The sequence below is a fragment of the Plectrocnemia conspersa genome, unplaced genomic scaffold, assembly GCF_051122295.1.
Source record: "Plectrocnemia conspersa isolate PC_06_02 unplaced genomic scaffold, ASM5112229v1 ptg000003l, whole genome shotgun sequence".
Taxonomy (NCBI): Eukaryota; Metazoa; Arthropoda; class Insecta; order Trichoptera; family Polycentropodidae; genus Plectrocnemia; species Plectrocnemia conspersa.
The window spans coordinates 8,153,591-8,297,769 of NW_028277167.1; the positions used below are offsets into that span (position 1 = coordinate 8,153,591).

Here is a 144,179-nt window from a genome sequence, read left to right on the forward strand (position 1 = left end):
ATTATATTATACAAACATTAAGGAATGATTTATAGTAACCACACATTAGATATTCTAGTCCTTGTTTCTTTTACACAAAGGGTTCCAAGAGCCGCGCAAAATTGACGATGGAGTTTTGGTGGAGCGCGAGGCTGGCTCTGTCTAGGTAGACACATTTTACAAAGTTACACAAAGTCTTAGACGGCAAAACCGATCCCAGAATTAGCACAAATTTTATTTAATCGTGTTTTTAGAATAATTAAATATCGCTTCATAAATTGTACTTTCCCATTTTGTGATAAAAATAATATTACCGTCTGTTTTTATTATATTTTTAACTTTGTTTTTATTATATTTTTACTATGCGAGTGAATCAGCTACGTATGCTCAGAACCGGTCCTTATATAATACAAGCTACACAGTGCCTTCGAGTAGCTCCTATGAAAATAATTCAACAAAAATTACCGCCTATATTGATGGGTACAATGTAATATGATACAAAACATGAACAAATCCTATCAATACTTACGGTTAGAGAAATAAAAAAAATATGATCATAATAAAGTAAGCGTTTACTATTTTATTTTAGTTATACTATTATATAAACAGCAGTTAGTCAATCGTATAAAAAATACCCACATTCATATACGTATTTTTAAATATTTAATATAATTACTGCTGTAAAATACCATGCTCTATAAAATGTTGTTTATAAACGAACTTTAATAACATTTATATTTGCAATATAACTAATATTTGTTTACATTAATGTTATAAGAGGAGATTTCACATTTGCACTCCGCGACATTTGCGCATTCTAATCAATCGACTTCGATTAATAGAAATCATTCGCTCCACCGATTGACCCAAAACCATTACGTCACCTGTAGCGATACATTATGAATACGAATTGGTTTTTATTCATATTCCAAATATACAATATAATATTAATGCATGTGCGAGTTGACAATGAGTAGTAAATTTGCAGCTTCCTTGAGCGCGCACTATGGACCATAGTTTGACTCTGACGATCAGTGACCGGTCGGTCGCCGAGCCAATAAGAACTTGTTTACGATGAAAATCGTAGAAAACTCCGCCGTTTTATTTAACCTTTTTAAAATAACTTTATTCTGGATTGTGTCACTTTCGCTGATTCGTACCTGCGTGGCAGAATGTATTTAATTTGTCAATAAAATGCTAAGTTAAGAGGCTAAACAGTGATATCCCGTTTAGTTCCAGATGGACCCTGTAGTCCGGTCTATATCACAGTGTCCTCTTTGAATCGATTAGAGATGAATTGGGACGACGAGTGCGGTCTATTTTTCGATTGGGTAACTATTTTTCTTGTACGTTACGAATACGTTTTAACCTGCACTTGGTTGTGTATGCGTCATGTTCAAGGTTGGTCTGTTCGAAGTCGATCCTACAATCATAAAAACTGCCACTCCGATAGAAAAGATATACGTTCAAAATCACCCACATAGATATTTCCTCACAAACATAACTATAGGGGAAATAAAATTGCCAGGAGGATGGGAGAAGGTAAGCTGTTATTATTTATATTTTTTTACTGCATAAGTTGTCACTTTTACTGTGCTAGGTTATATGTTTGAATCAATGTATCTATTACATGAAAAACTACATTATCAGTTTTATTTAATATTTATAAATCAGTAATATAACATAAACGAATATTTGCTAAGAGAAAAAGCATAATTTCAATTTTTTACATTCAAAATTAATCATTTTAATCGCGAGCTTTAAAACTCTAAAGCTTTAAAGCGTCTTTGAGTCAAATGTATCAGTAGTATCGGGACTCCACTAGTATTTTTTTTTATTTTTTCGCAATAGTGATATTATTGTGATTGAGATATGAATTGTTTAAATTATTTTATTTTAATAATTGCACATTTAATATTAATAATATTTATTCTCAAAAGATTTATCTTTCGTAAACATATTTATTTCTACTCATGCTAAAAGTAATAATAATTAAATTTGAGGTAAAATGTTTATGTAAATATTATAGAATAAAAAATATATAAATATTGCATAATCTTTGTAGTCCTAGACAATTTGGTCTAACATATGCGATTTTTGTAAAAATAATTTTGTTTATGGAAAACCTGGTTTTGTTTTCACTTCGCCAGCCAACCCTATCATAAAAAAAACTCGGTCATTTCCGTCACATAACATAAATACTGTGAACTACTAGGTACCGTTATATTTTCCTGAGATAAAGCAAATTTATTCATTTTATCTTGACACGTCGCGAATATACAAAAATAAAAATATATCGAGCATGTTAAATTAAATTTTACATAAATAGGATTGGCCTATGTTTCGGCTCTCTTGGACTAAAAGAGATAATACTATTCTGTTTTGATATTCTACCCCGATAAAACTACTTAAATCAATCGCCTACAATGAGCATCATTTTATTCTACGCTTTTGCTTTCAAGCAACATGGGTATTGTCGTTTTCGTAGTTCTAAGCCATAAATATATAGTTTTCAACAAATAAGTTGTATGGATTTAAGAAAAAAATAAAAAAATATTTTTGTTACTACCGGTATTTTATTATGTAATACCGGTAGTACCAAATGTCAATTTTTGCCCCAGTACTGGTATCCCTAAATATTTGCGCGAATCGCATATTTGCGCGAATTAAAAGTCCTTTACAAAAGAACCCCAACAAAGGATATCTAAAGATACCTAAACTGGAGATTATAGAAATAACGACATTGTCAAATCTTAAGTTTTTGAACCAATACACAAAGAAAATTCTAACTATGTATTTAGTAGGAATTGACAAATAGTTTTATTTCCTGAAATAATATTAACTAAATTCCATTCAAATTTTAAAATAAATTTCAATCAAAAAATGTATTCCAATTAAAAAAATTAAATTTTTGTCACAAAAAAATAAATTAGTATAATAAATGCCGATAAGAACAGGCAACAGTTGGATAATCTGGATTTGGTTGAAAAATAGCTCATTAAGTGAACAGAAAGAGCGTTATTATTAACCATGATAATGCCGACCACGTGTGATATTATTTTAGTCTGGTATTTCATACACTCTATAAAATTATCTTAATAGTAAAAATATGAGTTTGCTCACAGATCGTTGCAACGAAATTAGTAGCAATGATTTGTGATTTGAAAAAATTTTTTTTTTCTTTTTATGCTTGATACAAGCGCGGACATTGCTCATATATTTAAGTTTATACGAAAGAACTTTGCAAAAATACCTGAACAAAGGATACAGTCGGTGGCAATAAAAAGTCGAAGGGTCGGTAGAATGCGCCTTCAATTACCTGACCACTTAAATCCGTATTACGTCATTGCACAATCTACCGATTTTTTTATTCATCTCGCAAAGGAAATTGTAACCTAATATTTATTAACAATACCTGGCATTAATTGAAAAACAGTATCATCTAATCAACATAAAATGCATTATTTTACACCACGACAATGCCAAACTACAACTGGCATTCGTGATAAAAAAAATATTTAAATTACCATTAACTTCGATTCATTTAAAATTATTTTAATGCTTAGAATTTAATAAAATTTTAGAAAAAGTTTAACATATTAAATATTGAAAATCAAATATCATGTGACACGACTTATAATTATCATCTGTTTTATTATACATTTCAGTCTACACAGCAGTCGGCAATTCCGGGGCCACACTGTATGCCCTTTTGGATTGCCAGTTTCAAAGAAGACACAATGCACCAAACGAACTGTTTGAAAATACAACCCACTTGGATGAGTGATAAAAGGTATCCTTCAAAATCGTTTGAAAATAAACTATTTTATTTAAATATCATATTTTACAGAGCACAGATGAATGACATTCCATTATCAAAGTTACTATTGCCTGGAACGCATAATTCAGGATCTTACAACAGCAACACATCTGTAACGAGAGGAGAAGGCTTACACAGATTTGTGATGACCCAAGACAATGATATTTGGACTCAGCTAGTTTTTGGAATAAGATATTTGGACTTCAGGATTGGTTACTATCCCTCACTAGATACTAGCATTTTAGGCTCGGGTGAAGAAAATTCCACTGAAAGTGAGCAAGAAAATAGGTATATACGTTTTTCGGAACAGGTATACTAAACGCCACAGCCATTTATCAGACATAGAAAACTTTTATCTGGACTATTTACTTGTTTGAAATGAGTTTTAAAAAACGTTAGCGTAACAATCTTAATAATTAAGCTCATCATCCTTCTGTTTTATCTCTTTGTTGCTAAACAGCTGATAAACATCATCCCCAATTGTTTTGCCATGTTATTTCTAGGACAAAACATCTGCTTAGGATAGATATTCACATGTATGTGCTTTTCCTTCCCCCTGTATAAGTTTCGAATGTAGGTGATAGCTTATTGCTATATTTAGTAACAATATCAGAAGCGAAGTTTAGAGTTGTTTAAAAAATATATAAATATGACCATCCCTAAAAATATGAAATAAAAATCGGAGCGATTGGCGTACTTGTCCATTCTTGCTGATGAAATAAATACGCCAATCGATATATGCTACGATAATTATATAATGTGCTGCACAATAACTTTATTTAATTATTAGAGCTAATGATATAATTTAAAAACACTAAAATTCGCTCTCTAGTATACTATTTTTTATATATTATATATACATATATTTTTAATGTTGAAGTCATTCATATATACAGCCATTACATTTTATAGATTTTGGATCAATCATGATCTTATAAAAGTCACCCCTTTAGTACCGTTGTTGAGAGATATAAAACGATTTATGGAACAAGCAAAAGGGGAGGTATTTTTTAATGATTACATAAAATTTTCCAATATGTCACTTTGTATTATAAATATTATTTTAATGTTTTAGATAGTAATTTTGGACATACATCGCTTGCCTGTTGGATTTTATTTGATTAACGGTGATATGAGGGGCGAGAGACATAAAATGTTAGTTAATTTGTTATATAATGAGTTGGGGGATATTGCTGTAAATTTTAAAGAAGCTGTATCTCCAAAGCCTCACGTTCATTTGATTGATGGACCTAGAACTAGAGATATTTGGGACACGAATAAAAGATTAATCATATGCTATCCAGAAGAATCAGTCACTAAAGGTTAGTTTAAATTTTAACTTAATTTAATTACAATTATAATATGTTATTAAAATTCAGGAGCAACTTGGCTGTGGCCTCCATTGCGTCAGATGTGGGGTGATAAACAAAAGCCAGAAGAGTTGAAAAAGTACATACAGAACGTTCTTCAGCATCCTCCGCCTACGACAACTTATGGCAATCCACTGTGGGCGATTATGGCCCAATTGACTCCGAATGCTTTGGAGATATTGTTCAATCCGGCCAATAACCTGAGGAAAATGGCCGAGTTGATTAATAAAAATTTGACCTATTGGGTTAGAAACGACTGGTGGAAAAAGTCTAATGTGATAGCGACAGATTTTTATTTAGGAAACAATCTAATTGAATTGTCTATAAATGCCATAGATTTTAAAACAACTTACAAAAGCAATGAATAAAGTACTATAAAATGATATATACACATATAAATAAATATTTATAAAAATTCTATTTAAAAATCTACCTCCCCTTCCTTGTCCATTTATATCATAATTTAATGTTTAACGAAGTCAGCAAACAGGTGCCACGATGGATCGAAATAGTCATCATTATAAGTCTAATTTTAAATCGAATTATAATCTATTTATAAAGAATATATGTAGATATATGTGTAATAGGTCCATTCTACAGTCTATTGAAAAAACAATCATTAAAGTGATAAAAATATGGTACCCCGCGCTTAAAACAGACGCTAATATTATTTTTATCACAAAATGTGAAATTGCATAATATGCATACGATATTTCATTCTCTTAAAAAAACACGATGAAATCGAAATCGTGCGAATACTGGGGTTGGTTTTGATGTCTCAGATTTTGTGTATCTTTGTAAAATTCATATATAGTCAGCCTAGTGCTCTACCAAAACTCCATCTTTAATTTTTCGGGGCCTTTAGAAACTTTAGTGTAAAATAAACAAGGTCCAAAACAACTTGAATGTGTCGTTTCTATGAATCGTTGCTTAACGTGTTTCGCATTAAGCCAAGAAGATACACACAAAAAAACTATGGCTTAATTAAATGCACACATGAATCGATCCAGCTTTTTTACCCCTCTAATCAAAAATTGTTATCGCCGCCCTTTATATATTATTAAAAAAAACATGATTTTTTGATAGAGAATTTTTGTATTTTTAAGGCATTGAAATAAAAAGTATCGTCTGTAGAAAAAATTCGAGGAGTTACATACTTATACTAATTTCTAGCATTAAGCCTGGTTTGATTTATTGTTTCCTCTATCGCAGATGATAATAAAATCCAATGGGGTAGTAATAATAATAAAATCCAATTCTTCGGTTTGGACAACTTCGAGAGAGTGTAGTAGAGGCTTAACAAATAATTAAAAATAATTAAAAAATTTAATTAGTGTTTGTGAAAAAAATTCTATTGCGGTCGAATAGTGGCGGGCGCACATAAGTCGGTCCGCGGGCGCCATGGCGCCCGCGGGCACGGGGTTGGGAACCCCTGGTATAATGTATTGAAATAAATCTATTTATGTAATGTTTTTTATTAGAAAATATTTTTTTTAAAAACTGCACTAATATTCCGATGATGTACATTAGTTACTTACAAAATTTATGATTTTTTTTAATGTTTCTTTCCATGTATTTTTTTTTGTGTAGAGATAACCCCCGTTTATCGCGACCCCGGCGAGTGCGGATTCGTTATATCGCGACCGACAATTTAAAAAAAATATTGAATATTTTGAATAAATGAATAAATCACTTAGTCTTTGGGATCATTTAAAATCTCAATATGGAGGAGAAGAAGTATTTAAAGCAAGCAAAGGTTGGTTTGATCGGCTTAAAAAACGATCAAACTTGCATAACCTTAAAATGATTGATGAATCGGCTAGTGCAGTCGTAGAATCAGCTGAAAAATTTCCAATGGAGTTTCGTGAAATTATAAAAGGGGAAATTATTCACCAAATTTAATTTTTAGGTGGATGAGACTGTACTTAATTGGAAATGAATGCCAACATGTACGTTTATTTCAATAGAGGAGAAAACTGCTTCTAGATTTAAAGCGTCCAAGGACAGTCTAACTCTTCTTCTCGATGGAAATGCATCCGAAGAATTAAAATTAAAACCTTTGTTGATCTACCAATCAGAAAATCTTCGTGCCATTACAGGTTACTCTAAAAAAAATTTTACCAGTTTTTTGGCGAAGCAACCGTAAGACTTGGGTGACACGACATTTATTTATGGACTTGACTATTGAACTAAATATTTTTGACCATACGGCAAAGTAGAAATAAGCAAAAAATATTTTAGTGCATTATAAAAAATAAAAACACGTTATTCATTACTATACTATATATTATATTATAGTAATAAATAACGTACTTTTATTGTTTATAATGCCCTAAAATATTTTTTTGTTTATTGCTACTTTGCCGTATGGTCAAAAATATTTAGGTTAAGGCCAAATTAAAAAATATGTAGTGTGTCATTCTCGCGCGCTTTCGATTCACGAGCTGTCAAGATGACGACTGTTCAGCCTTTACATGCGTTAAACTTAGGTTAGTGTGTTATAAATATGCACTTTAGCAGCATTGACATGTGTTTTGATTCAATTGCATAAATATTTACATAAACTATATATTGAAAACACCGTTTTAAAATTCTATTATTGTTCATAGATTCTCAACAACAACAAAGCTTCGTACGATATTATAAATCACTCTCTGAGGTCAGTATCATACTTTCGAGTAATTTTTATGTAAATTTATTTAGTTAAATTAAATTAAGACCATCGTGACCTAACAGGTTACCCCAATGCATCAATATAGTTGAAAAACAATACAAAGTATTATTTCAATACACAATAAAATTTCATGGAAAGGAACAATAAAAAAAATCATAAATTCTGTAAGTAACTAATGTATGTACATCATCGGAATATTAGTGCAGTATATAAAAAATATTTTTAAATAAAAAACATACATTACATAAATAGATTTATTTTAATACATTATACAATACATGTTTATGTGATAAATGAATTTGTCTTATTATATATAAAAAAAAAAATTTATCCGACCCATGATTTTACTTTATCGCCTGCACTTCCAATTTTATTTCCTACTTTAGACCAAAATCCTGGCTCAGGAGTAGTAGTTGTTGTCGGTTTAGGTGTCGTTTCGGTTATCTTTAAATTTTGAGACAATTGTAAAACTTCCGCTTCCTTGATTGTGTCTTTTTCAGCCATTTGCTGGAAATTGCTGCTTTGCTGCGTCCAATCTGAGTTTTGCTGCTGAGTTAAATCTTCAAACTGTAATCCTTGTTCGTTATTGGAAGTTTGTTGAGTGAAATCATTGTCTGTCATTGAAATTTGGCTCATATCGTACGTATCTTGAGATATTTGACTCATATCTGCCTCGTTTTGATTCTGTTGTGGATATGTATCTAAGAAACTTTTCGGTTCTTGAGAATTAGTCTTTGGCGTAGTACTTACTCTCGTTAAAGCATAAGGTTTATTTAGGCGCTGAATATGCGACATTTCGTTGGTCGTTCTTTCCTCTTTACCGTTTCGATGATTTGCTCCTAATTCTAATAAAAGATCTTGTAAATGAGCTTCTACATTTTCTTCCGCTATATCACCTCTTTGGGGTTCTGAAGGTTTTGTTACAATATTACGACTTTCACCATCGTGTTCCATTTCAAAATCATCACTCGTCTTCTGCTCGTGATCGCCGGTACTTTGTTCGATCATTTCATTTTTTTGTTCTAAATTTCCCATCGATTGTTGCTGTATTTGTTCCATATTTGCCGTTTCTTGCTCTTGGCCTCCAAACACTAGTTGCTGTTCTTGTTCTAAATTTCCCATCGATTGTTGTTGTATTTGTTCCATATTTGCCGTTTCTTGCTCTTGGCCTCCAAACACTAGTTGTTGTTCTTGTTCTAAATTTCCCATCTGCTGGACCTGTTCCATAACCATCGTTTCTTCTCCTTGGCTTCCAAACACTAATTGCTGTTCCTGCTCTAAGTTTCCTGTTTGCAATTGCTCCATTACCAATGTCCCTTGACCACCAAATATTAATCCGTTCTGTTGATTATCTTGGTTTTGATCAAAAGATCCCGTCTGTTGCTCTAAATTCTCCGTTTGCTGAGAAAAATAATCGTCGTTACTCAATTGGCTGATATCCTCCATCTCTTGGTCCTGAGTTGACCTCTTCTGCCTATCGACGTTATCTCCGTATCTTCTTTGTGCGCTGTAAGAATAAGACGCACTATATCCTTTCGTCTTAGGGGTATCACAAGTAGGGCACGCTGCTCTCATTTGGTTCCTCAGTTGCTCTTCCATCTGCTTCATATTCATCCCTTGAGAACCGGAATGATAGCTATCGGATTCTCCCGTTGCAGAGCCTTGTTGTCCGTAAGTAGATCGACTACCACTATATTGAGACGATTTATGGGAAGAAGCTTGATCTTCACTGTTCGCGGAAGATCGAACCAAAGAATCGGCTCCTAACGCAGCACCCTCTTGAGGTTTTATAACGTAAGGTGTTCCTTGTCTTTCCCACGATTTATGATACGAGTACGAAGATTGATACGCTTTCGGCTTAGTTGCCGTAGTGTAGGTTCCAGTATTTCCTACATTACTATATTCATCATCGTTGCGAACCATGCTTTGTCCCGACGAAACAGCTTCAGCATTACCTAAATTACTATGTTCATAATCGGCACTGTGAGTTGAACCCCCTCTAACTGCTCCCTGACGTACGTGGGTCGGATTGGATACTAAACGAGTTGCTTCAGCATTATCTGTATTAGTATATTCATAATCAGCATTGTGAGTCTCTTGTGTAGATCTTGAACCGCCTCTAGCTGCTCCTCTGTATACAGCGCTTGACGTTCTAATGTTTGGATTTGGTATTACACGGGTTGTTTCAGCATTGCCTAAATTTCTGTATTCATCAGTTTTATAATAATCGGCGTTGTGAGTTTGTCCACTCTGATGTCCAGTATTTAAAGTTCTACTACCCTCATAAGTAGAAGCGCTATGTTCGTCGACGTCAATATTGGCTGTTCTACTTCCTGCATTTGTAGCTTTGTGAGCATTGCTTTGAACAACTAATCTCGTTTGGACAGGTGTTGCTATTTCGACCGGTACTCGTACCAAATCACCCGGTCTTAGATAAACTCTGATTCGTTGATTGCCCACTGGTACAACTCTATCTTCGTATGTGGCCGTAGTTTGATAACTATCGTATGCGCTAGAAGCTGTTTGTTGTCTAGAGCCAGACTGTTTGTTAAAGTATGATTCGTTGTTGACTTCCACGTTGCTTTGCTCTCCTCGGAGATTTTCAGCGTGATGTTCGTCTTCGATACGTCGATTCGTATTCATGGACGACCCGCCATAAGATGAGCTTACATACCTATTCGCATTCGTTCCGGTGACATGCGAATCGCTCTCTAAATTTCTAGTGGAACCGAGTCTAATATTTGGCACTGTGATGATTCTCGTCGGTACTGGACTAATGACGGCTTCTCTATGTTCATCTTGAGCGCCGTAATGACTAGTAGCTGAACTTCTCTCCTTGGCGTTATAAGAAGATACATACTTATTAGTATTAGATCCAGTGACATGCGAATCACCCTCTAAATTTGTACTACCACTGACAATTCTAGTATTTGGCACAGTGACGATTCTAGTCGGTACTGGACTAATTACAGCTTCTCTATATTCATCTTGAGCTCCATAATTAGCTGAGCCCTTGGTATTATAAGAAGAAGAATATTCACTATGCCCAGTGTTACCATATTGTCTCGTACCTGATCTTGCATTTTCGTTAGCGACGTATCTGTTTCTTCCAGTTTGCGATCCAACTACTGATTCGCCTCCGTATCTTTGCCCAGATGTGCCGGAATGTCTGGATTGATATCCACCTCTGTGGCGATCTGTTTCTCCGTAATCATGTAGATCTGCATCTTCACCTCCAGACACAACTCCCGATGCTTTACCATGTGCCGATGCCGAACCGTATATCGAACCAGAATTCATCGCATTAGGCACGTGTCCCTTCCCCATGCTCGTAGAATCGATACCCAACTGAGATCCGACTTGAGTCATCAAACCCTTCATTTGTCGCTGTGCCAAAGTGTCCATGTTCTGCGCAACTTCGTAGTTACCGCCCATGTTACCAGTTTGAGAGCCGTAATAGCCTTGTTTAGCCTCTCCGTCCGTCGACCTCGAATATTGAAAATCTTGTGTTTCTTTATAAAAATCTGCCGCCACTAAAGGCAGCAACAATAGTATCAAAGCCCTCATTGTGACAATCTGAAAAATATTCAAGATCAACACTTGATCTAAACTTAAACCATTACTAATTCTCACTTGTGAATAATGTGATTCAAAGCTGACGGACGTATTCGCACTGACTTGATGTTGAGCACGCAATATCACTTTATTTGCAAGAGACGTCTTATTTTGATATTGAATTATAAACAATTTGACCTTTCGATAACCCCGTCAGTTACAAACGTGATTATATATTCTTAGAATTAATTGTTATAATACTTATTTATTAGTCACAGCGAATCAAATATTTGAAAATTAGGTTATCTTATTTCATCAAAACGGCCATGAAATTAGTTCAAAATTCCCTTGAAAATATTTCTTGGTATATTGTTAAATAAAGCTGCCATTAAATATTGAAATGTTAAAATAGTCGTCTCCTTGTATCAGTTAAAAAATGATAACACGACCTCAATGTTAAACAATATGTGAACTTTCTTTTGATAATTTTTAATGTATTTTTTATTTTAATAAATTAACAATTCCTTTTAATTCATCTTTATCCTGTTTGTGTACTATTTTCAGAAACCGAGCACAACGGTCAGATTTTTCAACCGGGTAGATTACTATACTCTCCACGGCGAAGATGCTCATCTCGCATCCAAAGAAGTCTTCAAATCGACAGCCGCCATGAAGATAATGGGAGCCGAACCAAACAAATTAGAATATATAGTTCTTTCGAGAGGAAATTTTGAGATATTCCTTAGAGAACTCCTATTGGTAAATTATTTATCTATAGATTCATATCATAAAGATAAAGACACAAATGTAGCTATCAAATCGAGTTCAATAATTTAATTTATTTATTTATTTAATCTATTAGCTTAAATCAGGGCATTGAACCGTTATTACATTTTTCGTTCCGGTTCAAATAAAATAAAAAAGATATATGTTCAGTTCTGATTTTCCCTCCGAAATAAATATTGGTTTTTACGGTTTTCAATAATATAAAATAAATAATAATTAGAACTATTGTATAAGTATATATAATAATATAATTTATTTAACGAAACATATGTAAACAAAGCAAATTTGTATATTCACAGTTGAAATATACAGGATTCTTGAGTATATTTATTTATAATTAAAAAATATGAAAGTTTCCTCTAATTATTAATACATCTTCCAATGTATTTTCATTTAAATTATATCGATTGTCTCGCAAAATAAACTTTAAGCCAGAAAAAGTATTTTTAACACTAACTTGTATTGCTGGAGCTTCTAAAACCACCATTGCAATTTTGTGTAAATGTAGATATGTATTTTTAAATCTCCCCAAAATTTTAATTATGTTTTTTTCTGCCTAATCTTTGTACATGTTTAAAGTTATTCAATATGAATTCAATGTCCACATCTATAGAAATAGGAAATCTATGTGTCTATTGCCAATAATTCGCTAGATGATTGTACTTGTTCATTTGTGATTGAAATTGATTTCTTTAAAAATTATAATTTGTTCCATATATTTCACAGCTTGCATTTTGTCACAAAAAAATGGACCGAACCGAAATAAACCGATATTTTTTTCTCAGTTCAGCTCTGGTTTTCGTTCCGACAAAAATAACAGTTTTCGGTTCAGTTCAGGTTCGAAGCCCCGACTTAAACTGAGAACTTATTTATTTAATTTATTAACTTAAACTGAGAACTGACATAAATTTGGTAATAATATCATTACACTAATTCAATGTTAAATTGAGACATAAAATTGACTATGATAGAAGCATTCATCCAGTCACATTGAATGACTGTCCATATGACTTCATTATAATGTAATGGTGAAGTCAAGGCAAATTCGGAATTAAAGCTGATTTAAATGAAGATGCAAATCGCATGAAATCAAACGTTCCTGTGATCAATATACATGTATATTCTTTTACACAAATTATTATGTATACCAATATAGGGTGATCGGATTTTTGCGAACAAGAAATTACCGGATATAAAATATTCCTTTAAAAATAATATAAAAAAAATTACATAAACATTTTTATTTGTTGAACCTTCAAATTCAATGTGCAATTATAATAAAATATAATTTCAATGTAAAAAAATTTATATTTAAATTATCCATCCCCGAGTTCAATCTATAAATCAATTGTAATTAAAAAATAAATCCAATGAATCATTTTTTACTTTGTGAGAAAAACGCAAAAACCGTTTATACAGTTTTGATATTAAGATATCAATATTAACACTACCAACGGGTCAGGTAATATTTACCCACTTTGTTCGCTGCTGGTAATCCAAGGGTAGTGTAAAAGTAGTGACTACATTTTACGACTTCTGATGTTTAATGGCGGGTTCCATAGTATCTACCCCCAAAAACTAAAGTGTTTTGTGCTGCTATCTATGAATCAATGTTTATACTTTAAGTAATAAAATATTTCAACTAATTATTTTTATTGCTACCACTGACTTCCATGTGAGGGACCATCAAAGAGCTCTTTTTTAAACACGAACTGCTTGTATAGTGTGATCGTAAATTATTTTTCTAAGCATCGTAAATTATTCTTAAAGCTAACAAATCTATAAACATAAAAATTTTAACGCATGAAAGACTGAAATATAATTTAAATATAATAGTTGATACTGTCTTTCAATACTTTTTACTTTACCGTGCATTAGAGATTTTATTTAACTATTTTAAAATATTCATAAATATAAATTTTAAATGTAATATCATAATCCTTATAATGAATGGATAATTCACATAAAATATATTTTCGTCATAAATATTTAATGAAAGAATTACCATTATTGAACTATAAAATTTGTCTAAACGAAGAAAAAATTTGCAGAATTATAGATTAAAAAACGATAGTAAAAGGAGCGTACAATTTGGCTATATGTTTAAAAAATGGAACTCTCTAAAAATGGAGTCCTGCATCATGCGTTTTCTTTTATTAAAAAAGTACTGGGATTCTATCTAGATTGCTTCTGCATGATAATAAGAGATAGTAGTAAATTATTTCTACATAATATTGAATTAAAAATAAATATTTTACTTCAATTTTTTTTAAAAGGGTCGTCTTATCCCATTGCGTCGCAAGGTATGTGACTTTTTTAAGAAATGTATGAACCCTAATTATTTATTTTATCTAAAAAATAATATTTTATGTTACACTCCTTGAACAGAAATAAATTTCAGGGTATGTAAACATAAAATTAATCCAATCAAAAGAAATCGAAACATCCGCGGTTGATAGCACATCACTTAAGTTTTTCCACCTTTAATTCTGTATATTTTTGCAAATTTAAAAAGTAAAAACACTACGGTATATGTATTATAGATAAATTGGATAACACAATAACCAAAGAACAAAGAAGAAAAAATGGCATCCATTAACTTACTGGGTGTTTTTTATTTTGATATTTCCCTACCATTTGGAAAACCGCAATGATTCACAGATTAAGAAAGCAGGGGAAAAATCTACAATTCGGATAAATTATTGTCGTCATTAAGTAAAATATTTGGAAAAAAAATATTATTGCGCTTAAAAGAATCTGAGGAATATAATCATGAATGTTTTTTTCATTCCTAATATTTCGGGTTAATTGAAAATGGTTGTAATGGTTACAAACCAGTTTCTTATAATTTAATAATATGTATGTTTAAATGCTTCTATACATTTTTGTATAACCGATTTATAATATAATATAATTTGCACTCACCAAATTTTTCGGCGTCCACTTTCTGCATACAACTGACACAAACACATTTATTTTCACAATTACACTAATACACTACACTATATCCTTTTATTATTTACACTTTTTTTTATCTATTTCAATATAAAAAATTGAGTGATTCATATAAAAACTTTCGTCAATATGACGAGGAATTTCACAACTTCTGCACATGTATGCTGTAACTTCCCTTATTCCATGTGCAGAACAAACACGACATTTTATTTTCACATATTTCTCCCCACTTTTTATTTTTATTGGCTGATGATTTTTAAACTTAACCGAAAGCCTTTCTGATGGATCGGCAGCACGGGCACGGTAAGATATGGCAGAAGCCGGTGAAATGTCATCAGAATCGATAGATTCCACTGAATTCTACAACTATCCTTTAGCCTTACTCAAAAGAAAATTTTTGAATTTTATTCTTCTGTTAGAATTCAAATGTTGCTAGACACTGAACGAATTAAACAATGCATTTTGAAATAAATAAAAACTACCTTTTTTGTCCATTCAATTGTTTTTCGAAATATTTATTTATCAACACCTTTCATATATATATTATAGTCCATTATACATTGAGGCTTATATGTTGTAAGGGCAGTTGCTGTTTTTTTCCTGTATCTATCGTCTGGCTGTTATGAAAATTAGATATCATTCTGAAATCTCTTTTCTTATTTGTTTTCCAAATTTGGATGAGCGTTTCACCTTTTCTGGCATGTTTCATCTGTAGGGGCCTTAATTTTATATTTTTGAGAGATTTTGGCAGACCCCTATTTTTCCAGATTGTTCCACAAAGTCCTGTTTTCCATAAAAATAAATCTTTTGCGAGTAAAATGCTATTATAAAAATTGTCAGCATAAACTGGCAGCTTTGTTTTGACGATTACAATATATTGTATAAATACAATACACTGTTTAGTGGTTAAAAAGGGTTATAGCTGTTTTGATTGTGTTGATTAATGTTGATAATTTTCGAAAGTCTTGTGGTCGTTGTTTATGTTTGGGCCTTGGGTGTTTTAATATGACGATTTCTCTCAATAGTTTGTTCGTAAAGCGACTTTTATAACCCTTTCTAAAGGAGTAGTACGTAAGATCTCCTTCAAACCTTGAGGATTAGTTGCACTTTGATAATATAATGTTAACACTTAACCGGCGGGTCAAGTAGTTCCTACCATTACATTCGCTGATGGTAATCTGCAAGACAGATAAAATCTACCTTTTTTGGCCTCTAATGTTTGACACCAATCTTTGTAGTATCTACCTGCAAACATTATAGCTTATTGCGCTGCCATCTATGGAATAAATGTTTGTATTATATGAAAAACAATATAATGACTTTATTTTTTCCTTTAAATAAAGATCAAAGCGTTTTTCATATACACACTCAAGGAGTAAAATGTCTTCAGTGTGACAAAGCCTTAAATTATATAATAAATTTAATTCGATCCACATTCTCTGTTCTAAAGAATCCCGGAGACGATCAATTGCGATTGATCAATCGTACGTGATTGACAGTTTCGAATGATGCGAAATTGATGCTGCGTCAATCGCTATGACTCATTCGGTTTGTTGCGCCGTCAAAGGAAGTCGTATCGAATCTGTCAAATTTTTTTTATGCAATCCCAAATAAATTAATAAAAGCAATGTTCTCTTTTAATTTTTAGAATATAGCCTCACACGTTTCCATTATTATCATTTCCAAGGTACGAGGAGCAAATTCATACCAATTACTAAGTTATTATTTATTTATTATTGTGCAACAATAGTATTTTTATAATCATTGGGCTCAATTTGTACCAACGTCTGATTCTTTTCAATTTTTTTCTGAGTAAAAACCGTAATGCTTCCTCCACACTCTCTGGAAGTAGGCCATGGTTGGGCAAGGACGGAAAATATAATGTGTTAATTCAGGGCTACTTCGGTCGAGCTCGGGTCTGCCCGCTCTAATGTCTCGGCGACCTCGACCATATTCGGTAGACCTTTGGTTTGGTAACTTCCAGAGAGTGTAGAGGAAGCATAAGAGTAATTGCAATAAATGCCATATCTACGACCGAAATCATCTTGACAGATCGGCAGGTACGAGAATTAGGGTTATCAACCGTCCCGGATATCCTGGGATTGCATCAAAAAAATTTGACAGATTCGATACGACTTCCTTCGATGGCGCAACAAACCGAATGAGTCATAGCGATTGACGCAGCAACAATCTCGCATCATTCGAAACCGTCAATCACATACAATTGATCAATCGCAATTGATCGCCTCCGGGATCCGTAAGCCACAGACCACTAAGTTTAAGGTGGTATTAAATTTTTTCATAAATATTTTTTAATAAAGTTTCAATTTTGATTTTATTCCTTTTTGATTCAAAAATTATACTTTTTCTTTTAAATTTACGTTGCGCTAAATACTCGTAAAACTGCTTGTTGTCATGCAGAGGCAGCAAAAAAGTGACCCGTCAATTAAGTGTTAATAAAGAAGGTTATGTTAAAAAAAATTTAAATAATAGAGATTTAATTTGTAGTAATATTCGTACCTCATTTATATGTGATAATTTTGACATTTTTAATGTTCCAGGTTAAATTATACCGAGCTGAAGTTTATATCAATCAAGGAAATTTAAAAACTAACGATTGGATTTTGGAATATAAAGGTTCTCCTGGAAATCTATCGCAATTCGAAGATATACTATTCTCTAATGCCGATATTGTGGTAAACCCAACGATTGTGGCGATCAAAAGTAGAACTGACGACAAAAATAAAGTAAATATATTTTATATAATATTATTTGTTAATCATGCATGTGCTAATATTGTAAAATGTGTTTTAATAACGAAATTTCAAATGACGCATAAATGCGTCATTGGTCTTTAATGTGTTAATAAAATGTATGTCACAATATTAAAAAAATAATCTATGTTGTTTGCAAAATTAGGTTGTAATTTAATCCGACAGTTAATTTATAACTTACATTTTTATTCCACACTACTGTATTAGTTTAAAATAATAAAAATACATTTCATTTATAACAATATCAATTATATGTCATTTATTAGATTGTCGGTGTCGTTTGTGTCGATTCATACGAACATTCCTTTTCCGTCATGGAATTCACTGATAATGAACATCTTTCGGAATTGGAAGCCCTTATCGTGCAATTGGGACCTAAGGAATGCTTGGTTCAACAGGCTGATACTGACGTAACGATAAATAACATAAATAAGTAAAAAAATAATTTTCTACGTATATTTATTTTTATTTTTTTTATAGTTGAAACAAATTACTGCCATAATGGAAAGGTCAAATGTGTCGATAACGCAACGGAAAAAATCTGAATTTACAAGCGACGGACTGATCCAAGATCTGAACAGACTTTTAAAGTTTGCCGAAGGACAACAAAAAGACGCAAATTCGTTCACCGAACTCAACCAATCATTAGTCTGCGACTGTCTGAACGCTGTTGTTAAATACTTAGAATTGTCGTCAGATCAAAACAGTTTTGAAAAGTTTACGTTCAAAAATTTAGACAGTATGCGCTATGTGCATTTAGACTCAGCCGCCATTAATGCGCTGAACATCTTACCGAAAAAAGAAACTGGAAACTTTTCTAAATTTACGAGTGTTTATGGATTGTTGGATAGATGTAGAACGGCTCACGGAAAAAGGTATAAAGCTATAATTATTTATTTTACAGTTAATACTATTACAACATTTTTGTCACAGCGATAATATGTTCATTATTAATAAAGGTTGAAATAGCATAGTATGTTAGATCTATAGTTTGCGTATTCGAGCCACAACAGGAGAGTCGAAATTTTATTTATAAAAATGCGCTATTAAAAACGCCCCAGTGATATCTGTTATTTATAAATTAAAATACACAATTTATAATTATGCCCAATCATCATTGATTCCCAGACTGAAAAGTCTGGTGGTTAATACTTACTTTTAGGTATTCATTATGTCGCCGATTTACGCCGTTGTAATGCATTGGGCTTATGCCTGTCAAGTTACAACGGAAGATCAAATGTAAATTAAAAATAATTCATTGCTGACAAAATAATCCACTTTTTTTAATGCTCTGTTCATGGCATTGCAAAATAAAATTGTCCACAAGTGAAACATTCATCTATGGGTTTGAACTCTTAGTAGGTTTTTAAACACTTTCAATTTTACATTACGCATTTCAACGTTAATTGCCTATGATCAAATTTAGACTTCTTGTTCTGTTACTAATCTATAAAGCTTTATACTTATATAATCAGTATTTTTTACCACGCTTTTTTACATGGATGTCATTTGCTGGGAGGTGGAGGTGGTACCCCCTCCTTAAATTTTCCCCGAAAAATGCATGTCATTTATTGATATACTGTAAATCTTAATGAAATCGAAATATTAAAAAAATGGTCCGTTAAAATCTCCCCCTGATAAAAGCTGAAATGACATTCTTGATTCTAAACCAGAAATTTTCTGGTTATCCCTCATAGAAAATCTAATATAAAAAAAAACAGTCGAATCTATCTTTTAAATATTTTTTAAAATACGTCATTACAGTGAAATCATATCAGAATACATTTTCAAGAGTAAATATGTTTTTACCAGTGAAAATATAATTTATCTGGCAGGTTCTAGTAAAATAAAATGGTTTCAACTCATATGTAGAAATATATACATTTACATACCTATCATTATTTATTTACATGAGTGGATGTATATTTTTCAAAGAAGTTATATTTTAGTATACTCTAGTGCAGGCCTCGGCAACCTTTTTTTGCTGCGGGTCAAAATAATTAAAATTTGACTATAAAAAAGACTATTTGGGTCAGTGAATATTTTTGGTCCTAACAATAATATATGTGGTCTGGTCATGACACCGTAACACGTTAAAAAATGATATTTGCAGAACTGAAGTGGGTCACTTCAAATCATCAAACGGGTCACTTGGTGACCCGCGGGTCATAGGTTGCCGAGCCCTGCTCTAGTGAAGTCCAAATACATTTTCACCAGTAGATACATAAAGTTGATCCATCTTCAGTTATCGAACTTTTTTTTATAAAAAAAAAAAAAATTTAAGAATATATACGGATTTAAAATTTGATGTATTTCATCGAATATGAAAAATAATATCAATTAACCCTTTGAATAGTTAGTGAGTTAATTTTTCTGTATTTTTCCATAATTATTTCTGTTGTTGATTATTTATTAATAATTTATATTGCATAATAAATTATAGAGAAAAAAAATTAGTGACTCTTTTGTATTAGTATGTTTTAAAAAAATATTTTAAAACTTTTCTATTAGTAAATTTCGGTAATTTATTCAAAATATTTTTTTCTAAATTTTTTTTATAAAAATTCAGAAGTTCTCAATATTTTTTTATAAAATTAATATAAAATATTTTTTATTATGTTCATTTATTTCGTACTCTAATTTATTACTTCTTCAGTAATGTTTTTTATTTACTAGTTCTTCAGTTTCATATATAAATTAAATGGCCGCCTCTGGACCTTTTGCAGAAACTGATCTTTTCGTTGACTTCCATACATATCGGACGGAATCTCGGCTATAAGGGCTCCAACGTTTCGGGTTTTTAGGCGTAGCCATGGCTTAATGTAATCCCACAAAAAAATTCAACAATGTTAAATAAATTAAAATTAAATAAACAATCGCTAACTGGCCAAATTTTGCCTCACCTCTGTAGCTGAAATGATGTTCCTGCTTTTTTGTCCGTAAAGTCGTAGATATATTAATTAGCTACAAGATTTCATTCAGATCATTAGATAATAAATTTACATAAATATTATCGAGATAATTATATAACAAAATTCACAGAAATAAATAATTATGTATTTGATATGATTCTGATAAATTTAATGGAATTTCCACCTAAAACGTAAAGAATCTAGATTAGGATACGGAGAAAATTGCCTTTATAATCTATATGGTAATAAACTAAATTCTTAGTAAGTGGCACATAGTTGTAATGATAATTATTACGAGAATGATTCTAGATATCGTTAAAGAAACATAAAAACATTTTTGATTATGACCATACAAAAAATTGAGTAGTGTTGTTTATATGTATATCAAACTAATAAGTTTTTTCGTATTGTTTCTTAAATATGTATTTTTTTTTGTATTGGATGAGAATATAATATCGGTATATTATATATTTTATATACGGATAATTATTAGTTAAAACAATTGGGAGGCAATGTCAATAATCTTAAGATTGTTGACCAATTAGTCTTATGTTTATTTACTATATAATATTTTGTGTATGGAGCAAATTTCCAAATTAGTTGACATATTCAGCAATAAATGTCGTTTTTTGTTTTGTAAAAAAAATCCGCCTCAAAACTGTTGCAGAGATCTAAATAGATGATAATCATTTGGAGCAATGTGTGAAGAATCAGTGGATGAGAAAGGGGTTCCCAAAAAGCCCATTGATTTTTTTCTATTGTCTTCTTGGATACATGAGAGTGAGCACCGTCTTAGTGTAAAATTACCCTTCTTTGATTTATAAGGGTCTGCGTCGCTTTTAAACAATTTAATTAAGCACACTATTGTAATTATTTGCCTATAATCGAATAATTCATAATGAATTATGCCCTTCATATCCCATCAAATGCGAAAAGTTATCTTATTAGAGTATAATCCTGTTCTCGGGATTGACTGGCATTCGTTGCATGTAAACAATGCACTTCTCATCTTTAGTAACAATTTGCTTCAAAAATAAATCTTTCTGTTCTATAATCATTTAATTATATGCATATTAATATTGGCTGCAAACGGTTTTTCTTAGACAATTTATAAGATACCCATATTCTGCAAATTAATACTTTTTAAATATCTGAATTACTGTAGGCGACACATTGAACTTTTACGCTAGTTTTTATATCGTTAATTTTGGACCTGCATGGTAGCCCTAATATCCTCATTAATAACCCCTAAGCCCTTATGTAGATATTCAATGTCAAAACTCCCGGAACGAAATTTTAAAAAACACTTTTGACACTTAAAATTTAATGGCATCCTTGCTCATTGCATTACAGATGTTTTTGACTACTATTGTTGCATTGAAACTCAAAGCATAATATAGCTTAACTGAGATTATTTTATCTCCGCTGCCATTGTTGAAAATATCCCATCACTGATACGACTACTGTTAACAAATAGTAAAATTACTGTAAATTTATAAAAATGTTATACATTTTTGCAAATGTAAGGATTAAAACGCAGACTAAAGGGACAATTTTATAGTTAATAAATAATAAAATGTCCCACTACTTATTTAGTAATTGGTGGTGTTTACCCTGTTGTAACACATTTGGCTAATGCATGTCATGTTGCAATGAAAGACTTGCAATCAATAAATAAACTAGGATTAAATTATGATGTAGTAATTCATTATGAAATTGAAAATCTCAGCTGAATATCTCAACCATTATCTTATCAATTTAGTAAAATAAACATGCTGCATCTGTCATCAAGAATATTATATTGATTGATGTAAATATTGATCGTTAATGCAGTCATTTACTGTAAAAACAAAAATATGAATGCTTAAAAAGTTTATATATATACCATACTGTAATTTAAATTATTATTTATTTAAGGAACTACATATTATTTTAATGTTCTGACAAATAAATCTTATTGACGTATGTAATTGATTTGTTAATATTTTTATTTTAGATTATTATCTCAGTGGGTAAGACAGCCTTTAAAAGACCAAAACCAAATAGAAGAGAGATTAGAAATAGTAGAAACGTTTGTAGAAAATAGTGAAATAAGACGGCAGCTCTACGAAGATCATTTACGGCGAATTCCAGATTTCCAAATGCTAACCAAAAAGTTGACTCGTAACAAGGCGAACTTGCAAGATTGCTATAAATTATTTCAGGTATAAGAAATAGTTTTATATTATTGATTGTTTTGTTTGTATCTTAATGTTTATTATTGTGTTGCTTAGGCTATCGAGCGGTTACCGTTCCTTGTGAATCATCTTCGTAATTGCGAAAATAAATCAATCACTGGAGCGTTAGTTGAACCAATCGCCGATTTGTTATTAGACTTGGAAAAATACCAGAATATGATCGAAACTACTATTGATATGGAGCTTGTAGATAAAGGTAAAAAATATTAGACACCAGCATGAAGTTGGTCATGAGTAAATATTTTATTATTGATTTAAAACTTAGCTAAAATTATTTATTAAATACTTTATGAAATAGTCATAGATGTCATTATTTCTGTAAAATAATGTTAATAATATACACAGGGGAATTCTTCGTTAAACCGAGCTTCGACGATGATCTCCAAGAATTGAATGAGAAGATGAGAACAGTAGAATCGTCCATGCAGAGTCAACTGATCAAAGCAGCTAGAGATCTTGGTTTAGACGCTGGAAAGACAATCAAATTAGATTCTAACTCAATACATGGACATCATTTCCGGTAATAAAAGCCTATTTTAAATTATTGTTATAATACAATAATCAATTGTTATATATAATTAAGCATAACCTTAAAAGAAGAACCGATTCTGAGAAAAAACAAATCTTATGAAGTGTTACAAGCTATTAAAAGCGGAGTGAGATTCAGGAACGACAAGTTAACGGCGTTGAATGACGATTATATGCAATCTAAAAACTTGTACGAAGAACACCAAAAAAACGTAGTATCGGAAATAATACGCATAGCTGGTAAGTCTAAAAATATAAATTAACGATTAGTATATTTATTTAATTATGAAATTAATTATAGCCGGATATGCTGAAATATTATGGACAATGTCGGAATTGCTGGCAAAGCTGGACGTTTTGATTTCGTTCAGTGTCGTATCTTGTGAAGCTCCCATTGCTTATGTCAGACCCAAAATTGTAGAGAGTGGTCAGCAGTTGACGTTGAAGAAAGCTAGACATCCTTGTCTGGAGCTTCAGGATAATATTTCTTATATTGCAAACGATGTTGAATTCAAATCAAGTAATATTTCTGAAATGGTGTTGTTAAAATATGGATGTTAATAATAAATATATTAATTTTGTTGTAGATGATAGTACTTTTTACATTATTACTGGACCAAATATGGGTGGTAAAAGTACTTATATACGTTCGGTGGGAGTTTGCACCCTTTTGGCACACATTGGATGTTTTGTGCCGTGTGAGGAAGCAACCGTGCCGCTTGTGGACAGCATTTTGGCTCGAGTCGGAGCTGATGATTGTCAGACGAAAGGATTGAGTACCTTCATGTTGGAGATGATCGAATCTGCTTCTATTTTAAGAGTGAGTTAATATTTTATATGTAGTCACAAAAATCAACAATATTACATGAAAAAGTTGCTTTCTTATAATTTTGTTTTTGCTCTCTAGTGAATTGATTTTTGAATCCATTTTTCCTTTGAAGCAACTAAATCAACGTAGAATGCTTTATAGTCGCGTGTGAAATAATAAATATTCTATGAATGGTTTTAGGATTATCATTATTTTAATATTTTTTTTTATATACATACGTACTGCATTTTATTCCTAGTTATATTTACCTTCCACCCAGTGGCGTAGCTATGGTGGGGCGGAGGGGGCGGGCCGCCCCGGGCGGCACTTGCTTGGGGGCGGCATATTCGCGGTGGGATCGTCTAGTGTGGTTCTTAACCCTGAATGTACTAAAACTTATATAAATCCACGAATAACAAGAGCTTAATAATAACCAATTTATTATTTTAAGAAATGCTGATTTTATGACCCCACAAAATTGTATGGGGGGGGGGGCGGCAATTTTAAGGATCGCCCTGGGTGGCACATACCCTAGCTACGCCACTGCTTCCACCACTTCTTCAAATCTGATCTATTGATGTTTCTAATGCTCCCTCATTGATCTGTCACATTAAGCAACTGTCCTTATGACTTATTTATTAATATGGCGAAGGCAAGGCAAGTTTATAATTGAAGCTGTTTGAAAACAAAAAGTTGAATCGTTATAAATTAATGGATGCCAGAATCTCATTCTTACCTTTAAAAATGCCACTCAGTTTAATCCGATTCCTCAGCAGCATAATAGAACTACCAACATTATGTTAGTAAGGATAAATTCTTCTTTATTTATCTTATCAATTGAGTATATTGTTATAACTACAATAGAATATCCAGAAAAACAAAATAAATAACATTATTCTCACATGTCCGCCGATTGGGTGAATTATAAGTACGTTTTTATAAAATACAACAATACACACATACTTAGGTTCAGACACGTTTCAATCTGAATGTCATATGAATAATTTATCCGTTGTATTGTCTGTTAAATGTAAGTTGTGGTAGATTAACTATGAATGTGTTAATATTTATTTATTATTGTGACTTAGTGGTTACAGACTTACACAATGGAGTATTCTCTATTTTTAATCGCCAATCAATTTTATTATTTAGTTGCTCATAATACTAACAATTTTATGCACAATCATAATGTAATGTTTATATTTATTTTATTATTCATAGATTCTTGTGAAAGTTGCGCAATGTTTGCATAGATTTATTTTAAACAAATTAAATTCCAGTAACACGTCTTTAGTTATTCTATAATCAGCTAACACACTTCTGGTTATATTATAATTTACAATTAAAGAAAAACGTTTTTTTCCGAGCATAATATGACACTAATGCGTTTGGTGTGTGCTTGACAAATCAAGTTGCAGTAGTAGATATACAATATTTGATAAAAAAATAATATATTTTCAATTTCAGACGGCAACCAAAAACTCGTTAGTGATAATCGATGAATTAGGCAGAGGGACGTCCACTTACGAAGGATGCGGAATCGCCTGGGCTATAGCAGAGTAATTATCATTAATATTAAACTGATGCTTACTTATTCATTAACTATTATATTTATTTTTGCAGACATTTAGCTGGTATCACAAAGTCATTCTGTTTATTTGCAACTCACTTTCATGAAATAACACAATTGGAAGACTCGTTACCGAACGTAGTAAATCTCCATGTGACTGCTGTAACGGATCAGGATCAACTCACCCTACTCTATCAAGTGAAACCGGGAGTGTGCGATAAGAGCTTCGGTATCCACGTCGCTAAGATGGTAGAATTTCCACCGAACGTCATCAAGGTAACATCAAAAATGACACATAGTAAGATATTTATAATACTTACGACATCTAATATTTGTAGTACGCTGAAGAAAAACAATTACAACTGGAAAGCTGCCGATTTGACGTCGAAAACGTAAACATTCCAAACAAGCAGAGAGCTAAAGAAGAAGCCGAAGAAGTCATGAAAATCTTCATTCAATCTTGCCAAAAATTAAGCGTTGATAGTCTATCCGATTCTGAGCTACAATCGAAGCTTACTAACTTACAGCAAACTATTAAAACCAATGAAAATCCGTTCATCAAAGCCTTACTATTAGAAATGTAATGAAAAATCGTTCTTTATTTATAAATTAGTAAGAACACAAGGGGTGAAAAAATGTGAAATTAAAAATGAATAAACTTTTTAAATCGATTAAATTCACGTTTTATTTTATTAAATGAACATAAACTAAGTTATACTAAAACGTTTATAAGTAATGTTTATATATCGACTATATTATTTACAGATATTTTTGGTATTACATTAATTACAATTAAATAACATCTGTTTTCAAACTTTAATTATAATTATTAGTACACTTGAAATGCAGTGCCTTTGTTACTTTGTGGGAATAAAATAATGCAATAATCGTTCATAGAAGAACAAGCCCCGTAATATCAAATCGTCATTTACAATCTGTCGGAGCTTGCATGTTCGATGTCGATTTGAGTGAGAAACTGTATTCCTTGAGATTCTTTTACTCCGACTACTCTGCAGAAAAGTATTTACAAAATAATAGATCGTTTTCCATATCCAACATTTAACTTCTAATCATCCCACCTTCGTTACATAAATATATATATATAGATACACAAATTATGTTTTCAATTATACAAAATTTTTACACACAAGCACACGAAATATAAAAAAAATGGGACACATTTAGAGACAAAATTAATATACATATTGAAATTTACAATTTACAGTGATCACTATAGTTTATGAATAATACAGCCGCATAGTACTAGTAAATTGTTTACGACAAACGGGACATTTTTGTATCGAGAGGGCGCACTTAGGACACGCTACTACATGACCGCACGGAACAAAGCAAATGTTACGTTCGCCAGTGAAACACAATTTGCAGACATTGTTGGATTCCTCAACTTTTTCGATGTTTTCTTCAGTGGATCGATCGACACCCAGCGGTTGAGTTAACTGAGTCGCTACGGATGTAGGCGGATCCTTAGGATTGAACTGAGTCATTTTAACCGGATGAGCTCTTACTTTTTGAACGAACGATTCGCCTTTCACCAGACGAACGTAGTGGCACGACGGGAACCACCTGGCGTGCTGTTCCCACGGATCGTCGTTGTCTTCCCAGTCTTTCAGACCGCCGCCGCAGTAATAGCACACTGTCTTGTCGCCGGAACCGGTGTAGAAGAATCCGGCGTCGGCCATCGTGGCGGCGGTTTGCTTCATTCGACAGGGCCAATCGGCGAAACTTTGTATTCTCGCCGTTTCGAGGGCGTAAGCTGGACGTTGAGGTCCATCAGACGAGCGGTCCCGCATGCCGCACACATCTTGACTTGCATTGTCGAACGTTAGAGAAGATTCGTTGTTGGATATGAGCGGAACGTTTGTGATGGCGCGGCCTCTCAACAACGGACAGAGAGGACTCCACCGTTCATGATCGACGATCGGATCGTCTCCTTCCTCCCAATGGCCGAGTTCCACTCGACAGAAATAGCATCGCACTTTATCTTCTACGCCCAAATAGTAAAAGCCCGTTCTGGCCAGACGGTTGCGGTCCACGAAGATAACGGGCCAAGAAACGTACGTCTTGAGGCGGTCCTCCTCGCGTCGCAAGTCGAGGATTTCGGGGGGCGGCTCGTCGACGGAGGCACTGGACGAGGTGGCCTCCCGTTTCCCGTGGTCGGTGGTGTCGGCTGAGATGACGGCCAGCTTGACTTCAACCAGCGGTTTGCGGTCCAAGAAATTGTCGGCTATTTCGGCACATTTCGGTACAAAATGACGACTGTGGTCGTTCGCCAGGTTCTTCTCCGCTAGACTCATTTAGGCGAAAAGTTGATAGAACGCCGCTGCTCCGAGACTCGAACTGGAATGCGACCGGGCTGGAGATAGTAGCTGCAACAGGGAACGCAACCGTTAGCGAAAGGGACGGAGAACGAATAAACGTCTACGGAATGCCGCTTCAGGGGTGGATGTAGTGTGCTTACATAAAACGACATTGCGTATTATATAAACAACATTACGCGACGAGCACAAAGCTGTGAATGACGTACGAACATACTAGTAAACACCGATATAGTGCACGGATCGCACACGTGATCAAGGACGTTCTAGGAAACTCTAAAACTTTTTAATTATGAAGTCACGCGGACAAATGAGATCATCGTGGAATAGCAGTAGCGCGGAAAATGCATCGATACGTGAAAAGCCTCGAAGACGCCCACTCTCGGATCGATCTCTTGCGCAATAACGCGCTGAAAGCCTAGAAAACACTAAGCGTTGTACATATAAGTAAACACAGTTGATAGCGATAGCGGAATACATGATACAGAACACTAATACTAAGAAGTATTACAGGTAACCGATAATCTAGAAAGAGTACACGTATGGCAATAATTAATTTAAATTGCGCGATGGCGTTCGAATTTGACCTTTGTGGTCTAATTTATATGACCGTGTCGCAATAAAACAGTCCTGAATTAAATGATGACTGATTAATTAATTCTTCACAAAATCGATTGAAACGGACTTAAATTTGCGATTGAATCTAAATCCAAGCGATGACGACTTACCAGATGTTAGGACAGACACAAAAGCGTCATTGAATATACAGATATTATCACACATGCCTGAAAAGCGGTGCAATATGCTAAGAGATCGCCATCGCCATAAACGGACGATGATGGTCATCGCGTATCGTATGGATGCAAAACAAAACGCCCCCGCGATTAATAATATGAAATATGGGTTTAAAACCGAGGCCCTTTTAGGTCCAACTACACCACTGTGCATTCCACAATTCCCACTCTCGCGTCCGCTCCTCTCGAGCGGCCGCTCTCACGGTCTCCAGCATCGCATTCCTTCGTTGTTCGCATTTCTTTGATGATGTACCACCGCAACCGAACCGAACCCTACCTTTGTCTGTTGCCTCACGAACTGATTATCTATCGATCCTTGGGTACACTTGTATGCGCGTAGGTGCGAGCTATACACAACTGGAACACTAAATCCCGCAAAACCATGATAAGCACAACATTATAACGAAGCGGATGTTGATGGTGACGATAACTACGGTTTGACGTTCATTGCGAAGGAAAAATAATGATTCAGTTCCGTTCGGCGACACATCAATTGAAATGCACGCATATGCGCGCGCGACAGAGCGCTAGCGCAACATTTTGAGCGTTACGATCGGCAAAATACTGTCTATAAATCAAATTTAGGACTTGAAACTTCGAGCCGGCACTATCGGTGCCGTTGAACGAGAACGAACGGGGTCATTGATACAATGACGCCAGCCAGGAAGTGAAAACGTCTCAGAGTGATGTTATTTTTGGCTAAAAAATAATCAACAAAAAATGAAAAATAGCTGATAATATCATCACCGATTAGGCATTCTCAGTAATTGCTTATGGGAAAATATATCGCCCCCGATTACTTGCAATAGATATAAAAATTGAAGCATTACTCATAAATTAAATAATCGAATTAACTAACCACATAATTTATAACGTTTTAAAACTTGAAAGTAAAAAACAGTTGGTAGCCCCCGGTTTGATTCTTATCAACTTCAATACAAGTTTTTGCGCAGTCGCAAAAATAAACCGTTGTATTTTTTGCACTATACGAGAAGTACCAATCAATCGATACACGGATCTATCTATATACAAAGTTCTTGAATAGCCCAAATTAATTTAACATAAAATATCATGTACAAAACTGATGTATAACTTATGGTTCGCTCTGCACAAAATTGGACGCAATATCGATGACAATAAATTCGCTTTGATTCATATCAAAAGATTTTGCTTATTTTCTTCGTTACGGTTAATGCTGACAGCTTTCAAAAGCAATGCAAAATATTAACAAAGCCTATAAAATCTATCAAACGATTACCATCAATTAGTTTTAAGCATTATGAACTCGTAAGTACTTCGTAAACCGGGTTACTGAAACTACATCGAGTCGAGAAACATAGCAAGCTGACCCATTAGTATGCGTTTTTTTTCTTACATTTGCAAAAATGTATAACTTTTTATAAAATAACGATACGTTTCACTATTTTTTCAGTGTCTGTTATTAACAGTATTCGTATTAATGATGCTATTTAATAACGAGATATTTTTTGTTTTGATATTTATAACCATAAATCAACAATGGCAGCGGAGATAAAATAATCTCAGTTAAGCTATATTATGCTTTAAGAGTTTCAATTTAGTTAAAAACATATGTAATATGTTTGGACAAGTATGCCATTAAATTTAGGAGTCAAAGTGGTTCTAAAAATTTTGTTCCGAGTATTTTGACATTGAATATCTACGTAAAGGCAGGTTGTTAGTAAGGATATTAGGGCTGCCTGAAAACCAGGTTCGAGATTAACGATGCAGAAGCTTGCACAAAAGCTCAACGTGTCGTCTAAATCGTAAATTGTAAAATAATGAATGATTCTGGAACAGAAAGATTTATGTTTGAATTAAAATTTTACTGAATTTGAGAAGTGGATCCTTTATATTAGTTGGATGCCAATCAACACCCAATAAGATAATTTTACGCATTTGGTGAAATAGTGGTATTAGTCTGATTATTGACCTGAAAGACCTGGGTTCGAATCCTATACGGACCTTGTTTTTAAATTTCTATCGTGTTTGGGAGATTGGAATTAGTGATTATTGTATAATTATAATTCTGATCGATCATCACAGATTAGGTTTACCTAGATTTTCCTAAACACATATGAATATGGTAATGATTAATTAAAATCGAGCTAGTTCGTACATATCTGGTTAAAGAGCTAATACTACAGCTCATAAATAAAATAAAAAATAAGTTCAAAAATAAAAAATTATGACTGACAGACACAGTGTGCCAAGCTAACTCGTTTAACCCTTTGAGCGGTATCGTCGTAGATGTATGGTGATCGATATTTCACTGTTTTGATGTACCCCAAATATTTACATACATATATAATTAAAGAAATAACAAATAAAAAACATAATATTTACATACTACATTTTTTAAATTTATATTTTTTTATAAAAAACAATACCAATAAATTAAGGAGTGCGATATTGTAAATGACATTAAAAAATATTTTATATTAATTTTATAAAAAATATTAAGAACTTTTGAATATATATGAAAAAAATTCACAAAAGCCGAATATATTGAAAATATGTAAAATAAATTAACTGTTTGGGGATAAGTACTCAATCAGACAGCAAACCAGCAAAATATTTTATTAAGAATTGCATCATATATTTACGAATACGATCAATATGTTGATATCAAACTTATACCAGGAATTAGTAGCATGTGAATCATATATATTTAGTATTTAGATTTTTTTAAACAAAAATCATCAAAAATATGATGTAAGAATTGCATTAAAAAAACACTACAGTATTATTGCGCATGAACATCCAACGGTCATACTATATACAGCTGCATAGATATTCAAACATGGTTTCTGATAGTATTACATTAATGCATACGTAAGTATTGAATTCGGTTTAGTATCAAAGTACTGGCTGGGTTTTTTATATTACAAAATACGCGAAAAATATACAATTTTCAGTCTACTTGTATTATAAAAGAAATTTGTCACAAACCACAAGCGGAATATCAATTTCTTAAAAATGCCTTGTGTACCAAAAACATCAATGGAAAATCCGTTAAATATCGACGTTTAAAACGTCACATACCTTTTCAGAAAATTATTAAAAAAAATACGAGCTATCTTACTGACGCGCCAAGACAAATTAGATCAATATCACTTATTCTCAGTACGCAGTTTATCTTATCGCGAAACGAGAGCAGAAATGTAATCTGCAACCTCGAGTAATTTGATACACACTTACCGCATGATATTTTATGATGGATGGAAGCAATGTAGACCAAGAAAAAGTAGGCTGCTTCCAGAAAGAGCTCGGCGGCAATGTGCTACCCACGGCACGTGGCAAATCCACACTGTCCCGTGCCGTAGAAATTCGGGGATTGGCCCTCGAAAAGATCACCTGGACCCGCCGAGCAGCTGCTCCTCAGTGGAGCACACCTGCTGCGGCAGCGACGCCCAACCGAAGGAAAGCGCACGGTAATACTGAGTACAACACGCGCTGCGAATGCATTGAAAATTTCACAAATTTGACACGCGATTGTACAGCATGATTGCAAAAAAATAGATGTTTAGATGAAACTGGGTTAAAACATTTTTACTGCTTGATAACGATAAGTACAGTTCTGAAAAGTACGAAAGCAAACACTATTCAAGGTAAAACATGCTTGTTTTCGCGTATTTTGATGTAAACATATGCACGTACGTCAAGCTCAACATATTACAACATAATCTTTCCTCGTTCAACGTGATTATAATAGCTGGAAATACTATTTTTCTGGGAAAGCACAGCGTAATCAGAATATTCGTTGATAAAATGTATTAGGTATACATATAATATATACCTTACTGCTTGTAAATGCTCATTGGTAATACTTTACCGAGGTTCATTAATAATATAAAATATTTGAACTTATGTAAAGTTAATTCAAAAGTAATCACAATTTTTCTATTTTAGAAATTTACGAATTTATTAGAATCAAAAAAGTAAAACAGATTTATTCACGATTTTATTAAAGTTTTAACACTATCAGTGCCAAGCGAAATTACGCGATGTATGATAAAAATGCCAAGCATTTTTTTGCTAATGTAGATGATTTTAAATTTAATTTTTTGTGTGAATAAAAACAAAATAAAATACAATTCACAAAAAATATTAAAAAATCATAATTTTACAAAAAAAAAATTAAAATTAGGAGTGGACACCAGCGTCCTATCGACATTCATGTCGTCGTTCGTTTGCGGACACCAGCGTCCGTACAGCATTTAAAAGGTTAAATCGCGGTACACTATCAATGCCAACTGAAAATGAAGCCAAAGCATAAACATACGGTTCTATGACAATTGAACTCATGACAAGGTTACATAGTGACAATTGAACACAATCCGCAAAAAAAATTGAAATGGAACGAATAATAAAGCATGGATTGATTTGTTAGATTTAAAAAATATTGATTAATTTTTTTATATATACAGATAAACCTCTGATATTACTATCTGTATATTAAAAAAAAGAATGATTCAATATTTTTTTCCGAGAGTCACGAACATTTAAATTATTTAGTCACATAAATAAATGAGTTAATCAATTGATTATGATATAATAAAAAAACTGCTTTATAATTTATTTTAATCATACCCTTTAAATTTTTTTTGTGGATTGTGTTCAACTGTTCAGCCGTATGGTATAAAATACAGTTGACAAAACCTAACCCCAAACGTTGTATGTCATCCCTATAACGTAGTATTCCTATAGCGAAGTCCCAATCTCTACGCTCAAATCAATTGTATTTTGTGAATTTGACGAAATTAGCAAATCAAACTTTTTTCACATTTTTATGTATTAAATGACCTTGTATTTAGTTTGTAAACAAGAGGGACTGCCGCATACGCTATAGAGGGGTTTACTGTACTATAATTTTAAAAACTATTACTTATGACAGACATACATTTTCTGTTATCGATGGTTAAAAATCATTTGTCAGTTTCATACAAACTACAATAAGGGTGTAATAAATAATGTTTATTGTATTTAAATTTGTTTTAATGTAGGAAATAGCAATAAAAATACACATTGAAACAGTGCAATGATCAGTAAAAAGAATCGGTATTCTCAAATATGCATTTTTTTAAAAACGGCCGTGCGTTGTGATTATCAACAAAATAATGAAATAGTCAAAATAGGTATGACAAATTTATTCGACAAAAGCGACCAATAAATGTATTTGTAAAAGAATCAGCAAGCAAAGAACGTGTTAGCTGTATTCTTTTACTAAAGGAGTCAAAGAAATTAATCATACAAACTACTGCAGATCTGTACGAGAAGAGCCGGGCTTGTCGACACGCAAGCGTTCTGCTGCTAAATTTTTTTTGGAACTGAACTTTTGAAACTACACTCATATAAGATCCAATTAGTGCAAGATTTAAAACCCGATAACTGGATATTACGAAAAATATTTTTTAAGACATATTGTTCTATGACGAAACCCATATTCATTTAAACGGGCACGTTAATAAGCAAAATTGCAAGTTCTGGAGCAGAGAAAACCGCAAACTCAAATCATCAAACGCTTCTCTATTCTCTAAAAGTGAAAAATTGGGTGGCTATGCCATCAAAGGGCATCCTCGGTCCTTATTTCTTTGAAAAAGCACGTGGCAATTATGTTACTGTTAATTCTGAAGAATATGTCAAAGATGTTGAGGGATTTTTCCAGACACAATTCCAGAAATTACAAGGATACGATAAGAGAATATGGATGCAACAAGATGGAGCAAACTGCCGTACGTCTAATGAAATGATTCCTTACAAACTGATAACCTATGCACCTGCAAAAACCGATACTGCACTAGGATAATAAGCAGCACAATCTACAGCAATAAGCACCACCTAATTTATGTTTCTAGTGACTATGAAATGACGAACGAGCGTTATAACGAATCAATAAACGCTAAATTTAGATAGCTTGTATTATTTTTGGAAGTAGCCGGGATTCTATGTTTGGAATAGAAGGAACACATTCTATTCGAATTCACATTACCTACATAGATTAAATGTATATAAATAGAATAGTGCAAGCATTGCGCAATTTCCGCCATAATCATAATTTATAAAAAATATCATTATGATTATGCATAAAACAGCTTACATCATGACTAGCAAAATAAATAGTCAAGTTACTGTCGATTCTTTTAAAAATGATGAATATACAATTGTGTAAGCATGTAAATTTCAAGTATTGTAAGCAATAAGTCACAAGAATAATATTTCCTCAGCAATATTCTAGCAATAATTTATTAAATGTGTCACTCGACTTCGAGGTCATCTTAAAACGAATATAAAAATATTAATGAGACGTGCATCAAAATGCATATTACATAATGCAGATACCCACTCACAATTCGTTCATAAACATTCATCGATTTAAAAACAAGTAGTAATTTAATGTAAATGACAAGAGAGAACTTGTATTTATATATTTAAAAAACCTTCAAAAATAATAAGCCAATTTGTCGTAGACTACGAGAAACCATTACAAATAATTCGTCTCCACGGGAAATTTATGTCTGAGAGGCTGATATTTTCCCAAAATTAAATAACTCAAAATAGCAATGTAAAACATATTGTTGATACAGAAGTATACCCACCCCTGCGTGAATCTAATTTGAATCACCCTCTCATTAGTATTTCCTAAACTAAATTGCTTAAAATAGCAAAGTAAGAATTTTCATTCGTCACTGTTGATCCTGAAATATACTTCACTATTAAAAACAGTAGTATTTTTTTTTTATTATTAACAGATCGCAAGATTTAATACCTACATTACGCCAATTTTGTAAAAAACGAGCTATTCATAGGTCACATATTGTGGCTTACTTCTACCGATACCGTTTTAAAGACAGCTACAACTCATCGAAAGGTTTAAAAATAGTATTGATCGAACTATCCCACACAATAGAATTGTTAGATATCTTGGAAAATTTCTCACATATGCGCACGTGGGAAGCTGGCATGAGAACTCATGCTTGGCTAAATATATATGAGCAAAAATACTTCTAAAAAACGAACCTTAACCTCTGCCTCTGAATCACCAGTTTCCTGCAAACCTAATTTATAAGCGATGAATAATTCTTGAGCAAAAAAGTTAATTATACACTTCCAGTTAGATTATCTGTCTATCGTTTTTATCTAAGGTACATTTATCAAGTTTTCAGTGATATTACAATGATTGATATATTTGTGATTATCAAAAAAGAAATGTAACCGTTTAGGTTTTTATACTTGATATAAGGTGTTATAGTTGCGTGCTATAGAGATCAAGATGTTAACAACAATATATTAGCGTTGGTAGCGACAAATATTATTGTAGTTATTTTTACCCATCTCTCGTACACTCAAAATAACAAAGAAAACTATTGTTTTGGGACTTTTAACATAGAGGTAAATATATAATTGCACTAAAAATGTAATAGTTTCCACTGTACATTTGATACTTTGCACTATAAAAATGGCTTCTCTTTTTCAGGTCAGAATTTATATTTAAATGGTAAGAATCAATATGACAGATGACCAGAATCGTTGTTTTCAGTCAGTATTTATATTATATATTCTGTATTTAACCTTAAGGTCAGTTTTATGTTGACAGGTGATCAGTATAATTATACATGGTCATTATCAAGGTGCTTTAGAGGCAACTTGTTTGGTTAGGCTAGCAACATTATCAGATGTCAACACAACAAGCCAAGCATACTGTCATTATTCCTGCTTCCTACATACAATTAAATAGATTCGATTCATTGAGAGTTATTCATGGGGTGTTCACTGTTATGACCAACGCTCGCTCGCACCTAACATGTATAGCAGTTCAGATGCAGGTGAGATATTTTATAAGATATTTCTTATATAAATAATTATATTTATAAATGTTATATTTTTTTAATTCACATGATCGTCCGATATTTTTATTTGAACCACTTTATATTTATTCTGACCCTGAATAATTTAATTATAACCAGGCTGTTAATAAAATTCTGACCGATTTTGACCTAAATTTATTTATATACTGACCATTTAATTTGTTGACCACAAAAATAGACCGCACGTGAATCATGCGACCCAGGAACGTCATTTCAGCTTTTTACGGAGGCGGGGGGGGGGACAAAATTTGGTTACTCTGTGGTAATTTTTAAGTTCATAGTACAGTATAGCGAATCTCACGGGAACAAGAAAAAAATCGTTACACTGACAATTCGTTTATTGAATGTACAGCATCAAAATAACCGCTTACAAGATTGACAGATCGTTTTTTGTCCATTTTTAAGGATACTGTAATGAATACAGTAAAACTTGTTATAAAAATGTTTTATAAAAAAAATTTGAGGGTCGGCGAAACACTGAATGTCGCTTGTGAACACATCCGACATACGCCAAGTCAAGGACGAACTGAATTCGGAGAAATATTGTGGCAAGTTGTAACGTCATTCTTAAATTCGGATCAAAATATTTCGTTATACTGAGATCAGTCTTCGTTGCAATGAAAAGATTTTATATGCAAGTTTTTCGGGGACAAATTGAAGATTCGTTATACTGGGAATTTCGTTGAATGACAAGCATTTTTCTGAACAAATTCAACACTCCCATCCACGTAATAATCTTCCCTTTTTGGAGTTTGATTAATTCGCTTAGGTTAGGTTTTGGTTTGACTGATAATGGATGTTTCGCAACTGGCTTAAAAGATGTTATAGATGCGTGCTATAGAGAAGAAGACGTTAACAACAATATATAAGCGTTGATAGCGACAAATATAATTGTAGTTATTTTACCTATCTCTCGTACACACTCAGAATAACAGAGAAAGCTATTGTTTTAAGACTTTTAACATAAAATTAAATCAAATGCAGATGATATCATCATGCGAAAATAATACTACCACTTGAATATATAAATATGTATACACGTTTAGGGTTACATATTTGATATAAGATGCTATATTGCGAGCTATAAAGCTAAGATGACAAAATATGATTGTAGTTATTTTACCTTTATCTTGCACGCAATAAAAATAACAGGGAAAGCTATTGTTTTGGGATTATTCATACAAATATGTAAGTATCAGAACATATATCTCATAAGCATCCAAAGCGTGCGTGCTTTAGTTTACGTTCGTACGAATGCCGATGACATCATCGTGCGAAAATAATACTAATGTATCGCCATTTAAACAATATAAACATACACGTTTAGGCTTTTATATTGAATGTGTTGTTATAGTTGCGCGCTGAACTTGGAAGTTAACTAGTCTTGTACGCACACAAAATAACAGAAACATGTATTGTTTTTTAACTTGCAATATGCCACTTTCTTTTATAATATGACAATGAAAAGTCGTGCAGTTTGCAAAACTCGCGTCGTTTTAACACACGACCACTCTCCTTGATATTTTAAACTACCTAGATTCTAGGCCTCGAATGTCGCAATAAATAAATCAGCATTATCACCTCAAACCTTGAGCTAGAATGGCTCAAGTTCCAAAAATATATTGCGCCTCTCTTGTCCTCCAGCTGATAGTTGTATATTACGGCGTAGCAGCAGCAGCAGCAGCAACCAACAACACAGCCGAAGGAACGGAGTTGTCAAAAATACTAAGGCAAAAAACCAGTTGAGCTGGTAAATATGTTAGTATTCGTCGGTGCCAAAAAAAAGTATGTACGTCGTAGCGCAGACCCCTCGGTAACGCCATATGTTTATCAATTCTTCAAGAAGCGGATGTAAGCAAATGAGCGACCCGCCGGAGCATAAACAAAAAAACTGGAAGCACCGAAGCATGGGGCGGAAGTGGGAGCGCGTAGAAAGAAGCGTAGTAGCCAGAAGTTCCCATCCTTGGGGCCCCCCCAAAAGTGTCCAAGGTCCTTTATGAGGTTCGCCTTGGGGGCCGACGTGAATTGCGTCACGGATTTTCGTCAGCACCAGGAATACCGCCGTCGGTGAGTCACCAAGCGATCGACACAAAGAGGAAGGAGGGAGTCCCGCGAGCGATTGGCCAACTGCTAAAAAACCGTGTGAGAGAGAGAGAGAGAGTGCATTGATGTGACGACAGAAGAGTAGTTTTGTTTTTCGCAGAAGTAAACATCTGCGCGTCATCAACATCGTTGGAACCAGGTCTCTGAGAAGAAACTCCAACAGCGCCATTTTGTGAATGTCGATTTAAGTTTCTCTCGAGCGGCATAAAACAACTCGCCACCCACGTAGATCATTCTCTCTTAGATTGGAATAGCCAATGTTTGAGAGCTGAGATTTAACTCAATACGGCTAGTTTTGCGAAATCAATATATCATTTTAAAACCGCAATACATCATTTTGTTCTAAGAGCATCCGTTTTTATTTTTTCAGAGGCTGTAAGCAGATTTAGCAAAATTAAAAATCAATTGTTTAAACTCGAGATTGGTCAAAATGATATTACAATATATGTTTATAAATGTAACATACCCAAATATTGTAAATCCTACCATAACGAGTAGTGATAATTGAAGGTGACAAAAGACCTTTTTTGAGCTCCAGTAGCAATTTTTCATCCTCCAAAAAATTTAGGAGATCGCATATTAATTTTCGAAATGCTCTTTTTTAGCTCCCGCAGCAATCTGTCATATTTCCAAGATGCTTTTTGAACAAAAATTTACATTTTTTAGGTAGTGTTATATATTTATATATTACAACTCTTTGTTTATGTGGGAGCAATGAACTTACATAAGAGTTTTGATCCAGAGGTCCTTTTTATGGACTAACACGACGAAGCACCCCTTTCTTACACCTAATTAACATACTTATATAAATAGGGGAATGTCCTTCGTTCGTCAGCATTCATATTGATAAACATTACAACTCTTTGTTTATGTGGGATCTATGAACTTACATAAGAGTTTTGATCCAGAGGGGCTTTTTATGGACTAAGACGACGAACCACCCCTCTCTTACATCTAATTAACACACTTATATAAATAGGGGAAAGTCCCTTGTTCGTCAGCATTCTAACTAATAACTTCAAACCTCACGGTCAGTCATCGTCTGATGACCGACCCCCCCTAAATACCGATTTTCATCGAGCTCACGCGAAAATATAACATAAAATTGGTGGCAGCGCTGGGATGATTATAGCGGATTAGAGTGTGTACGTTGATTTGTACGTGCCACTGGAATCGACCACTCATCAAGAAGCCGACATCCAGAATCCTGAGGGATCGTCCGAGGACCAGTTCATCACTGTAGTTGGCACTACATTTATATCATTCGTCATCACTAATTTTCTGCGCGGTCATAACGTCTACGTGGTACTTGAGACGGTGGATTAAATCCTTTAAAGAGACCAAGAGCCCATAACAATTTCTACGAGACAAGCGGACTCGATGAAGATCGGACAATAAACCAATAACAACATCAAGAATTCTGAAAGGAGGCTACCCATGCTGAGCCAAGCAGAGAGCGTCCTTTATGAGCCAAGCTGAGAACATCATCGCTGACCCAAGAAAGGACCATCTTCGCAGAGCCACGCAGAGGTCATCCTTAAAGAATTCGCATCAAACTATCAAACCCCGAAAATCAAAAGAAAACTGTAAGTACAAACGGTTTTATTTTGATTATCAGACATTTATATTTAATTGCATTTAAAAAAAAATATATTATAAAATTAAATCACTAATGCTCTTTAAAATTATTTTCTTTAAAATTATTTTTATTTAAATATATTTTTTCATGTGAAATTCTTTTTACAAAAATAAATTCTCAACATTTTGTAATTAATAAAAAAAAAAATAATAATATTTTCAATAAAAATAAAAAATAAATTAGTTAAGTTACATACTGAACAATTTGGATATTATTAATTAAAGTAATAATTACGTAATCCTAAAATAATATAAAGTAAAATAATAAATTGTTAGCTTCTGTTTTAATTGTTGATCAAGTAATAGTTTTTTTTTTAATTTAAAATATGAAAGTAACGTAACGATATGTTTTTTGAAAAATAATGGGAAATGATAATAAAATATTATAAAAATAATAATTAACAATTTTAAAGAAGATTTGCTTTTATTTATTGGAATCTTTTAATTTTAAATAATATGGTTAAGGATCGATATTCGTAAAAAAAATATACAATAATAATAATAATAATAACAACTATAATGATGATATTAATTTATATTTAAAAAAAAAGAATTATGAAAGAATAGATCGCTCATCGATCCAGGAGATTTGATGTAGCATTGAATATATTAAGGGACGAGCCGTACAGGTCGTCACCATTTTATTAAGGGACGAACATATGAAGTTCGCCACCATTTCGTCATAAAAAAATTAGTATGACAGTGATTGGTGTTATTAACCCAGGGAGAGGAATCAGCAGTACGTGCGCCACTACTGGAGGGAAGCCATCACAAATTAAATTTGCTGTCAGATTCTGAGGAACAGAACAGTCAAATAATTTTTGATCTATTCTATTTAAAAGCAAAAAAAGAAATGCTTATATTATATATGTCTCGAAATAACAGAGATAAAATCATCTAATTTATTTAAAAGCAAAAAAAAAATAAATGCTTCTATATCTCTCAAAACAGCAGAGATAGTGTTAATTATTACGAATATTACGATTTTCGCGATAAATAAATATTCGCATCGATCCTTACTGTATAGAAAACAATTCCTATTAAAAAAAATAAAAATTTATAAAAAGTATAATTGAAATAAAATGAATATTCGAATTAAAATAATAAAAATATAATTTGTTCAATGTTAACCTAATTAAACGTATTTTGCTAAACTAAAGAGTTTGTTCAAAAAAAAATTTAAAATTCAATGCCAATGTGCATTTTATTGATCACTTATATTAATAATTAAATATTTAATAATATTTGTAATTTAAAATAATAATAAAGTTCACGATATGATGATAATCTAAATATCATTAAAACTTCGTTATACAATTGTTTAATTAAATTGATTAAATTGTCTGATGGTCAAATGTCGTTTGTAAAACTAACAAATTATCGTAAAATGTATTGTAAAACTAACATGAAGAGAAATATTTATGTATAAACATATTTGAAATTACTATATTATGTCTAATATCAAGAATGCGAAATTTTAACTTTAAAGTATATTTAAAAAATGTTATAATTAAAAAACGTAACTGTATCAGAATGAATAAACATAAATGTATTATTATTAATTAGCGAATTAGCGAATTATGTTAAAATATATAATAAAACTTTTAAATAAGCCGTACCTTTATAATTAGAAATAAAAATTGTAATATTCATATATTGATGATATTTTAGCATATAGTATGTCTAGTATAAGAAACTAAAATTTAATGTTTGCATCAAATATATAAATGTTATTTTGATAAACTTACGTATGTTTTTGAGCTATATCAGCCATAATTATATAATTAAAAAATTAAAATAAAATGTTTACGTTTTACATATATTGTAACTTTAAAAGTAATCACATAAGTATAACTAAGAATTATAAAAAAAATAACAAATTATTATTTTATATGTTACTAACAATATTGCTACAGGTAAAATAACAAAAATTGTAAAATTAACAATAATATTTTAAAATTAAATATGTCCAGATTTATATAATGCTAAATACAAAATATAACTTTGATGCATATTTTAAAACATGTATAACAAATTTGTAACACAGAAATTGTAAAACGTGCGTCTTATTATAAATTTAAATAATTGTAAAATGTAAAAATATGTAAGCAAGGTGCAAAATCAGTATTTGGTGTTTATCCAGTAAGGGAAAAGATTTAAATATTTTTTGTTTATACAGATTCACTAATTTCATCGGGAAAATTAGTTCATTCTAAGGGTGGGGGTGTTATATATTTATATATTACAACTCTTTGTTTATGTGGGAGCAATGAACTTACATAAGAGTTTTGATCCAGAGGTCCTTTTTATGGACTAACACGACGAAGCACCCCTTTCTTACACCTAATTAACATACTTATATAAATAGGGGAATGTCCTTCGTTCGTCAGCATTCATATTGATAAACATTACAACTCTTTGTTTATGTGGGATCTATGAACTTACATAAGAGTTTTGATCCAGAGGGGCTTTTTATGGACTAAGACGACGAACCACCCCTCTCTTACATCTAATTAACACACTTATATAAATAGGGGAAAGTCCCTTGTTCGTCAGCATTCTAACTAATAACTTCAAACCTCACGGTCAGTCATCGTCTGATGACCGACCCCCCCTAAATACCGATTTTCATCGAGCTCACGCGAAAATATAACAGTAGCATAATAGCAATTTGTCCTACTCAAACAAAAATTTCCGTGATGTTATATTTATTTTTAGTGTCCTTCTTTGATATTTTCAAAATCTGCTCACCTTATATATTTTGCATTCTGTTTATTATTAGCTACGACCCAAACAAATAAAAATGATATTATCCAACGATTAATAAATGGTAAATCGTTCTTGGCATTATTACAAATCGATTGTAATATCGAACGGGAGACATGACAACCCCTATAATAAGAACATATATTAATTTTCTTTAATTTGTTGCAAAATACTATTGTTTATGAGACGATTTTTTCGAATTTACTTTAAATTCGACTCTTATATTGTATAAACATTGAGTCTTTGCTTCAAAAAACGCAAAATGACGACACTGACTCGAACATAAACTTATGAGATAAGTAGAATGAAGCGATGAAGATGAAACCGAGGACATTTTTTCAGAAAAAAGCAGTTACACTTTGGAAAAATATAAAATCATGCCAGTCTCCTAGCTGTAACATCATCGCATACCAAAAATCACTTTTGTCTTATATTACAAGAGAATGATCATAAAGCTAAAAAATATATACAGTTGTAATGCCTTTAATATAATGGAGCAGAAAATCTTTACATCCTATAATCGGACTAAAATTGGGATCAATGTGGCGGACCACCTTTGTTCGCACAAATAATGTTCCACAAACAACTGAAGATTGTAGGCAATATTTATTTTAACTGCTGAATATTAGCACCAAAAATACTGGTTACAAATTTTACTATATGAAAGGTCATGAAAAATACATTTTTAAACTATTTTTCATTATCATACATAAGTTTTAATGCAGAACTAAAAAAAACGGGCCATATTGGCGGTAAAAATGGGAGGACTATTGTCTTCCACACAAACTGTGTCTCGAATGTGGGCGCAACTAACTAAATACATTATCTAACCGTAATGCTTCCTCTACACTCTCTGGAAGTTACCGAACCAAAGGTCTACCGAATATGGTCGAGGTCGCCGAGACATTAGAGCGGGCAGACCCGAGCTCGACCGAAGTAGCCCCGAATTAACACATTATATTTTCCGTCCTTGCCCAACCATGGCCTACTTCCAGAGAGTGTGGAGGAAGCATAAGAAAAAAATCGTCTTGTTATATATGTTATACATTTTGAAAAAAATGGACTACGGGGTCAAAAAATTACTTTTTAATTACAAAAATAAATAAAAATTAAATATTACTCTCGAAAATAATTATGGGATGAACATATAGCAGTGATTTTTAATGTATTCAGTTGAAAAGGCCATTTGAAATCTAGGGGGAATTCCCTACCTGATTGTAATATATGCATTAGGTTTAACATACATTATAACTTTCGAATGACATTTTAATTTAACTCATTGCAAAACAGTATGTACTCGATTCTTACAGAACATGGTTAGATTTACTGATTTAGAGTAGTGCTGTCCAACTAGCGGCCAGCGAATAAAATCAGAATATTACTTCAAATATTTTCTTATTAGTCCGAATTATTTTTTCGTATAAATAAATAAGTTTAAGGTGACAATAATTGATTTTTCAATTACTTTACCACAGAAATGTTAAAATAAGACCCGCGGGCTAACAGAAGTTGAACAGCGCTGATATAGAGCAGGTCTGGGCAACAAGTTGATCGCGATCGACTAGTCCAGTGGTCGGCAAACTTATTAGCCAAAGAGCCAAATATGTACATTACAACGATTAAAAAAAATTGAGAGGCAAATCTACTTATTAATTTAGCAAACCTTTATTATAATTTTCCAAATCAACACAAAGACGTTCAAATTTAGAGCTCCATATTTAATTGTTTTTTAAATCCGGCGCGTCTTGCGCAAATGCCCGTAGATATTTGTGCCAGAGCCGCACTTAATGGGCAAAAGAGCCGCATGCGGCTCCGGAGCCGCACTTTGCCGACCTCTGGACTAGTCAATCGCTAAGTATAGCCCGAACGATCGCGATTTTTTTACACGGTAGATACGTTCCACCAAAAACCGTGTAATAAAGTAATACATGGAAAAATTTAAGATTGGTTCCATAGATTTAAAAATCCGTGTTATCTGAAAAAAAATTGTGGTATAGATAAGAAAACCATGTAAAAAAAGGTAACGTCGAAAACCCAATAAATAAATTCTACAAATATTATTCATAGACATGTATTTTAATTAAGAAAAAAATAATACATATTATTTATATAAAAATAATCAGATAATACGCGCACGTTTATGAAGACATTTATTTGTTATTATTGTCCTATGTTGTTGAATGTCTTGTTATTAGGAAATCTGTTAATCGCTTGTTGTTTTTTGTTTCACTAGTTGTTTATAGATTTCTCGATCACAGCCATACAAATCTGCGGGTCCTGTTGGAATTCTAAAGCTCGTTCTAAGAACTGATAATTGAGTTTTTTAATTATCGTTCTATATACATATTTACGAAAAGTTTGTCTTTACCAGTATAATATATATATTTCCAACCAACTGTCATTTGCATCCGCTCTTTGTCGCTTGCAGCTTTATATTTATATATGTATTTTTTTTTAATAACATAATTAATGAAATGTTTATAGCTCGTTTTTTATAAGTACAATATGACAAAATAAAATCGTGTTAGAGCAAATAATTCGTGTGAAAATATGGTATTCGTTCTTTTTAGTAGTCTGCGTTATTTCAAAACCATGTAAAAAGAGTTGGCTGTATTCTCAATCTGTTTTGAGGCCGAAGAAGTTTGATTTTGCAACCAAATAAACGCCGAAAAATCTGTTAAGTTATTAACATATATAAATTACCACATATTTAGAGACATGTAGATGCCGCTAGTAGGCGATGTAGTGGAATGGCAGGTCTCTTAACTTCGTTGGCGTGTCGAGTTGTATTATTGTCGACTGTGATTGCTCTCTGGACGATCTGCTGATATATTTTCCGTCGATGTATTCTTCTAGCTCGCCTCTGCTGCTGTGACTCCGTGGGGTCTCTCCAGCGTCTCTCCATTCTGTTACCAAGTGTCACATATTTTATAATACTAGTTTAAGACAGCAAGGGTAGGATAACAATATTATTATGCGCATGGTAGAATGTATGGTTTAGCGCGCGTCTTTTCGAAACAAAGAGTAGTTTTCAGCGGTACTTATGGGTGATTATTAAAAAAATCTGCATAGATCATTCTAATAAAACTACCAATTGTACAATATGACCGCCATCCGTTGAGTCATCCAATTGTGAGGAAAATGAAACACATAGATTCATATATCAGGAGGCGTTCATTTACACTTTTGCTTATTTTTGTATTTCGAGATTATTGTATATCTCGAGTGTCTCTTTTTATTCCGCTTTTGTTTATAGTATTTTTAACCGTTTGAATGGCGTAAGGACGCCGGTTTACGAACGACGACCGCTAAGAAGCGGATGTCCGTTTCTAGTTTTGTATATTTTTTAAATTATGAATTTTTTTTTTCTATACTTTTTGTGTATTTACTTGTATAAACTGGATTTAATTTTGTTCCTATAATAAATAGTGGTTCACAGAAAAAAATTTAAAGTTTCAGAAATATTTTTTTTTTAATATATTTATATACAAAATCATCTATATTTGCCAAAAAAATGCTTGGCATTTTTAGCATACACCGCTTAATTTTGCTTGGCACTAAAAGGGCTAAGTAGTAAATCTGCAAATTTAATTAGTTTCGCTCTCAGAAAAATTTGATGACTAGCACGTAAAGAAGTAATTGTTGCAGTCTTAGATTGCTCTATTGAAAACATATTTTTTTAATAACTTTTTTATTTATTTTAAAATGAATAGGAAACAATGACGAAAAATTAGGCTAAATTCCAGTCCTCAGTCCAATAAAAGTATACGGAAATATTAAGTTATTAACATTGTTATGATGTAGTGTCAAAATAAAATTAAATTTTAAAAAAGTATTCTATATCTAAAGAAGATAGCTGATATTATGTGCGATAAGTTCTTCCATATGCATTAAAAAACATGTAGCATAATACGTGCAGGGAAATTAATACTAGGGGGAGAAATAAGCATTTCTTGGACGATAAAGGGTTCAAGTTTCTCACATAAATTAAACGTTACTAAAGAACATGTTGAAGTGCTGCGGGGGAAGTACCAGAAATAATTAATTGTAATGTAAACTACTATTATTTCCAATGGATATTTATTTATACAAATGGCATCATGAGATTAAGTTATTAATTACGCTGTTATAATATGAATCATCAAGTTTATGGAAATTTTTAATATGCTTCATAATAATTATCTAAATTATTATTATTATCATAATTAGCTACCAAGTGCAAAAAGCTAAAATTTGAATGCGCACAAATATAGGTGGAAATTTGTTTTCGAGCGTATCTAAAAATAAAGTTGATATACACAAGTTTCACAGATTTTCCTTGTAGGATTAGGATGTAACAAAACATGCAATTAGCATGACATAACGTATACTAGGGTAGCAGTTGTTCAAGGATTTTGGTAGCAGAAGAGATGGTCCAAATCTTATTACTTTTAGCAACACTCAAAATCACTATGCCTTTAATGTTTTCAACTGTTTAGTCATCACTTCTGTATTTGTCACATGACTCCAAGTATCACACATGAACTGATTATCCAATTGAAAGAAGTAAAGACCACAAAGGATTCATTCCTTTGAATGATGGATAAAAGAGTCTACATCTGATAAATAAACCATTCATTATTTCAATCAACAATGAATGGCGATTTGATTATCGCATTTTAAACAATCTTATCGCAATAAGTTGGCGCCAAGTCTGAGAACCGCTGTAAATGTATTAATGCAAAACAAGAAAGACTGCATTCTTTCAAAGGTCGTTCATATCCAATTCTTTTTGCAATGCGCTACAACTAGAAACACAAGGATAACGCTGACATTTCTACAAGTGATCTAATACACAGATCGTGTCTTTGATTCTGCTATTTTTTTTAAATTCATGCAAAAACTATTACTCATATAATAATCAATATATTCATTCGCACTTTGAGACGAACAGGATACCCATATAGTATGTGAATATATTTTCCCTATTAAAAATAAATAGAAACGTATTATATTTAGAGCAAAGTTCACGTTTAATGTAATTTGTAGTTTTATCATGATACATTATTTAAAAAAATATTAATATTACATAATCAGCACTGTCATGATACATTACGTGATTAATATTGTATAGTAAAAAATATTAATATTAATTAATCAGAACCGAAAAAGGAAACTGATCATATTCAACCAAATAAGCAAAACAATACAGAGGCAAGATAGTGCAATAAAAATTGTCATGTGATGATTAACAACCATGATTCATAGGGATATTAATTATTCCAAGAAGAGATAAATATTAATATCACAATTAAAAACATTAGAATTTATTATATTTTACCATTTTAAAGTATATAATGGAAAATTGTAAATGTGGTTTGGAACTTTTTGGGTTTTAAATATTAATTTTCTTTTTTTGAATCTATTATTAAATTTAATAATTGTAATTAGATAATAAAACTATTGTCTAAATGTGCGCTACAAAATATAAATGGAGTGAGGTCGCACGTGTGCGTGCATATTTGTTGTTACCGCGTTACTGCGTAAATTTGCATACTATATAGACAAATATTTAAGATTTTGTAACTATTGGTCAAAATTGTTCTATTTATAAGACTCTATCTAACATTTTCTACTCATTTAAATACTAAATCCAGTATATTATTTTAGATTAAGTTTTAAATTTATTAAATATTGTATTACGTTTTAAAATAGGTATGCAACTTTACTTATAATAATAAAACAAAAAAATATTAAAAGGTTTGCAACATAAAATAATATTAAAACATAACATTTTGTATAATTTAAAAAGAGATTTGCAGTTTAGTTAAATAAAAATTATAATAAATACCATATATTACACATCAGCAATTATAAGACATTGATTGTGTTTTAGCGCATTTTAGCGCATTTTAGGCGTTTGAGTGCCCGTTTTCTTGAAATAATGTGATATAAATATATACATTGAAACAGTTTTATCATAAATTCAAATTTTAATAATAAGAACGTTTTTTTAGTGACACTACAATCGCATCTTATAATTTTAAGAAAAGTTAATTATATGTTTTATGCGTAAATATGAAAGCCAGTTATTGCCCTTGTCATGTGATCGTCGTGAAAGACAGTATCTCTAAATATTAATAGATAATATGCACATTTTATGGTATATGAAAAGTTAAAAATGCGATACACTTTGAAATAAACTTTGAAAACGTTTAAATACGTTCTTAACATTATCTTTGCAATAAAATATTGAACAAAGAATACACAATTATTAATAGTTTAAGCATAAATGTGATAAGAAATATAACCAAACCGCTATAACATAATTTATCCAAGGTTTTCCTTTTACATACTCAACTATAGAATTCTAAATGCCAACGATTAAGATTAATATCATATATAATTGTCACGGATATTTTTGACAGCAAAATGGAGAAATGGAGAAATCGATCCAAAATCCCACTCACGTTTCAACTCGGCCTACGCGTTATGCAGTTGAATTTTTTTGCACTTTGCACTTTTCGCCGTCGTATATGTACAGTCAAAAAAGGAAATCGAGGACGGGAGGTGACCAATCGATATTAGTAGCCCAACATATGGTCGACAGAAGGTGAGGTTTGGGCCCGTTTCGTTGGTAAAATAGCAAAATGGGCGATAACTCACCGAAATATGTCACTAGTAATCTTCGGCTTTGTTTCTGTGGCTCGTATAAACTAATTTAGTATAACAACGGCATGCGACCGCTAAAGTGGCAACATTTAGTGCTACCAACTCCAACGAGCCACCTCACCTATTGTAAACAAGTTGGCCCTAACACTGCGCCTTCGCGCCATCGCCAATTAAATAACTTCAATTTAAAAATGCTGATAAATAAATTTATATTTTACACGTACACAAACTTTATAATGCGTTAAGCAATAATTAAATAACTGTACAAAAATTACTTATTTATTTAAAAATAAATTAACGGGGTTATTCACACCGAAAATAAAAGTGCGTCATATTTAAATATAACAAAGACACATTGAAAAAATGCATACAATGTTATTCAAACATAAATGTATATTAAATTGTATTCCGCGATTCCCGCTCGATCAGGGCCGGCCCTAGGTTATTTAACGCATCAGGCAAAAACTAAATTTACGCCCCCTCCACCATAATAATACTTTAATAACTCGTTACATGAGCGCAAAAATATAATTCAAATTAAAGTAATTTAATATTACATATATTTGACACCATACTCTTTATCACGATTGTGGGTATTTAAGAAGTTGTAGTTTTATTTTCGTCGCGATTTTTTACGCGTGAAATAATCTAAAGAGTACACAGTAGTGTATACAAAAAATATCAGATTATATTCTTTAACAATATTGTTTGATAAGTTTAAGTGAATATTGCGCCTTTATTTGGTATCACGGCGCCCCACAAGATCTAGCGCCTGCACCTCGGGCCAGCTCTGATCTCAATATAGGTATTAGTGTATTTATCTGGCATTTGTGCATTCATTTTGTGTTAAATATTGTCAACAAATTAAAAAAAAAACTTTCTCAAACACTGCCATTTCACGCTTAGGAGATATATAGCGAAGACTTATTTTGTGAAATGTCGTTATACTATGAATTTTCACACACTTGCAAATTAAATGTAACGATAAATCTTTATCAGATTGTTTGATTTATCAAACTTATTCAGATTGCATTTTCATCATATAATATAAAAATTAATTTTAAACTTTCAAACTAGAAATTTAATGAGAGTGTTTCATCTAAAAAATAATAACAGAATATTTTAATCGACTAAGATATAATAATTTTAATAATTATTGGGTTTTCTTTTGACACTAATAAGAAGCCAGATTCTTCTTATTACATATCATAGAGTAGTTTTCTTGAATTTCAAAAGAGCTTTCGAAACAATAGACATAACTATAATGTTAAAGAAATTAGAGATATAGGTACGAGTGAAATAGTTTTAAAATGGTTTGATAATTATTTAAAAAGTTTTAATAAATTGTGCTCATTCCAAAGAGAAAATAATATCTCACGGTTTACTACAGGGAGGCAAATTAGGACCAATGCTGTTTATAATATATATTAATGATAAAACTAATAGTATATAAATATATAAAATACATATGTTAGCAGACTTTGATTTATTGACTATATAATAATGTTAAAGAAGTTGTAGATAATTTAAATAATGAATTATATATAATATAAAGATGATTAAAAATTAATGTAATTAAACTAAATATATGTATGTTTATTAATTATAAAGACACGTTAGATAATAATATGAAAATATTATAGATAACTCTATTATGGAAATAGTTGATAATACTTTAATATAATATTAAGGAGTCATTTTTGATAACAAATTAAAGTTGAAGGAACATTGTAATTATTAAAGAACTTGTAAATTTTTAGGAACATTGTAATCGATTTTTGATGTGTGGAATTTTCGTTTTTTTTCAACACTAAAAGAAAGAAAAAAGCGCTGTTCAAAATATATATCAAAACAATATTAAACAATTTGTTAACAGGTGACAGTTGTTGTTTATAACATAACAATCAGGTGATTGTTTGTTTGAATTTTTTTTTAGAGAAGAAAGGTAGAAAATCTGTATTGGTGCAGCAAAAAATGTTATACAGTTAGCTCTGGCGTCATGAAATTTTCACAGCTTATTTTATCTGAAATTTCTGGATCAACGCAATTATGTGCTATGGAGCTTTTCAATATACAGCTAACCGCTAAAAGGTAGTGAAGTTCTGGTTTATTATAAAATTGAACAAATATATGCTTTGTGATACTATGAAATGTTATCTACCCGTTGATCTAAAAATTAATGATAATTGACAGCAAACCACGTTGATATCTCTAGAACTAAAGTTTACAATGGTTGGCTGATAAAAACCCAACAATGATAAGTGTGTGGAAAAAACCCAGTGTAATAAATGCGCTAATAGAAAGAAAGTACACAAAATATTTTTTGTTAAATAAATATTACAAAATATAACGATATTATATAAATATTAAAAAAATATTTTTTCATTGCATAAAAACCAGCCCCAGCTACTATAAGCTATGAAACTATTGTATGGTGTAATAATAAATTAAAAAGTAATTAAAACGGATCTCACGTATTCCTATATTTTTAGTTTCACAATACCTACTTGTAGGAGTTTATTGTTACCCCGTTGTAATGCATTAAAATAAAATCTCCAGTGGCTCTTTTTTATTTTTAAATCTAAAAGATAGTGTAAAGACATCCATTTATCAGCTTTTGCTTTATCACACTAAGTGTAGGAATAAAACATATGCATAAAATCTAATGTCCCTAAATAAAATCCACTAAAAGCTACGACAAATATTAAAGATAACTTAAGAGTAGATTCGCGCATGTATTTTTTATTCAATTCAACTTTTTATTCATTTTAATCTTTACTACAGTATTTTTCACTAGTGGGTGGTTAATGCATACGAACCATTTCATTTTATTTTACATTGAAAATATAAGTTTTACTTTAGTAAAATAATACAGAACTAGTCATTAATTATTACCATATAAAAATAAAAAATATTTAACTATAGTAATTTAGCCTTTAAGATTTCAATTTTAAGGTTGTAGGAATTAGTTGCGTACTACCATATGTTAAAAATATGATATTTAAGCATTTCTTTTTATTAAAAATAAAATGCGAAAAAATATTGTTTTGAAAAATAATTTTTAATTTTTTTGTTCCAATATTATTTTAAATATTCAACATTTAACACCAATATGTTATATAATTTCAAAATGAGATTCATTTTATCATTCTAAAGCTGGTTCACACTATATAACAAAACTATGTTGCATAACAATTTTATACAACTTGTTTTATATCCAAGAAGTTGTTATTAACACGGATTACACTATGTAACTATTATAAGTTATATAATGTATTCCGTTATATAGTGTAAACCGAACTTAACACATACATTTTTGATTTTTAATAAATAGCTTCTACACACATTATTTAAAGAATATATAGGTATTTCAGTTATTTAAAATAATATTACATTTATAAAGATTTATATCATAATAATAAAGTTATTCTTGGAAAATATTGACGAAAATTTACATTCCATTCTGTTTTATGGGCTATTATGAATTTACTATGATCCAGAAAAATATTCAGCCACTTCGTTTTTAACAGTGCATACATCAATGATTATTATGGGTGTCATTGTCAATTCAAAAGTATTTAAACAGAAACGTGTTGTATAATAATTAATCAGATCAATTAAACACTAATTGGTTTTCTTGCAACACATTATACAACATTAAATTAACACTAATATCTATAAAATAAGATAAATTTATAAAAATAATTTCCCAGAAGACTGTATTTAAAATACCATAGCTAAATAAAAAAATAAATATTTTCATAAAAATAAATATACATATCACAAATGGTAGATGCAATCACAAATTATGTACAAATTTTCTTTTAAAGAAAGTTTTAACAAATTCAAAAAAATAATAACATCGACAAATCAAATTAATATGAAAACCATAGGTAAACAGAGTAAACAAATAATTACGTTCTAATATATTAGCACGAAGCCCTAGATGCCAAAACAGCATAATTCAACAAAATAAATATTAACACCTATAACATACATGTCAAATAAGTTAAGTCAAATAAAAATTCACAGCAAATTTACGATAGATACGTTCGAACGATGCCTTTCACTCTCGCCCTACATACAGGACACTGCAGTAGACCAGTAGCGCACAAGGTGCAACTGACTAGATGTCCACAGGGTAAAAACACCACACTGACCTAAAAATAGCACCGGAAGTAGAAAAAATATTATATTTAATATGTCACAGTTTTTACCTCAGAGTCCAAGCAAATTTTACAAGTTCTCGCATCTCTCAATCGTTTGTTTTCCTTTTGGAGCGTTAACTCACGAGATGATGGTACATCATCTATATTTTCAGCAGCTGCAGCATTTTGATTGCCTTCAGCATTATTACTATTCTCTTGATCATTAGCAGGAGACCCGGTTTCAGATTTTTCATCAGCAGTATCTCCATCGGCAGCGACTTCGTCAGCATCCTCCAAATTTGTTATATCGGTTATGATGCTACAACAAAATAATAATTTATAAATATATATTATTTTATTGTATTATATAATACATTATACAGCGTATTAAAAGCTTACGATGAATTTAGATTCCGTGACTCGGCATTTTCTCCCATAAGATCAGAATTGGTAATCATTCTAGTCACTTGGTTGACTACCGCATCGTTTGCGCCTTGCAAATACATATTGTGGAAAAGAGGGTTTGTAGATGTTGATTCAAAGGGTGGAAAAGATTCCGGAATGTTAAACGGTGTCTCTTTGATTTGCTCGTTCAGTGCAGCAGATATTAAATTCATTGGAGCGACATATGATGTACCTAGAAAATAAGGTGCGATTAAGCAGGGAATTATTTTAAGAGATATGTGCATTTAACATTAGATTTACGGAACCCGTCAAAATGACGGGTTTCTGATTTGATTTGTATCAGACAGTATTATTTTACGACTTTTTATATTTAAACAATGCAAATATATTAACACTATTATTATTTTCAGAAACTTCTTATTTATTGAATAAAAAAAGCTTATAATAAAATGTTGAGAATCACTGGATTTGCTTCATTAATAAGTAATACAAAAAAATTGTAAAAATTAAAAAAAAATAGGTAAAAATTAACTTATTCCGAAAACATAATTCACTAAATGAAGGGTTAAAAGCACAATAAACTAAATTGTTATTACTCGTCGACAAGTGCTGTAGTACGATCAGATTCCGAGGTATTGGAATCCTTAACGGCCGTTTGGGTCCCTTACAAATGCTATTGTATTGCATTGAGAAGGGCAAGTGTGAGGTTGCCAAAAATCTACTTGCAAAAGAACCTCTTTCATCTTGGAACAGACATACATATATAACCGGCGATAATGACAGAGTTAAATGTAAATAAAAATGGTATAATTACTAATGATGAGGAACACGTGAGCAATGTATGTGTGGAATGTATGTGCCATACTGTGATATTTTCTCGATCCCGTTTGCCATCAGTTTATTCTTACAATCTCTGTGGGAACATTTTGACTAGAGAAACTTCCACCAAAGATCTCGGAATTACTTTTGAGAGCAAGTGGAGGTTCTCTCTACGCATACACGACTTCTGTCATAAATCTTCCAAGATGCTTTGTTATGAGGATCCCCTTTCACTTTTGAAGATCCGTCAGTTATTTGCATCTTCTATGACACTTTAGTTTGTAACATTCTTGAATCGGGATCTATAATTTGGAATCTCCTAATAACCAAATACTCCCTTTTAGTTGAAAATGTTTTTTAGATTTGGTTATTATTTGGTTATTATCTGTAATTATATCCTAGCGTCTTTGTTTTAGGAGCGTTGGGATATGATTCGCTAAGTTCTCGCAGAAACGCTCTCTTTAATACGCTGGCATTGCACATTGATCTGTTTAATGTCAGCTACGAGGAGCTGGTCTAGTTTATATCATATAATTTTAATATTTTATGATTTTTTTTGTTTGCTTCTTTCCATGTATTATTTTAATTAAATATTTTTTGTGTATTGAAATGATACAATATATTGTCAACTCTCGCAGATTGTCAACTTAAAAGCATCATAAAATAGTATATTCTTCTATTTTTATATCACCTAATTGTACATGCAGAATTTGCCCTTTTCATATTTGCAGATGCCAAAACGAAATGTGTTATAAAACTTACATTGTAAAACAATACTTTTGGACTGTTATGTCCCTTTTTGATGTATCGCTCTTACTAAACACTTTGAAATAGCCCGAGAATTTTGCATCTAAAAAATTGTGTGAGATATATACATATATTTATATTTCTTATGGAGAAATTAAATATTATATTGAAATTAAAATAACCGGGTAGCCATTAAAGATAACAGGGTACTTGGAATTTTTTAAAGTGACGTTAATAATTACAACAAAGGATGCACCAAATTTTCTTTTGTTATTATTGTATTTGTTTTCGAGTCGTTCGGCGACTAGTCTACAATGCGTAATAGGCCTAAGCATTGACTGAGAAAGCAGACGCTTCCTATTTCACGCCAACACTGGTCAGTCAAGTTCCGAATCACTTTCATTCGGAACTCGACCTTTATATCTGATCTAGGGAATCTCCTCGAGTTGAAGTAATTTTTCAATACGACTACCATTGTTGCACAAATTGAATGTAACGATTTAAAATAAAAAATACCCGTTTGTTGAAGACGTTTACGGATCACAGCTCGTATCCTTTCAGCTTGTAAACCGCACTGTAGAGCGAAAATTACGCACGGACTCGTCATGCACGCTTCTACGTCGGAAGCTGTCACGCATCGAGGACAAGATGGGGTATTTTCCAAACTCGCCATAGCAGTACTGGAAACCTATGGAACGGCAAAAAAGTGAATAACGTTGCAGTTTAACATTTGCATTGTGCATATTTACATTATTATTTTCCCGGCACATTTGAGCAAAATCTTTTCCTTTAATTAAAATAAGGAAACTGCAACCGGGGAAATATTTAGCATGCTCCACCCAAGGGTTATCGGTGGACTCCCAAAGGCCGAGTCCGATATCGCAGTGAAAACATCGTACCTATGAAATAATATTTAATAGGTCCGAGCAATGAACCTGTTTATAATTTGTCAAGGCTACGTATGAGCGAATAAAGCTTACTTGATCGTTGGGACCGGTGTAATAAAAACCGGCCGTTGCTAAATCTTTCGGTTTTTGAGAATGCCCCGCCGGCCACTGACGGAACGTTTCCACACGCGACGTGTACGTGGCGAATTTAGGATGCACCGGCGGCGTATGAGAGCATATTCCGAGTTCGTCGATGTTATTTTGCCTCAGCAGATCGCTGTTGTACGACTGCGAAAGCGTAATGCTACTTCTGAAAATATCAATAAAACATCACAGACTGAAATATCAATAGTGATATATCGCGTTTAACTCACTCGTGGGTCGCTTCTTTGATAAACTCGCAATCGGGAAAGTTGCGCAAGTGCTCAGCGACGGGACACTGGCCAGGTTGCCAATTGTTGATTTCGACGCAGCACCAAGCGCATCTGACCGTATCGCCGGTCTCGCCGCGAACTCCGCCGACGTAATAAAAACCAGCTAAAGCCAGCTGTTCTCTAGATATGTTACCGTTCTGAAGTAAAACAAACAATATTTTAAAAATCAATAAAATTTCTAAACATATTGTACAAAATTACCGGCCAATTGACGAAAGAGAGCAGTCTAAGCGAATGGTTTTTGTAAATATCTTCGCCCTCGGGCTCAGTCAGCTCCGTCGTGTTTTCGGGGCTTATCTGGCTGCTGGTTTGTCCGTCGATGTCGATATCGTCCCGACCGAACAAATCCAAATCGGACATTCTAAACAAGCGAGCTGTCACAAATATTTTTTAATTTTGACCATAACACCATATTTATTTACAGATTTATTTTATTTTCTCTACAAATATATTTTCCTCTTTTATTCTAAATAATAATCTAAGCTGTGGAATATTTATCTAGTATGAATAGTCAAATTTATATTTCAATGTTAGAATCCCCTTTATTGGATACCGCGCTATCGCCCGATTCCAACAAGAAAACGCCCCGTGCCATGCTTCCCTAAAAACTAGGGGTTGGCTTGCGTCAAAGGGTATAACACCTATATCCTATAGAGCATTTATAGGAAAAATTAAAAGAAAATGTTGCCCAACAATTGCAAATCCAAAATTGAACTGTTATTAAACGGTGGCCCTGCTAAATAATAAAAATAACCTTGAAATAATTTTTTATTTATATTTTCACGCATTATTATGGCCAAACCTGTGTATAAAATAACGATGAATATTTTTTTAGCAATTTGACTGTTGAGCAACTTATATCGTTACGGTAATTGTTTGTGATAACAGCAAATAAATGCTAACGACAATCGTCGTTCACGTCATAATATCCAAAGCTAGTTACTGCATTAGTGGATCAGTTATATGAAACATTGTTTAATATATATAATTTTATTATTGTACTTTAGTATTGACTATGTAAGATTTTCAAAAACATCATACCAGCAAAGGGTAAAATAATAAATTATATGTTTACTTTATGTAACTCATAGGTAGCTTATGCAGCAAATTTAATTGAGCATGGTATTATAAGTAAAAATTTTAACTTTATAAATAATACAAAAAAAGTAAGAGCAAAATAATAAGTTGCCTCAATATTATATTTTTAAATTTTGGAGCAGTGTGGCCAATTGAACAAACATTTCTAGTTTATTGCAAAACCTTCAAATTAACACGCTTAGCTGAATTATTGAATCGATTTTTTTTTATGGAAAATGGCACTTCGAAATTAATTACTGGGACACAGCTGAGACTTTCGGAAAGAATTCTTAACCCTTTCATAGAGAATTCGAAATATTAATAGTAATGCTCGGCGGGCAGTACGGGTCGTCGCCCAGGGCGCCATTTGTATAAGCACAAGCAGCGCTGTACTGTAATTCATATTGTAAAAATGTAATTAAAAAAATATGTGCTAGGTTAAAAGCGGGATGCTAGCGAGAGCTAAACAGTGTCACTTCAGACATTTTTATACGAAAATATCTGAGATGACCTCTTTTGCCAGGGGCGCTGAATATCCTCGAGCTGGCTCTATCAATATAGGTGCGTGGAAGAAATAATACATTTTGACAAGCATTGTAACTATGTCTTGGGCGCATTGCGACCGACTAACTAAGCACAATCTTATTTAAATAAAAAAAAACTACAAAAAATGGTTAAAATGTTTTTTGAGACAAGACAGCTGATATTTTGCTGAAGAAGGAAGGGGGTTTATTTAAAGTAACGTTATACCAAAGTTTGTAAATGTTGATTTTAATGCATTTATGGAAAAATAATTTCGTATTTGGGGATAATATTACGGCTTTAAGGCGAGATAGGATGTAAAAAAGGCACGATAACCACATAAATCAAGCATTTAATGTGTATTTATAATACAATACAATATTTAATCAAATTGTATTGCATTAAAATAAATAGGAGCAAAACTATTTCGTACAAAATAGTATCTAAAAAGATAGTAAGTATTACTAATGCATCCATAGTTTAATGTGTCAAATTCATAATGAAAAATATATATGTAGTGTGGGGTCTGGGAAAATAATCAAAATAGGGGGTCGATGTATTTTTTAACATGACTTTAATAACACGTTTTCTTTATTCTATCAATGTTTTTTTTGATGGTAGAAAAGATTAAATATTGGCAAACGTATTCAAATATGTGCTATGTGTATTCGAATGAAATAACTTAATAAACATGCATATTATGTAATATAAAAGTTTTACGTATATTCTGCTGGGATGCTTATTTAATACTAATCTTGCAAGTGATCCAAAAGCTTCCAATGTCAGCAATCGTTGCCAAAAAATGCATAATAAATAAGTTATAAATAAATTGCAATGACAGAAGTTGTTTTATCATTTTCGTAGACCAAATTATGAAAATGTTAAGGATCGCTATTTTCCGAATACAGCTGGCGATAACGTTTGGGTATGAAAGAGAAAGTAATATACGTTTTTTAAAAGTGCGAGAGAGAAAAATGCGAGTTATTTTAACCTTCAACTCGATTGTCATTTTATAAGCAATTGCGTCGGGTTTAGGACTTTGCTACTTGTGAGTATGGTCTTGATTGAAATTAAACTATATTTTAAGTAATATTAGTTTAATTACAACGTATAATATGTTTATTATTGTTCTAAATTTGTAGATCAAGCTATAATCTCAAGAATTCAATGCAATATGGCGCATTGTAGCCGCATTTCGAAAGTGAGTTTGTAAATATGATTATTCTATAAATAAACTATTTGCGCATTCTTAAATACATTATGATTTCATTTATAATATAGTTTTTATTTCAAAAATATTGATTCAATGTCGTTATGTTTATTATTATTAGGCTTAAAGTTTGAGTTTATGTTCATTTAATTAATATTGTAATATATAACAGTTTTACTTTGTATTTTTCAGATTTTATTAACAAACACTCGTCATTACTCTAGCAAAGTATCGTTGAACGATGTCGTTATTGTATCGGCAACTAGAACACCCATGGGATCATTTTGTTCCAGTCTATCTAGTCTTTCTTGCACACAACTAGGCGCAGTCGCTATCCAGGCAGCTATTGAAAGAGCGGGAGTCGCGAAAGATGATATCCAAGAAGTAAAACTTAAAACATTATATTAATCTATACATTCAAAACATAATTATGTCAGTTTTTCCAATATTTTCCAGTATATGAAAATTTATTTGATATGATTCGCAATACTCGAAAAGAGTACTTTACATGTTCTCCGCTGCTGTTTCTCCTGTTTATAAATAACATAAACACAGCAGTTGTTCATTTAAACTGTTTTTTTCTTATATACTATAAATCCATTATAGCGATTATCAATTCTTTATCTCTGCTAGATGTTTTGAATTCATCATGGAAATGGGCTTCGGTAACGGTAAATCATAATAATGTAGTCGATCTTAAAGAATATAGATCGGTAATGCGGAATCTCAGTACCTTGAAATAATTTTACTATTGGAACATTTTTACAAATTACCAAAGGGCAACACCCATGATATTTTTATTTTATTTTTTGTGCTGAAATACATTTTTGTGTTATGATCTCGCTCACTGATTCAACCCATATTTGCGAAATCAAAAATATTTAAATTGCAGAGATAGATATCTTTCATATTTCATACATGGAGTTGAAGTGTTTTCTAGTGGGACATTGATTTTTATCTTTTGTTCGGCTATGTGCTTATGCTTACAAATAATTATACTTTCAGGTCTATATGGGAAACGTATGTTCTGGAGGCGTCGGTCAAGCTCCGGCTCGTCAAGCTGTTATTTTTTCAGGACTTCCTAAAAGTACGATTTGCACGACAGTCAATAAAGTATGCGCTTCCGGTATGAAATCGATCATGCTTGCCTCTCAAAGTTTACAATGTGGAGCTCAGGATGTTATTTTAGCCGGAGGAATGGAATCGATGTCTAACGTCCCTTATTATATGAAAAGAGGACCCTCACCTTACGGTGGCGTTCAATTAGTCGACGGTATTGTATTCGACGGTTTGACTGACGTTTATAACAAATTTCATATGGGAAACTGTGCAGAGAATACTGCTAAAAAGATGAGCATTTCTAAACAGCAACAAGACGATTTTGCTATTAGCAGCTATAAAAGAAGCGCAGAAGCATATAAAAATAATGCATTTGCTGCTGAACTTGTTCCTGTTAGCATTCCGCAAAAGAAAGGAAAGCAACCGATTGTGCTCAGCGAAGACGAGGAGTATAAGAGAGTCGATTTTGATAAGTTTTCTAAGCTTGCGACCGTTTTTCAAAAAGAAAATGGAACCGTGACGGCCGGTAATGCTTCGACTTTAAACGACGGAGCAGCTGCCGTTGTTTTGATGACGGCTGAAGCTGCACAACGTCTTAATTGCAAACCTTTAGCTCGCATAGTAGGATTCCAAGACGGTGAATGTGATCCGATCGATTTCCCGATCGCTCCCGCTATCGCCATACCGAAATTGCTCAATCAAACCGGAGTAAATAAAAACGATGTCGCATTGTGGGAGATTAATGAAGCATTCAGTGTTGTCGTATTAGCTAATCAACAATTGCTGGATATAGATCCTAACAAAGTTAACGTTCACGGTGGAGCTGTGAGCTTAGGACATCCGATTGGAATGTCCGGCGCCAGGATTGTCGTTCACCTCGTACACACTCTTAAACAAGGAGAGAAGGGAGTCGCGTCCATCTGCAACGGAGGCGGTGGCGCATCTTCCATAATGATTGAAAAATTGTAAGTTCTGTTAAAAATCTCCATTGATAAAACTCAACCGCACATAATATATATTTTTGTATACAGAAGATTATATTTTTATAAAATAATTTATTGTAATTATTTTTGATTAAATAAATAAATATCAAAAAATGCAAATTGTTATCATTTTCAGGGTTGACTGTGACCGTATTAATAGAAAACCCGTTTTGACCCTGTTCACAAAGAATCCGTGTCCACTGTGCGACGTGCTGAAAGAAGAACTCGTACTGTTTGGCGACAGATTCGAGCTGAAAACTGTCGACATAACGCTGCCAGAAAATAAGAAATGGCACCAACTTTACAGATATGAAATACCTGTTTTGTTTTTGAACGACGAATACTTGTGTAAACACAGATTAGATACGAGACTTTTGGAGATGAAACTCAAAGAAATTGAATAAAAACATTTGTTTGCATTTAATATGCTTTAAAATAATTGTAATTATGATATTAAATATATTTATAAAATAATAAAAAATATATTTTTTTTATTGTAAATAAATATTCTGATTATTAAAATATGTATGTATGTAGTACATATAATTTATATCAATTAAAGCTGCATGAGTTTAGAGAGGCATAATTTCAATGAAGATGCATCCGTGACAATGTAAAAGCACACGATAGTGTGAGAGAATACTGGTTTTTTTAGTGACCTGTAAGCAGATGTGCTAAACTTTTTTTAATTAATTCAATTCTATAATTTAATATATATATACAATGTTATTAGTATTATTTTGGAACTTAATTGAGAGAAAATATTTAAAAAATTCACATTGATATTAATGGAATCTATCTGGAATGAAATTTTATAAAAAAATTCACATTCTTGTTTGTTTTTACTTTAAACAATGATATAAAATATGAAGAAAGAAGTATTTGTCACTTCATTAAATTTAAGTAAAAATAAAATAATTTATCTATCATTGTGGGGTACCAAAAATGGCCTTCTTGAAAGCAATAAGAATAAAGATTTAGCGAAGTAAAAACCGGAATTTTTGGGTACCAAGGAATTTTATACTTACTTTCAAAAGCCATCAAATATCATAAATGACCACAACAGTACTTAAACCCTTTTTCATAAGTTACGAAAATCATGTCAAAAAAAATATTTATGTCCCTCATAAAATAAACATTGAAGTATGTATCCATTGTTATTAATGAATGGTAGCTCACAATAAACGTTACGTTTTTAGCAAAGTCTGTACCGGTCAGAGGTGGAGTTAAACAAAAACAGGATTGGTACTATATTGATAATCTCTCCTATTCGCCCGAGTTTCATCGAAAGACCAGTATATAGGATTCGTCCACTAATGCCAAAATCGTTATGGTGAATTTTGTTGAAATATTTTTTTAAATGCATTAATTAATACTATATAAAAATCTTAATTATTTCATGTTTTATATAAATTTTCTTACAGAGAATATAATATTTTTCTATAAACCAATATTAAATATTCGCTACGCATATTTACATAGAAAGTTTTCGATTGAAAATTGTTAATATTATATACATACTAATAGACTGATAGTATGTAATTTTAATTAGCAACAAATTAAATGGTTAGAATAAAAATAGCATAGGGTCAGAATAAAAATATAGGACGATCATGTGAATTAAAATAATATTATAACAAAGTATAAATGGGCAATATTTTTTTTTTAAAGATATTATAAAATATCTGAATTGTTGGACAGGCTAGGTGCGAGCAAGCATGGGGTGTTCAGAACATTGAACACCCCATGAATCACTCAATAAATATATTTAATTGTATGACGCAAAGGTATTCATGTCGATGAATGAAGCAGGAATAACAACAGAGAGGCTTGTGTGCTAACAACCAAACAAGCTGACCCTAAAACGCCTCGATAATGACCATGTATCAACATAAAACTGACATTGAGGTTAAAATACAGATCATATAATATAAATACTGGATATTTGTTATAAATACTGACTATTCATTATTTATACCAACAGGTTTAACTCTGATAGGTGTATAACGACCAATTAATATAAATACTGACCATCTAATATTAAAGGTAATTTAAATACTGACCAGATAAACACAAGACACACGTGGTCGTCACACACACACTACACTAACAAAAATTGTATATAATATTTTTGTTAATAAATCCACTTTGCCGATATGCGAATGACAGATCAATCAGTTGTAGCAATCTTTAGCGTTACATCAATAACAATATAACAATAACGATAATACTATTGCCAACTGAAAAAAATTATTCCGAGCATCTGTCAAAATAATCCTTACTCTTTAATAAAAATTCTGACGACAACCGTATTAAAATTCAAATATTTTATTATTTTTAAATTGACGTAGACGTTTATAAACAAAAGCAAATATAGCAATATTTGTTTATTAATTTTTATAAAATCAGTCAATTTAAAGTCGAATATGAATTTTGATCAATTTGCGATAAATGCGAAAATTCATCTTAGATTTTAAAATAATAAAATATGCAAATGATAAGGAACACTTTCTTAGCTCATTTTGCCTTAATTTTTTTTAGAAGAAAGCAGTTTTATTTTTAAAGTTCACTTCAATTTTGCATTCACAAAATATGTGGGATAGATGCGGTAATTTGCAAGAAATTGAAATCAAAATGCGAAAATTAGAAAAAATAGATACTGAAAACACGTGTTTTTAATAATAATAATATAGGTTCTCACATACCGACGTCGAGGCTCATTGCAATTATACACAGCGTTGTATTAGACCGCGAGCGATACAGCGGTTTGGTAGTGACATCATTTTAAAACGGAGCTTACACAGTTGACCGCGTTGTCATGGTTATAAATAACATTTTGTAAAAACGACGAAAATTACCAATACTGTGAGTTTTACTTAGTATCTACGACTTTATTAATTATAACGTTTTAATTTTTTGCTAGGGATAAAAATATTATTATTCTCCTACTCAAGAGTATGTTGCCATAGTTACGAATTACATCAGACTGTTTTTTTAAATTATTATTTTTACAAATACATACATACATATATAGCCATTATGACACAGTGAAGATACTTGTTATGTAATGGTGACCAGATTTGTAATAAATTAATAAATTTAATCAAATAAATATGTAAGGTCAGAAGGTTATAAATGCAATTCAAAAATGATAACTGAAGAAAAACATACAACGGATGTCACCATAAAATATGTGTCGATTGACAACCTTTCTTTAATAGTGAAGTTGAGGCAGTACATCATATTTTTGTCATACATAAATGTAATCATATTTCTCATTGTTTCTGAAAACTGTCTGCAATAATCAAAACAATGTAACACTCTAACCAAAACCAGATACTGATATTTTATGGAGGCTATCTGTGAATATTGCCTTTTTATATTTCTAATAAATATTAGTTAATGTAAGAGTAATCATATCTTTGTAATAACTTTAATGATAGCTTTTAATTTGTATATATACCTATAAATGTTTTGACATATTGAGGTTAAGTGAAATGAATTACATGTTTCTATTTCTTCTACCATTTGATCGTGAAATTTTGTTAGAACAACTGTGTTATATTTTCTTTTAAGAAAAATATCACACTTACAAAGCCACACTATTACATTAAAAGTTTTGTTTATATTGTTCACGCTCCCATGTGCTCCAACGTTTTGTATAATCTTTAACTAATACTGTGCAAGAGATATCTACTCTGATTAGATATCTGTTCGCTGCTTTTTTTATTGAATTTTACACTCTTTGGCACTCCACGATGCAGCGTAATTTATGACGCAAAATTTCACAACAGATTTCGTAAAATCCCCACTTTTTTCATGACTGAGAAATAAATGAGAAAATTATTAAACGATAATTTTATTAACGAATACGCTTGATATAATAGGCAATGTGCAAAAACTTATTTTATTGAAATAAATATCTATTTTATTGGTTTTCAATTAGCAAAGTAAAAAAATCTGAATCATCTCGGTCAAAATTTAATTAACAACCTGGTCAAAATTAAATTATTCAGGGTCAGAATGCATAGCAAATGGTTAGAATAAAAATAGCATACGGTCAGAATAAAAATATAGGACGATCAGAACTAAAATAATGAATGGTCATAATACTGTTCAGGGTAAGAATTAACATCAAATAGCATACGGTACAAAATAAAATATCTGCAAATATTTTATTTTGTTTTAACATGTAGCGAGCAGAAGTAAACCTATATTTTGTAGTTTCCGCTTTTCGGTTTAGTTCCGATTTGAAGCTCTGGTAAATATTCTAGTTTTAAATATTTAGGGATTCTAACCCTTTGAGGTGTGAAATTGCAGCCAGTAAGACGCAGGTGGAAACTAGTGAGAATTTTATTAAATTCTATTACATATTACGACAGACTATTATGGGCGAAATCGTTATTCTACGATAGGCATCATAAGATTCCCTATCGAGCTCGACGGTTTACCGTTACATTCTTATTAAAATCCATTACTATTTGCCTCTCAGCCATACACCGTGGGGGTGTTACCCTGCGCTTCTAAAGAAATATTCACTATTTTATTTTTATTATATAATAATGCTCTTTTCTTATAATAAATACAAATATTTTATTGCTTTTGGAAACAACAATAGTAGGAACACATTTAATAATGACTATAATAATTATATTTATTTTAAAAGATCTTTGAAATTCTGCGCAAAATTAAAAAAATCAGATACATAAGTAGCAAAATTATATAGTGAAATTAGTGGTACTGCAGATTAATAAAATTTACTCATTTAACAATCCAGAACTGACGCCGATCCCCTAGAAATAAAAGTAGGAGGGGTGTCGCACGCAACGAAGAAAGAGATACAGCATGCTATTTCGTGTAACGGTACTTCGTCCAGACGACATGGGAATCTTATGAAGCCTACGGTAGAGGTAGAGAAGCTGGCACAGGGATGATGTCCGCGGAAGATCCTAAGAGTTATGATTGATATGGCAGCGACAGTATAGCGTAGGTTGATCCCTCTCGCACGAGTTGCGTTCCAGTAGCCGAATCAAACAGCAGTTCTCACGAGCTCCGAACGGATCGACAACCAAAAGCGGACAAACGACGATTTTTGACACAGAGGAGCCGCACAAATACTCGATTCCAACAAGACATCAATCGGCCCGACAAGATCCCTCTCTCATATGGTGGAGTCCCAATCAGGATGTGAGCGTTCATGACAGTATGTTGTCCGCGGGCGGGCGTGAGTCTGCTAGTCTCTTCGATTGTCTGCCTTATGTATTCAGAGCTGCAAAGATTGCTGACCAATCACAATCATTCACCGATCATCCAGCCAATCGTTTCTTAGAATATACATCTCTAGAAAGTGACATTTTCTCGATGGACATCTCCGAGGTCAAATTGTGCAACGGTGTATTGTGTTGTGTGTCTTCCGTTGTTATATTGTTTCCCGTGACCGTTTCGTAGCAAAGAAAAATGTATTCAATGCATCGGAGAATCCTTGCGTATTATTTATGAGAAACCCTTTAATTCTAGTCGTAACGAGGGCTTCGTGTGGTCCCACTATTATCTAATTTATCCTTATTGATGAATGATCATTTTTGGTTACAGATTTTAACGCGAGTCTCAAGAATATGATCCCCTACAGATAATTATCACATGTGTCAGGTAGCTTCGACCATTAGCTATGCAATGCAGGGCTGAGGTCATCGCTGTCATTATTTATTCACTAGATGAAAAGTTTAGAAAATTTAGTTCTATGGCAAAATTAATTTAGCCAAGCTTAAAACCATTATTAAATCACATGCTACAAATTTCATACGCAACTCACGGATCATATGTGCAATAAATATTATTGATAGTACAACAAAATACGTCTACCTGAATATTTATTTAGAAAAACTATGTCAATATTGAAAACAGTGGATTTATTACATTTTTACATACAGTAGACCCCCAAATAACATGGTAAATTGGGGACGAGCTATTTGGGTGCGTGTAGTTGGAGGATTAGAAAATACTCATACATTTTTTTGCAATACATACGTACGAATTAGGCGCTTGTGGTAAGATATCTTCCCTTTGGCTCGCTCACATATAAAGTAAGAGACGCCCAAATAGCACGCCCCCAATTTACCGTGTTATTGGGGGTCTACTGTATATACATTTATGAGAAACATAAATTTGGATATCATACCAAAATATGTTTAATAAATTTATATAATAAACATGCAATTAAATGTATAACGCATGAAGTTATTTTCGAATGAAAGATAGATATTGATGGTTTAAAACTTCGCTAAATTTATTATTTTTTTATTCATAGATATATTTATGTATGTATGTACATAATAGTTTTAGTTAATACTGATAGTTGATCTATATATACTAATAAACACTGTCCAATAATATAAATAAGATTAATATTTTTTAATACATGAATTATATTTTCCATAGGCCATAATTATATACTACTGTTAAGCACATATGTCCAACTGGTACGTCATTAGTTATTTATAAATCAATTCGAATATACAGGTAGTAAATTCCATTTAAACAATAGAAGCCCTCTTTTACTGTTTCTGTTCACATACCAGATATTTGATAATTTGTATTCCATATAAGATTTTATTTTATTTATTTGAAAGATTATTTATATAAAAGGAAAAACAATTGTATAATTTTTATTAAATATTCATTTGTTCTATGCAATAAAATTAGTTGTTAACTTGGAGTGCTTCGTTCTCTTTATATTTTTAAATGTGTTTTTGGCTATAGTTTGTGAGAAGCTTTCGATAGAACTATAAATCCAAACGTGTGCCACCCCTGCCAGAAGTATTGCAGCAGAACTTGTTCCACGATCGGCGTGCTCGTTACTTCACCGTGCGGGCGTGAGCGGGTTGGTCGTTCGTTGTTGCTATAGCGCGTCTATTCCGAAAATAAAAAAACATTCCAAAAAATCGTTGCGTTATCTATGAAAAAGTTTCGAAAGTTTGGAAACAATCGAAAGAGTCCGACGAGACTTGCAAGAGCTGCAATGTCCCATGCGCGGGAGTCGCTAAATCGCTAATCTCGCGATCGTCCATCGCCGAGACTGGAATCCTATGCTAATGCTGTAAAGGTGAGGCTTTTGTGTTAAAAATATATTTTAAACAACCCAGTATCGAAGCACGAAAACGACCTTAAAAATAAAATGATAAAACAACCGTTCTTCGTCGACGAAAGTCAGACTAAAGTAACTCCGTTACCGATCTCAATAATGTATATTCATTAAATTATTTTTAATATCGTTTTCGTGATTTGGTTTGTGAATATTTTCAACATTACACAAACGCCCACATAACTAAAAAACTTTTATGTATGGTAATCGCGTGTTGGCATTGAAATAATCGATAATTCTAAATTTCACATTTGCTCGCAATGTATGTACGCGTGAAAAACTAATTACACACTTTGAAATCATAATTGGATATATACGTTACGTGAAATTCGCTTTAGAAATTTTTATGTGTATTTGTTAAAAACATGCTCTAGATTCAACCCTTTTAAGGAAATATTATGTTTGGTTCGCAACCCAAGCCCCCCTCGCTTAAACCAAAAAATCGATAAGCACTGTACTGCGAAAACATTATATAGAATGATTTATGCAATTAAAAAAGCTACCCCTATCTATTTAAGTATTGTGTGGGTACGAGTGTAAAAATCGATTTTCATGTCATACAGTTTATAGCTCTTATATCAAATGCCATCAATATATTTTTTAAATTGTTTGTATAAAATGTTAAGCTGGCTATTATTTTAATTAATTTATAATTGGCACCGCTTGAGTTCCGGTCATATACACAAGGTTTAATAATTTACGGTCTACTATACTTTCATTAAATTAAAAATTAAAGTATGTAATTAATTAAAAAATAAAAATAATAATGCTCAACGAAAATATTTTAACAATTGATTCCCAAACTTTTTTATTATTTATCATAATTTACGTTTTAGGACAATATAACTTTCGATCCATTTTTATTAATAATTCAGATATATCCATTCTATAAGAATGGTATTTTTTAATAAAATATTAACTCACCAGAGACCATCGATTGATAACACAAACATATGTATATAAAGTCATTATTTTATTGATGATTTATTTAGCAAAGTAGGACAATTTTAGTAAAGTTAATTTAATTTTCAGACACATATCACACATTAGGTTAAAATCAACTGATAATAGTATTTGATTTTATTATATACATATGAAAAAAAAATAATAAATTATTTATGGTTATTTGCATTTCACTTATAAGTAAATAAAATATTTGAATGCGCAATAAGAAATTTTGCGTTTTTAACTCAAAAGATAAAAATGTAGAGTTTCAAAGATTTTATAGACGAATAAATAATTAGACGTGTAGCCAAATATTTTATGATTTTCCTTAATAATAAATTTATATTTATTTGATAAAAAAATGCTGATACAACCAACAAAATAATCATAAATTAAAACAAACGTGCTTTTTTTGCATATCGCTACTATACATATCTATATCGCTAATCTGGAATTACTTACCAGTAAAATATATAAATATTACTAACCACAGTACTCAATTTTTTGTTCATAGTTTTATCGTATCCTTCAATTATTGTTTGCATATACATGTTTTAGATGTTCTGCTCGGGACACTGCGACATAAAATTTACCATGAATAAAACATTCTCAAGTCACATTTAGTGACTGTCCTTACTGACTTATTTATTGTCATTGCGAAGACAAATTAATTCGAATTTAAATCCTGAGAAAAAAATACTTTGAATAAACACATTCTCGAGTAACGACCAAGATGATATATATAAGTCCTAAAAAGCAGCTGCTTCCCTCTCCGATCTTTGTATCTCTGTATAGCCAGTTTTAAAACTTTTATTATTAAAAATAAGTTTAAGTAAAAACTTCAGTATTATTAAAATAAATGTGCGCAATGCAAGGTATAGAGCAGGTTTAATAAATTTAAAAACTCATCTGGATTTTTACTCTTTTTTTCTTCCATTATATTTTTTAATGCTGTAAAATAATTTAAAATTGCGTATGTTTGGAAAATTTAGAAAGTTAGAAGATACATCTAATTACATACAAACATAATTTATTAGTTTATTGCAAAGCTTCATTTTTAACATGATATGCGTTTTTTACAACTGGGTAAACACCATCAATATCAACTAATTTTTGTTTTCTTTTTTTTTTAAATCTTCTATTGCAACATATTAGCCCAATACTTTACAACGGGGTAAACACAATCAACTACTACTGAGCATGTAGTGAGATACAAGAATGAAACCAAAGTCTGTAAATTAGTGATATTTATTTGATTAGTTATTAATTATTTTATTTTAATTATTCATCACGGTATTCATCTGTGAGGTTAGGTAAATCTAAGAAAACCTAATATGTGATAATCGATTGAAATTATAATCATGTAATAATCACTAATTTCGGTGTCTTAGTCACGATAGAAATTGAAAAACAATGGGATTTGAACCCAGTTCTTTTGAGTTTTATACCACTGATATATTGTTAGGGTAAATAATAATTGAGCAAAAAGTACATAAAGACTTATTCTTTTTAAGTCTTTAGTAAGATAGGCTTCATTTGGAGAATTATATTACATGTATTACGACGTGCATATGAAAAATATTGATATTTAGTATTTTTTATTTCAATTATTTTCCAATGTATACATATGTTAATTTATAATAAAATATCAAATACCATAAAATGCAGAGTAAAATATGAAAAAGCAATAAAATGCATTAAAACAATATTTAATTTTATAAAGAAACATTTAATTAATAGTTTATTTAGGTTGAGTATTTAGTTTTTTTGAGAAATAAAATGTACAATATAAACCAATTTACCGATATTTAGCATTTTTTAAAATTATATATCTTAACTAAAGTTAAATAACTGAGTAAACACAATCAACAACCACTTAATAAGTAGTGAAACACAATACTGATATCAAAGTCGGTAAAACAGTGACATATATTTTATTAATTATAAACTATTATTACGTCTTAAAAACGATATATGTCACCATGCATGATTTAGCTCGATTTTATTTAAATTTTTCATCACGATATTTATCCATGAGATAATAAAATTTTTAAAAATAATCTGTGATGATTTCTTGGAAGTATAATTATATAATAATCACTTATTCCGATCTGATAGACATGATATAAACTAAAAAAATATTAGAGTCTATATGATATTTCAGGTATTAGTCTGGTCTATAGTGCTGGTTTTTATTTCTTCGCATTTGGCACATAATTTTATTTTATTCTAGTAGCTTTTGCTTTTTATGCAATAACTTTTGGAACTGTTCATGGATACCGTTTAATGAATTGCCGTTATATACGTAAATTCGTTCGCATACGCTAACGAGAAAAAAGTAGTTAGACAGCAAACTGAAATCAAATATTAATAACTGATTATTAGTGTTCGAATCCAGGTTTTTAGGTATTAGTTACCAACTTATACCACTCGTCTATTGTGCTGGTTATACTTCTACTTAATGTTTATCTTTACCCATATGATAGGCAACTAATCTGATAGTAATAAACGTCACAATTAAGTGATTAAAATGTAATAGTTTTTTCTCTAATGAGGAATAGATGATATATTATTTTATATATTTTTATCAAAACGTTGAGTCATTAGCGTATCTTTATAATGCACATAGATTTAGTTAATCACTTCTAATTTTATTTGATATATTCAAATTATACTTAATTATGAGTAATAATTTAAATCTCCTACAAGAGATAACACTTTTTTTAAATTTGGTGACCTTTCAATTGATAAAGTGCTGAGTTCTACCGTAATCTTCGAGTTAAAAATAAATTTATGTCCGCTATAGTGCATCTAGTTTTATTCAACCAATAGCATTAAATAATAATAAAAAAACAAACATAGAAATATAATGTTAAAAAGATAATAATCGACAATGTGATTACAAATGAAAAAGGGACACTGTCACACAGTAAATTCCAGGTGGTTGATGGAAGGATCCGAACCAATGAATCTGACCAGCAGTCCATAGTTCCTTGACCAGCTGGTTGAATTATTTAAATCGTAAATAACCCTAACTAATATAAATTGTCATAAAAATATAAACACAAAATTATACCTTGTCTTTTTAGTATCATATTTTAATTTGTATTTTATGGTATTATATATATTATAGTATTTTATTATAAATATATGTATGTATAACTAAAGTTTGTATGACATATAATTAAAATAATAATTGTAAATATCAATTAATTTCTTTCTTGTGCATATAAGATACGTAATTTATCTTACTCTCAGTGCAACAATATTTACCAGCGGTATAAATAGTTGACCAATACCTGAAAGATCTGGGCTCGTATTCCATATGGACCCTAGTGTTTTTCAATTTCTATCGTGGCTATGAAATTGATGTTGCTGATTATTATATGATCATCACACATTGGGTTTTCTTAAATATAACTAACCTTATGGTGAATACCATGATGAATAATTAAAATAAAATCGAGCTGTGTACTGACATATTATATATTGATTGAGAGCTTTAATAATTGTTTATAATTATGTTACCAGAGTATTTAATAATAAATAAAGATGTACCTAAATTAGAGATAACTTAAGGATAGTTAGGTATAAGAAAACGAGTACGGCCAGGGGAATAATGTACGGAGGTGTAAATTTTACAATCCGCAAAAATAAAAATGTAGCTTGTTTTCTGAATGGAATAAAGAAACATAATCGTGCATTAAAATTTTCTTATAATATTAAAGTATTTTTTTATATTATATTTATATCTGCTGGAGTCCCCCAATGTTAAATTTTAGGACCTTTGCTATTCACAATATTTACGAGTGATTTCTCAACTAAATCTCACAGAAATAATATCGCCGCTTTATTCACGGACAACACGTCCATTTTATGTTATTATTAGATAGACTTCAAAACGGAAAAAAATCATTGAAAAATAGTTAAAAAAAAGCGTCGTATTAATGTTTTCTCGTAGAAGAAAGTAAAAATTAAAATGTATAACAAGTTTCTAGACTGGCAAAGTACCTAGATCTCACCTTAGATTCTAAACTTTCGCGGAAATCTCATATAGATAAATTATTTCTTAAAAATAAAACAGCAAAACTATACCCTCTTCTTTGCTACAAAAGTAAATTCAATATCAAAAATAAATTACTTATCATTAAATCTATAATAATACTTATAATTTCGTATGTTTCCCCGGTTTGGGGATACATAAATAATACTCTTTGATTTTTGATTTATTGCTATATTGGCTAAATAAATTAATAAAATAGTTTTCACTTTGATTTTAGTCTAATGCCTATCATATTGTAACGGAAGATTTACTATATATAACAATGTGAATATATATCATAAATATTCTGAAAGTATAGATAGTAAAAACACAAACGATTTTTTTACTTCGTTTGCTACTCTGCTATTTTCGCTAAGGTCCGTGCAACGTAACGTATCAACTCTCAGTCCAATCGTTGTGAAACGGTGTGAATCCAATCCAAGGTTCGCTTAGTTTGTTTGTTTTATTTTATCGGTAACCTGTTTGTGGCGGTGATGTTATTAATAGGCGAATTGGTGCAGTGAATTTAAAGCAGGAAGAAGTTACAGTCTGTGATGTAGAAAGGAGTAGAAGGCCATCCATTGTCAATGATAATATCGAATAAAAAATCTTTGATATGTGTTGAGCGAGCAACAACCTTTATAAACACTTTTAAAAAAAGGGTTCTGTATGAAACAGGTATCGAAAGATTAGACTAACGAAAACGCGCGTTGATAAATATACATATAAAAGGATGTTTTAAAGGTATTATCATATAGATAAAACTCAAACTTTTAAGACATGCATGAAGTTGCTAATGTCAAAATTTTGAAAATTGCACTATTTTTGTTAGTTTTGAGATTCGCTCACAATTTTCAAGTCACTCAGATTGATAGCATCAGCTATAGTTAGAATTAATATACCGTAGTACTGATTCTGATTCACCAATTTGTCCAAGAGGAAACGCCATAAGGGCGATGGATTCGAATGACACGACCAATTTCGGCCACGTCTGAGGCACGAGAGTAGAAAGATTTTTGCGGTCGGCTGAGTTTGATGAGTTTTCCAAAAAATAAAATAGGAGAAGAAATCCAGTATTCAAACAATACAAGCGAGCTTCAAGAACAATACCTATTTCTACGCACGCATCGGTCGTCAAGCCTGCCAAGGTTAAACCGACACCATCGTTCATAATGTTCACGTGGATAAAAATATTTCGTACTTGTTAGTAGAGCACCATCATGAGGTCGTGATGTAACTTTTTTGATGAGCTAAAAAATATGGAGATACAAAATTGGCCTCTTTCGAAATCAAGACATTTGCTGTTATTGCATATATTTTTAAATGTTACTTTTAAAAAAATCCGATGAACAAATACCCTATATATTTGATAGTATAGCGCCCGTTGAAAAATCAACGGAGAGTATATAAATTAATTAAAGCCAAATTTGAATTTGTACTGTAACTACAAAGTGTTTTATATATGGTGATTTAAATCAGAATAATTTTTAATGAATGTGTGTTTATATGTACGTGTTTATTCTTGCCGTAGTACTGCGCTACTTACTCTCCAAGTCGTATCGAAATTCGGGTTGAACTCTTAACTCAGAATTCGAGTGATTGTTCGATCAATCGAACGATCGAAATAAATTATTTCTTGGTATTCTAAGGGTCGTATCAACTGATTTGGTGTAACTCCGCATGGTGTGAGTTCAGCTGATTTTTCATTTTTTCCAAGTCGAAAGCGAAGTGGCGGTTCTGTGATTCTTTGTCAGTTCTGTGTCATGAGGTAAATCATTGAGAACTGGGAGAAACTTCAACGGTCCTCTGATCAATGTTCCATATTCAGTATAGAACAAGATTCTTTGTTATTGTCTAATGTAGATCTAAATAAACAAGTAAACTGCATAACGGTAAATTTTCAATCCATTATTGAATAAGTAGTCCGAGCTTCGATATCCGTTCGCACTAAATTTATTATAAATCTTCCGTTGCAGTATGACAGTCGTTAGCTCAATGCGTTACAACAACGTAAACACAATCAACAACCACTTAATAGTGAGACACTGAACTGAAGTCGATGCCTAATATCTTATTAACTTAGTTTACAATAAAATATGTATGCCGTTATGTAGGACCTATGTCGATTTTATTTTAATTGTTCATTACAATATATGTACATACATACATCTGCAGTATTGGAAAATCTAATCTGTGATTATTATTAAGTGATCTCCCAGACACATATATGATTTAAATTCAAGGTCTTTCTGGTATAAGTCATTTTATTTATACCCCTGTATTTATATTTCTTCGCATTTGGCACCGAACTTTTTCGTTGCTCTAGTAAGGTCCCGGTTTTTATGCAAGTGCTTTTGGATCTGTAAATGTCAGCTCAGATACGCAATATCGTTTGTCTGCGCCGACGAAAAATAATATATATATTAGGCTATGGACTAGATTTTTTCCAACATAAATAATTAAACTTATTTATTTTAGATACTTTTTGTTAAATAATTTCATATGTAATTATATATTATAAAAAAAATAATAAAAAATATCAAGACTATTTATTTTGCTGCTAAAATGTTTTAAACTTTTAGTCAGTATGAAGTTTCATTTTTTCAAGGACGGAATAGCGCAGTCCGTAACGTCTCAGACTAGTAACTCTAAAGATGCAGGTTCGAGCCTCGGATGCGGCACTCGAATTTTTATTTATTAAAAATGCGCTATTAATAAATAAAAATGGCTCCAGCTGCAGTGACATTTATTGGTTATCAATTATAAAATAATAATTTATAATTATTAATATAGATGTCACCGATTCACCGTGGTTAATACCTGATTATTATTATATCTGATTGACTTACTCAGTAGGTACAGATTTACCCCGTTGTAACGCATTGGGCTTACGCCTATTTCTTAAACTATTCCTGCTGCCGAAAATACTATAACTTGGTATGTTCAATCAAAAATATTAACAATAAATATTATTTGCATTTATTAAGAAGAGATAAAAAATTCAATATGAGTAATTTCAATAACTTCGGTAATTACAAAGAGTTTTTTCTCGTTATTTTGTTTTTAGGCTATAATTATTGTTATAAACAGCCATGTTATATAATAAATAACATTAGGATAATAAGATAAATTTCGCAAAAAGGGGCACAATTGAGCTGTAGATTGCGGTAAATCAGGGAAAAAAATATTTTTACTATTGAAAATACTTCAACTCGGTATGCTAAAAAAATATTATCATAATTAAAATACTCCACATAGACTTCAAATTAAACATGATTCGTAGTGATATCTATATTATCTTATTCAAGAGCATTCGCACTCCGATTCGCACTAACCCGAGTGACGCTCGCGTCTTTCGAATTGTCTATATTACATACGATAAACAAACAAAATCAATCTCGTTTAGCAAAAAATATAACAAATTTTGTTCTTCTTTGTATTAGATTAGGTCTTTTTTTGAATTTTTCATTACTTCCGTGTTTCATTTATAAAAATATGTTTTATTTTTAATAACATATAAAAAAAATGCTGTATAAAATAATAAAATGTTTTTGATTTAAAAAAAACCGAGCATGAAGTGGTTAAAAGAGATTAAAAATTGAATACCAGCAATTGTGAAAATCCACAGCTGCACAATATCATCTTATATGAAATATGAGAATTTCTGTAATTTCGGCAATTACATACAAAGTTTTTTTCTTTATAATTTTATTTGTTTATTATTAGTTATTATGGGCGTGGCTGTTATAAATAACATAAAAATTGGAATATTAATTTCACAAAACAAATAGGGTACAATTGAACTGTAGATTTTGCAGGGGAACGTCAAACAAAAAATTGACTACTTGCGTTGTTGTAACACAACTGTTTTTAGTAAGCTATCATTTCAAAATACTACTACAAATATGAATGAATATTTTACGAATAACGAATAGTTAAAAAATAGGCGAATATATTAGGACACATTAGTCACTAAATTATTAAAAGCATATGATATGTTTCAATAACAAATCTTGGTGTGACTTTACTAAAATAGCATCGAATAAATAGCTATTTCTTCAGCAGCACAATCTTTTTTTTGTCAAAACTGCTCTAAGAACTACAAAATTTATAATAAATTATTATGAATTTAAAAATTTATTTTCTGTGAATTGCGCAACAGCGTATATTTATCTACAAACAGTATTATCAGTTGCTGTTGTTTTAAATGTGTTTTTTTAAGGTTCTAGATACAAATTGATCGTTAGAATATAAATGTAGAAACAAGTATCCTTGACCTTTTATATATAAAATATATATGTACATAATTAAATTTTTGCTATATGTCCATTCTTTGTAGAATAAAATTGTATTATTATTTTTTATCGTATTCTATTTGTGGTTATTTATTGCACGTACTAATTTATTCTTATGTCACATAACTATTACATAAAGTTATTATGAGTTGAATGTCTTAACTATAACATAATTGCAATATAATTATGTTATATTTAAGACAATGAACTTATGCAAATAAAGTATAATACAAAATAATAAAAAACATATTTTTATCTACAGACTATAAGAACAATATTGATTTTATTTTATCTATAGATATAATTTCTTAGCAAATACTTAAATTTTAAATGTACAAATAGTAAATGAGTTAGCGTTGCTCAATATTCCTTTCAGTTTCAAATCATAATAATAATATACACGTGAAATTTTACTATTGCCTAATAGCTATTAACTGAATATTTAAGAATTTGCACTGAATTTATCCAGTGGTTCGGCAACTTTTTATAATATTGATTTATAAACGAGTTTTTTTATTCTAAATGTAATTATTACTATATGTAAATGACCTACTTATAATATTATATTATTGCAATAATTTATACTTTACATTGTCATATACGTAATATAAATTAATCCATAAAAAATACAAAGTAATTATAACTTGACAAGACAAGCTCATACTTAACAACTAAAATTAAGTAATATAAAACTGCAATTTTTTTCCAGTGTCATTTAAACTTTCACATCTAATTGACTTAATGAAAAAGTCAAAAGTCAAAGTAATTGCACTTTAAACGTTTACAAATGGGTTTATATATTTTTTAAATAAATATTGGGGTTAGTCGGTATATATTCCAATTTACCGACTAACCCCAATAACAGATTTTTTAAATATTCATTTATACATATTTATGTTAATCGTTGATAAAAGCATTACTTATTTAATTAAGGTATAATTATAATAAATATTTTTTAAACAATTCTTATCGGTAACATTTTAATCGGGATTTGAACCGATGACCTCAAGTAAGTGTAGTTGGTAGAGCTCGTGAGCTTCGTAGGTCAATGGACTCTTAAATATTGCAGCGACAATATGTGCTACATGTAGTAGGTACCACATACTACACAATAAAAATTAACATACACTCCCTTTGACTGCATGTTGCGTTAAAATTGAAACCGTTATGAGATTATAAAAGTTGAGGTTAAATTAAAAAGTTTTCCCAGTCGAAAGACTTGGTTAAAAACGCAATTAAATACTAATTATAAAACTTCTTAATTTTTCCAATTACTTTTGAACCTACCTGCTACGAAATGTTACCGTAAAAATCAATATGTTACGTATTGACCGCGTACCGTTAAACCGAAAAGGGTATTCCCGTTTAGTAAGTCGCGTGTCACGATTTAATCGCATTCATAAATATACAGAAAACTAGTTATCTTGAATTTATTATAACTATTAATAACTCTGCAATTATTATATAATGATTTTTTTAATAAGTTCATTAAGCATTCAATTTATCAATCACTGTGAGACATGTTTTTTCGGTTGTTAATTTATAGCACCTTTTTTATACAATATAAATACAGCATAGTTGCATTGACAATAATTAAAACGTATGTGTGATTAAACACAATTAATACATCAGTGTTAATCGTTGTAATAAAATAATAATAATCATATTTTTATTATTACTTACTATATAATTGAGGAGAGTCTGATGTATGAATTGAACAAAATTAATTTAAAGAAAATTATATAGCAATCGAATCCTTTGGAATTTAATTTCGTGCCAGTGCTTCGTTACGAATTCGATTTATTACGACAACGAAAATTGTATAATAAATAAAAATATTACGTAGTTTTAAAAATAGAACAATTTACATTAAATCATCATTGTGGGAAGTATTTTTTTATATTTTTGAACCATCAAAAATAACGACATTTTAATAACTCATTTTACTATGATCCACCATTTTTTTCTTACAAAATGATTAAATATGACGCATTTTTGCCATTATTATGTAAAATATGAGTGTATATTTATTCATAGTTATGTAAATTAAATAAAATGTATTTATTTTTAACATACTCCCTAATAATAATGTGCAATGAAATATATAACAACGTTGTAAAATGTGTAAAAAAAGCCTAAAAAAATTTAATAATACAAGCTTGCATTATTGTAGTAATTAATATGTAAAATTATACATTGCTTCAAATCGATCTATAAAAACTTATCTTTTAGATTTTTTTTAATTCTTTACTTTGCTTTTTTGTTATTATGGCGGATGCTTATATTTTAAATGTATTTTTGTGCTTTTGTGAGAAAAGGCTTTTCGATTTAAATACAATACCTCTGTTCCTTCTATTGTCTTTAGTTATTGTGGTAGGAATATTAAAATATATTTTATAAAGGTTAGGTTATTTTATATTACTTGTCCTAAGATGTTCTTATCGCAGTCTCCTCTCGCTTAATTAACACCTAACATTTAAAAGCATCTCAGTTAACAGTTTCCGTTGTGCAACCGCGCAACCAAGACGATGGCATCCATTTTTAACGAATTCAAACAACTCTTAAGAAAGTCTTTCGGTAAAAAATAATTATATTCAATACAATGCACTGATATACTTTTGAAAAGGTTGAAATGTACGAACCGGTTTCGAAACTTTTATACATAGGCGGAGAATCATGCTCGAGCGGACACATTAAACAATAATTAATACTTTTTTTCTAATGTTGTTACAGGTCGCGATACTCCTCGTTTGAGGAGAAGGATGGAGGCGTGCCAGGAAGAGTTAGAATGCGAAAACGCCTCCGAGACATCAATACCATTAATAGAGTTTTCGTATACTGGCGAAGCGGAAGAAAGCGAAAATGGTGACGTAGATCCTAGTGTCAGCCAAGATGGCCTTGCTGGCTGCTCGAGCGAATCATTAGAAACAGGTTCGGTAAAAGACTGCTACTTTAAAACAAACATGAACGAGTACTTCAACATTGACCCTTACATGTCGCTAAACTCTCAAGTGTTGTATATACTGAATGATTTGGAATACGCGCTGGATAACTCGCTAGGAGCTGATAAGTTGGATGTGGACGATTTGGAAGATTTGTGCGTGCCGCCTCCCAGTCTCTTTAGAAACGATGTGGTCGAATTAGATCGCTTTGCCGATGCGCTCAAGATCGAAGACGAGAGTCGAACAAACGCCGATTGTTCTGCGGTTAATTGCGGAAGCGTTCCGGATGACGCTCCAGGATGCTCGTATGTGGTGGAGAATGTCGAAGAGAAGCGTGACGAGTTAGTTCCTGAAGATGAAAGGAGCACCGTTACTGCTGGAGGCTCAGCGGATCGAGATGAACCGGAGCCTAGCGCTTTAGTGGCACATGAAGTCAGCTCTTTGGATGCAGAGAGGTGGTCAGGTGGGGAATTGGTAGACGAGGTCGAGAACAGCATCGTTGCGCCAGTCATGTGCGACTCGGCAGCCGGTTTGTGCGTCAGGCGCGATTCTATGCGCCTCTTGAGGCAACTGCCTCTACCGATACCGAGTGCTCCACCTCCATCGCCGCCCCCAGATGAACTACCCTTACCCGTACTACTCTTTATGGAAAGGAACTCTAGTGATTTCTCACCCACAAGACCAGCTCCGAGACCCTCCAGCGCCGACACACCGCGCATCTTAGGCAGAAGGGCTTTGACCAGCAATCAACGGAGCGTATCTCTCCACGTATCTCCAGCCGGTAGAAACTGTAGATCCAGAAACTGGAGGAACTCTACCAGAGATCGCACGAGAAGCAGTTCAGCCTCAAGCAGATCCAGAACCCCCAGGAGTCTATCCAGTGACTCTTGCAGCTTATCCAGCATGGAATCTACTCCACCGGCTGCTACGAATCGAGTCGACACCAATCCAAGGTGAGCTTAAAATCGATCCGGATTTGTTATTACGGTCAGTGTACCTAACTGTAGGCTCGTTTTGGGCTCCCTGTCGGTAAAATATTAACGATTGTTGACATACAAGAGTGTTATGATATTTACATATTGAGTGATATTGACACTATATTAACAGCGAGCTGCTAATCAGCTAACATTTTGCCGTAAAGTTTAATTAATAAACAAGTATCTTTATCAGATTAATGATCGGTCGATGCTTTTTATAATACATTTTATAACATAAATATTCAATATAATACACATACATTATGCTAAAATGAGGTTTTGAGATGCAAATAACAGGTTATTCATTTAAATATTGATTTTTAATAAAAAATAATATCGGAATTATTTGGCATATTTAAATCAAGTTTATAATATTACTTAAATTATTTTTAATTTGACAGCAAACTCTTTAACACTAAAAAAATATATATCCGAATAAATATTCTTTTGTAGTTTCAACAAAAGGATACGCTATTGGTTTATATCGCGAATGTTTTATGTTAATGTATTCAATACATTCAAAGTTAATCTTAGTTCTTAACTTACAATCCATATTTTAAAGAATTTTTGAACAATGCTCTTTTATATATCATTTACAAAATTTATTATAAAAAATAAACTTTCGATTTACAATTCTGCATATTTATCAATGCAATAAATTTAATGTTAAAACTTTTCAGTGCCAAAGCTTTGAATTAACATTATTTATTATTCCTTATTGCAAAATTATTTTAAACTCCCCATATATTGGCGAAAATCACGTTTTAATAAAAAAAAAAAAAAAAATACACGCACATTTTTATGTTAAATATTTTACGTCGATATGTCTCAACTAATTTAAACCAAACGAGGCATGAAGGTCTAACGATTTTACAAAAATGCAATACAATCTAATTATTATTACAAAACGGATATTACTTCTATACTTTAATAATTATCGAAAATAGCAAATTATGTATTATACGTTATCTTATTATAGGCACTATTTGTCTAGCAATCGAAGATGCCACAATTTTATAATATAGCTTTAAATCAGTAATCACCTTGTAGCTTAGACCAGGTTTTATTAATATTATAAATAAAATCGATAAAACAGTGATTAATGTTAACATATATTCTAATTTTTAGTGTCATCATTAATATATGCCATATGCTCAATAAGTTCCTACTTACGTTTCAGTTGTTTTTATTTTCTCGTATCGATTTAAGTACTCTTATAGCCTTATCGATTTTAGAATTTGTTTTGTTGTGGGTACGGACATTAAGGTCGCAATCACATTTTGCTGCTAAGTGATGGACTATCATTACAAATATGAATGTGTCCATCTTTCGCGTCCCACCTGTCGTCCGTTTGATGTTCTCCATCCATAACGGTGTCCCAGTTGTGGTTCGGTCTTATTCTATTCAAGATTCAAGTAACGGTTGTGTACTTGCGTGGGACTTGGTCTTCTTTCTCGTTTTGTTGATGCTGTGCGCGCACGCACGTTCGTTTCGATTTGTTTATGCGTTAAATGGGTCGTGGTTATTGGAAATTTTAATATAAATCAACTGTATACAACTTTGGTTCTCATTTTCAAAATGATTCCACAGTGAGTAGCATTTTTTTGTGATTCAGTTACTAAATATACAATTATTATAATAAATTAAAATTTTTACTAATTCTTTTTAATTTATTAGGCAAATATTCGTTATATGTTCGAGTTGTAAAGAATTTAAAAATACAGTTTGCATAATAAATACAGGTTCATACACATGTTATAAAAATGCGATTGAAAGTATTTGGACTATATATTTTTATTTAAAAATAGTAGAGCATTGTGTTTTTAACTTTAAATCAGTACAGTTTCATTTCAATAATATAATAAAAATATAATAGAAAATATAACAATCAAAAAATATTATTTGTATTGATTAAGAAAAGATAAAAATTCAATATCAGCTATTAAAAAAGTCAACAGCAGCACAATTTTAACTCGAAAGTATGAGTAATTTTTATAATTTTGGCAGTTACAGTGAATTTTTTTAATGCGCAAAAATAATTTTAATTACATTTTTTTCTAATTATAATATATATGGTACTTTTGAGCTTTGTCTTTTTATTATAAAATTTATAATAAAGCTCAACGTGTTTTTTAATTAAAATAATAAAATTTTGAGTTGTGAAAAATTTAAAAATACAGTTTGCATAATGAATATAGGTTCATTCACATGTTATAAAAAAGCTATTAAAAGTATCTGTATTATATATTTTTATTTAAAAAATAGCAGAGCATTGTGTTTTTAACTTTAAATCAGTACAGTTTCATTTCAATATTATAATAAAAATATAATAGAAAATATAACAATCAAAAAATATTATTTGTATTGATTAAGAAAAGATAAAAATTCAATATCAGCTATTAAAAAAGTCAACAGCAGCACAATTTTAGCTCAAAAGTATGAGTAATTTTTATAATTTCGGCAGGTACAGTGAGTTTTTTTAATGCGCCAAAATAATTTTAATTACATTTTTTTCTAATTATAATATATATGGTACTTTTGAGCTTTAGATTTTTATTATGAAATTTATAATAAAGTGTTTTTTAATTAAAATAATAAAATTTTGTATTGATAGTATATATGTATGTACATATATATAATTCATATGTACTCTCTGATTTTATAATATACAACAATATATTCCATCATATATAAAAATATTATTTTTGCATTTGTGGCGACTGTCGACCACCATGTATTGTAACGCACAAAAAATGGCAATTGTCTCATTGTTAATGCCCGTAACCAAGAATGTTCACCATTAACAATGAGACAAACATCATGGCACAAGAGGGATTTCTTTTGACCACACAACACGGGTCGTTAAGAGTATCCCTTTTGTGACTAAACGGTGCGGATGCAATCAATCTTCACAACGGCAAACCCTTTCCGTAGAATTCGAAAGTCGGAGCAAGCAAAAACTCACCACCAAATATGCAACATCCGATTTCTCGAATTCTACGAAGCGACTCCAGCGATTGGCTAGGAGATCGACGCACAAGCGTGATTGGCCAGCAAGGGTGCATCCCCTAAAGTAATATAAGCCCGGACTCCGACGAGGAGACGGCAGTTGATCAGAGTTGATCCGCAGTTGGTACACAAGACCTTGGCAAGAGCCCAAGGACAATCCATGAGAGTGAAGCGAGAGAGCTGAGGCTGAGAGCTGAGGCACGAGACAAGAGAGCGGAATCTGCGGCAGTCGAGCTACCGGAGCCTTCCTGAGGAACCAGCCACGCGCCTCCACCAGACGCTCCTGGCACCTGTCGCATGCAGCTGAGGCCATCCTGAGCATCATCAACTGCACGAACTCTGACACCCACGAGAAACGTCACGCCATATTCGTCCATGAACAACTTGTAATTATAAAATAAATAATAAACTCTAATAGGATTCGACCAGGAGTCTCATTGGCCGCGAGGTCAACCACCCCTAGGGTTACGCTCCCTAAACATTATTACCAGTCACATTTTCAATAGGTAATTCAGGATTATTATTTATCTTTATTATAGATTATGATATGCACTAAGCATTGCGTTAATTTAATGCTGAGTTTTTGACTCTTAATTGAAGTTATAATTTTTTGAAGCAGAAAGAGTAATTTATAATATTCATTATTTTTGTGATTTTTTCTACCATCTATTGTTTTTTTAATACGACTTAGTTAATTATATAATTTTATTTTTAGCAAAGTTTCGTTGTGGTTTTATTATATAATATTTATTGCTATAAAGATGCACATATTTATATATGTGAATTTGAATGTATGAAGTATTTTACAAAAATTAACTATTTGGTGAGAATTGTATTTTTTATTTTACTCCATTTTATTGTTATAATACTATATTTATTGATCACATTTTTTACTTGAAATATACAATTATGATTTTTTATCACCTGAATACATAAACATAAAGAGTGCATTTACATTTTTGCATAATCTATAAAATAAGACCTTCTGTCGATTTTAATGATACATACTATTTTATACGGTTGTGTGTGTGGTTTAAAAGAAAGAATATTCTAGTGAATATAGTATATCCATCTTAATACATATATTGACATAAAAAAAGAATACAATACGTTTATTATATCTACATCAAAGATTGCTTTTAATAACTGTTTACGTGAGCCACATAAATATTTTTGTAGTTTTCAATTTAATTAAGTAGGTGTATAACATATTATATATATCTTTATAGGTGAAAGGTAATGGTGTAAAAAAACAGTTGTATATTATTTGCAGATAAAGAAACGCCTGGTTATTGTTGTTAATGACTAAGTTTATAGTACTTTCTAATACCCGCACTTCACTCTCCGAAAGTTGTCCTAGTGGAAGTTCGACCGAAGTCGGTCAAGGTCGCAGTTTTTCGAATAGCGTTCGCACAGCCGGGAATTTCATACGCGTGCACGCTTCTCAACCTCGCGTATTATAACTACGTGCGTGTTTTAAACACAAAAAAAATTAAAGCCAAATGGAGAAAAAGGAGATGGTGGATGATTGCAATGCACCGGAATAGATCAATGTTAGTAAATAAGACATTTTATGTTGAATCGAGGCTTCACTGTCACTAATAAATAATAAACAGGAAACGTTCAAGTGTGCAACTAATGAATAATTTCTATTATTTTTTAAGGAAAAGTATGGAAAGTCAATTTGCTGAATTGAGATTTTATATACAATATATAGCTTAGGTCTTTCTCTTTATGATACATGCAAAATTGACTGCGGATTTTTGCGGTTTTTAACACATTGCATACCTTAAAAATGTATTATTCTTAAAAATGGGACGGGGCTTAGTCGCGAAAGTTACGACCTAAAAATTTGTTCAGAATCACCAAATATACACATATTTAAAAAAAAACGATACCGGGTATGATAAAATGCTAGTCAAATACTTTTTCTTAATATAAAACAGCAAATTTGTGACATATACAATTTTTTTTTTTTACGCTACGCGGCTAAATTTTTTTATTACGCTACGCACGGCCGTTAAACACGGAATTCCTCTTCCTCGGGCCTACAATTAAAGAAATGTTAACGTCAAATTTAAAATACAGTTTTGTAATGATTGTAATTTTTTAATAATATGGTTACCGTGGTAAAATCAGTAAACGTCAAATTGTGGATCGCGTACTAATGAAATAAAATAAAAATTTGTTTGGAATGACTAAATATATACATATTTAAAAAAACGATACCGAGTATGGTAAAATGCTAGTCAAATACTTTTTCTTAATAAAAAACAGCAAATTTGTGACATATACAAATTTTTTTTTTACGCTACGCGGCGAAATTCGCACGACCGTTCAACACGGAATTCCTATTCCTCGGGCCTACAATTAAAGAAATACTTTAAATAATTGTATTTTTTAGCACTTATAATATTATATATTTGACTAAGAGCACTTATGGAATCAACTAAAGTGGTGAAATAATTTTGGCCGTCCAGATCGGGCAAAAATACCAAACAGTGGCGCGATCGTGAAGACGCCCATATTAAAATTGAATCGTTCTATCTCAGTTTGCGATAAACCATCTCTATCTCTCTCTCTCGTCACGCGAGAGAGCGAAAGGGGAAGTATCTCGCCGCTCGCGCTCGAAGCGTCTTCGGGTATTACTTTCGGAAAGCGAGGGAATTTTCGGAGGCGACGAAGTCGGCCGCCTCGACCAAAATTACCCCCAGTTTACCTCCCGTTCGCGGTGACCTCGGAGAACTTGCGAGAGATTTTAGCGCGGGGACAACCGAGCTCGACCGAAGTAAGCCCGAATTTTCACATTATATTTCCCGTCCTTGGCCAACTGTCGCCTACTTTCGGAGAGTGAAGTGGAAGCATTAGGCTTTTGCGTTGGCCAAGTTAACCTCGAATTGTGCAGCATTTGAAATTCAGAAATGTGAATGTAGTAGAATCTAGTCAGTTTGAAGAAAATGTAGAGAGTTGTTTCAGAACAGGTGAAACTCCTGTTTTATCAGATTTCTTTCTAAAAACACACGATTCGATTTTAAACTGGATTCTAAAAAAAGAGTTTTAGAAATTTTAATAGACTATTTGTATTTTTTAAATACTTCATTAGAAACTCGTTCGTGCAATGCGACTATCTGTTATATGAATACGTACACGTACTTAACCATGACCTAGACACTGCAGTTAAAAGTTACAACCATTAAGTTCAGTAAGACATATCGATTCCTATTATAATAGTAAATGTATGAGAATGAAAAGTACTATGTACTTTCATGTTTTAATGATATAAATAAAATTTGTTATTATAATTATTTTTATAAATGGATCATCGACTTTGATTAATAAATAATTTATAGCTTTCTGTTTAATTCTCGTAGGTTTACCAATGTATACATATTTTTTAAATACTGCTTTTCGGTCTAATTGCTCATAGTTAATGGGAGTATTTATAGTTTTGTTTCGATCTAAGAGTTTATAGAATGATAAATAAAATATTTATAATTAAATAATACAATTTAAACTCAATGTCACATATTGTATAGTGATGTGTAGAGCTAATTAAGCGAGCAGTCATTCGCCTGCAGGTCGGAACGGAGTGTAGTGTTTTACTTGAGTTCTGACCAATGAGATTTGTCAAGCCGTTTCATATATTATGCTGAAGTGTTAAATCCAGATTTTTTTTGCTGAGCATTTCTTTTAACACACATTTCTCGACTCCGCTTGGAGATGGTTTCATACTTTAAATTTATGGTTTATTTCGGTTCATTAACACTAGCAGTAGTCGACCATTTAGTACTTTATATTTGGATTAAGATAAAATTCATTGAATTAAAATTGCACTTTCCCTAATTTTTAGTAGTATCAAGCAGCAGCAGTTTCTCTTTTCGCACACAATAAACGGATGGGTTGACACATGCATTTTAAGCACACACTGCAAGTCCAGCATTGCTGCGACTGATCTTTAATAAATCATGCCACGTCTCGTGGATCTGAGCGGAAATGTCTACTGGTCTTATATTTTGTATCTTTAAATTGTCCCCACAAATTTATAGTATTTTAGGCCATCGTCCAAGAAACGAAAGTCGGATGTGAGCCAAAGTGCAATGCAATGCGAGACGAAAGACAGAAAAACGAATCTGGCATGTCTTTGTTTCGTCACCTTTGTGAATCACTTCGCACAGTTTCCGCGTGGAAATGACCCGAATTTGCATAAAATGTGTGAATTTTCTTTCATTGTGGGTCAAATGTGCCAATCGAGAGGTGTTGGTCAGTTGTTAGTGAAATGGAAAACGGACATGAAAGAAGAGACAGGTGAGTTATGAAACTATTTATGTTTGTTAACAATGCCGCCATTGTTTTCTGCAAAAACGGAAGTTCAATTATCAAACAATTTGCGTGGTCAAACAAACAAACGTGGGTCTTTCTTAACTCTCCTTCCGCGTGAAATGTGGGTCTGATTGTCGGACATCATTAACTCGAAAGACTCTGGTGTGAGTTAACGCGTCGTCTCGATTGACCTTTAGATTTAACCGTTAACGACAGATGTTTTGGAAGATATGTGAGTCGATAATACTATTTCTTAGAGATATTAATTAGGTAGCATAATTGAAAATCATTACATTAGTAGCAGTATTGACTAATATCGCTTGCTTGGCAAGTAATTTACACGCAAAGTTTAATTTACTCACAGTTTAGCAGTTTTGGTTTAACAAGGTGTCAAGGTTTCAAGGATATAAATTGAATCACTTCTTTGCATTCCGCTTCAGTGTCAACATATTTTTTGTTAACTCTTGCTTTGTATTATACTTTGTTATCATCTAACAATTGTCTGTATATTATTTGTTTATAGATTGTTTTGAATCAATACCTAAAAACAATCGTGACTTATTAATATAAAATATATCACATTTATTCACCGTCATTGCTCATTATCATTTATTGTTTTAGTTTGGTGTTAAATTAGGTAGTATATGCCTGTGAATGAAACTTACTCTACTAGACTTTGTTATATTATATTTAGACTAAACTAGAATAAAGTAAATAGAAATTAACAAACAGTGGCGCTATTTTCTGTTTATGTTATATATTATATGTATGTTTAGTTAATATTTGTTTGATTTAAAAATTAGCTATTAAAGCTAAATACATTAATAAAATAATAATAATAATTAATGGTAAATTTTGAAAGCTGTATTACGTGAACCATATCAGATTATTGAATTTTTTCAAAAGAAGACAATATAAAGATTTTTAATAGTAAAATTTATATTGTGGACAACTATTGGTTATACTTTAATTAATATAATTTTAATAAAAAAGATAGTGTTATTGAACTTGGATTAAAATTTGAGATAGATATTTCTTTTATATAATTAAGTTTTAATTTATTTTGTGATATATCAAATATTGATTGGTTTTGAATATACATGAACATTTTTTTAACATTCTTTATTAAAAGTTATTTTTAAGTATGCTTAAATCATGCCAGCTTTATTACATATTTTTTATAGAAAGTTTAAAATAACACAGTTGACCTAGAAATAGCCGCCAGAATGACATGTGCAATTGTCACGTTGCTACTGTTCACCATTTGGGAGTAGATCTTGCGACAGATAGACAAATACACACATGTATTTTCTGTTTTATAGTATAGATTTATTATAGGATATTCATTATTTTATTAAATAAATTTAGTACATAAATTAAGGCTATTCCTTCATATTATTATAGCTCTATTTAATATTTATATTTATTTATTAAATATTATTATTTAGTTACATAAGTGTAATATAATATTAACATTTTTTATTCAATAAAATAATATGTTGAATTCAATTTACTTGAAAAAAATATTATCTAGTCAGGTTAGGTTTTAGTAAATATTGTTTACAATTGGTTGTTTCATTATTTAGTAGAACTTTAAATTTTGTGTTCCCAACAAAAAAATATCAACTCTTTCCTTATTTAAAAAAATATTAAATTAATTTTGAGATAATAATATGTTTTCATAGTTTATAGATCAATTACTATAAAATTAATAGTATATAAATTGAGTTTTCCCCAATGCGTCATGATGGATAATATACAATTAAACATTTAAAAAAGTAAAAAACAATTATGTGGTGACACCTAAAATAAATGAGTACCATCCCATATATTTTCTACAATTCCTCTAAGCTATCGCCGAAAATATCATTGTGTTTGGCAAGCTCGTTAAGAAGCTAGATGGCTCGTGCAAGAGGAGCGTTCATAAACGCTATCGTCCTGGTCGCGACGTTCTAGAATAAGGGACGCGATCGCGACTCTCTAGAGCACTATTAAGATAGTAGCCAAAGGTTGTTGAAAATACAACATATGAATAATAAACTGTGGCAATTATATTACACTACTACTACTACTACTTTTTAATTACTTTTTCGTGGATTTGTATTAAAAACTATTATTTTCTTTAAAAAATATCAAGCTTAAAAATATTAAGGAGTTGATATACACACGTTAAACTACGTATTTTCTGTAAAGTATTTATTTAGCTCCTTAGCTAAAGATATCCAATATCATGTTAGTCAATATTATATATTTTTCTCGTTCTTTCTAATATTTCTTGATGATCGACACATTTTGAGTCAATTGTTAATTAATTACATCCTATCACCATCTGTCGCCTCTTATTTTTTCTTAAATCTTCCGTTTTGACCAGAGAGCGCATTTTTATAAATAAAAAATCGAGTGTCGCTGCCGGGGCTTGAACCCGCAACCTCAGAATTACTAGTCTGAGACGTTACGGAATATGCTATTTCATACTTATACGCAGATTAATCAATCCCTAATTTATCCGAAAGGACTTTCAAAATTTTGCTCTAAAATGATCTTAACATATAGGTCAGTGGCTCCCAATCTTATTTCAACACTATTTTTATTGCTACGCAATCTACAGTTTGACGTTTATTGATTTTATCAATGCGTATTATATATTAACTGATCGTATACAAATCCATCTAACCCATAAAAATAATTCAGAGGTTTCAAAATAATGTTTTAAGCGTGGTATTGGGTGCTCCGTTGCATGTCCCAAACTTTCTTATTCACAAAAACTTGAAAATAAAAATTTTCAATTGTAGAAAAAGTGCCAATTTCAAGACATAAATAAAAAGTATTGACTAAGGAAATATTATAACAAATTGGCTAAAAAAAAATTATTACTGAGAAATCAACCGGAAGATTTAAGAGAAAAATTATTGATTTTTAGTTGTCCTGGTGAATCACTGATGGATGATTCATCCACGTGAGATTTAAAGTTTTGCTGAATGTTAGGATAAAAAGGCAGATTGCAAAAAAATAACCTTTAAAACGTTGATCTTATAATTTTTTTTTATTATGAATTTAGCTATAAAACGTAATTTTCCCTGAATATTACTAATTATTAAACAGCGATTTTATTTAAATAGAATTTTTAAATTCAATATTTCGCAAAGTGTAAATAATTTTGGCAATTTTCTATATAAGTGAATTTAATGCGGTGGTCGGCAAAATGATATTTTGCTTTAATTATTTAACTGATTGTTGAATTTAACACAGAGGTTGTCTTTAATGATATTAAAATGGTAATCAAAACCAAAATTATTAAAAATTATATTTATAAATCAAATTCGATTATTTTTTATTAGATCTTTGTTATACATAAAATTTATGTTGTAAAAAAATATAAAGAATGTTAATCTGCATTTTCATTTTAAAATGCACAGTAAAACGTTTCTATGTATGCCTATGCTACAGTCTATGCTATCGTTATCTCATAAAATAGGTATAGATCTTCAGTATTTCACATCAATAAGTTAAACAAAAATATATAATGCTTTTAGAATCATAACAATGATGAAAACTCTTCATTAAGTATTGTTATGTTTTATTATACACCATCTCATAATGAATGAGACTTGAATTTAGGTCGAAGTTATAATAATTGTAAAGAAATATTCAATATATTGTAAAAGTAATGAACGCATTGCAAAATATGGACGTCTCAAAACTGTCGTACTAAAATATTAGTCATATGTTTTACTGATAAATATTATATCAGCTGAATGATTGTAAATACATAAAAATATTATATAAAATATTATCAAATGCTAAATTAAGAATTATTCATATCAGGCTAGCATTGTTATGTTTGCATCCATAATAGTACCGGTTTTAACCAAACCAGATTTCATTATTAATTTAAGTAACCTGCATTTTTAATGTGCCTAATCAATATTATATGTTTCGGTCTTGAACTTTATATCGTAAATGCAATATATATTTTTTGATATAATTCTTCGTCACATATGTGTCATACTTCGTCGAGTGTTACGTTAGATTTAATATTACGACAATCAAAATGAGGTAACACTGATCGAACACAGGAGAAAGGTGTCAAATGAGATAATGAATGATTTTAGCGATGAAAGTGAATTTCTGAAAAGTGACCCAGAAAACTGCGAATAGAACAACGGTAGACTTTGACCGTATTTTTAAGAATGAAACGACACCTTGAACCATAATGCGTCTCTTTAAGGAGTTATGTTTGAATGGGAAAAACGAGAGCAAATAATTAACAGTTAAATATAACCGGAAAATTCATTCATAAATATAAACAATGACAAATTTATGTTTAAAAAACGTGATATTGTTGATAGGTGTTTTTGTATGTATTGTATAATAAATCACGTTCTTGAGTTTTTGTTTAGTTTTAATTGAATTAACATGAAAATGCTTAATAAAAATCTCACGCTCTATGAATAATATAGCATTGTTTTCGTGAATTTGATCTACGTCACGTAAATCTCATTAAAATCTAAATTACATGTGTAATGTTATGTATGCAAATATACAAATTAAATGATAAGATCATCAATCTTATCTTAAGACATAAACATTTATTTATAGATGCATAAAAAATTACGTTATCATTTTAGTTTTCTTTTACGTTATATAAAAATTAAATATACGTATGTTAGGTTTTATTTAAAGCTAGAAATGGCATTCTTTTAATTAATATTTTTAAGCATACGCGTGTATGTGTTTTTATAAAATACAAAAATATTCTGGAACAGTAATACAAATACTTATTAAATTTAATATATACTAGCTGTCGGTACCTCACTGTCGTGAGGTACCGCAGCTGGTGAGTGTGGTAAATATAGAACGCTCAACTTTTTGGGCTTTAAATAATATTTTTGCTTCGCTCTGGTTTTTTTTTGTTTTATTCATATTTTTACAATCATAAACTTTTTTATAGTTGTCATTTTAGTAATTTTTAATTTTATTGTTTAGGAGTATATTTGCGATGAATCTGGTGGTTATATATTAATAAAAATATTAAAATTGTAAAAGGAAAACAAAAGGATTGTTTGGTAAATGAAACTTTTATTTTAAATCCGCCAATTCTACAATAGTCATCAGAAAGAATTGGCAAAGAAAACTGATGACATAGGAAACATGGGACATGTAAATATACGTGATTATGGATACAAAAACTCATAGTCCCATTTGGAATCACACTCGAATTTCGTACAATTCTGCCTTTAAGAATGTTATCAAGGCTTATTTTAAAGGCATTCTAAATAAAATTCAATACAACAATGTCAGATTACCATCTCTATTAAGTCTCATAAAGCATGGCATTTCAATGCTCGATGTTGAAATTTAGATACCATAGGTATAATATCAAACCTTTCAAACGCTCTTCCAGTTCACATCTATACTATACAATTTTGCACGACAATATACTGGTTTATTCCTACCTAGTTGCGGCTTACGTTTCGCGTTTCATATGGTCTTACAGTTGCATTTGTCTAGAAATCTAGTACATGCTAACTGGCAAACTTGACATCGATAAGAAAACCAACATCGTTGCGTCAATTCAAGTTATGCAACGACAGTCTGCGAACTTTGCCGATGGCGTTTAACTCAAGTCTACAAAGAGTTCATGCATTTTCTAATTGCTGGATAATCGAGACCGTAGTGAACCGTGTCAATGGTAATGCGATCTGGATTAAAGTTTTGCCTTTTAAGAGCTTTTCCCCAAAGCGTCCGACTGGCCTTCACCACAGTGGAACAAGACTTATCCGTGAACTGATGTTGATGATGTTGTTGAAGAGTCTTATCTCGCATCTGACATATCCGTTGCGTATATTTGATATTGTGCTTGACCGTGGGTGCTGTGGTTTCCGCTGTTTCAGGTTCCGTTTTCTAAGAAAGTTGCTTCCAAAGCTGGCAGAATAGAAATTTACTATGGTTTTTGTATATATGATACATATATACTTTTTTGATGGCATGGCAATATAATGAGGCCACAACACTATATGAAAATAAATTTGTATTAAGTAAGATTTCTTATTTATATTGAAATGATATAAACGCTCTGACATAATGTCTATGTTTTTTGTTTGAAAGATTTATTAGTAAGTGGTCTATTATTAGTTAAATAATACATTTCTGTTTTAATTGGCTCTTTTATTATTAATAAACTTATTTTAGATAAAGCAAATAAATTGGATAAATTTAATTGTTTCTCTATGTAATTAAAAACAATTATTATGTATCAAATGTTTTGTAAAGGCCTTGAATACAATTTGGTTTTTGAGTGCATGTTATGTAGTAATTTAAAAGCTGTGTATCGTGAATAACTTTTTATGTAAATTTTAAAGGTGTGTTTTGAAATGTGACATAAATGGTCAGACTTTAAAAAATATATTACATCACTACTTTGACAAATATTTGTCCGTGATTTAATGCAGAGAAGGTATACAAATTTATAAATTCTAAGATTAAAAATAATCTTGTATTCCTGATTTAAATACTCGAGCTATCCGAATGGGGGTATGGATAGACCCCAAAGTCTCATTCCAAATTACCATCCTTTTTGACAGAAACCTTTATATGAATTTGTATTATTTTAATACAATTCGTGTTTTAATTAATTCTGAAAGCCACGGTAGGTTACACCAATTTTATACATGTTATTATTAATACCAATCATTACTAACAAAATTTGTTGTAATAATATGTAATTTAAAAAAACATATGTACGTCATTCATCTTAAAAAAACGCAAAGGAAAACCATTACAGTTTAACCATTGAGGTGAATCATTAATAAAATCAGTGAGATAAACTAAACCTTGGCCTTTTTTGGGAATTTCTTATATTGTAATTAATCATCATTCCTTCATTTTATACGATGCGTCAAAATTATGAATACATATCTTAAACAAGTTTATTTGTGCAATCACTAAATTGGAGCACAAATTGAGTCACTAGCTGATATGACATTAATATAGTATTGTATAATACTAAAATCTCAGCAATCACGATCGGAAAGAAAAGCGCGGTACGTATCATGTCCAAGTTGAGTAATTTTCTATTGTATCATATCCGAAATTGAGTAAACTCTCATCGCATTATATGACAACTGACTTTCTCCGATTTCAAAAGTCTATCTGCGAAATGACTCGTGATTAACTCTAACTATAGTATTTTTCATCTTCCATCAAAGGTACTGCTGATGTTGCAGCGGCCGTGGTCCTTAAACTGGGTCATTAAACGAGGTTCTTCTAAGCCGGTCGACCTTATGTCACGGTGCAGTTTTTTATTTTGTTTCATTTTAACGAAAATGTTTAATTAATAGTATACCGAGAAGGGTTTAATGGGAAAATTTGATGAGGTAGAAAACACTGAATGGCTAAGGAAGTTGACCTTTCTAGAATTTAAGGTCTCATTTCGAGGTTGAACTGCTTTTCAAAAAATTAAGTATATCCCTTAATGATAGTCCTGACAAGGCTGCAAATTTATTATGCTCGTCGATGATTTTGCATAGTTTTTTTGTTGAGCAATATTAATACATGTTTACACTTTTATATCATAATTAATTTTTAAGTGTGATATAATGTCTAAACTTTGAGACACCCTAATGTAGCATTAGATCAATAAACTAACATATACATACCTTTAACTATCTTAATAATTAAGATGTGTACCTAATAAATTTCAAATACATATATGTTTCTGTTAAATCTATATTTTAGATATCACCGTCTAGAACGTTAACTTTTTTATTTTAAAATATATAAACATGTATAGTGTTACTTATCCATTACTGTTTTTAAAACCTTACCAGGTCTAAAAAATAAGCATGACCCTGTACTTAAAAAAATCGGCGATAAAACCGGAATTATTTAAGTGACGTTCTGTATTATACAACCAGTGTTAAATATGTATATATTAAAGACCATTTGCCAAAGTAACACTCTTCTTGCATTAAATATTGGCACCAAACTATTGTGCATATTTTTTTAGATAATGAATACATTCATTATTGAATCAAGGACAAATAAAAGTAAAACTTCCACTCTCATATTAAATTTAACAGTTTAGATCAAAAATAAAATTCTTCATTATCGCTTATGTGAAAATATATTTTTTTTGTCATATATAAACGCTTCTCTTTGTTGTCTGTATATGTAAAAGCTCATCTCCGTCGGACTAAAACGTTTTGGTCGCGCGTTTCCACTTTTACCTGTGCGATGAATCAACCATTCACCTGTGAGTCAGTTCCTGACCGGTCCTTTGTTAATACCGGATCCTTTTCTAGAGTAATCTAACTTGCGTTTAACAATATAATACAACATGGTTGTGATAGCGTGACTAAGTTAATTTGCATAAATATCTACAAGTATTTAGTAATAGTACTCAGTTCAATTTCTTTTGACTGTTTTTATATATTGTATATTAATTCAATAACAATGTATTTTATTTTTTATGGATGATCCCAATACATATAAAAATTATTTCACTGCATTGATTTAGAAATACAATAGAGAATTAAGATAAAGCGTATTCAATTATTTGTTACACAAATTGTTACAATATTAAATAATAATAGAGTAGGTTAGTAGAGCTGAATCAATTACATTTTTGAAAGGTATGATAAGATTATCTCAATTATTCTTATTCATATGGTACAATCACTTGTCAACAGATAGATAGCGATGGTGTCATCCTAATTCAAAAACAACCGGTTTTAAACGATTTTTACTATCAAAAACGAATTTTTATTACTCACTTTTCCTTAAATATCTTATTATATTTAATTATATCAATTAGAAAATAAGTAATTACAACGTCAGAAAGTAGGAGGATTCATAAACAGTATTAAATATGATTTGTCAATTAGTAAGCAATTATTGGTTATGCTAAATAGTCATTAAACTATATATTTACATATATATATATATTTATATATAAAAGTTTCATTAGAAAAATGAATTAACGTAATTTTACTGCGTAGGCTTCTTCTCGTGCGGAAATTGGAATACACTGTGAATTGATGGAGCTTCACAAAATACTAATTCTCGTATATATAGTGGGTAAATCAGATTCTTTGACGTCATTGAATAAATATTTTGGCCATATAAAAATTACGTAGTATAATAATTGCACGGTTGTAAACGAAAACATATTTAGAAATTCAGTTCACATCGTCTGTTTCACCTTGAAATGGCTAGAATTAATTTTAACTTCATTTCAATATTATTTTAAGGGAAAACAAGTAAAGAAATACTTGATTATTAGAGTGAAATTCACAAATAATAAAAAGTCAGGATCAATAATTAAATATGTGTATCGGAAACAAAAAAGCAATTTTGGGTTTATTTGTAATTAAGATATTAAACATTTATTTTATGTATCTTTATTAAAAGTTAAAATTTGTACGTGCTAATTGAGAATTGATTCACAATACGATTCTAATAGGAATTTCAATATTTTATCTGTGGAATTTTACATAGAAACTATTTGCAAAACGCTTTTCCTAAATACATATATTCAGTATATGCAAAATGTACATTTGTATATTTATATGCAAATTTTCAGATTTTTATATCAATATGCAAATAAACGATCGTTTTATGTTCGTTGACCTCTTAACAAAACAACATTTAAACAATTTATTAATGACTATCTATTTAGCTATGAAATTAGGCACGACCTTGATTGCGTCATTCATTCGCAAATTACACCTGACCATCTTGCGAATTCATTGACAAGAAGGTCATTTTCCATAAGCTTCCGCATTAAATAGAAAGAGTCTTAATTTTTACGATTAAAATTAATGTCCAAGTCGCCAAAGCATGTCCAAGTCGAGAGTAATGCTCCACTGGATAAGCACTAATTTGTAATTCAGTACGGTGAACTTTACCGGTGGCGTGCGAATAAAATATCTTATTTAATGATGTAACTTGTATGTTCTTAATTTACTAAACACATATAATAAAGTAATATCGACCCTTATTTAATTTAAGAAGTAATTTTGATTAATAGAACTCAAGATGTGGGTGATATTTGTTGTACAATTTTACTTTGTAACGATATACTTTAAAATGACCAATTTGACGTTTCCGTCTTGATTTTTTTATCGTGTTGGTCTTAACACTATACATTGCGTGCAATGCGCTATTATTATGCAAAACACTATTATTATGCATTTATTTGCGTTTAACTTAAATAATAGTTTGTTTTTTAAAAACAATTTTTATTTTATAAAATGTGTTTTACTACTGGCGAAAATTTAGCGTATTATGGCCAATACAAATCTTATGTAATAAACGCCATTTTTTTTAATAGATGATTTTTTTAAATATTCCAGTTGGTCATAAAACACTTAATATTGTTATTTACAGCCGCAATAATCAATAAGTATTTACATAACCGCATAAGTAATGAAATGCTATGGAATGCCTTTAATTTTTCCCTGTATTATATAATAATTGAGATAAACAATAACATTATTTAATAAAAATTTAAGACAATTCAAAATATATATATAAAAAAATCGTCATCTGATTAAATATACAAAATATCTATCTCTGCAGATACTTTTTATTCTAATCTCTCTCTTCGATTTCGTTAATATGGGTATCGCAAAAACTATGATATAATGCATGATGCTCTACAGTACTTTGTAGAAACGTTTAACAATTATTTTACTCTGGTGTACATGTCATATTAATACCAGAATATCAAATAAAATGTTCATATTTTAGGCGATATACTTACATATTAAATTAAATAATTATAAAATATATATATAAACATAATTTAAAATTATGTGAATATCACTTCAGTAGTATAGGCGAACGTACGAGTGTTGCTAGTTGGATGCAAGCGTGCAGTGGTTTTCAACTTGATTTTTTAATATTATTCTTGTAAATAAGTATTTGGTAGGTTCAGTTTATATTACAATTATTAAAATAATTATTTTGTAATATTATTTGAGTTTTTACAATTTTAAATCATTCATTTTTTACATAGATTTACATGTACACTCAGTGTACATCACCGGAGCGCACGGATATTTTGCAATGTAAAGGTGAAGTTTAACATATTAGGTTATAACTGTTCTAATGGTATTGTGAATCCATATTATAATATTATAAGGAACCTCACATTTTTTTATCTTAAACCACAGTATTTTTATTAAAATTCTAGTTATATATAAGCAAATATTACTTTTAGATATTGTTACGATAAAAGAACAGTAATTGTTGTGTTAAATTTTTATTTTTATTATCGTCAGCATATAATACGTGAATATTAAATTAAAAATGTTATTTTTGTGTTTTTTATAAACATAAAAAAACAAGAAAGGACCAAAATATGATCTTTGTGATACCCCAGAGTTGGCTAGGTGCTCTTTTGAGTATTATAAACATCAAATTTTGATTATATTTTAAGTAGTTACCAAAGAATATCGTAAGATTATCAATAAACACAAAATCAAGTTGTTGATTATGATTATATGGTTCACTTTATTACATATATCTAGCACGATCGATTAATGGGCTAAGACCTGAATTCGAATCAAAGTGTTTTTCTGTTGTTTATATAAGATGGGAATTAGTGATTATTATAAATATAATAAGAAATTTGATCTATAATCATAGATACTTTTCTTTGATTTCTAAATAGAGCAAAAAATTACATGTATTATCATTTAAATCTGGAATCTCTCAATAATTTAGAAAATAAACCAACATGATAGACCAGTGGTATATTAGGTGACTAATACTTAAAAGACATGGGTTCAAATCCCACATGAACGTGCTTTGAAGATCAGAATTAATGATTATTATATAATTATAATTCCGATCGATCGTCACAGATTAGCTTTTCTTAAATTTTCATATAATGACTATAATTATGAATAATTTATATAACATAGAGCTAAGTCGTGCATATTTTCATCTATGGATTGGAAGTTGTAATATTAATTAAATATATGGCACTGATTTATAGACTTTGATTTCAGTCAGTTGTTTCACTACTTACTTAGTTGTTGTTACTTGTGTTTAATCCGTTGTGAAGAATTTTGCCTGTTATGTTCAATAAATAAAATTAAAGTTTTAGGAGAGATTTTCTATGTTTTGGGGGAATGTCAAAATATTTTTGACAGTAGAAATTATAGACCTGAATCATCTATTATATAAAAAATTAAGTCGGATCTGACAATAAAGCTATATATTTATAGTTGCTTAGAATTATCTTACCTGTTTTATTATTGTGAGTCCCTTCTGTGCATCACTAAAATTAAGGAATACGTAATTCTGATATATGAAGCAGATGATATACTTGATTTTAATTTCTCACTTTGTTCGGTTCAGTTGGATTTTTTTATTGTCAATATTCTTATAACCATCATAAGAAATATTATCCTTATACGTCATTATTAATTCAATTATATGTTATAACATATAAATATATATTATAAATTCAGTTTATTAATTCATATGAAAATGTGAAGGTGACAAAAATATGGGCCCACGAATGTTTCGATTTGATCTTTAAAAAAAATAAAAACCTAATATTTCATAGCACTCACGTACCTATGTAAATTAAAAATTACAACTGTAGGGCTGTCAGCGTTAGATTATATACTCAAGTTCATTCGGTTGACATAGATTTTTATTCCTCTTTTGCGTTATAATTATTATAATGGTATATATTTTTCTCTCATCCGTTCGATTAATGCACATTTAACGATGATATCACAATCGCCGACGCGAATCGACAAACACAGTTGTTTCGTGTGTTGTTTGTTGATTAAAAACCTTTTGTATTTCAATTGCGTTTGTACTGTTAGACACGTGTTGTGGAAATGCTTAAAATTATTTATAATATATAAACACTTTATTCTAACGGCGTTTGCACTTCCATGGGATGTTTCCAAATATGGCTTTATACTTCCTACGTCTGCTTTCGTGCGCCGTGACTCGTCACATTTTAATGAACATCATCTTTATCATACAATTTCGTTGGTAAATATGATAATCGTAGGTAAGTATCAAAGGAGAAGGCACGCGCCGAGCTCGCTGAAGCGCTCATGAAAACTGCTTTTATTTATGCCATCCGCAAGTTAACTATAAATTTATTGTATAATAACAGAGAATAAAGCTTTCACGTTGACTATAAAATATAGTTTAAAACTTATTCAAGCGGGGAGCTAAACATATTTACTTTTATTTACTTGTGTGCACTCGACTTTGAAGTTAAATATATTCACTTTATATTAAAATTGCAAAGTATATTGTGTGTGAAAAATTTCATAATTGGAGTTGTATAAAATTATATAGATTTTTTCTGTAATTTTATTCAATTCGTGCTGTATTGCACAACACATTATCAATATTAGCATTCTTGATGCTATTAGTAGTTCGTGTATATGCATGTATTTATACGTATAATTCATGTACACAGTATGCAGTCAAACATATTTTTATGTAACACATACATACATAAGTCTTCCTCTAATTTAGTGAGTAAGCATACTATTCGGATTCCATGTAGAAGCAGAAACATTCTAAATTATCAGCCACCCACATTATAAAATAATCTAAACCAGTTTAACTGTAAAATTGCTTTTTTCATAATACTGTAATATTGATTTTTTCATTCTCTAGAAATTTTACATTAGCGCAATTTGGAATGTTTGATTCTTGTATAGGTTTTTCTTCATCAGTATTAGCATAAATACATTTATATGCTTTAGTATTTTATTTAATTAAGACAACTATATCCCTATTTTGTGCGGCCAAATGGTATCAAACCAAGCTGTTCTTTGAAATTTATTAGTGTAATTTATTTAAGTAAAAAATCTATAAGAATCCTCAGACGATCAAAGGAAAGCAGGAGCATTCATGGGTTTTAAAAATCATCTGGTGCAAGTTTGGCTGAACTCTCGTTTATTCTATGTCAAAAGCGATGCTGTAGGATTAGGTTCCTGTCTGAAATTTCTGAATAAAATATAAAATATTACGGAAATGTAAAAACCCAACATTTTTTTAATCCTTCATCCTTTCAATAATGTCGGTAATTAGGGGCGGAACCAGACTCCTTGTTATAAAAATATATTTTAGTAGGTTATATATAAACGTTTATTTTAGGAATTTTCTTCGTATATTTTCAAATGCTAGTCTGCTATTTTACTTACATCTATAACGCTATTTTATTTTTATAACTACTTCAAAAGCTTATAATGCAGTCATAAGGTCAATATCCTTTATTTGTTGTATTTTGCATTGATATCTTAGTTCATCTCCGGTTATTTATCAATTCTTTCCAGTGTGATTTAATTATATATATATATATAATTAATATTTAATCATCGACATTTTGTCAGTCTGCCTCTCCCCTTCACCCCCGCGTTGTGGGATCTAGTGCCATGTAGTTCCGTCACTAATTTAAAATGTATCCATAAAAGCACAGTGGTCTATGGGTGGCAGTTTTGGCAAAGCACAATAAATCGATTTAGGAAAGACTACTTTAAATAAAATATTATATTCAGTTTTGAAATATTGTTACACAAAGAAACTATGTTGCAATATCTGATGTGCTTATTTCAATATAATAACTCTCGCCTAATTTGGTGTTTCTGTGCTTTGAAAATCTGATTATTTTTATTTATGCTTAAGTGATGTTAAATAGTTATAATTGAGTTCTAGAATACGAATAACTCTTGTTTTATCGCCAGTCTGCACCTGTGAACTATAGGGGTAGATATCCATGGTACACTCTGTTTACCACAGTCGTTGTTATGGTGATTTCAATTTTCAATACTACACCAAGGGCAAGATATATTGTGGCAGTTTAAATATACGTACCGTTGCACAGTGGTTTTAAACACATACTATATAGTATGCACATTCATTAGGATTTGCATACATTTTTGATACAGTTTACAAAAATATTGATTTTCAACACACAATGAATAGGTATAAATTATATAAAAAAATGCGGTAGTTGACAATGTGGATAAAAAACTGCTTTAGTATAACAACCGTGAATCGATATTGACCTTGCTTTTTTTATTGCAATAAGATTTATTGTGGTTTTGATATCATTGACCATGACAATGAATTTTTTTATAAAACAGTAGCTTATTGGTCATGGATTAATTTTTTTTGTTATATTTTTCTAGGTCTGAAAACACAAATGAAAACAATGTCAGAGAAAATCCTTCTACCAGGACTGAAGCGGAGACTTCACCCTTGGGCACATGGCCACATGGACTCAGCTCTATGTTGGCATGTCTCGGATGCACTATCGGAATTTTTAACATATCTAGATTTGCAATATTTAGCGTTCACTTTGGAGGTACGTAAATTACTTTATTTACACAAGTCACTTTATCGTTAAAATACAAAATAAATTGACCCGATTTGTCACTTAATACGGATCTATTGTTTTAGTCTTTAAGAGATTCATTATAATTCAACTGAAAGTATTCTGTATTTCATGCAAACTGGTAACACCTGATTTCTTAAATTGTTATTGGCTAATAAGAGAATCCTTTTTATATATTAGCTCATAATAACAGGCTCAAGTTATGCTATAGTTTTCAAGATCAATATTGTTGGGATTGTTTTAAAGTGATCATGGTAAGTATTTAAGCTTTGTCCATTTTGCGCAAAAACAATTATCACTTCTCAGAAGTCAAAAATTCACGTTAAAAGCAATAAAAACGTGTCGGCGCTGTTGCAGGAATGCTCGTTGCCGAGCGTTCCCAATACGACAGTGTTGGCACGATTTTATTGCGTTTGACGTCTGAGAAGAGATAATTGTTTTTTGGGCCCTCCTATTCGTCAAAATTCAGTTTATATATGCTTCATTCGACTTTCACTTATTGTAAGTCTTAATATTGTTATAAAAAAATTTACTATGAGTGCTAGATAACTAAGCGTTTTCACTGCGACGTCGACGGCATGACTTCATTGCTTTTGACGTCGATTCTAAACGGAAAAATACTATGAATCTTAATGAAATGGAAAAATTAAAAAACAACCACCAACACTGGAAAAATCTGAAATAACATCCCTGATTTAATCACGACTTTAAAGAGAAACGGTCCAGATGGTCACTACTGCGATCGGTAACCAAGGGTAGCATAACAATAGTATTATGCGCAAGGTAGAATGTATTTTATACCTTTCCTAATAAATAATTATTTTTTGGCGATACTAACGGATGTACTTTTATATGATCTGTGATATATTTTCAATTTTTAATGCAAATGTTTGGTCACAGGATCTCTCTTTTATGACTTTTACTTTTGAGACGTGTTGTCCGAAATTTTTGTTAGAATAACCTCTAAAATTAAGCAGGTGGTTGAAACTAGTACATGACATTTCAAAGTCACATTTATTTAAGTCTAATTAAGCAACCACATTGTATCTGCAAGAGTTAAACTCGATCTTTGAGACGACACAGCGCGTATCTAGGTATGTACTTCAAGCATTATATGGATCACAGTATTAAAACCGAGCTTAAGTTATGAATAACATTTTCTAACTACCGGACATAAAAAGTTAACTCTACATCATCGAAGAGGAACAAAGAAGAATGCCTTTGAAAAGTTGTAATGGACAAACCATTCCTTAAAAAATGTAGTTTAATTCTTTGTCCAATAAATATTGTTATTCATTTACTTATGTGTTTGGTGTCACTGTTTTATATGGAAATATGGTCTTATTTTAACTAATGTTGCGACTTCTCGCTTGTTTTGGGGAGATTGATCGAAACATTGAGTAATAAATACCTTTTTAATTGTAAAGTGACTTATGAATCTTATATATACTTACTATATTAATATAAATTAATGTATTTTTTATAATTTCAGCAAATTTTATAGTACAGTTCCTCTTGTTATCATTGATAATGGGAATACCATTGTTCACATTGCATTTATGCTTGGGGCATTTGCTTTGCGCCGGCCCCGTCGATATGTGGAAGATATCGCCGTTGTTCCAAGGAGTTGGCATAGCTTTACTTATCGCTCAGTCATTAATAGGTGTTTATAGTATAATAGGCATATCTTGGATGTTTGTCTACTTCAGAGATTCGTTCATAACGAAAATGGATCGATACAGGTGGGCAGAGCCGTTCGGATTGTACAGAGACGGTGAGAGACACTTTGCATATTCTTTCGACGAAACGTTACATGTTTTATGTAAATCAACATGATTGTGTTTTAGATATTGTTTTGAATCACAATGGCACGTTCAAATTGTCCGAAACTGTGCCTGATTATTTCAATGGAGTTGTTTTAAGTAGACACAATATCGAAAATTCGGAGTCGTCGTTCGGCAACGTAAAGTTTCAGCTCACTTTCAATCTAGCTGTTGTGTGGATGATAATTTTTGTGTCGTTGAGTAAGGGTTTGAGATCGTATGGAAAGGTAAGCTCTTTATTGACATAATCATATTAAAATAAATTACTTATATAAATATTATTTTTAGGTCGCTTATGTGTTTTCATTCATGCCTATCTGCGGTACGCTCATCCTTTGTGCCAAATTGCTATCGTTGATGCCACACGACTCCATTTATAACGTATTTCCTGAAACAACATGGAGCGAATTTTTTCTAAATAGTAAGGTGAGTGATCAAACTATTTTATAACATACTATTTTTATTAAGGCATCCCTTAAGTTTGGCACATTTTTTTTAAATATTTAGCTTGCTTAGAAAAAAATCTGAGGGTTAAAAATGAACATGATTAAGGAACATAGATATATGACATGTTTTATTATGAAAATTCAATAAAGTAACTCCATTATACCATTTCTATGATTCATAGAGTAACAAATATTAATTTTAAATTTAATCTAGAGTTGGGCGGCTGCGGCGCAAGAGGCATTTCTAACTTGGGGCCTGTTGGGTGCTTGTGCAATGCAAATATCATCACACAACAAGAAGAAAGGCAAACCTGGAACGTTGCTGCGGCGAGATAGTGCATGCATTATCATACTAACAATTGCAATATTATTATTAGCTGCGTTCTTAGCCAACACATGTCTACACATAATTAATCACAACGGTTATAATTACATGCCGGGCAGTTTCGGTAAGTTGATGTACATCATAATATAATTCAATTATGAATGCGAATGTAATTGTTATTGCTATTTTTAGAGCAAATGAACTCTTATACGTTCTTAAGATCTGATGAACATGCGATAAGTTCTTCGTCTTTTAACGCACTGCCTGTGAGATATATGACACATCAGGCGTGCTTATTAGGCACTCATGTATTTCGTCCTGGTGTGGATTCTTCGACACAGAGCGGATATCAAGTATTGCAGTTGGCAACGGAACTTGTGCCGAGTACGCTGGCTATAGTTGGACCTGATAAGGTAAACACTTCACTAGATTCGCCAAGTTGGCACTTGGAGCGAAGTAATCATCAGAACGTTGAGTGTGTCGTGTCTGATTTTGCTACCGCATTATAACACGGTCGTGCATGCCCGCTGTATCCCAACCGTGCGAGCTAATAGAAACCGGTAGATCACAGGCGTACACCTTCACAACTTTTAGGTCTGCGGAAACCGCTCACTGGACTTCAGATATGTTTATATTAAATGATTTAAATTTTAAATATAAAATACTTTTTACGACTTGTATCCATTATATTATAATATAATATGTTCATCGTAATTGATCTGTTTTAACCTCGAAAACTTTCATATTATCCCATAGCAGCTTGTGATAAAAAATTTGATTGAAATATTCCGATTAATTAAACCTCTAATATAAATCTCATAAAAAACAATTTTGTGACAACTTAAATGTGCATACATGATATGTATTTAAATACACATATGTTAGTAGTAAAGAAGGATAAAAAACAGATGGAAACCATATAAAAGTTTAAAGCCTGGTATTCCTGAACACATGTTTGGGTAAATGGCAGTATAAAGCATTGGATTATGGAAGGAAACATCCCAGTGTCAAGTTTAAATGAAGCCAAATAAGATTATTCAAATGAACATTATCTAAAAATAGACGATCAAAGAATAAAAAGTTACACTAAAAATTGGGAACACTATTCAACTCAAACTTAAAAGGACCAATGTGATATTGATTTTGGTTTTAAGAATATAAATATAAGTAAGAACAGTGTCCATCGAGTGAAAAGTATAAACTGAGAGTAAATTAAAAAATATCTAGAGAGTGCTTATACATAATACAATCCGTTTCCATAAAATAGTATTGCAGTATTTTCTAAATACTTTTATGCTGACTTAACGGTCACGCATTTATTTTTATGGAAAGAAAAGTTATTTATAGCAACTTTTGAAACACAAACAATTTGTCTAATTACTATTGATACGTGATTTTCTCGTAGCCTCATCCGCGTCTCGTAAAATTCAATCGTCTCCTAAGATCGACTTGAACACTACATTTCAGACTTCGTAACTGCTTCAGGGCTTACCTGAAGTGGAAAGTGGCTGCTTCCTCGATGCTCGTGTGTCCGATTTGGAAGTATCTGGTTCAAGTTATTGATTAAAATTCCTGGCGGAAGTGTGTTCTGAGTGGAAGTGTCTATTTACGCACTTATATACGATGGCCAAGATGGAGTAGGATCTTTTGCTCTGCGTATTCTCAACGTTAGAACAAATTGAGATGATTTGCAGGTGGAAATAAATTTTTATTGTCTGATGTCTTTCAATAAAAAACGCTTTTGCATAACCGTCGTAGTTTGAACAGCTGGAGATTTGGCAACTCTGTAATGGTGCACTTGTAATCCTGAGTAGCACATTCCACTGACTTGTAGGGACTTGACAATACGATAGCATTATTTTGTAAAGGCACCGAACGACCGTTATTTATGGTTGGGAAACTGAGACGTATTCACCTCATCTGTCCGAATATCCGATCGTGACAAACGTTGCCGTAACAATTACACTTGTTTGGCCAGTTTTAAAGAGCTATAACCATTTTATTTATTACGCTTTTAACACATATATGTGAAAAGTATGTATTTTCTCACGGCTGAAAAAATGCAAGGGAAAAAGTTTGTAGATCCACTTGTTAATGATGTAATATAATTAAGATATGTACTTTACATTTCACTTAAGATTATTTAAAAGTTGGAGAATATTACAAAAAAATATTAAAATATTTAGGTTTGTAGTGAAAATATATATAAGTCTCAACTTTAATATTTGAGGAAAAATACAAACACTAAAACACATGGATTCTGATATTAAAAAATACTATTATTTACGAAACTTTATTTTATTAAGTCAAAAAGAAATAGGCACTCAACATATTTATGTTTGCGCAGTCAAAATCACAACTGAACAGGATAGCGAAAACATCTACTTTTTCTTACTAGCGTCAAATTTGTTTAACTTAAAAAAGTCGAAATAACAAACTCTGTTTTTCCTTAATATACATGTATTTTAGAAGCAATTCCATATATTTACCTAAATAATAGATTTTTGCAACTCATGCAATTTTTCTTTCACACACTTATTTTTTAGAACAGTTGTATTATAATTGTTGTATGCATTTTAATATAATATAAATACTCTGATGTGTTATTTAAAAGAATAAACCATAACTCAAAAGTAGCAACCTCAATTTTATTTTTTAAAATACACCTATACATTTTAATAGAAATTTAATTTATAGTTTCTTATCTATGTTTTTTATTCTTTTACCATTGGAGCTTTAGAACCCTCCCTTTTTCTCTTAGGCTTTCCATGCTATCCCAAATGGTATCCATTCATGAGTAAAATAATCACTTCACCAAATATCTCCCTCACCTAACAAGAATGGCTTTTTCGAACCAAATATTAATCTATAATAAAATATTATTTTCAGATGTCTTCGTTTTGGGCAGTATTATTCTACTTCATACTGATCATGTTCGGAGTGGCTCAACAATTAGCAATATGGCACTGTGTCATAACAGGAATTATGGCTATCAAAATTGAAACTATGAAATCGTGGGAGACCACGGTTACCTTTTTCAGTTGTGCTTTCGGCTTCACACTAGGTCTTCCTATGACTACTGATGTAATTATTAACATACTTATTTTTTCGTGTAACTTAATCAGTACATTACAGTGCTCTTATATAAATTTTAGGCTGGAATACACGTAGTACATTTCTTAGATTACGTGGTCGTCGGAGCATGGTGGCATTGTATAATATACGTTGTTCTAATCTGCGGTATATTCTTGATAAGAGGAAGGCCGTATTCTGGCGATACGATCGTTACTGCTCTTTATCCTTCTCCACACTCATCGAAGAAATGCACAATGGCTGTCGCTCCATTATTGAGTTTCACGTGGAACGTTATACTTCCTATTGTATTGATCGTAAGTTAGAAATAATATATATACATGTATGTATTCATATACTCAGTTTATTAATATATATTTTAGGCACTATGTGTGATTGACTTTGGAATAGGACGGTATAGGCAATTGTATACTTGGAGGAAAACTCCACCCGGATACGAATACTGGCCAATAGGATGCAAGAAATTTGGCGTCGTCATTCAACTGTTGCCGATTATGGTAATACCAATCACGGCGTTCATCCAGACTTGGCGGTACATTTCAACGGGACCTCCAGATATTTTAGATGTATGTATTACTAATCATTATATAAACAATTTAAATTTTGTTTATATTGCATGTTGGATGTAGGATTGAAAAAAACTATTTACTCCATATCCTATATTTTGCAAGGCTTATATGCTAAGTAGCAGTAAATTTATGAAATACTTGCGAAAAATCTATAAGGAAATGTTCTCAAAAAAGTCGAATTCAGAGAAAAAAAATCTTATTAACTTTTAGACAGAATATATACAGCTTTCTGACAAGGCACTAATTAAAATACCATAAGTATTGTTTACCAAACGATTAAATCACTGATTTTTAACGTTCAACGTGTAGTTTATGGCTTAATGATATACAGTGGAATAATACAATTGGTAGGTATGTTTTTTCATATTCAACGTTTAAAAATAAAGATTATATTATACATGAAACTGTAAAATCTCATTTTTACTGTTTTTTGGTTCAATACTTGTCTATTGTATTTACTCGGGAACTATACAAAAATATAAAAAATTGCATTTATAAAATAAATAGTTTAGTTGAATTATAGACCAGGATAAGGCTTGCATATTACTCTATATGTATGGTGACTATATTATTGTAGTACAGTGCTCCATTGAATTTTGACTCATTTATACACAATTAGAAAACCACATTATTTAATATTACTCAATCTATTATACTTAAATGTTTAAATATTAATAAATATGCATAAATTTTGACACGCTGCTAGGAAGCACGCAATGAAAGATCACAAGGATCTCCTCCTGTTAGTATATAATATGAAATGTTAATATAATTAATGTACTATTAAAGCTTTAGAATTTATTATTGATAATATAAATAACGAGTTACTGAAATTTTGCAGAGAATTCAATTGCTGTATAGACCACCGATGGACGAGAATAACGTGAATCCATTGAACACTAATAGTAACAACGATAATGGTAATAATACACCCGGACCAACTGCACCTTCAGATACCACTAATGCAAACAATACAGTTGCACCTCAAGCTGATCCTCCCCCAAAGTATACTCCTCCACCTTCGTATTCAACAGCCACTGGGGCGAGAATAGCGAAAATGTTACGACAAAGTTTCCGAAGAAGTATTAGAGGTGTTAGAAGGTGTGTTAATTAAACATTTGATAATTATTCGCTATATATAACATTTTAGTACAGCTTTAAAATGAATCATTTTATAAATTTTCAGGCTAGCTAACTCATTAGGAGAGTCAAGTTCTACGACTTCTCATATACCAATGTCAATCAGTGAATCTGTTAGTCAATCAATCAACTCCAGTGAAGTTCCCCCGCCAGATTATTCAATAATTCTGATCAACAACGAAAGAAGTCAATTGACTAATATTAATGAATGTGTTAACAACCACATTCAAGTGGAACCGAACAATTTTCAGTTCAGAAACGAGACTGACGTCTCTACGGTGCCATTCAGACGGGCTTACAAGAGCTTCAACAGCAATCTGAAACATAAATCCGACAGTCGCACGACGACGGCCGTTGACGTCGCTAATCTGTTGAGGACCAGCATCCGAAGAAGTCTGCGGGTAAGGACATTACCCAACGTCTTGGATGGTAGCTTCAGCCGAGAGAGTCTGATCAACCAGGCTGAGCCTATATCGAGAACTACGGTTAATTTAGCGTTAAACATTGAACAGACTGAAGAGAGCAATAGGAATAACGAAGAGTTTGAAAACATGTCTTCTGTGATATAAATTTACGCCTCCATTTTATTTGTATCTCATATGATGTTAAGATATATTTTTATAAATGTATTATTTTTTAAAGTTTCAACGTTAGTATACGTTGAATAGATTTTATGCATGCGAAAAGGTAAATATTTTTGCTTTTGTGTGTCAGGTGATGAATGGAGTTGTGTTATAGCGATGAGGCTTTGTTATTTTAATATTATTTTGATGATTAAACAAATTTTGTAAAATAAAACATTTTTATTTATAAGATTATGTTTTATTTAATCACCTTTTGGCACGGTCTGTACTCAGTCAAGTAAGTGAATAAAATGTGTTTTGTTTAGATGTTAAAATTTTAAGCAATGCACTATTTTCCTACTATTATAAATAGTTTAAAGAGTAGCTGACGGATTACAGTATGAAACAATAGTAGTAGCTTAAAATGGCCACTGCACTTAAAACCTGCATCAAAGTGAAGCCGTGCCTAATCATACCTTTATTTAGGACTAAGGATATTCAGTGTCCCAGGCAAAAATAAAATTTAAATTATAAAAGCATATGAATTAAAACTTGAAATTTAAATTCATTTTCATACATGCAAAAAATATAAAAAAAATAGCAGTTGTAATTTAAAAAAAGGCTTTAAATATTTTAGAGCTATTATTTAAATTTAAAACTCGATTTAAAGGAGTGGAAAAGTATGTAAAATTTATTTTTATTATTTAGTACTCCATTTTAATGGAATTAAAAAAATTCAATTCAATATTTTTTTTATTTTTTTTCAAACTAACCGAGGATGAGAAAATGTGGTTCAGTGTGGTGATGCACGTATGTCACTACAGCAAGTGTACGAGTGGACTGTAAAGTTCTGAAACAGTGTGAGTTCAGTAGCACTCTTCTTTATTTCTCAAATAAGTGCAAGTGCTGTGATCTTAGGATGTAAAATTTCCTGATAAAGAAATTTCCTTCTATTATAGTTTGGAATTGTGGTAATCACAGATTAGAATTATCAATAAATGATGTAGTAATGAAAATTTCAGGAATCAATAGATACAAATCATTTATTGAAAAACTTTATATTTTATACCACGCATCACCAAAAATAATAGAGTTGCATATATGTGCAAAATCACTAGGTGTTGAGGTACTGAAAATTGGAAGAGTTTTAAGAGCCCGACCTAGTTTTCGTTCAGTTTCGGCTGTGTGAAATAATTTTGAATCTCTTGTGCGTCATTTTTAAGAAGCGTCATTACTTACGATGGCTTACGGAAAAAATAACATCTGCAAGTTTTTGAAGAAAGAATTCAGAATTTTGCAGTGTGAACGCTCGTTGCCGAGCGTTTTTAACATGATTTTATTGCTTTTGACTTGGATTTTTGACTTCTGAGAAGTGGTAAATGTTTTTGCGCCCTCCTATTGACCAGAATCCAATTTAAATAGACTTTGACCAATACTTTCATAGCAATATGCGAGATGCAACGTTTGTCGGTACTTCTTCTTCCGCTTATTTTCCTGAAAGTTGAGTTGGCTAAGTTTGTATTTTAGATTTGACCTAATGAAAGTTTTAAAATTGAAATTAATTTTAAATCTTTCTTTGGGTCAACATGGTTTTGGTATATTTGTGTAGGTTGTTTTGGGTGTGAACAGCAAAATTATGTTTCGCGACTGTCAAATTGACTTTCAGAGACATTTTAGAACAGTATATAATTTCACTAGCACCTATCGGATAAATTAAATTTTCGTTAATAGAAATATATATCTACTGGTGAAAATGTATTTGGATTTCACTGAAAAATATAACCATTTATACATTGCATGTAAATAAATAATGATAAGTATGTAAATATATATATTCCTATGTATGGAAAAGTTGAAGTTACATAATTTTACTAGCACCTGCCAGATAAATTATATTTTTACTGATCAAAATATATATCTACTGGTGAAAATGTATTCCGATATGATTAAACTAAAATTACATATTTTTAAAAATATTTTCGGGATAGATTCGAGATTGTATTTTTTAGATTTTCTTTGAGGGATAACTCTATAATTTTTGGTTTGTAATCAGGGACGCTATTTCTGCTTTTCCCAGGGAGAGGGGGGCAAAAGTTGGCCAGTCAGTGATCGCTTTTTTTTATATTTTGATTTTATTAAAATTCTTAGAATTTCATTAAATGACATGCATTTTTGTGGCCAAATTCCCCCATTTGTCCTCCCCAGATGACGTCCCTGATTTTACACCCTATTATAAATATGCTGCAGTTGCTGTACGTTTCACAACACGAAATAAGTTGTGATTTGGAAATTGCAATCAATCAGATTCCGGGATAACTCATCTTGCCTTTTCACATACACCAGTGTTCCATCCCACAATTTTAATGTATACAATTTTTTATCAGTGTAATGGGACTGCTAACTCTGAGCGACAATTTTCAAATTGATAATGTGATTGAATCAAGAAGTTAAGCACTAAACTGGGTAACTGGTAGCTTAGTTTTTGTCTATTATCCTATCAATTAGGTAAAATTGTGCTTTAACCTGACATTATCTACTTTTATATTGATTGATGCAAGTGTTGCTCATTTTTTCTTATTTTTTTTTATTATAATTTACTTTTGAACTACTTACCTACATTCTTTATAAAAAATGATTTAACTACAAATTCGTAGCAGAACGTTCTCTAAATATTTTAATTGTTTAATTTCAGATAATATATTTTGATTTTTTAAAACATAAACGAAACTCTTAAAACTATAATTATTTTGATTTCAAATCACATCATTTAATTGAATAATAATACACCAATTAAAAATTTAGGGAAAACTTAAAAAAATCCGATTAATGTTTTTAAGGGTAGTTAATTCTAATTTCAAATCGAGTTATTTCTATCATATTTTTATTAGGAAAATAAAAAAATACATGCTTCATAACATTAATGAGTTATAATACACAAAAATAATTTCAAGATCAGTCATTAATATTTAAATATTTAACTCATTCTAATTCACCTTTTACAATATTTCATAATTATTAAATATAAAATTAAGTTGTTATTTTATAATTAAACCATTTTTAATATTACATAAAAAATGAACTTGAAATGGAACACGTTATAGTTAATCACAAATACTCGAACAATCAAGTATCGTCAGAATAAATAGTTTAAAATTAAAACTCATCAAATCTATCGGATGCCGCCCGATTTGAAGATACTCTTAGCAGATTTGAGTTTTTCCGGTTCTTTCTTCTTAGACGGATCGGGAATGAAGCATTTCCACAGTCTGAGTGTTTCGTCAGCGCCTGCGCTCAAAACTGTCGTACCATCCGGCGACATAGCCAGATGTAATACACGAGAAGTGTGTCCAGTGAGTTCGGCAACCTTAGTCATAATTGGATACTTCCAAATGATCAACTGATTGTTTGCGTATCCGTGTCCCGATATAAGTTCTTTGTAAGTGTGAGACCACAGTATTGAGCACACCTGCGATTTAGCGTCCACTGTGTGAATGTTGGTACCGTTGTTGATGTTCCACAGTCTTATAGTTCTATCAGCAGTTCCGCCGCCAGATGCTAAGATTCCAGCGCTCCACGGACACCAAGCCAATCCTTTCACAGCGGCCATGTGTTCACTAAACATTAAAAATAGGACATAATTGATTTGCCTATGATTATGCACAATAAAAAGAATCATCATACTTGAAAGTATATAACGGTGTTGTTTGTGAGTGAGATTCGCCCGCATTAGCAGCCCAGATGTTCAACAAATTATCGTTGCCGCCTGAAGCCAAGTATTTACCGTCAGACGACCACTTCAAACTGCACACTTCTTGACTGTGTCCATTGAGAGTACTTAAATGATGATCTCTTTGCCGGACATCATGATGGATAATAGTACCCATTCTACTTCCCGAAGTGAGTACGTACTGGTTCCACGCCAAGGATCCCACACGTCCAGCGTGTCCCTCCAAAATCTAAAAATACATTACCGTTAAGTAAATCATTGTTAAATTGATATATATATATATTTAAGGAATATGTACCCTAAGTTTTTTAGCTCTATCGCAATCCCATAATTCTGTAGTTCCATTGGTAATACCGACGGCCAAATTTGATCCGCCTCCTTGTATCCACGCTAGAGAACAAATATGATCAGTGCCTTCTAAAGATAACAACTGCTCTATCTGACCGCTGCCTGCATTCCATAGATAAATTGCGTTTCCGAGAGCTACTGCTAATATATTCGAAGCGCTCCAATCCAAAAGATTTAAATCTGGAATTTAAGGGTCATAAAAATGTATTTATACATTTTTTAAAGATAAATATTTCTTTATACTCACAATAATCATCTATTATTTCTGGTGCATCTAATATTCTATCAGGCGCCTGAGGAATATACCGGGTTGTAGATTTAACCGTCGAAGGAGCTTTGGACTGAAATAATAAAATATTATAAAGACTGAACTTTTGAATTTTAATATACGTATAATAGATTCACTCGTTGAATTATTACCTGCGAATAAACTACTCTCAGTGGATTTTGATGACCTTCAGGTGCAGCTGGAGGTTTAACATTGTATTGTAGTAGCCTGTGTTGTTGAGATCCTGCAACGTTAGGCACGTTCATGTTTTCCGATAGAGCTTGTTGCATGGCAACTTGCGATTCTTGTGTTGGAGAGTTGCCTTCTTCGGGGTTTGTTGTAGAATTCTCAGTTTTCATCTGTGAATTAAAAAAATAGGCAAACTGAGAATAAAGAAAAAAGAAATGACATTTCTTTAACTATTAAGAAAAATGATTTAAAAAAACTACAATATTATTCCATGAATAATTTTCATTATTTTCTATAACCTCTTTCTACAATTGGGCAATTTTTTGATGTGATAAATTATCAAATTAAAAGTAAATTACTTTTCTACATATCAGAAATTGTCACCATTTTATCTAACGAAGGAAATTTTAAGATAAACATTTTTTTAACGATAATTGATACTGCAATAATAACTTTTAAAAACAGATTTAAATTATGTGAAAGTCACCAAGACACATTTGGTTTTGTATGTATGAATAAAATTGCTAATTCGACTGATCAATATCTATTTAAATGTTGTCAAGATTTACACTTACATTTAGAAGGTGATATTGATGGAACGGAATTGTTTAAGGAAATAAAGATGTTAAAACAAAAAGTGTTTAAGTGTAGATTCGATGAAATCATTAAAAACCATCTTTCTGAAGCATACCAAAATGTATTAATTGCATTACAAATTATTTTGACAATCACAGTAACTGTGGCTTCAGCAGAACGTAGTTTTTCTAAATTTAAATTAATTAAAAGTTATCTCAGATCACCGATAAGCCCAGATCGATTTACATCTTTGGCGATTCTTTCTATAGAAAGCTACTAGCAAACTCCATCAATTTCGACAATATTATATAGGATTTTGCTGCGAAAAAGGCGAGGAAGTTTTTATAATAATACATAATTTTAACAGATGTACCAAATAGTCAAAACTATTGACTAATTTGACTATTTGTTACGAGATCGATTAGTTTTGTTCGTTCGTCTTCGACTAGTAAGAGTGCCTGCTATGACCGAAATGGCTATAAAATGAATTTTATCGGCTCTGAATACAATGAAAGCTCTTAAAAAACATTTCAAGTCTTACAAAGGTATGTTTTAATAGCTAAGCACACACGCACAGATATATTCGACGGATACCAAGAGAGATCTGTCAGAGCTTCGCCAAACACACATGTGTAACTGTCTGAACTTGGACATAAGTTTTATTTACGTGTCCATTTAAAAACGGTTGTCTGATGTCTCTTTCAAAAGAGCAAAAACTTGTCATAAAGTAATAAAACCTTATCACCAAAATCCTATTTTCGACATTTACCGATGGCGGCAACTTTGGCGATAATATACAAAATATAATATATACGTATACGTACACAAAAGTAATAGTGATTTTTATTATTTAAATATCTTTTATATTTATTTTCAATTTTTATAAAAGTTTAAGCTGTTTAAAATTGGAGTCCATATATTACAAAGTATTACTTAATCTTAATCATAATATAATTACCATGTAATGACATATATCAAAATTTGAGTTGGAGCGCGAAGGTATAAATCTATCGGCTCTTCCGCTGCTGTTGGGCGTTTGGCTGCCGATCTTGGTATTCGGCGTACTCAGCGATCTTCCTGCGGTGATCGTTAGTTATTATATGAACGCAAACTTTTATGGTATTAACGTGGCAATTCGAAGCGTTACCTGGAGACTTTTTGTTGGGAGTCTTTCCGGTGCAGCTGGTGTTGATGCTCTTGTTGGACAAAGACAGCTTTTGCATCGATAGATTGTTGAGTGAGTTGTTAGTCAGGTTACCCCCTTTCGACGATGTTTCCATTTCTTTTTTTTGCCACCTCGCCAGAGGTCCGCGTGTCACGGGTCCATCCAGAGAGATCATACTGTTTATGTCGTTCAAAAAGTTGAACTGTGCCATCTGGCTTAACGAGGAAGTAAACGTGCGTTAAAACGGACGATCAGCCGGAACGTCAGCGGATTCAAAGTATCGGCCGTTGGTAACGGTGTTGCCAGTCGACAAAATCGACGCGCGCTCTGTACTCTTGTTAACAAACTAATAATTATGATCACTCCGCTGCGGTTTGGCCCTAACGGCTACGAAAGTGGCCATCGACGTTTTGCTCATGCAATGGTAATGCATTCTGTCGTTTCGACCTATGAAAAATAAGCATTCAAATATAAAACAAGATGGCCGGCATCGACGTGACGACAGTTTCGATCGTTTTCATTTATATGTCTATATATGAATATAAATAATCGGATTGCAAACTAACTAGGTATGTTATAACTATGAAAATTAAATATATGGATGTGTGCAACGACTATAAGAATACATTGATTAAACTAGATAAACCATCATAAAATCTTCAAATTTTGAATTCCCGTCGACGCGACGCGACGGGCTCCGAGACCGAAAAGTGAGTTTTTCCTTTTATAATACATCAACATTATCATTGCTTCCGATTTAATGCACATATACGTTAGAACCAGGTTCGTTTTTAACGTGAACATGTAATATATACTTAGTACGTATGAAAATTGAGGTTAATGTCGATCAAATCATATAAATGCGGATTTTGTTAGAATTTGGTTATACTATCTTTCACGACGATCGCGTGACAATGATTGTGATGCAGTCGGTTAATTAGCTTAAAAAGTTTGGTTATATTTTTGCGTAGCCATCATATTGCTCGCTCATGGCTTCTAAAAAAATATTATAAGCAATAAAAACTATTTACAATAATTCAAATTAAAACACAATATTTATAGTGATATAACATAATAATTTGGCGAGGATGAAAATATTTGAATTTTTAAATTAATTTAATAGTTAGTGATAATATTTAGGGTAGTGAGTAAGTTGTTGTATACACCAAGGTATATAAACTAATTAAATTAAAACCAGTATTGCAGCAAAAAAATCACCTAGACCAGGGGTGGCCAACCCAAATGCTCTTGCGAGTCACTTTAGAAATGGATCATAACTCCGCGGGCCACTTATAAAATTATATGCCTTCATATTAGATTTAGATACACTACAGACATATTAGATTTAGATACACTACAAAATGCTTAAGGCGGGCCGCATGCGGCCCGTGAGCCGCAGGTTGGCCACCCCTGACCTAGACCGTTCCGTTCTGAGTGATGACTAGTTAGATAAATGTGTAGTTTCTTGGATGTACCAAAATAAGCCACTCTTTGCTAAAATATCTAAGAGTGGCTTATTTTTAATTCCGATATGGCAAAATATTAGGGGTACCGGAAAAGATTCCATTTTTTTTTACATTCCTTGTTTGAGATCAGTTTGACCCTGGACACGGTGGAGTGAGCATCTTTGTATGTTTTTTTTTCTATAGTATTGTTCCTCGGCTTTCTTTTTGCGCCATAAATATTTTTTTAATCTTAAGGGTAAAATTAGCAAACCAGAAGCAATCGAACAATACATACGGCATTGCATGCTACTTTTTTTTCGATCAAAGCTGGAAAGCAACTAAGGCAGCTAAAACCATTATTGAAATTTATGGAGCAGTAATAACAGCAAACAGATGCCAGTTTTGGTTCCGGCGATTTAAATCTGGCGATAGGACCTTAACAGACGTTCCGAAATCAGGACGACTTTCGAAATTCGACGATGAACTGCTGAAGGTCATTTTGTAATCAAATCCTGGTCAAAGTATCGAGGATTTATCCCAAAAACTTGCTGCTCCGTGGTCTACAGTGCAAGAACACAAAAAAATTCGGCAAAACTAATCGAATGGGTGTTTGGGTTCCCCGTGCGCTGTCCGTAGCGAACAAAGAGGAGCGAATGAACACGTGCGATTCACTGTTGTCAAGAAACAGAATTCACCCATATTTGGATTAAATTGTGACTAGTGACAAAAAGTGGATAGTATACGACAACGTGGTGCGAAAAAAACACTGGCTTTCCAAGAAGAAAGTACCTGTTCCGACCCCTAAGCCCGACCTCACCCTTCGCAAGTCCTATTGTGTGTATGGTGGGATATTCGTGGAATTATCCATTATGAACTGTTAAAACTGGGTGATACGATAACTGCAGAAGTTTATTGTCAACAACTCGAAAGATTGAATGAGAAATTAAAAGTGAAACGTCCGAATTTGATAAACCGAAAAGGAGTGATTCTGTTACACGACCACGCGCACCCTCTCAGTGCAAAGATGACCCGTGAAAAAATATGCAATTTAAATTTTGAAGTCTTGAAGCATCCTACATATTCGCCAGACCTCGCTCCTTCTGATTTTTATCTCTTTAGATTTATGGAACATTCATTTAGGGACAAAAAATTTGAAAATCTGAAGGAAGTCGAAAATCATTTAAATTCGTATTTTAATTCGAAACCACCAAATTGTTATAAAGCGGGAATCCAAAAATTGCCTAAAAGTTAGCAAAGAGTTCTAGATAACTATGGGGATTATATTTTATAATATGTAAAATAATATGAAAATAAAATTTCAATAAGACCTATGATGTTTAAAATAATGGTTTTCTTTCCGGTACCCCTAATATGTATCCACGTCATGGTTTCTTAGCAATTTTTTTTCTGTGCAAATGCACAGCCAAATTCAGGATATTCAGTTACACCAAACTTATGTAGTATGTTCTTTATAAAAAGATAATACTTAGTGACAGTGACTTCAGCTTGAGATAATTCACCTTTTATTTATATATACCAATTCTACGTTGCCGTCATATAAGTAATCAAATTGTGTTATCATTCCTTCTGAAAAATAATTAAAAACAATAAGAACTTATCAAGAGTTTAACATTAAACACGTTTTTACTACTAATATATAATCCATAAATTAAATTTTAACAACAACCAAAGAACAAAATTAATGGAAGTTACCGTAGAGGATTAATTATGTAGATTGGCATCTCTTCTTCAACTGATAATTTGCCATAATACATCATATTTTAATCGTTTGCCATATGTAAATGTTATTAGATCTCTCATTGCTTCTGAAAATTAACTGTAAGCTATACTATATATCGGTTACTATATAAAAATAACTTTTTGTTTACACTATGAGATTTTTCATTATTACTACCATGGTAATCATACCATTGTAATATGTTTAATTAGCTTTGGTATGTACATATATCTTTAATTGCCAAATCACTGCCGTTTGTCTTTTAATATTTGATCTTAGAAAGTCATTAGTAATTTTATTAGAATAACCGTGATATATTATTCATATAAACAGACACTTACTGGCACACTCATAATTTAAAGTTTTGATTATATTGTCTATAATTCAAATGCTACCTCATTTTGAATTATCTCCAATTAACACTTTGTAAGAAAAATGCTGTGATTATAACATATTTCACTGTTTATTTAAAAGCACTAATCTGTTCGCGGCGTGCACTTGACAGATGACAGAAGAGTTGCAATAAAAAGCACGTTTGACAGTTAAGGGAAATCCCGGTTTTGGCGCGCTTGAGAACGAGCTATGCAATTGATTTTATCGATTCAAATTGCAAAATATTTTTAATCGATGTTTGGGGAAAAAACACGCGCACCGCGATAAAAACTGTTTTAAACTGTCGCTTTTGGAGCCATTATGGTCAAACCGCAGCAGAGGGTTCATAACTATTGGTTTCTGAACATTACGCCGATATTCTTAATAAGTACCGAAAATACAATTGAGTTGAGTATATTAATTGAAAAGGCAGCTTACTTTATTTTACTTAAAAAAATTGTATTTGGTTTAAGATTAAAAAATTATTAGAATATGTTCACATCTTTTTTTCAATATTTTACTAATAAACTCATTTTACTTTCATACTTTGTATGTAGGAAACGATGCGATTGCGATGCGGTTAAAAGCGGGAGACGAGGACGATTTTTTTCTAGTTTTTATTTAGGATTTCGTTCACCTACGCCCGTTTATGGTTGTAAATATTTACTATTTGAAACAGTGTTTTTCTAATTATTTTGACTCTCGGCATTCTTGGTAAATCTTAATTTTGCCAAGGCGCACTATGTAATTTTTTAACAAGTACATAGCAAATAGCATAAAAAGTTATAAAAATGTTATAATAGCGGCATCCCGCTGGGATAGTCGTGGCGTACACTTCAGGAATCACTGATTTAGAGCAAAAATCTGCTTTACCACTTTATTATAGCAAAATGATTTTTTTTAATTGAAGTAAAATTGAACAACACACGTCTGGGCACTTGTCACATTTTTATCATAATAATGTTTTCGATAAATTCCTATTTTTTCTGCTTCGAAAGCCTACAAAGCAACATAAGCAGATATTTTTCAAATTATTTTACGGCAGGAAGTAATTAAATTAAAAAAATCTATTTGATGTATATTGACGATTCAATTAAATTATAATGAAATTATGGTTTAATTATGTTTTAACGAACAATTTGTGTTCTGGTAACGAAATTTCTAGGCTATTTAATATTTTTTATGGCTTTTAATTAGTATTCGTTCTATTGGTTCTTTTGTCATAAGCGCTTATGTCGGTCACGATTTTGTCTGCGATATTTTGTCGTTGTGAGTTTGTCTATTGCGTTGTCGTTAGGGCTCTTTCTTCATTAGTCTAAATGAAAATATGACAAACTGTTACAGCTCCTAATTATTAAGATCAATGTACCCATTTAGATATATAATAATACAATTTTATGTTCATTTATTTATTTCTTTATTTGTTCTATCACAAGTTTTTTTACAATTATGATAATTCTATATTATTGTATTTACAGAATTTCGATAAACTAATAAATGATCTTATTCTATAATAGTTTTTATTTGTATCGGTTTCCATATATACACATATTTTATTTCTATTTACTACAAACGTGTTTAATATTTACTACATTTGATTTCAAATAAATAATAACGTGTAACTATCTTTATTTTAGTTTGTGTATCATCTCGCGAGGAACGACTCTAAAATAAATCTTATTAGTAACAATAATTATTACATTACACTATCACATAAATATTACACACATAGGTATATACAATTAATAACAATTTATAGCACGTACAATTAACTCAATTCGATCGTTTTACTTTAGTAAAAATAAAGTAAAACATCGCAATGTTTACAGCTAGACAAAATAATTTACTAAATTTACATTAATGTTCTTTTATGACACTTTAATCTAACGCTTAATAGTTACACAAGGTGTACACGATCCTGGCTGTAAGAAGGAAGGATGGCATTCTGGACATTCAGGATTCTCCGCGTAATTGGGATGCGAACCGTCGTTCTTGAAATCGTGATTGCGCGAAAGTTTCACTTGAAATGATGATAATGCTCCGTCTTCGTTGTAGCCTGGATGCTCTTTATCAAGTGGGAAGTCATATTTGGGTATGAAGTAAGGCGCTAGTTTGATTTCGTTATTTTGATCTAGTGCTATTTTGGATGGTTCTAATACTGGCGCAGCTGTTGTCGGTCTGGGTAAAGCGAAAGCCGGGCGTCCTGATTTCCTTGCCATAAATTCTGGAACGTCTTTGCTTTCCTTTGAAAAGGTAGGAGGCTCTAAGCCTAATGCATGAGGTGCCCATTTCCATTCATAATATATGGGTGGTCCAACTGTAGATGAGTCAAATTCTGAATAATCTAACTTAGGTGGGACTAAGCTCGAAATTGGTTTAGGCGCTTCATTCTCTAAAATAATTTCTCTAGAATTGCCTGAACTGTCGCTTTGAATGTTTATTTTGATCGTGTGCTTAGTTGGATGTGCGCTATGATGAGCTGTCTTTGATGGTTGAGCGTGATGTATGTGGTTATTATTTACGATCGGTACAAATCCTGATGTTTCAGAAGAGGATTGTATTTCGAAAGTTTTCGATTCAATCTGGTCTTTCTCGAACGAGCTTCTTATGGGAGCTTCTTCGTTAGGGTCGAACCTCTTAATGAACTCAATGAATGGCTCGGGTTCATCGACTTCCTTGCTATTTTCTCCAGAGTGCGTTTTTTCCTGGCTTTCATGAGAGCCTCTCTCGTGCGATTTAGCTTCCGAGCTTATAAACTGATTATTAAAATTAGCTATAGATCTCACAGTAGTGCTCGATAGTCTATGATGATGATGACCTTCGCCTTCCTCGCTTTCCGTCGACGCAATAGAAGTCATTTCATGGTTTGGAGGCTCGAATAATTCTGATGGAAGGTTCACGACGAGCTCGATTCCATGATTGGTTAGGATCTCAGATATCTTGGGTGCTTCAGTGTTACTTTCAGTCACAAAAGTGTGTTTATTGTGTACAACTTCAGATTCGCTAAACTCACCGCTTGTTGGGAATCCGACTATTATTGGCCTTCCAGTGAAAGCTTGATGATCACTGTGATGCATCACTTCATGCTCGTGATGATGTTCATTGTGGTGCTCTGCATGCTGTGGTTCTGTAATGATGATTTCCATATTATGATGCTCTGGATTGTGGTGTTCTCCATTATGATGCTCCGGATGATGTTCAGCATGATGTTCCGGATGATGTTCTGCATGATGCTCTGCATGATGTTCCGGATGATGCTCCGGATGGTGTTCTTGATGATGTTCAGGCACATGATGATGTTCGCCGTGTTTTTCGTGCGAATGTTCGTGCGAGTGCTCTCGGTCGTGTTCATGATGCTCATGTTTAAATGGACTAGTTGTAGTGTGATGGTGTCCACCGGTCAATTCTGTGGACCAGTGAGTCGGCACTGAGAACAAAGCCACTTCATCGTTTATGTCGTTATGCCCATTTGCGATATTCTCATCCACGTTCTCATATTTTCCAGAATCGTGCCCCTATTAATAAATAAATAAATACATATACTTATTCATGAACATATAAATAAAAATAGCTATACCTTATTAAATCCATAGTAATTATCTCCATGTGCATAAGGAGCGCTCAAGATGTCTGGCCTTGGAGTTCTTTGGTGATCTTCATCATCGGATACGAACGGTTTATCTTTCTGGCCTGTGATGAATTAATAATTAATATATGCATATAAAATGTATATTTAAGCTCATGTTACCGATTAAAAGATTGGCACTGTAATCTCTCTCCGAATGTGAACAGTTAACCATATACCAATGATCGCATATTAACATCCTTTGTTGGAAAAGTGTTGTATTGGGACAAGCGTAACTGAATTGACGCCCAAGTCCATCGCACATATGATAAATCTGCATTGTTTTTTATATATACATATATAAAAACTGTTTGTTTTATTATTGTACATCATACTTTCATACCTGACACCCTGTTTCAACATCAGCATAGTATCCAGTAACTCTTCCATGGCAGCTGAACTTCGTCCTCGGTATCTTGAAATGTCTCTGTAAAGAGAAAATGAAGAATTATATATGTACTTTCTTTTATTTCGACATTATAAATTGAATTTACAAAATCATTACTTTCACTGCAGTATGAGTAAAGTGCATATATTATTTTTTACAAGACCAAATGATCTTTAGCTCATCTTAGAACGTCATTATGTAGCGTTGAGTAATGGCTTTTTATTACTATTTTTCTTATTCACACACGAGCCTTTCTCTAGACCTTGAACCAAATCAAGGCTGATGAAGTTCAAGCCTGACCAGCTAACCTTCTGAAGATTGCTGACCTCAATCCTTTGAAAGCTCTTTTTATTAATTGTGGATTAATATATGAATAATCTTTAATCACTGCCAGAAAAATCTGAATAATTTACTGTTTTATGCGTGCATAATATAGGACGCATAATGCAAGTTGAATTTAAGATAATCGACTAATAATAAAACACATAGAGTTTATTATATAATCATCCTGTATTTATCGCGGCTAAGCAATATCTATTAGTTACCAACTTGTGACCTATGGCGGTGATAGTCACTGTGTCACAAGCGTAGCATTTCAATATTTATATTTATCGCGTTAAAAGAAGATGGAATGTAACACGAGAATGTGAGGCACAAGGTCTCGATAGCTGGTCAAACTAGATGACCCACAGATGTGCGATGGGTTAACGTAATGTTCAAATATTGTGTCAAATTCTCATAAATAAATAACCGATTCGAGATAATGAGTCGTAAGTTAGCGAAAGTGATAGACTAAGCCCACGATTTAATTAGCAAATTGAATAGGGTTCAAACTGAGCCAAAGTTCAAGTATGTGTGAATGTTTTTTTTTGTTAATAAATAATTTATATTGAAGGTTGTGTAGCAAAGAATAAGGCATATGAGATATTTCAATTATTAGCGATTATTACGCATAAAATATATTTTCCTCATATCTGAAATTGATTGATTAGAATTATTAGTTGTTGTGAGATTGATTGATTTATAATAAACAGAATTTTAAAATTATTTTTGCCATAAAGGTGTGATTTACAAATTTAAATATAAAATTACTATTTCATGTTTTCGGTCTAATGTTATACACTTACTACACGTATTATTTTTATTTAATAAATTCATCAATACCAAATTAAAAAACTATACTTTTATAAATATTTATTATTAAAATTTGGTGGTGAAAAAAACTGATTTTATCCTGTGATATAAATCATGTAAACAAAATAAAGTATTTATATGTGCATAGCAAACGCAATATAACAAATTACATACTATTTGTATAATAAAAAATATCAACGGATAAAAAAGCGTTGTTTAATATTTTTTTATACTGAAATTAACTTTTTCTACTTTAAACATTTCTATTTATCTAAAGTCTAAATATTAAATGTACATATTTTATGTTGCACTATTTATTTAATAATTACTAAAAATATTTGTAAGTATTCAAAGCAAATATTAATTTAGCTTTTAATAAAAATATATTATAAAAAAAAATACTAATGACACATTTATAATCAGAGGGAAAACATCGTAAAAATAATTTCGATATTGCTAAAAACAACTTGAGATAGATCAATGAACTCAAGAAAAATATTTGAACTACTATTAACTCAGCTGAAAATGAAAAAGGTATAAACGAGATATTATAAAAAATGACAGATTTAGAAACTGAGAAAAAACTAAAAACAATATCAATATTGATAAAAATATATTAAGGTAGATCAAAGGATTTATACAAAAAAAAATATATTAATTACAATACTATTAAAAATGCTTTTAAAGTATTAATAGATATATTATAATAAATATGAATATCGTACGAAATTTAAATAAACGAGATAATATCAAAAATAAACATTAATGACAGACTTAAAGAGTCAGAGAGAAAAATATGTTAAAAACAATATCGATATTGATAAAAATATCTTAGGATGGATAAAATGATTTTTAATTATTCAGAATAAATTTTACTGCAACTTATTTGCCAGAAAATAAATCGATAATATTTAAAATTTGAGAAATCAGAAAAATATTAATGATATTTAAATAAACGAGATGTTATCCGAAATAAACACTAATGACAGATTTAGAATCGTAGATGAAAAATAACATCGATATTCGTAAAAAATATCTTAAGATAGATCAAATGATTTATACAAATAATAATATTATCGGATAATAGTTTTTAATTATAAAACTATTATATAATATTATAGATAAATCAGAAAAAAACATTAATGACAGATTTAAAGTCAAAGCGAAAAAATGATATTGGTAAAAATAATAATAATAATATTATTGGATTATAATTATTAAATAAAAAACTAATAAGAATGATTTTAAGTATTCAGATAAAATATTTACTACTTATTTGACACAAAATTAAAATAAATCAATAATAAAAAAAACTGAGATATCAGAAAAACACTAATAATAAAGGGAAAAAAACATAAAAATATTGTCAAAAATTGTAAAAAAATTAAGATATATCAATGGATTCATAAAGAATATAATAATAATGGGTTAAATTTATTAACAATATATTTTTTATATTTAAAGCTAAACATTCTATTATAACTATTAATTCAGCTGAAAAGAAAAAAATATAAGATATGAAAAACGAGATATTATCAGAAAAAAACATTAATGATATTTAAAATCAGAAAATAAATGATAAAAAGTTTAATAATAATAGTGATAAATGGGTTTATAGAGAAAAATATTTAATTAATAAATTGGATTTTATGAAAGTATTCAATGCAAATATATTGATTAATAATTCAGCTGAAAATTAGAATTTTGATGATATTAAAAGAACTACACTGACGACAGATTAAAAATCATAGGAAAAAAATATGATTAAAACAATATCGATATTAGGGAAAATATCTCGAAAAGATCAACTCATCAAAATAATAATAATAATGAATTTTAATTAATAATAGCAAAACCATAAAAAGAATTCAAAGCAAATATTTTAACGACTATTAAATATAAATATTTTATTATACTACTATTATAAAAAAAAACAATATAATAAGATCAATGAACCCATGAAGATAATTTTGGTTTTGGATTTTATATTTTATTTACGAAAAAAATTATGTACAGTATTTGTGATATTATGACATACAATATAAACATTGTATATTTGAAGAGCAAATAATATGCTTTTAGTAAAAATATTAGTTTTATTTTATTTGATGCTAGTAATCATAAATAATTATTAAAATTATAATCATTCAAACAAATTATATCATAAATTAAAAAATCTTTACCCGAATTTTTTTTAAAGTATGAATAACTTTTATTAAGTTATAACGTTGCAAAACCAGCATCGTTTATTGCAAGATGTGTTGAATTTTAGAGGCAATTATTTTAAAATTGCATCTTCAAGTTGCGTAATTTTAAAATATCAATCAAAGTGTATATTTTATGCTTTAGTATCATAATTAAGTCTTGAAGCTGGACTGTTAGTTTTTAACTTGAAAGCCTTGCAATTGATTGATTTCTAATGAGTGCAGATTTTTGCGTTTATATTTATTATAATTATGATATAATAAATATAGTTTGAAAGAAATACATAGAGGTCATATACTATATAACATTTTAAAATTTATGATGATATTTTATGTATATAATTATTTTAAACATATGTATATAATTAGTAGCTATGTAATTAAATAATAATATATTCAATAATCGTTTATAAGAGTAATGAATATTTATATGATATATTATTTAATCATATATTAACATTTTTTTTAACAATTTCAACTAATTTTTTTTAAGTAGGTTATTTGTTCAGATTAAATCAAGTAATTAGGAAGTTGTGTAATAATAACTTAATATCGTTTTTTCGTATCATTTCAGTTTTTGAATTCAGATCATTATCGTTTTAACAAATTATTAAAGGCTTGAAATATTTCTTGCGACTTTTTCGCCTTTGTTCATTTGACCACATTCTGAGTTGCGTCAAATTGTACGTAAATCGAAAACAATGTGTCGTTATAGAGCGTCTCATTTGAAAATCTCACCAAATTATATAATTTTCATCGAGAAAATACCTATGCGCAACTTTCGTGCGAATATAGTGCAATACCCACAATAAATAGTATCAGAGATTGCAGAATCATTCATCTTAATTAAATCATTAAGATGATAAATAAATAGAAAATGGAAGTGAAAGTAAATGGATAGTGTGATCGATTAACATGTAACTAAATGTATATTAAACTCTATATATACAGTAAATCACGATATAAAAATGCACAGCCGTTAAAATTTATCGTTCTGAATTAGGTTTGTTAAATATATCTATTTTAACGCTTGTGGGCGCTTTCGCATAAATAAATCGTAAAAGTAAAAATTTTAAATTTCATAAAATTATATAGATATAAACCTATAGAATGATTTCATAACCAATAGTATAAACTGTATCAAGCAATCTTGATATTTGTAGAACCCGTTAAGAAAGTACTAACCTCGATATATTAAAATATATATGATTTAGTTAAATGGATGTTAATTAAAATACATCAGGAAGTATATTTCATTAACATTCTGATTTTGTGACTATGGAAATGTAAGATTCTGAATGTGTGACTATGGAAATGTAAGATTCGGATCTTTGTGTAAAAAATATAAATTGACATTATAACGAAGAACTGGTAGCACCAGTTAAGCAAGCATGAATGAAAGAGAAACTCAGTGACATTAAAAGGTTACTATTAATGCGATTTGATGCACAGCGTAAAAGACTCACCGATATGGTTCATAAATATCGTCAAGCGAACGTAAGCTTTTAATAATCAAAGTAAGCGTCGAAAATGGAATTTCGCAATTATAATGTATTGAAGTGCGCAACCTTTGATATCGAGACGAGATTATCGGATGAAGTGCGATTGTGCAAAGTTTTTATTGATTTTATTTGGAAATGTGATATTATACATAATTTATAATCACACTATGCAATATTTTTGTAACAAATATATGATAATTTGATGTTAATGTAAAATTACACACTTAGTTCAGAGCTGTTATTTGTTCTTCGAAATAAGATGTATTTTTAAAACTATCGTCGTTTTTCATTCTGAAAAAAAATATTTGCCCAACACCTAAGTTAAAATTTTCTTTACTAAATCATTCAGTATTAAAATTAATAATTATTTATGAAATTAATACTGCATAAACATCTTATAAGTATTTTAATTATAATATAAGAGTATAGAGCTCATAATAAAATATGATATATTTATGGAAGAAATTAGTAAAACGACTCTTATAAATAAATTAAATAGGTAATCTAGCGAAAACAACGTTAAAATGTTTATTGCAATAAAATTAAATTCCTAATTCTAAATAAATACTAATCATACATTAATATGTAGTATATATTAAATTAATTTGAAGTTCAGTTTTAAAAAGAAAAAAGAAAAAGTAAAAAAATGTATAAAAAATCACATTTTTTACAAATGCATATTTTTGCTATGATTATATATTTATCATTTTCCGCGACAATGTGTGTAACAATTGTTTTAGCCACAAGGATTCAATAATCTTATTTGTATGGAAAATTATGCGCTAATTTCATATCTATTATTAGTTTTTTTTTTATTATAAAACGTGTATGTATTTTGTTCTCGAAGATTTTATTAAATGCCAAAGTTAACAAAAATGCAAATCCTTGTAACAAAAAAAAATTAGTGACAGTAAAATAAAAAATATAGCCTTAGTTAGCGATTAGATAGAAATCCACAATTGATAAGGTATAATTTAAGAAAAGTGAACTTTTTCTTATTTTAAGAATCCATATATATATTGTGAGCCTCAATCTTAAAATGTACTATTAATCATATTATATCATAAATTGTAATAAAAATAGATTTAAAAATATGTATTGATTATTAAAAAAGCTTAATTTCTATATTTTCTATCACACAAATTAAAGTTCTAATAATATATATATATGTAATAGTACATTAAAAAATATTTTTACCGTTTGTAACATTTGTTTGGTTCCAAGGATTCAATATCCTAAGTTTTATGTAAAAATGCTAAATTTTATATCTGATATTATTTTTTCAAATAACGTACATGTCCAAGTTAAAAAATAAATCTTTGTAGCAAAAATAATACAGTGAGAATAAAATATAAAATAAAATGTAGCGCATTTAAAAATAGCCCTAGTGCACAATTAGATAAAAATCTACTGTATTAAAAATATATAACTATGACACATTTTCATATCACGTGCATATGTTTTTTCACGACGATTTTATTAAATGTCAAAGTTGTAAAAAATATTTGTGCCAAAAAAATAATATAATGAAATTCTAACAATTTAAGTAAAATATAAAATAAAATATGGCGCATCTAAAAGTAGCCCAAGTGTACGACTATATGTTGATTTCAAGTTTAGACATCGATTTATTCGGAATAGTTTTTATAACTTAATGATACTTTAAATGTAAGTAATATAAATATAAAAACACAATCATATTAAAACATATAAATATTGCAACAAATGTTATTGAATAAGCTTTAAATGTAAAAAATATATTGAAAATGACTCATTAGACTCGAACGCGCGGTGAAGCGCCAAACCCGCGACTTTTATCAAATCATAATTTCGCTAATAATAATTGCATTACGCAATCGATTAAGATCTAAACGCTTTTATATCAATTTAGAATCGAGATTGACGTATCAATCGTAAATTTAGAATGGATTTACAGGCAATAGAACAAAGAAATTGTAACACAGACACGTATTCATAAAACATACATACAATCACGATCGATCGATCATCGAAATGTACAATAAAATGTTGACATGTAAAATTATTATTACAACACTCAAAGATCTTCAAACACGACGAGATGTCTGTTGTTTCGACTTGAGCATAAATAAAAAAATTGTCACAATTTGCATACTGCATTTTTCAAGCATAAAAAGGCTGTATATTTAGAAAAACTTGTTTTGTGCGAAGCATGGCTGTTTCGTGTAAAGTATTGCGTGCCACCATCAATTATCATTCAATGTCAAGCAGAAGATTACTCTTAATGGTGGTCAGACGTGACTCGAATCGGGAAATTATCTTATGTAATTATATATAAGAGTTTATGGAAGCTCTTTGTGAATTAAAAAGCTCACAATGTACACAAAGTTCATTGACTTTTTTTTTATTTATTATGATGATAATATTTATAATTAAGACACGTGTAGTTTACGGCGTGTAAAGTTATTGAAATCAGAATGGAAGGCTTTACAATCGATTTTCATGATAGGTCAAGTGTGTTTCGCACTCGACTGTGTCGTCTTTCTATAGCTACTTCTAACAACCTATTTCACATTATTGTATCACACATACTGTAGTGTTAGTGTTATTAAATAATGTTAAAATAAATCTAATCTAACTATTCATTCAATATATGTTAGAGCTGTTGTTAATGACACTGTTAAGATTTACTCGCCAAAATTTCACTTTCAAAAATGAATAAATTCTATGAATATTTGCAATTCAATTAGTTTCTGCTCAGATTCAAATTCTTACGTAAAAGTCACGGACAAAATTATAATAATATTTTTTCATTCATCTTTAGAATAAAAAGTTATATTGTAAGTTTATTTTTCAGGCTCAATATATATAATTAAAACATTTGTAAAAGTATCTCTTAGGACATAAATTACCATTGCATAATATAAATCTTTTTATTTAAATATCAAATCTCAGCTGTTGATACTCGTAATGTAAAAACTGTCATTAATATTAAATTATCATAGCAATAATCATGTATAGTTTTATATACGATTTCATCATGAATCGTGAGACGTATCGCATTTAACATATGCACAATAATAAGATAGGATCGCGTTGTTATAAATTTCACTATATCAAGTGTGAATCGCAGCCACTTCCTATTGAATATAAATTATAGTTTGCGAACGCTTTAGCTCATCGCTACGTCGATCTTAACCGTAAAAGGCTTCGAACGAATGGTTAAGTCACGTGGGCGTTAAGATAGACTGAATAGGAAATAACGATTCGATAACGTGTCCCGCAACAAAAGGCTATAATAATACAAATAACTTTTACGGCGCTTGTTTATTTTTATTGCAATATTATGTCAGTGAGCGCGAGATGTGATTTAGATATTTGTTCAGAAGGCGAAATCAGATGCTTTTCAAAAGGTCAGATTATAGAAATTGAGAGTATCGCTTCATCTGCCTACGCAAAATAATAACCGATTTTTTTGTGGCAGATGTGCGACTTTTTGCGAAATATGTCGCATTAATGTGGCGAATAACTTTAGAGGGGCAAGTGTCTGCTGTAGAAAGTAGATAAAAACAGAGATTTACATTTTTTTTGTAATAGTAAAGAAAAGTTCGACTTTGTACGTGCGTTTAATTCTTTAGACTCGAACGCGCGGTGAAACGATAAACTTTTTCACTTTTTATAACTGAATAAATAATACACAACTTGCTGTTAAGACACAGCTTATTTCATTAAACAAATATATTTTTGTATAATATTTTTTTTTGGCACCGATTGAAGAAGTAATTTCACTTTATATATAAATATTAAAACACTGAATCCATTATTTATTTATGTAATAGTCAAAGCACGTTTTATTATAAAATCAAAACATTTATTTAATATTTAATAAAAAAAGATAATGTATCTTATTATATATATTTTAGAACTACTAGTTTTATATATTTTTTAATATGATTGATTTATACAAGAGATTATCTAAAATAATAATCGAAAGTAAGCAGTTTTTTAACGCTCGAACGAATATCGTCTTAGCTCGTATTCAAACGTTCGTATAAGTATTCACTCTTGTGTCACTTTTTCTCTCATTTAGTTTTACGTAACGCATCGTTAAACGGGTCTTTGGCACATCTCTCACACAATTTATGCATTTACAAGGTCGGCCTTTTTTAAATAATACAAAATGCGTATTATACAGGAAACGACAAGATTGTCAATATAAATTGATAATAATTAAAAAAAGATTAAAAATTTAATACGCCAATATGCAAAACATATTTTTAATCAATGTGATACAAATATTTGATGAATATAAGGAAACGATAAATATTGATATAATGATATGTTTTTAAATAATATCTTGCATGTTTTTTTGTAGTTATTAACAAGATGTGCATACTAAAAAATTAAACCTGGCATATTTTACGAAGGCCAAATATTACATTAGATAGTTTGAACTACAAGTTTTTTCTCAATTAATAAATATCTTATATAACACAATTATTGCGTTTTAATCGAAATATTTATGCGTGCGTACGTTAATTAAAAATGTTAGTTCGTTAATTGAGGAATGTTTTACCACGCATGATGATATATGAATGTAAATGTAGTAATTTTAATTAAATTCTACAATCGTAAAAGTCGACCCTTGACATCAAAGCTTTCGCCAATCATCCGACCTAATATGGATAGTCACAAAATGAACATATGGCTTGTATTTCTGCAATTTTAAATATGTCTTCAAGCGATTTTAAATTAAAATATGCATCAAAAATATGATTGGTAATATAAAATTAACGAAATTTTTAAAGCAGGTGATTTAAGCACATGTGTTCGGATTATTCAATGTCGAAATTTTGCATATCATGTTGTGTGTCAAAGATCATTAGATGATTTAATTATATAGTTTTTTTAACGCGTTTTTAAATAAATTATATTTTTTTAATTTACAGTATAATCAATATAGCACACCTAGAAAAATGCATTCGCATTAGAATTGTATTTGTATTTGGATCAGTTAAACGTCTTCGTTAGATTTGCAAGTCATCGACCCGTCAAATTTTTTGTACACAACTAAACATGACTTGCGGGCGTTTAATTGCTTGCACTTGACACTATTATTCGGTCTTTGAAATACCATAATTATATTCCATATACACAAATTTTAATTGCAATTCAAGAAACGCCTTTAAAATGGTTATATTTTAAAGAAGCGCGGGTTCAAAATCTGAAGAGGAATAACAAAATCATTTTTAAAACGAATGTTGCAACTTATTTGAAAACAACAAAGTCTATTAGTATTTTTTTAATGAAAAAGACTTTGACTATGCATGGCATATAACCTTTATTTAATGACTGCTTTTCGTTATGCAAATTTATGAAACATGAACTATGGATGAACAAAAAAATACCACTCCTAATATCTATATTTTCCATTTAAATGACAAAAAGCAAAGCTCAATACCATTTCATAATTAGATACACAAGTTTATTATTATAAATAAATAATTTAAACATCACACAGAATTTTATCATTTTTATTTTATTTTCCAGACTATTTAATTAAGTTCTACACTTTATTAACAGGTCTTAGTTTGTTTAATAATTTAGCATAATTATTGTTTTGAAAACATTAAATAATACTTGCTGTAAACCTTTTGAATTTTATATTAAATTAATACAAATTGTATTAAAATATATAGCAAAAATACAAATTAAATTTAATTTAAAAATATAGATATATTGAAATATCGTATAACAGTTTTTTTTGCGTTTTAAAACTATTTCTTAAGCCATTTGAAAATAGTTCTTTTGTTTTGCCAATGTACTGAAAAATAATAAATTATAATATAACTTATAACTAAGTAGTCGAAAAAATTGTTGCTTATAATAAAAAGTAAATAGCATTGAAAAAAGACTTTTTTGTTGCAGTTTTTTAAAAAATATTTATTTATTTATATTTATATTAATCGGTTGTAAATTTAAAAATATTTCAATTTCATGGTATTAATCAATAGTATAAATCTCTTAATTTAATTAATATATATAAATTTATTTTTTATATTTAGACACAAGAATTCCAATACAAAATAAAAATAAGTTATGCCACAAGTGGGCGGATAGTTGAACGATGCTATCGTAAATCAGAACGTCGTCAAAATTGCGAAACTAAGGGTGTGTAGTATTTGTAGTATAATCGTGACTCATGAAAGTCATTTTCAGGATCATACCGGAAAGGCGTCCTTGAGTCATATCAGAGTCTGTCTACACTACCACTATAACATTTCAACGCTAAAATTTCAAGAGTCTTTAGATTTACTTCGGACTCAAAGATTTGCATTAATTTTCCGGATCTGGACTGAAACGTCTTTGTCGCGTTGAAAACAATTTAGCATATTTTGGTAAAAATACACTTTTTTGAACCTGCATGAATATGTTACGTGTTTGGGTAAAAATTTACTAATCTCGGCCATTGTCTGGTATTTCAGGGTTGATAGGCCGCAACTAATTACCAATGGATGGTTATTATGAAAATTTAGCGCAAAAAAGTTATGGCTCGATGTGATAATGTATTTTGAGTAATTCTAAACATGACAAGATTGCAAAAATCTATTTCAATCATTAAAATTCTAGATAAAGAATCATTGATTTTTTAGAGCTCGGTTTAAGTTCAATATAAATCAATCATGAATATACTGTTTTAAGCTTAGTATATATTAAAAAAAAACGATATATTGTTTATGTAAAAATATTAATACATATGTATTAGAAACTCAGAAATACAAAAGTGTAATAATTATTGTTGTTTTATATTGGTTTTTAAATCAAACTTAGTTCAGAAAAAACATAGACTAATTTAAATGTACTCAAGTTAACAATACATAGTAGACATGAGACTATGGCTTATAATTTCTTGAAATTGAATAATAATCTTGTTATTTTCTGTTTATTATGTAGAAGTTTTAAAACGTTTTGCAGAATTGCTTATATTGACAAAAAAGTTTTTAAATCTTAGTACTTATTTTATAGATCTGAGATTTGTGATTTATGTATCTTTAATATTATTTACTTAATAGCCTAGTTACCTAATTTACAATTAAGTATATCGATATTATAATGAAGCTAATTAATTATGATGAGTTAGCTAATTAAAAAAATAGATAACGAAATGTTGATTTTTTTAAACATAACGAAACTAGGTTTAACTGACAAGCTTCATAATAATAATTAATGTTTATTTTCTTCAAGGAAAATATGTACGAAAACTGCTTCAAATATATTCCAAATCAATTTTTTTGTGTGTTATAAAAATATATCAATGTTTTTTACACATATAATTATGTAAATATAATATTTTATACTATTGAAAATTTTCACATTTTCATAAATAGATGTTGAAAGCTTCATTAATGAATATATACAGTTATATATAAAAATTATTTTATATAACTTTATCTAGTTATATTTTGTATTAGTATTATATAAAAAAAATATGTAAAAATTATAAATAAGTCGTACTTATAAACGAGTTAATATAATAAAAATATAAATGGTAATTAAAATTTTATTTTTTCTTTCTAGTAATTAATATGTCTTGTTTTAAAATTAAGAGGTAATTAAATATTGCCCGAATGTTTATATTTCAACAGAAGATAATAATAAACGTTGCTTATAATTTTGCATTACAAAATATCCCGCAATAAAATATTTATATCCAAATAACTCATAAATGTAGTGAAAAATATAAAATACCTTTGGTATTGTTTCTTGATGATAAATGATTATTTAATTATTAATAAACATTTATTTATAATGTTATTGATCGTTTCATTTTAAGATATGTTAGCCTTTTAATTTACTGCTTAATATATAATTAAAATAAGCATATTAATTGTAAAAGAATATATAAAATAATAATATATTACATGTTTTATAGTTTTATCGCAATAAAATAATAAATTTTTAAAATAATGGATTTATTATATACTATAAATTAAATAAAAAATATATTGTTCTTAAAACACAATATTAGGTATTTTATTATTTAATTTTCAATATAAGATTTAATATATTTCACTAGTGACTTTTTTTTAAATTACATTTATAAGAATATATTGCTTCATTCTAAAATTGTCAATACTACAGAAAAAAAACGAGTTTCAATAAGTCATAAAAATTAAGTGACAGTAAGATCGATTTAGTTATTTTTTTATTTTTGTAGACAAAGTTTTAGAGATAATTTCTTTAGGATCTCACATTAAGAGATAATGTTACTTGCTATTTTAGAATAGCAAGAGCACAGTGATATTATTAGTAAAATTTTCATATGTTATATTTTCAACTATTTGCATATTGAGTAAAATAAAGCTAAAATATTCGAATAGAGTATAAAAAGTTATGTATACAATAGTTCCATATATAGATCAGTACAAAGTCTAATATTAATTATACCTGCTGCTTTTATTAGGCAGTAGCAGACATTTAATAAAAAAACATTACTCTTCTACGTTTAAAAAATACGAAAAATAGCAATATCAGTAATTGATCAGTAAGTCCATATGTCAATATGAGGAATTTGTGGAGTTTCGGCAGTAACAAAGTGGTTTTTTTTCTTTATTTTTTTCTCTCTAATATTAGTTGTTATGGCTATGGCTGTTATAAATTACATAAAGAGAAGTATTTTTTTTTAAAAAACTCTGCTATAGACATTGTGGCAAAACATCAAAAAAAAATTCCTGCATTATTGTAATACACAAAAACATCAACATATCCCAAAATATTCGAATAACGAATACTTAAATGGGCGAATATATTTTATATATTAAAAATGATTGATCGTTTAACTTTCAGGTAAAATTGAATTATAAAGTAGGTTTGTACACGTGATTAGTTATTAAAACATATACTTTAATTTGGTGTGCTTTGCTATTAATACTAGCGGTTTAAAGATATAATTCTATATATATATATATATATATATAAATTGTATATTTTAACTGATTTTAGATAGCTCTATACAAGATAAAGATAGTTTGCCATTTACAAACAATAGTTTATGACTTGACCGAAACTAGGCAAGAATGTGGGAGTTTTGATGACACCTATAGGAATATCAAGGACAGATATAAAAATCAAATTTATACCTATCTCAAATAAACGTAAATATTTTAGCGACGTATTGCAATATTTAACAAAAAATATTACAATAACAGTAGATCTTTTTATATAATAGATATTAAAACTTCCTCTTTAAAAACAGTGTTTGGTTTATTATATAAAAAAAGTCTTACCTGCGTATGAACAGCTCCAAAGCAGACCAGCATTAGAAATGCACGGAAAATTCTTCTTTGTCCAGCACTCATTTTATTTATGTATGTTTCCTTCAACTAAAATGTATTAAATGTTAGATTATTTGCTTCGCAGGCCTTGGAATGTTTTTGTTGATAATATATAGTATTTCACTGGTTATTGTTTATTGCCCATGTTAAAGCACAAGTTCACTGTAAAAACAACAACAGCAGACCTTCGTGTGAATAGTTATTGTTATAAGTGCATTATTGGCGTGGTATAGAAAAATGATGCTGTCGTACCAATCGGTACGAACGGACAGTTGTATAGGAGAAATTTATGCTTTGCTTCCTGGTGCTTAAAATAGTTACTTTCACGTAACTTGTTTATTTTAGATAATACTACTGTACATTGTTAATGTAACACATTTTACTCAAGCTCAATAATTGATTTGAAAAATATATTTTGTCGGAAAATTTTTCATTATCAGATTTTCACACGATTCTTAAATATACATATGGGGTTGCATGACTAACGATTTCTCATGGTTTAATGATATATGATCAAATTGCAACACCCCAGTATTGTCTCACAACAATGGAATAAAGCGTAAGTTTTGGACTCGAAAACTGCGCTTTATCATTAATAATCATGCGTATGTAAGTGATGTAAAAATGGTATAATTATATAAATATGTATCCGGGATTCGATTTGACAAGTTTTAAAATGTCACGTAAAATTACATCAGTATGGAAATATATGAGAATATTTATAAATATTCATTAAGATCGACTGACGATTTACAAAATCGTATTTCTACACGTGTTTACCATTATTTATATGGCTCTTATGTAAAATTGTCATTAAAAGGGAATTTTAACGCCTAAGCGTTTCGCAACACTTGTTCCGGTGTATTGCCATATTGTTCGACATTTTGCAACTCGAGATGCATCTTCTACCTTTTGGATGCTGTAATTGGATCAATTTCGAAACAAGCCGATAATGCCTTATTAAACACTTAAAGTGTCTAGCATTGTTTTGTAAGAGTTTAACGATTGGAACGGAACTTGAGAAAAATATGTCATAGTTCAAAGGTATTGCTTAATAGAAAAACTATTAATTAAACGCATCTCGTGGGATTTTTTTCTATATAAATAATAATTCGTCACGAGTTTGACGTATGATGTGCGTTGCAGAAGAGCATTTAATTGATTTGTCCATTTTAAGAAGTTAATTTTTCAAGATTGAATTAAAAAAGATTATATTGCCATTCTTTACATTTTACATAATATACGTTTTTCTATGATAAATTATACTCATCGTTTATAATTCAATATATTTTAGCAAAAGGCCTTCACACTTTACATGTACATAATCACTATTAAGAGAAAAAGTTGATAGCATTTTAAAATACGAATGAATAATTAGCTCTAAAGAAAATTTGCAAAGTACAAGGACATTTCTCAATTAAGTAACACAATTATTTACAATATATATATATTGATAATATTAACACACAACAATCGATGCACAGTGACACATTTAATTGATAAAAAATATATATTTAAATAAATATTTATCACAACACTGGTACACTTTGTGTATGTCTCATATTATTCGTGTAATGTATTTGTGTATATTGTATTGTTATTATAATACGAACTTCGTTATTTTCGTTCTACGAAGTGTTCGTACCGAGATACACGACTACTATGGATCATATCGCATGCAAGACTGACATTTAAATCTTCGTCGGCTGATCAAATACAATGTGGAAGTGCTGCAGTGTTCGCCGAGAACGCCAGGGGTACATAACCAAACGGAAATTTGTTTTTGTTATAACAAGAATTTTAAAATAATTTCCGACCGGAAAATGCGATAATTCGTGTGATGCGTAATCGTGTAATGAATTTCTAATTTTTTTTAAAACAATTTTAATTCAAAATCGTTTTATTAACCATTTATAAAAATATATCTGATTTATTGATTCTATTCCCAAGTTTTCGTATATTTTTTTAAATAAATTCCTATTCATTCCTATATATTTTACACTGTAACACTACTATTATGATTACTTTGTATATTTATTTACCAAAAATTCTTTTTTAAACAAAATACATAATTAAAACATTAGTATTTAGTGGTTAAATGTTAGTCGCATTGTACTCCACCCCTAGCAATATAAACATTAGTCTTCACAAAATAAAATATAAATATACTTTATATTTTATTAATTTATACGTATTACTTCTAACATACTAATAATATAAAGTGTAATTTAGATATATTTAATTTAAACTGCAATTTAATATTTGTTACAGTATTTACATTTGTTATAGTAAAATTAGAGTACGATACTTATTAGGATAATAGTTATTATTTTCTACAAAACTAAAACTGTTTTTTATGTTCTAAATTTTTTTTTTAAAACTCATCGACTATTTTATATTTAAAACATATTTTTGATAGTATTTTATAGTAACGCTATGCTCACATATTAAATTTATAGATAAAATAATATTATAGAATTTATTTCATTTCCCTGACAATTCAAAGAAATGACTAAAAATATTTTCTGATTACCAAAAAAATAATGAATGGGAAAAACCATGATGATTTTGTGTCAACTATAATTTAATTCGATAGAAATAAACCGCACTATTTGAATACCGTGTTATAGAGATTATACGGCAAATGTTTGCAGCCTGTTTATTTTTATGTAGTAGTCAACGTTGTTTAGTTATATATTAATATAATATAATTGTCACGTGACATTTGTATAA

General features: G+C 30.8%; 9 protein-coding genes and 3 long non-coding RNA genes across 27 annotated transcripts; 6 read left to right on the plus strand and 6 right to left on the minus strand.

Moving 5' to 3' along the window:
* The first annotated feature begins 1,012 nt into the window (after positions 1-1,012).
* Positions 1,013-5,572, plus strand: LOC148236502 (PI-PLC X domain-containing protein 1-like). The gene is made up of 8 exons (XM_088182991.1): positions 1,013-1,153; positions 1,213-1,310; positions 1,381-1,521; positions 3,648-3,772; positions 3,830-4,087; positions 4,712-4,802; positions 4,875-5,121; positions 5,179-5,572. The coding sequence occupies exons 1-8, from the start codon at positions 1,054-1,056 to the stop codon at positions 5,535-5,537; spliced, it is 1,419 nt and encodes a 472-aa protein (XP_088039117.1). The 5' UTR covers positions 1,013-1,053; the 3' UTR covers positions 5,538-5,572.
* Positions 5,573-7,587: 2,015 nt separating this feature from the next.
* On the plus strand, positions 7,588-26,644 carry spel1 (DNA mismatch repair protein spel1). Its single transcript, XM_088182974.1, has 15 exons — positions 7,588-7,658; positions 7,779-7,828; positions 11,963-12,157; positions 17,701-17,886; positions 18,180-18,323; positions 18,394-18,788; positions 22,822-23,029; positions 23,099-23,258; positions 23,408-23,582; positions 23,646-23,830; positions 23,892-24,110; positions 24,178-24,410; positions 25,866-25,957; positions 26,022-26,244; positions 26,307-26,644. Exons 1-15 carry the CDS (start codon positions 7,622-7,624, stop codon positions 26,550-26,552), a joined length of 2,748 nt encoding a protein of 915 aa, XP_088039100.1. The 5' UTR covers positions 7,588-7,621; the 3' UTR covers positions 26,553-26,644.
* Positions 8,087-11,518, minus strand: LOC148236504 (uncharacterized). Its single transcript, XM_088182973.1, has 2 exons — positions 11,477-11,518; positions 8,087-11,419 (listed from the first exon to the last, which is right to left on the minus strand). The coding sequence occupies exon 2, from the start codon at positions 11,408-11,410 to the stop codon at positions 8,171-8,173; it is 3,240 nt and encodes a 1,079-aa protein (XP_088039099.1). The 5' UTR covers positions 11,411-11,419; positions 11,477-11,518; the 3' UTR covers positions 8,087-8,170.
* LOC148236505 (uncharacterized) lies at positions 24,883-25,246 on the minus strand. Its single transcript, XR_015809104.1, has 2 exons — positions 25,135-25,246; positions 24,883-25,073 (listed from the first exon to the last, which is right to left on the minus strand). It is a non-coding gene; the product is annotated as an uncharacterized LOC148236505 (long non-coding RNA).
* On the minus strand, positions 26,628-50,274 carry LOC148236506 (death-associated inhibitor of apoptosis 1-like). 6 transcript variants are annotated; one of them, XM_088182995.1, is made up of 3 exons: positions 50,137-50,274; positions 46,195-46,397; positions 26,628-28,355 (listed from the first exon to the last, which is right to left on the minus strand). In XM_088182995.1, exon 3 carries the CDS (start codon positions 28,281-28,283, stop codon positions 27,207-27,209), a length of 1,077 nt encoding a protein of 358 aa, XP_088039121.1. In that variant the 5' UTR covers positions 28,284-28,355; positions 46,195-46,397; positions 50,137-50,274; the 3' UTR covers positions 26,628-27,206. The 6 variants fall into 6 exon arrangements, with proteins under 6 accessions (XP_088039121.1, XP_088039118.1, XP_088039122.1 ...); XM_088182992.1 differs by lacking the exon at positions 46,195-46,397; XM_088182996.1 differs by lacking the exons at positions 46,195-46,397; positions 50,137-50,274 and adding an exon at positions 38,566-39,131.
* Positions 35,848-36,877, plus strand: LOC148236507 (uncharacterized). Its single transcript, XR_015809103.1, has 2 exons — positions 35,848-36,659; positions 36,695-36,877. It is a non-coding gene; the product is annotated as an uncharacterized LOC148236507 (long non-coding RNA).
* On the plus strand, positions 36,999-45,236 carry LOC148236508 (uncharacterized). The gene is made up of 2 exons (XR_015809105.1): positions 36,999-39,753; positions 43,382-45,236. It is a non-coding gene; the product is annotated as an uncharacterized LOC148236508 (long non-coding RNA).
* A 2,910-nt stretch (positions 50,275-53,184) lies between the features above and the next one.
* Positions 53,185-64,675, minus strand: Diap2 (Death-associated inhibitor of apoptosis 2). 3 transcript variants are annotated; one of them, XM_088182989.1, is made up of 9 exons: positions 64,497-64,675; positions 57,784-57,943; positions 57,523-57,719; positions 57,242-57,458; positions 57,011-57,160; positions 56,778-56,949; positions 54,690-54,927; positions 54,360-54,609; positions 53,185-54,302 (listed from the first exon to the last, which is right to left on the minus strand). In XM_088182989.1, the coding sequence occupies exons 2-9, from the start codon at positions 57,940-57,942 to the stop codon at positions 54,180-54,182; spliced, it is 1,506 nt and encodes a 501-aa protein (XP_088039115.1). In that variant the 5' UTR covers position 57,943; positions 64,497-64,675; the 3' UTR covers positions 53,185-54,179. The 3 variants fall into 3 exon arrangements, with proteins under 3 accessions (XP_088039115.1, XP_088039114.1, XP_088039116.1); XM_088182988.1 differs by having other exon boundaries at positions 57,784-57,956; positions 64,497-64,626; XM_088182990.1 differs by lacking the exon at positions 57,011-57,160 and having other exon boundaries at positions 57,784-57,956; positions 64,497-64,627.
* Acat1 (Acetyl-CoA acetyltransferase 1) lies at positions 60,132-62,852 on the plus strand. Of its 2 annotated transcripts, XM_088182986.1 has the most exons (5): positions 60,132-60,229; positions 60,324-60,382; positions 60,584-60,775; positions 61,397-62,415; positions 62,570-62,852. In XM_088182986.1, the coding sequence occupies exons 2-5, from the start codon at positions 60,356-60,358 to the stop codon at positions 62,835-62,837; spliced, it is 1,506 nt and encodes a 501-aa protein (XP_088039112.1). In that variant the 5' UTR covers positions 60,132-60,229; positions 60,324-60,355; the 3' UTR covers positions 62,838-62,852. The 2 variants fall into 2 exon arrangements, with proteins under 2 accessions (XP_088039112.1, XP_088039113.1); XM_088182987.1 differs by lacking the exon at positions 62,570-62,852 and having other exon boundaries at positions 61,397-62,547.
* Positions 64,676-69,289: 4,614 nt separating the features above from the next.
* Positions 69,290-113,701, plus strand: bdg (sodium-dependent transporter bedraggled). The gene is made up of 13 exons (XM_088182972.1): positions 69,290-69,535; positions 81,590-82,751; positions 105,287-105,462; positions 106,985-107,266; positions 107,340-107,542; positions 107,604-107,741; positions 107,976-108,210; positions 108,279-108,499; positions 110,976-111,170; positions 111,242-111,475; positions 111,542-111,745; positions 112,590-112,849; positions 112,935-113,701. Exons 2-13 carry the CDS (start codon positions 81,619-81,621, stop codon positions 113,455-113,457), a joined length of 3,804 nt encoding a protein of 1,267 aa, XP_088039098.1. The 5' UTR covers positions 69,290-69,535; positions 81,590-81,618; the 3' UTR covers positions 113,458-113,701.
* A 2,788-nt stretch (positions 113,702-116,489) lies between these two features.
* On the minus strand, positions 116,490-120,054 carry fzy (cell division cycle 20 protein fzy). Its single transcript, XM_088182417.1, has 7 exons — positions 119,707-120,054; positions 119,518-119,636; positions 117,947-118,153; positions 117,774-117,867; positions 117,477-117,706; positions 117,133-117,407; positions 116,490-117,065 (listed from the first exon to the last, which is right to left on the minus strand). Exons 1-7 carry the CDS (start codon positions 119,933-119,935, stop codon positions 116,621-116,623), a joined length of 1,599 nt encoding a protein of 532 aa, XP_088038543.1. The 5' UTR covers positions 119,936-120,054; the 3' UTR covers positions 116,490-116,620.
* Positions 120,055-124,672: 4,618 nt separating this feature from the next.
* LOC148236513 (uncharacterized) lies at positions 124,673-143,132 on the minus strand. Of its 8 annotated transcripts, none has more exons than XM_088182595.1 (6): positions 143,092-143,132; positions 141,399-141,494; positions 127,248-127,331; positions 127,028-127,178; positions 126,857-126,969; positions 124,673-126,794 (listed from the first exon to the last, which is right to left on the minus strand). In XM_088182595.1, exons 2-6 carry the CDS (start codon positions 141,468-141,470, stop codon positions 125,163-125,165), a joined length of 2,052 nt encoding a protein of 683 aa, XP_088038721.1. In that variant the 5' UTR covers positions 141,471-141,494; positions 143,092-143,132; the 3' UTR covers positions 124,673-125,162. The 8 variants fall into 8 exon arrangements, with proteins under 8 accessions (XP_088038721.1, XP_088038723.1, XP_088038719.1 ...); XM_088182597.1 differs by having other exon boundaries at positions 141,399-141,608; XM_088182593.1 differs by having other exon boundaries at positions 143,060-143,132.
* Between the last annotated feature and the right edge of the window lie 1,047 nt (positions 143,133-144,179).

Bases quoted from the DNA above. Each gene is read 5' to 3' on its own strand.
- LOC148236502 (XM_088182991.1), top strand. From the start codon at position 1,054: ATGAAAATCGTAGAAAACTCCGCCGTTTTATTTAACCTTTTTAAAATA. The intron at 1,311-1,380 runs GTAACTATTTTT...GTCATGTTCAAG, and splicing joins GCGGTCTATTTTTCGATTGG to GTTGGTCTGTTCGAAGTCGA. The intron at 5,122-5,178 runs GTTAGTTTAAAT...ATTAAAATTCAG, and splicing joins AGAAGAATCAGTCACTAAAG to GAGCAACTTGGCTGTGGCCT.
- spel1 (XM_088182974.1), top strand. From the start codon at position 7,622: ATGACGACTGTTCAGCCTTTACATGCGTTAAACTTAG. The intron at 23,030-23,098 runs GTATAAGAAATA...TGTGTTGCTTAG, and splicing joins ATTGCTATAAATTATTTCAG to GCTATCGAGCGGTTACCGTT. The intron at 24,111-24,177 runs GTAATATTTCTG...ATTTTGTTGTAG, and splicing joins CGATGTTGAATTCAAATCAA to ATGATAGTACTTTTTACATT.
- LOC148236504 (XM_088182973.1), bottom strand. From the start codon at position 11,410: ATGAGGGCTTTGATACTATTGTTGCTGCCTTTAGTGGCGGCAGATTTT.
- LOC148236506 (XM_088182992.1), bottom strand. From the start codon at position 28,283: ATGAGTCTAGCGGAGAAGAACCTGGCGAACGACCACAGTCGTCATTTT.
- Diap2 (XM_088182989.1), bottom strand. From the start codon at position 57,942: ATGTCCGATTTGGATTTGTTCGGTCGGGACGATATCGACATCGACGGA. The intron at 57,459-57,522 runs GTGAGTTAAACG...TGATATTTTCAG, and splicing joins ATCAAAGAAGCGACCCACGA to AAGTAGCATTACGCTTTCGC. The intron at 56,950-57,010 runs GTAAATATGCAC...GCCGTTCCATAG, and splicing joins TGTGCCGGGAAAATAATAAT to GTTTCCAGTACTGCTATGGC.
- Acat1 (XM_088182986.1), top strand. From the start codon at position 60,356: ATGGCGCATTGTAGCCGCATTTCGAAA. The intron at 60,383-60,583 runs GTGAGTTTGTAA...TGTATTTTTCAG, and splicing joins ATTGTAGCCGCATTTCGAAA to ATTTTATTAACAAACACTCG. The intron at 62,416-62,569 runs GTAAGTTCTGTT...TATCATTTTCAG, and splicing joins TCCATAATGATTGAAAAATT to GGTTGACTGTGACCGTATTA.
- bdg (XM_088182972.1), top strand. From the start codon at position 81,619: ATGGAGGCGTGCCAGGAAGAGTTAGAATGCGAAAACGCCTCCGAGACA. The intron at 107,543-107,603 runs GTAAGCTCTTTA...TATTATTTTTAG, and splicing joins GTTTGAGATCGTATGGAAAG to GTCGCTTATGTGTTTTCATT. The intron at 112,850-112,934 runs GTGTGTTAATTA...ATAAATTTTCAG, and splicing joins AGTATTAGAGGTGTTAGAAG to GCTAGCTAACTCATTAGGAG.
- fzy (XM_088182417.1), bottom strand. From the start codon at position 119,935: ATGGCACAGTTCAACTTTTTGAACGACATAAACAGTATGATCTCTCTG. The intron at 117,868-117,946 runs GTAATAATTCAA...TTATTATTTCAG, and splicing joins TGAGAGTAGTTTATTCGCAG to TCCAAAGCTCCTTCGACGGT. The intron at 117,707-117,773 runs GTGAGTATAAAG...CTTAAATTCCAG, and splicing joins AGAAATAATAGATGATTATT to ATTTAAATCTTTTGGATTGG.
- LOC148236513 (XM_088182595.1), bottom strand. From the start codon at position 141,470: ATGAGTGCTGGACAAAGAAGAATTTTCCGTGCATTTCTAATGCTGGTC. The intron at 126,970-127,027 runs GTAACATGAGCT...AATTCATCACAG, and splicing joins CAGTGCCAATCTTTTAATCG to GCCAGAAAGATAAACCGTTC. The intron at 126,795-126,856 runs GTATAGCTATTT...ATTTATTAATAG, and splicing joins ATTACTATGGATTTAATAAG to GGGCACGATTCTGGAAAATA.